Source organism: Neolamprologus multifasciatus, chromosome 4, assembly GCF_963576455.1.
Source record: "Neolamprologus multifasciatus chromosome 4, fNeoMul1.2, whole genome shotgun sequence".
NCBI classification, from domain to species: domain Eukaryota; kingdom Metazoa; phylum Chordata; class Actinopteri; order Cichliformes; family Cichlidae; genus Neolamprologus; species Neolamprologus multifasciatus.
The window spans coordinates 22,632,062-22,772,802 of record NC_140442.1 but is presented as its reverse complement, the minus strand read 5'-3'; the positions used below and the strand labels follow the sequence as shown (position 1 = coordinate 22,772,802).

Sequence of the window (140,741 nt, the reverse complement as noted above, 5' to 3'; positions counted from 1 at the left end):
GCGGTGTTTGAAAACAAGCATCCCGTCATGGCTATCGATCATTTCCGCTGACACAAACAGAACAAACTGCTCTTAGCCAAGCTAGCATTCGTTAGCTTGGCTGGCTAGCTAGCCAGACTAGTTAGCTGACTTGTGCGAGGCTTCCTGTCCACAGAACCGCTTCAAACAGTCCCCACACGGCTCGAAGTCACAACACGAGAATATCTATGTAGAAAAGTACTATACCGCAGCTCCGTCTTGGTTCATGAGTACAATACGTCTTCTTGGTCAAGTGACAAAACGTGAATAACGAAACAAACTGCCAAAACAAGAACAGCAGAAACGTCACGACGTTAAAACACCCAGTCACCACGTTCAGACGGCCTGTGGGAAATGTAGTCCCACCCACATCAAGCGTTAAGTCCAAGATACAAACGTACCCATTCTGTCGCGAAATACAAGTTATCTACTGCCTGAGGTATTGTATTTATATGTAGGGCTCCTTAAACAAGAAGCAGAAAAACTTTGAACTATTAGCTCTCTTTCCCTTTTAGTTAGGATTAAAGAAAACCATACTCAAACAAAAGATGAAAATAATATACTTAAAATGACTTTGAATATGAAAATCATATGTAACTATCAAGTCTGTATTTTTAAATGCTCTGTAACGCTATAAGCTATTTTAAAGGAAATCAGCTATGCTTTTCACGTTTTCCTAACATTTATAGGATTCTATTGCAATGATGAATTAAATAAATGAATTAAATAATCATAAATAAACAGTTCAGTGTCTGTCCAAGTTATCCCACAGACTGCACTAAATACTCTGTTTCAGATGACTGACTCCGCCACTGAAGAATCTCCAATTTCTTTGCCTCTTGGGTTATTTTTTTACAGTTTGCTTTGGGTCATTATCCATTTGCAACATGAAGCTCTGTCTTGCAGGATTTAGCTGAATCTGAGCAGACAGTATAGCCCTATACACTTCACAATTCATCCTGCTGCTTCTATCAGCAGTCACATCATCAATAAACACTGTATGGCAGCCATATCTCCAACATGTTTGACAGATGATGTGGTATGTTTCAGATCATGAACCGTTTCTTTTCATCTCCAGACTTTTCTCATCATTCTGGTAAAGGTTCATCTGGGTTTCATCTGTCCATAGAACTTATTTTGTTATTTTACAGAGATGCAAAGGCTCTTTTAGATGTTTTCTCGCAAAGTCTAATCTGGCCTTATTCATGAATAACAGTTTGCACCTTGTTTTGGAATTTCATTCATGAAGGTGCTTCTTGATTGTAGACTTTGATAATGATATGCCTTCCTCTTCCAGGGTGTTCTCGGGTTTGCTACATGTCGAGAACACCCTGGAAGAGGTAATCTGCTTTTCTTAACCTTGGGAGTTACCTTCTGTGTTGTTGAGCAGGTCAGGACATTCTGTCTTTTACAAATGAACCAGATTGTTGATTTGCACTCTCTCTCTGCGGTTTTATTTTTGCAGTCTAATGAAGGTCTCCTTAATTTGCATCAACATTTGTTTGTTACAAAATCCAACACTTGGAATCAACTCCTGATACTTACTGTGCTTCGGCTGTTATGGAATACCATGGGAACAGGCCTCACCAGACTGTGAAACTGTTTGTCAGTCAATTGCCCAATTACTTCAGAGCCTCTGTAAATGGGGGGCACTGTGCATAAAAATGGCCCGAATTCCTAAACAGTTGTTAAACCCATTGAATTCAAGCTGAAAGTGTGCACTTCAATCACAGTTCCTTTAAAATCCACTGTGGTAGTGTACACAGGCAAAAATGTCCAAATACTTAAACTTTACTGCAAATATTAATTATTTTGAATTGATTTGTGTGATTCGTGCAAAGTCCAAGAGCAAAGTAGGTCTCTTTTGCTTACATGCTCTCATTAATGTTAATGTTTGAAGTGATGGAAACCTACTTAAGAATACATATAATAAATGTGTTTGGTTTAATTAGACCCATAAGTGTCGACATAGAGACACAAGACACAAGCAATGTATTTTCAATGTAATTTCTTTTAATATAATCTTATTTACAACGCATTTTTCATAAATGTTTAGTACATAGTAAGTTACAATACTTCTGCATCCATTACACAGTGAACTCATACCCTTGATAATACAGACTGAAATGGTCCTGCTTATTAACAGTCTTCAATTTAAAACAGAACTTTCTATGTTGCTTGCTCAACTTCTAAGCTTCTGATTTCGTTCAATTTGGAGCATTAATGACTGTTAAGAAACTCATTCATGGTGGTCTTGAAGATGACTTCTTGCCAACATTCAGGCTATGGAGAGAAAAAGGGGCGGGGATCAGGGCCACAAAAAAAGCAGGTAAAATGAGGGCTAAAACTTGTATAAAAGGCTTAGGAGATGTAACTATACAGAATTCCAGAAACACGTTCTTTCAATCCTCGGTTTAAAAAAACAAATCCAGATGACCTCTCCATAACATCAGTAGAGTTAGAATTTTTTTTTAAATCAAGGCTTGGGAAAGCCACTTTGATTTAATTTTTAACAGATGTAACAGGGCATTTAAAACACCAAAAACACTAGCAGGTTTCATACAATGACAAGGAGTATTTCTCTGCAGTAATACGAATGTTAAAAAAATGTAACAAGATTCAATAGAACCCACTTTGTGGGTTACTTGCATGTGAATTGACCCTTCAACTATGGGGGAGGGGGTGATGAGGACATTAGTGTGGGCTCCACGCAGAGCATATAGCAGCTTGGTCAGTAATCACTTAGTAATAAATAATAAAATAGAGTGGATCAGAGTGGTCGCAGATACAAACAAAGGAATTAAGATTAAAAAAAAAGAAGAAAAAGAGGAGCAGGCTCATTTGATCATTTTTACAGCGTAACCGAGTGTCATGCCTGACACAAACACAAAAACACGCAGACACATAGATCTGCACTCTCTCACATGCACACACACCCAGACAAACACGTGTACATACATGCGCTCATTCTGAGACACGACAGTGGTTAAACACGAAGCATGAATACTAGTCAATCAATCGACTCGTCAGGCAGAAAGACAAACAGGCTCTGTCTTTTTTTCTTTTTTGTTTTGTTTTGTCGTCTTCTTCACAAATCTGATTTCTATGTTCCCGGCTTCGTATGCGATTGGCTGAATCCGTCCCGAGACTTTGCTGCGGTGGTTAAACATTCTGAAGGATGACATCATAGCTTGTTAAAACAGAAGGATAAAAATGCTTCTTCAAAACATTTGAAAAAATTTTTAGTCCTTTTTTTTTTAAATGTTCTCCTCCCGCTGTGCTTCCTCCTTTAACCTCCAACAGGTTCGGGAGGTGAAGGGGTGGCAGGAGAGTGAGTGTGTTCTTGTGATGCTTGGCTGCTCTGTATACTTGGTGTATACTTGATATTCGGTTTGTGTGTGTGTGCATATATGTAAAATGTCACATAGTCTGTGTGCACGTGCAAGGGCCAAGTGTGCGCAGATTCATCACTCCACAGCAAAGCCGCAGGTCTCCTCCACAGCAGTCAGCAGTTTCTCGTAAAGCTTCTCGTAAGACTCATAGGGAGGGATGTCTATCCTGTTGAAACTGGAGGCAGAAAAGAGTGAATTACTTGCCTAAAAAAATAATTGACACAAATATAGACACACTAAGAGAAATCGGTTCTTACCACGTGTGAGCCTTGGGCAAGTTTTCTGTGTTAGCATCTATCAAGTGGATGGTGAAGAGTCTTGGTCCTGCAGAACCTGTAGAGCCTTACACACATACATTCTAGTTATCACTGCTCTGGTACACAGAAAAGACTTTAAATAGAAAAAGCTCTCAACACCCTTTAATGGGTTTCAGATTGAAACATGCATCTAACATTCTCACATGAAGCTAATATTGTTCTAATTTGGGTTAAAATGTTTGCATTTAAAGGCCTTGTATATGAGTTATGTGTTGAAAAATTGAACTAAATGTTACCATCAAAGGAATAGCAGAAGCAAAGTGTATGTTGTGTTTGTACCAGTGCATGACCCACCCTGCAGCGCTTTGAATCCCTGTAGGGGGACCCTGGTGGAGCCTGTGACAAACTGCAGGAGGCGTCCTCTCCTCTCCTCACTGAAAGCCTCCACTGCTTGCCAGAACCACCGCACCACATTGCTTTCACTTGTGCAGTGTTTCAGACGGGTGTTAGTCTTCCAGTCTGCAAGGTCTATTTTTCCTAGTCCACCAATGATCAACTGAAGAGATTTAGAGACGGGGTGGTGGGTAGGGGTTTGAGATGGATATAATGAATTAGATAATAGAGTAGAAGAAGAAAATTAATCTAAACTACCAATCCAAAATGCAGATATGGTAAAAGTCATATAAATATTTAATAAGTACTAATATATTGTTGACGTATCAAACGCGTACCTCAAGTTCTTTATGGTCGAAGGGTTTGAGGAGGTGCTGTGGGATGAGCTCACTGAACCCCTTCTGCAGAGCCAGAAACTGGGCTTCAATTCCACGCATAAACCTCCAGTTCACATAAAGTCTGAAATGAATAAAATTAAATAAAAAAATAAGTAAACGTCTGGCAGATGTTTGCAAGTAATGTTTACACTCTGTATCCGACAGAGTTTAGAGTACTACTGTGGAGTTATTTACCTTACATATTCCTTCTTGTTCTCCTCAGTGACGGGGACATTACGACCATTAGGCTTGAGTTCATGTTGTGAGAACTTCCCAAAGGCATTGTGCTCTACACAGAACGTGTGATCGAGTACTGAAGTGATGTCATTCTCCCTGCGCACAACACATCAAAGTAAAAGCTGAAACGGAAACTATGTAGACAAGCACGCAGGACACAAACTAAGCAGTCTGCCTGTGCCAGGCTGAGAGGATTCATTTATTGGTGCTTTTGCTCACAATATCCAGACGAGGCTCTTGTGCAACTCGGGGTCGGTGGTCTCCAGGTCATTGAGTTGGATGGGTTTGCCCAGCAGCTGTTTGTAAAAGGGCAACGTGAAGCTCCCGTTGATGTAGTGACCGTGAAAAACTGCCAGGCCCATCACACGACCCACAAAGTGGAAATATGACAGGTGGTCCTTAAAAGAAAGACAGTGTGAGACACAGAGTCGGGACTTATTAGCATGGTTCGTTATGTGGATTTACTTACTTCCTGTACTCACAGGATTGATGGAGGAGTCTGGGTTGATCTGTAGTGTGTAGATATTGTCTGTGGAGTACTGGAACAGGCCGTAATAGGGGTTTAACATCTCGTGACACAGCAGGTACAACCACTCCCTGCAGACAGACACCACAATGATCACAAAGATGAAGCAGCACCAAGACTTTAGTGAAAACAATCAAATACAAGATCCTGTCTTTGTATCCAGTCTTTTGTACAAGCAGTTGATGTAGCACTTTTTCAAAACATGTGGTAAATTTATAAATTATATAGTAATTAAGTTCACAGCTGTATGTCAGACTACCCCTTACTACAGGTAAATCCTCGGTGGGAAACACTGCAGTAACATTTAACATTTAAGCGCTGGCATTAAAAGAGCTGTCACCGTGTACTTAGCACTGGTACTTGGATGATAAAAGCACCGTGCAGCAAATTACCTGGCCACTCCACCATAATCGAGTCCTTCCTCTCCCCTGAACTTCACCATTAGCCGTTTCTTCAAGTCTTTGGGCCTCATCTTCATTATCTGCCGGTATGACTCCTGTATAAGGCACACAGCTTTAATTACAGGCTATCAGGTTTAGATCAGTTTTCTTTTGTTAATCGGTTATTTAATATTCACAGCCAGTGCTTCTGTGTTTCCACCGCTTCCACCTGCACTCACCTCAAAGATCTCCTCTCGGGACACCTCTATACGACAGTGTCCCGCTTGAGGCTGCTGCAGCGACAGCTCGTGGCGGAGCAGCTTTAACTTGTGCACCAAATCTCTTTCGTATCGCGCTGCCACATCTCCATCCCCTCCTCCTCCGCCGCCGCCACTTACTCCTCCACCGCCCCCTTCCTCACCCCCCACATCCATCTGGGGGGCCTGGGAAGATTCCTTCACTTGTGATTGCTGACTGGAGGTGGGAAGAAGTAGAGAGAACAGAAGGGAAATATAAGGTTGTGGAAGAACGATACGCACAGGATTACACACAGTCCCATGCAGCATAAGCAGTGAAATCTACCATAAGCTCATGTTTCTGTATATCACACCAGTCAGCAGCGTTAGTAGGTCGGTGGCAGATTAGATTGGTCCATGCTTTACCTGATAATGTTGTGTAGGCGCGGGTCTGTGAACTGTGTGGTTCGGTTGTTGTGGTCCACAAAGTAGATCCGGCCAGACACGGTGCTTCGGACCTCCCAGCCTACAGGTAAAGGCCCGAGTTCCTCACAGCTCACGCTGGCCAAATCCCTGCACCAGTAACACATAAACATAGTGAGACAGAGCACCACATTTCCACCTGTTCTGAACATGCATACTAAGTAGTATAATCCTCATACTGAACTAAACTTGGACCCCAAAGGCCCATGAAAAGCTACTAAGAGTTATTTTATTTATCTGCTGCTGAATAAGAGCATAAAAAAAAAAAGACACCGGGCATGCTCTAAAGACACATGGAGCAAAGTGTTTGTGCATTTCTTTTAGATATCGCTGCTCATTACAGGGTCGAACTGTGTATTTAGTGTTGGGTCACAAATTTGAAGAAACTGTTAAACCTCTTTGGGCTGCAAACTTTGAGAACCTTATTAAAACCAAAACATTTGTTGAAGAAATGCTTGTACATGTTTACTGTGATCAGTACCTCACCATAACAAATTTTGCATTTTTCTTCAGTGTGAAACAAAACACTTGAATTTCATCATTTTTTGGCACTCTTTACATAACCATTGAATCATAAACTTTAAAACACAGTCATTTTGACATGTTTATGATTAAGGTCAGCATATAGGGTCAGAAGTAATGGCCTGTTATGACAGATTTATAGTTAGCAGTAATTAATATTGCTGACATTTTTATGACCGGGGGCAGTTCGTACTCTCAAAACCATCCATAAATCTTACTAATTAAGAATGGTAAGTGGTGTAAAACTGCCACAGTCAGCCATTAGCACAAATCATAAAACAAGATGTATCTACACAAAGTATAACTTGTAGATAAAGTATGATATAAGATGTAGATAAGGCCTAAAATGTTAGCCTGAGTGTATAAATCAAATGCTTCAAACATTAATTTTAGTGTATTAACAAGTCAACCATATCACTCTAGTTTAGAATAGGTACAATATTAGAGTTATAATCCCAACTATCCGATGGTCCTCTATGAGCATGCACTCAGCAAAAGTAGGAAGGAAGAACTCCCTCTTAACATGCAAAGAAAAGTTTAAATTACATGTAAACCTACATGTGAATGCACTCACTTAGAGAAACAGACTTTTCTCGTTAAGCCTTTAGAAACATTTTATACAATCCTAAGTATAACCCTGAGAGTCGAGTACTTTAAGGGTATGTGTTAAGTCTGTCTGCAGATGCAGTGACTAAGTCTCTTTGTGGGCTTTCACCTCTTTTCCAGTTATGCTTGGACTAAATGAAGTGCAGCATAGTCATACCGTGGTATCCGGGGGTCATGCCAGGTGCTGACGCCTGTCTGTGTGTGGAGGAAGTACACCTGGCCCTGCACTGTTGTTCGCTGCTCTGTTTTAACAAGAAAAGAAAGCCATTAAATGGACTATGTGAGGTTTAGGTTAAACAAATATCTATAGCCACAACAGGAGTTCATCACTGACCGTATCCCTCTGGCAGGTCAGGCGGTTGGTGCCCATGCGGTCTGTTCTGAGGGGTGTGGCCATGACCTCTGGAGTCCTGCCCTCTGATTCGCTGGGTCTGAAGACGGCTCTCCTGACTGGGAGAGTCGAGCCGACAGTTCCCGCCTCCCGCAGCACCGGTGGAGTCGGAGTAGGGCAGCGGTTCTTCACTGAAACACCCCTCAAACACAGGCCTACACACAAACGCACAAAGAAAAACACACTGGAATCACATGACGGGTCAACTGCTTTTTATTTAAAACTCAGCGCAACAAAAACAGCAGGAGGGACAAATACTTAACAAATAGAACTAAAATAATCCTCTGACCTAAAACAGGTTGTTGTGTAACATCACATGAGATCCAAACAACAGTCTTGTATTTAAAAGTTAGGGTGTGATATTAGCAGGGTTAACATCTGGTGACACTCACCCATCATTTTCTAACAGTCCTCTACAGTCCACAACAGGGCCTCCGCTGCCAATGCGGTCTCGTGTTTGCAGGCTCACTGTAAACAAGGAGGACGGACAGGTCAGAGAGTTGACGCCGTGTTAGAGGGGGGAGTGCAGAACATGCACACAGTGAAAGAAAAGCAACAATATGACTAATCTGTACATACGTTCCATCGCTGTCCAGCCTTACCTACAATCTGCCCCCGCACTGCATCACTGTCAGAGGGGTTCAGCTTACATAGATCTAGACGCTGGTCTGAAACGGGAAGCAAATACATTTTTATTTTCTTCACAGAGCAGCACTAAATAAATGCTGTGAAAATGTGTGTATTTAAAATCAGAGCAGTAGATAAAGACGACGGCCTTACATCCTGTGTCTTTTAGCCTGCTGATGGCATTAGAAAGCAGTCGTATGCAGCCCAGAAAACCTGCCCCCTGTCGTTTATGGATCTTCTTGTGGTTCCATATACTGATAGTGATGGAGTCTGTTTTACCAATGTAGCTAAAAAAAAAACAAGTGACAAGTGCAACAGGTCTCTTTAATCCAGCTTTTTATGAAGGCGAGCCATTTTAAAGGTCAAAGATCTGAATGAATGAAACAATCAACATCTGTAGATCTTCTGCATCTTTAATGAGTTGTTACATTTACATATAACTGAAAATCAATTAAAATGATAAATCAATTAAATTGCTGCCAAAAGTGGAGGAGTTTAAGTGTCTTGAGGTCTTCACGAGCTCAATTCAATTCAATTTTATTTATACAGCTCCAAATCACTAGAACAGTCGCCTCAAGGCGCTTTGAATTGCAAGGTAGACCCTATGATATTACATACAGAGAAAAACCCAACAATCATATGACCCCCTATGAGCAAGCACTTTGGCAACAGTGGGAAGCAAAAACTCTCTTTTAACAGGAAGAAACCTGCAGTAGAACCAGGCTCAGGGAGGGGCGGCCATCTGCTGCGACCGGTTGAGGTGAGAGAAGGAAGACAGGATAAAGGACATGCTGTGGAAGAGAGCCAGAGCTGTGAGACTGACGCAGGGATTGGGGGCAGATGCTGTACTGATCTGTGGTGATGAAGAGAGAGCTGAGCTTAAAACTGAATCTGTTGATTAACTGGTTGACCTATGCCCCCACCTTCACCTATGGTCATGAGCTCTTGGTAGTGACCGAAGGAATGAGGTGGCGGACACCAATAGCAGAAATTAGTTTCCTTCGAAGGGTGGCTAGCCTCTTACTTAAACAGATTTCATATTTTCTGTGTCTGTGAGTTTGCTGGGGTCTGTTTGGGTCCCAGTAACGTCAAACTCATCATCAGACAGTCAGTGTGAGGGTCAGCTCAGGCATCCACGTACCTGCCTGTTTTTTGTGACCGCACAGATTCATCTGCAGAGAATTTACATTACAATCCACCAATGACGCATCCCATCAAGGCAGCGTACTTCAAAGAAGTATAACAGGAATGAATATTTGGCTGTAGGGTCTCCAGCAGTCCGTGTCCCCAACAGAGCATAATGCAGGCTTTAGAGACAGGGTGAGGAGTTGAGTCATTTGAGAGGGATTCAGAACAGCGCCACTGCTACTCCACATCGAAAGAAATCGTTTGGGCATCTGAAAAGGATGCCTCCTGCACACCAGGCCTCAGGTTAGACCCAGAACTTGCTGGCTCCAACCTGCTGGCTTAGGAATAACTCAGTGTCGCCTGGTGATGACTGGGAAGAGGTGGCCGGGGCAAGGGACTCTCTGTTTGAGTCCCCAGTATACCTGGTGCGTTTATCGCTTTGTGTGCTGCCGGTAATGTCTTTAAAAGTCACTTCTACTCATGCCCTGTGATAAGGCACAGGCAGCTGCCAATGTCTTTTCATGAATGATAGGTGTCGCCACTCAGACAACACCACCACATCTGTCAAAAACTGTTGTTTTATTTTATTCTGTTTAAAAAGCACGACAGAGTACTGCTGCCTCCGTGATCTGAACACAGACAAGTGGTAGAAAATGGATGGATGGCTATGTTAAACTAATTATCATTCATTTTAAATATCTATACCTGAGCAGAAATTACTTTACTGTAAACGTATAGTAGATTTGTTTTTAGCGCTGTGGAGGAGACTCACAGGTCATAGTGCTGATTCCATTTGGGGTCCAGTGTGCTCTTTACTGTGTCTGTAGAGTGGCATTGACCTGATCCGTCCACCACGACTTTGGCAAAAGGATCTGGCAGACCTGCACATAAAAACTTGTAATTAAAAATCCGTTGCCCATAAAGTCTCTCAAAATCCAAAGTGGCTTAGGTGCTTCTCATAAACATGATCTCCATGATAAAACATTTAACGTAAATGGAGTTGTTGTATTTGTATCTAGACTAATACTGGCCTGCAGTTTAAAAACAAACAGGAAATTCAGTTTGTTTGCCATTCTTATTAACAGTACTTGAGATTCACCATCTAATCTGACAGGAAATGAAGACTCTAATCCAGGCGGCCTTTAACAAATTCTGACCAAGAACAAAACTGGGCACACTCGGAGAAGCTTTGCAGCCTTAAACAAACCCCTGATTGTGGGGTGACAGTCAGGGTCATTGTTGTATTCCAGCGCTACCACAGGTCAACAGTTATCCCTCAGAACAGCAAATGAGCAACATCAATGGCACTCTGTTTTCACAGTCGCTCCTATGTCACACGGGCTCTTTATAATGCCAGAAATATGCATGTGAAAAAGATCACAATCAAAGTACTTACGAAAGAAGTCTTTCTTTGCGAGGTTCTTGGCACATAATACTGCAAGAGAAAGGAGAAAAAAATTACACAAATATATGTAATATCACAGCACGTAGGCTGACACAGTGGACACATCTGAGGGGAAAGAATGTGGGTCAGGATAAATGTATGAATACCAGAGGACGGTCATGAAAGTGGATATGACACGGACAGAGAAGTACAGGCTAGTGTCAGGCAAAACGCTCAAAGACAGACACACGCTGAAAGACCACCCACGGAAAAAGCAGGAGACCACTTTCTATACCCACACCATCTTTGTAGAGTCAGAGAGCAAAGCTCAATCTGACCAAGACTCTGAGAATTTGTAAGTGTGTGCAAACTGTTGTTTATCGTGTACGTGGGTGTACACAAAGTCTGGTTATTTGTTTCCCCAGACAGCTGGCATATGACACCCTAGGCTAGCTCTCCTCTAACACTGAAAACACAAGAGATCAACAACTTTACAGCTATTTATTTCTTTTTTTTTAAGAAATACACTCAAGTGTTTGCTTCAGGGCAGAACAAAAACAAGCTGCATGTTGGTTTTCACAGCTGATGCAATGCAATTCAAAAGGTAAGCTGTAATCAACATGGATAATGTTTACACTTCAAGTCCACCGGGCCTTTGTCAAATGTATATGCAGTGTTTTTATTTGGGCTGGTAAGTAAAGTGTAGGGTGTATACCTGTGAGCTCTGCTTTGTAAAGAAACAGTAAGGTTTTTGTTCTGACTGCATGTGAGCTTTGTGTTTGCTGTTCGACAAACGTATCTGTAAAGATCCGCTGATCACCGCGCATTAAAAAGGAGCTTCAAAGTTCCGCTTTTTTTAGTTAACTGTCCTGATGTTTCATCTCTTATTTCATCATGTCATGACAGCCAGTATGCTTAAGATTAGATTATCATCTTCTTCTGGTGCGCTAACATTTCTAAAGGTTAAAAAAAGAAGAATGTATTGGGCTAGCTTCATTTAGTCACCATCAGCGTCCAGAAGACACTGTAGTATTTCTGGCTTCTCTTCCCGTCACAGACGACGGCAGATCTAAACTTAGTTTTAGTCATTTTTAACTTTAGTTTTTAGGAAGAATCCACACACTCCGTGTCATGACTACGTGGGCAACAGCACAAATGCACAAACAGCACTTTCTGCCATAATTAGTAATCGTTTGCTTTGGAAGGCACTGAAGAGTGGAAATCACTATAGCTGCACTAACTAACAGCTACAACAGCTTGAGTGAAAGTGACTACGTGCAGGCAAACACAGCAGTCCCAATGCCTCTAGCCTCTGCTGTCAATGCAGAAAAAAACCACAGTTAAGCCACTGTACTGGGTTATTGACAACATATAGGTTATGTGTGGATAAAGTATGATTTCCGTTGTTGTCATGTTGCACATTTACTCCTGTGTTACTGCAGAATATCAGTGTGACTCTAGTGATTCACAGTCACACTGATATTTTAAAGAAGTAAATGCAAAATCTAACGTGAACAGCACATTTCTTGAGCTGGACTGCAATGTCAGCAATTTATTTATTTTTGATTATTCTTTAAATATTAAAAATACACACCACTATGGATCAACATAAAGGTCGCCAGAAAGTATTTATGAGTTCTTGTGCTAGTTTCAGCTCAAACTGTTTGACATGACAAGTAATTAAGATAAATGGCCTGCTCTGTAGCCAAAAACAAGTCAGCCTGACAGAACCTTAGAAAAATAATGTGGCTTCATCTCTCTGTTGTTCATTTTCATATTAAAATGAATTGGGGTGGGGTGGGGGGTGGGGGTCAAAATCAGATCTGAGTTAGAATGTGTAACCCAATCAATCACCTGCATGGAGCTTGGCAGGGGAGCAATGGGTGCATGAAGTGGGTAGGAGAGTCATCCCACACATCTGAAGGATTTTGTGGCCTTCATTACACATCTACCGCAACTTTAAATTACCTTTCATGGCAAGGTGAAATAAGCTGACTCTCCACTTAGTCTACTTTGATGATCCCTTAATTATTTGCCCTTCTTTTTTTTACCCAAATGACCAAATATTTGCGTTCCTCAACATGTAAATTTGGTGCTTTTCTTGTTTTGTGTCCATTAATAGATTTAATCTTTGAGCTTCACGCTGCTGACCTGATAAAGCAATATTTTCATTTATTACCCCAGGCACTGGACTAGATCAGTGTAATTAATTCTTTAGAAGCTGATTTAAAAAAGTATTCTGCATATTAATAAAGATAATCTCAAAAGTCCAATCCAATCTACACTAACTGAACAATGCTGGTGAGACACTGGGAACATTTCAGAGTTAAGTACTGCTGGTACCGTCAGGGGAAAACAACCTTAGATCTTAACTGATCTGCCACACACCTAAACTGCCTTTTGATTCGGTTTGGCCCAGACAGCTATCTAGGAAGTTAGTCAGGCAGTCAGTGGTTTAGGATGTGGTGACCAGAGTGGCACGTACGTGTCTGGTGTTGCCTAGTCCATTTCCTGTGATTAACCAATGGAGAATGGCTTCAGGATATCCTTCCCTGTTCCCTGTCAACCTCTTCCAATCCTTTCCTCCTGACTCACACATTCCACACTGAGACTTCATCTTTTCTACAGACGTAATGAAAGAAACGCAGTGTGTGAGGAGAGGGAGGGAATCGAGTTTCTAAAGTCTGCCACCTATTTCAGACTGGAAGTAAAGGAAGCCTCTGTCGCTGTCCCTGCTGTGCTATTCACCAATTCTTCCCACAATGTGTTTTCTGACTTGCTCTTCTGTGGCCCTGAATGTGTGACAGGACCTTTCTCAGCATCTCAGGAAATTCCTCATTCTGCGAAGGTCATGGCTGGTAAAAAACACACAGAGCTTACAGCCTAACAGCTCAGCTGGTTCTCAGTTTCTTTCCCCACTGTCATTTCCCTTTCTTTTTATTTGCATTTACTGCCTTTCTGTTTTAAAAAAAAAGAAGTATGAAAAAGCTAGACCGTCAGTAGGGTAGTGATGGCGGGGGTTCTATTCATCCAATCTTGATGGGACAAGCAGAAACAGTTTGAGAGAGGTGAAGAAAAAGTGAGCCTCTTTTGCACCAGTCAGTCAGCTACATAAGGAATTTAAAAATCACATCAACCATCTCCTACAGACGTTAGCAAACTTGCTCTACACCTCTTTGACACCAGATACTCTTCGGATAATGACCAGAAATGCACAACTGCAGCGCCTAATTAAAGCTTCCTAAATCACCATTAATGGCCGAGTGTTCCGGTAACGAAGCCAAGGTAGTGCAATCTCTTTGCACTTTGATCACAGCTCGAGTCAAAAAACATGATGAATGCTGACAAACTTCGAGCGGTCTAGACTTTCTTGTCTCAGCAAGCGCCCGCAGCCTTACAAGCAGAACAACTCGTGAGCTTATGATGATGTCATTTCCTGTATGACCTTCTTCTTTCGGCAACAAAAACAAAGCAGCGGTTGGTGGACATGTGAGCAAATATCACACCTGCTCAATAACAAGTAGCCTGCAGTACACAGACACGGGACAACAGAAGGGCTTGCACAAACACCCAGACGATGGTTCTGTAATGAAGAATAAGTGGACGCTGAGGCTCTTTAACCTCCTTATCCATGTTTCTACATCCTGCTTTGCATGCTTTTCTGTAAATGTGTTTCTGCACATACTGCAAGCTTAGTAAGTGAAGGGATTAGAAATGCTTATGCTGCTTCCTAAGTAAGCATGAATCTGACTCCCCCTTCTCTCCTCTGTTGTATCCATCACACAAACACTCATTTTTATTTCAGTGCTTTTGTTCTCCTTTTCTTTGATTGTTCCTCATTCCCTCACACTTCTGTCCTCCTCTATTCAGCTCCTTCACCCCTTCCCTCTCAAGTAACCTCTTGTCCTGACACTGCCCTGTATTGCAGCTCAGGCAAGTTAAGCGCTCAATCCGACTGACTGGCACCAAAACCTGAGCGGCACGTGTTGCGTCCACTAACTTTATCCTACTAAATGACTGATTCTTTAATTCCTTTCATGGCATTTTCCACAATAAAACACCATTCACTTACAAACAAAAACACCCCTTTCTCCACCATTTTTGACCTACTTATGCTCTGCATCTTGCCTTGACCATATTTTTGCATTCAAATGTTATGTTTCACAAGCTCAAAAACCAGAGATACACTACAGCTAGTTATTATTATTATTATTTTTTTTAAATATTACTGCAGTTGCAAGTTTTTGGTATCAAAACTCACAAAATTGGCGTATGATCAAACATTTGGTGCTTTTTTCAAAATATTTAACACTCTGTATGACATAAATAATTTGGTTATACATTGGTTTCAATACAGAAGCTACTTCTGACTGTTCCCTTCTCACAAGCGGTGGATGCACTAGGTTGATTTGGTAGAGTTTTATGCCAGATGCCCAACATAATGCAACCCCAGGGATTCGTGTGTCTCTGGCTGGAATTCAACCAGTATCCTTTTGCTCCCTAAACAAATGTCTATACCGCATTACACAAGTTTCAAAATAGTTTACATTTCCCCCCCGTTTTCATTAAGTATTTGACTTACTTAGGTCTGCCATGTTACTCAAAGCAATACTTAAGCTTAAGAAAAAGATAACGAACACAGGAAGACACAACAATCACTTGTAAACACAGCAAAGTCTCAGATCTGACCCAGTGTCAAACATGCTTATGTCCCTACTGCACACACACATGTGCACGCTTTTCAGATATACTGATGTTAAGGGGGGGAAACAACCAACTCTTTCTGGCAGACTAAACAGAGCTGGCCAGCCTGGCAGCATTGCACTCCCATTGGCTCATTGCACATTCCTTACCCAATTAGAATTCCACTCATACCTGTGGAGGCGGGGCACAGTCAGGGGCAATAACCTCTGGTTGCATACAAGTTTACACACACATACCTTCTCTGCTTGCTTTCATTTTAACTCATCTGATGAAGCACTTAACGATAACATACTTCTTGTAGAGCTTATTTTACCAGAGTCACTTACAGTAAACTTTATCATAAGAGGACACGATCTATTATAATCCCAGATGACTGCAGTGTTTTAATTGATTCTGATTAAAATGATTTGTTATCAGTTAATCTACCAATCTTAGTAGTATATAAAATACCCGCTTACAGTTGACACAATGACATAATCTATTTTGATCACTGATGTCACTCTTGAATGTCAAGAGTGACATCAGTCCTTTGTTATTATTTCAAACAAGAGCGGTGAACTGTTCTTTTGCGGATCTACGTGGCTAAGTGAGACTCAGTGATAACGTCAGGCGCAGATAACCTCAAACTGAAATGTATAAACAGTGGGATAAGTGACTAAGTGTGCTAGATCCGTTGGTCTGATTCCCGTCCTTCCTTCTTGAAATCCACTCTGAAAGGAAGAGTCAGTAAGTAAACAGCATGTGGGGTGCATTTTCAGACAGCACTTCACCACATCAGTGCTGACAGGCATTTGCTTGAAAAGACATCCATCACAATCATACCTTTGCAGTACACTGCTGCAATGTTCCATGAAAACCACACAAAGAAATATTTAGTCTGACGGAAAGCAAATTTTAGTGTGTGTTATTGCTCAGTTTTGACTCAGGGGGACAAGGCGTCTGCTCAGCGGGGTCATTTCCATTTGAATAGAGGCCCTTGGATGCCCAGTGGGGTTACATTATCAACAGTAGGAACCTTTGTTCCAGCTGTGACTGTATGTGGAGCAGAGGAGGAAACTTCTCTGCTCCACATTTTATTTTATTTTCAATTTATGGGACTCCGACCCATAAACTGAAAAATAAAAAAATTATCTCAATTCGGTTGAATAAATGACCCCTGAAGAACAAACATGCTGCGCTTCCTTCAGTGGGGACAAGTTCAACGAGTCCGACATTTGTGCAGCTACAGCTGACACAGCAGCGAAATGCCAATCGATACTCATTGGTAATCCGGACTAGGATGTCAAATCTAGCGGGAGATCAATTTTCATACAGGCTGCCGCTCGACATTTGCTCTCTCCCCCGCGTTACAGAGCTCGCCGCATTCGGCTGAAGCGGAGGTTTCGGCTGGTGGTCAGCACCCCCCAAAAAGGGTGTAGCTAGCAAGGGCTAGCGGTCAACATTAACCACAATGTTACTATTAGCTAGCAGGCTAAGAAGCCACTGTTAGTGGTTGATAAAGTTTCTGAGCGTGGCTTTCAAGCGTCGGCATTCACCACGACTAGCGGACTAGTAGCCTGTCTCAGCTGCAAAACGCACAGGACAGTGAACAGCTCCTCGGCTGTCCTCTCGGTAATTTACTTAGCATCTAAGCTAACAAGCTAGCACTCGGCTGGTGTTTGCCACACAAAAACCGGATGTTTGGGCGAACAGCAGACTCGAGAGGCTCAAAGACACTTCGCGTCGTCTCGTTAGGTTTGCTAAAATCAACACGTTACCGAGCAAACACTGAGTTCCGGTTTAAACGTGCACCGTAAGCTCTTTCTTTCGCTCTCGCTTTTACCTGTCAGTCGGATTTTGATGCTGGACCCGTTCCTCCGACTCCCAGGATTCGACATCACTCCGGGAAAAACGATCACACAAACTTCCCTGTCGAGCCAGCCAAAATCACAGTTTCACCAAGTAATGGAACTGCGAATAACTTCAGTTTCCACACATGCGGTTTGCTTTTGGTTTCCTCACGGATAAAAATGTATTATTTCACCGCAAAGTCTTGCGCTCCTTCGAAATCCGACAACACGGGAGAACATTTTCAGGCAGGCTCAAGCACGTACTGACGTATTGTTCTCGGTGTCTGTACAGTACGTGCTCGCTCCGGGAAGCGTGGGCGTGCCCGCGGTGATCAGATTCTTTCAAGTCTTTAGACATTCTGTTTTGGTTTTTACTTTAGTAATTAGGGCCCGAGCACTAAAAGTACGAAGACCCTACTGGAATTGCTACGTTTATTATTATTCAGACAAAACAAGTGGCATTTTGAAGGTTTAACATACTTAAAATAGAGAAAAAATTAAGAAATGTTGCACACGTGTCAGGTCTGGTATAAAAATTTTTGGTATTTTAATAGTTTCGCATATGCGTGGTGCAAAATGGCTCTAGAGCGCCACCTATGCGTTGTTAAATAAAGTCCTATGACCACATAGTTTGGGCTACATGAATGAAATTAGGCACAGACGTGTGACATACCAAGACGAACAAAAAAGTAATTGGGCCCATCAACGCAAACCCAACAGAAAGTCCACCATTTTGAATTGAATGTGAGATTTTGGCACCGATTTTGCCATTTCCAGGCGTTGTACTATTGCGAACTCCTAGGAATTTGATCAGATCAGCTTCATATTTGGTCTGTGTCAACTACACACCCGGGTCATTTAATTTACAGCAGCATTCATTTTGTTAAAAAATACAAAAATAGAACAACACACAGAACGGACCAACATTTAACTAAAAATTGTTCAACTCAACAAAACTCAATAATTTTGCTGAAATGATACTGCTAGGTGTTTTGTTAGCTAGGCTATCTCACCTTGTTCAGGGATATTAGCTTCGAGGGCGGTGTAAAAAGCATTTTTTTGCGTTTTTAAAAGTGACAGTTATGGATTGAATTGGATTGCTAAATATAATTTTCACATAGTTTTCTTTTTCGTGTTCAACACTTCAAGCAAGCTAACATCAAGTGTGTGACAAACTCATAGTCGATCGATGTGGTCTGTGTGTGCCAGGCCAGCAGTCAAATCAGTTAAGGTAAGAAGATGCCTCTGTTTAGAAATATATGACCAAAAGAGGGTATCTTAAGGTGTGAGACGCCCCCTGCTACAGGGGAACGTCACTTACATTGTTGTTAAAAAAGCATTTGCTCCCTTCCGAAATTTTATGGACTCCAGTGAACCACAGTGAGATCCATTAACCACAATTGGAAAAGAACTTGTAACAGTGGTGAACCTTACCAGGAGTGGCTGGCCTACCAACATTCAGTGCATCGATGACTCATCCAGGAGGTCACAAAAGAACCCAGAACAACATTAACGAACTGCAGTCCTCACTCGCCTCAGAGTTCATGATTAAATAATAAGAAAGAGACTGGACATAAATGGCATCTATGGAAGTGTGGGTTAAACAGTCCAAAATGTCTCCACAGAAATGTGCCACCACTGTACAATGTACAATATGGACAATAAATATAGCCACTATTTACAGTTTTCACACAAACATTTTCGCACCAGTGTACCGCAGTGAAGTGTTGCATTATTTGCAGGTGTACACCATAAATTTAGAGAGTCGTTATCTGATGGTTCAAGGGGTCCCAGAAATTGAGGTTATAACTTAGTTGATTCAGCTGTTTGCCCTCTATGGAGCTGTAGAGGAGTATAGGCCCCTGGATGAGTATCCTGCAGAGGTCTACTTTGTAAAGTACCAGAAACTGTTCACTATGCCTGAAGTCTGAAGAACCTTCGGAATAATTTGGTTTCATTTCGGCTCAGCAAAGCGACACATGGATGAGAAAAGTTTCTATGGTGGTGTGGTGCATGTGTGCTAAGTCCGTATAATTTTAGATTTTGCTTCACAAAATCCACCACTCCAATAAACAACAACTTAGTTCCACCTTAGTCTGAGCAAGCCTAAGCTAAGATAATCACACACTTTTCTTTTAATTTGACTAGGATCTTTTTAAATGATGTTGATTTGTACACAGAAAGAGGACAAGAGGAGCCTTCTTCATCAGAAAAAGCTACCACGTCAGACGACAACAACCTCACACGCAAACAAACCTCTGGAAAGGACAATACAAGGGAGACTTCAAACATCAGCTGCTATTTAGACTTTACTCTTCTGCTATTACCTCCCCAAGAACATCATTACTATGGACCTAAAAGTCAACATAGGGTTTTACTGACAGAGGATAAAATAGGGACTTTACACAATACCTGTGCTGACACAGCGAGAAGGGGGTTCAAGGTGCAAATGGACCTTCTCAAAAAGAGACAAGCAGCACATCAGACCACTGCAGTCAGATTTCTCCATTGGACCACACACTTGGGAGAACCCTAAACGCAAAATGGAAGAGGCTGAGGAGCACTCCATTACTGTTTCTGGTCATAATGAGCTTTTGATTGGGCCAAAACTACCAGAACTATCCATTTTTTTTATTTAACAAATTTTACATCACAGCACTGCCGCCATTGAGGTCAATATTAGGAATGTTTAGGCTGAGTATGCAGGTATGTGATTTCTTTATTCTTCCATTTGCTCCTGAAATACACTTCCCACAAACATCTCGACTCTATGAAAAAATAAGAAAAGCAAACTGTCAGATTGAGAATTTCTGAATTTCTGAAATTTAAAGAGCTTAGCAACTTCTCATTAAAGATTACCCTGAAATCAGGAAGTCAGTGTCCAAAAGATTCCAGCAATAGGTTCTCATCTTTCACAACCTTTTCAAAATATTTAAAAGACACATTGGCATCAAGATCATAGTTCTGTGGGAGGAAGCACCGTTGGCAGAGCTGGTAAATTATTTACAGACCTGAGAATTTTTTAAATAGTTTTATTTTTTGGAAAACCACGTGAAAACAGTTTTATCTGTGCAGCAAACAGCTCACCATCTTTTTCAGTATGATCTCCACCAGGTCTTTGATTCCTTCGTCAGGGTCCTCATTGGGCCATCTGATGAGCCTCTCCTGCAGAAAATTGAGCATCTCCTCTCTAGAGATGGCATTGTCACCATTCAAGTCGTACATACTGAAGCAATCTGAGCCATGCCAAACATAGGAATTTGTTTTAGGCAGATAAGCTACACGTGTGAAGGTGTGAGAGTGAGCCTAAGCAAAAAAAGTAAGATTGAGGAATTACATTTAATTTTTTCATCCAAGGTGCCCCGAAGAAAAACAGGCAGTCCCCTCAATCCACTCTTCCATGCCGACAACGCCGTCTTTGTCAAATGTAGTGAAGACTGAATGACAGACAGTTACACTCACAACATGTCTTGGATTTAATTATAGATTTTAATTGTTCGTATTGAAGAAATTGTTCATTCCCAACTCTGTACTCCTGGACAAACGTACTGAAGGATATAATTTAATCATTTTGAAAGAGCTGGTGGAGGTGAGTGGACAGGGCTATTGTATAATAAGAATTCCGGGTTGTGCCAAATTGGAGAGTATTTACAGGGTGGTAGTGATGATTTGGAGATTTAGTTTACTTGCCACCATTTTATTGACATTTTACTATAAATAAATATAAGTAACTGTAAACTGAATACCTCTACCTGTGATCCTGTCATCAATCAGCCCAAAGATGCTGTGCAGTATGCTTAGGAACTTCCCACTGTCCAGACTGTGCACTGCTCTTCGAGAGTTGTCAGACTCCACCGTAAGCAGGTTAAAGTTAACATTTAAAATTGTGTTTTAAACATAAAAAGCTACAAATATTTTAGTAAATGTTGTAAAAATGACTCGAAAAAACATGTTTTTGTAAGGTTTTGAGCTAAAAGTGGAAAAATGTTGCTGTTGATGCCAGCATGTTTCAGTTTACAGACGGCGCCCCATAATGAAGAGCACTAAACTACCGCTATAACAAAGTTAGCCAAGTTTAGCCCGGAGATTTTCCGATTCAGATCGATTTTAGCTTGAATAAAGCGATATCGAATCATTAAATCCTGAATTGATTTTTTATAAATGTATTTTGCCAGAAACACCAGAATCTCAGGTTAAAGCTTACAAAACTATTTCAACAACCACCAAACAGCTAAAAAAGCAAATGCGAGCATGTATACGGATTCCACACAGAGATGTTAAAACAAAGCGGCCCCGATGGCGAATTTCGATAAGTGTCCACAAATTGCTGTAACTAAAAGTCCGATCGCTACCAAACTTCACAGGCATGATAACACTCACGCACAGAAGAGATTGATATGCCTATTGACAGGAATCGTCAAAGCGCCACCTAGTGGGAACAGGAAATGTCATGTCTTATACTTTGGTGCACTGCTCCTCAAAGGTTGAGCCCATCCACCTGGAAAGCGGTGAACATTAACATCAGTCCATCATAGTGCTTCAGTGTTAAAATTGTGAGTTTATTAAACTGTGCACCCTGGTGGAAAGGCGATTTGCTATGAAAAAGAAAGTAGCGTTTGAGGGGCTTGGAAAGCTCAAAAACTCTTGAATTTTGAAACAAACCTCCAATGTGAGGAAGACTTTCTTGTTATATGGTCGTTTTCATGGAATATTGCAAAATAGCTCCACAGCACCCCATACAAAATTTCAAAACACCACCCCCTACTCTATGTTTCATCTATGTGTCTTAAATTTGGCAGGCTTATGTAAAATGCCAAGATGTTTTCAGGCCTTGTACTTTAACGAACTCCTCCTAGGGATTTAATCACATTCACGTGATCTTCAACGGGTGAAATCTAAAGACCTTGATGGTGCTAAATTGCAAAGCTTTTCACGTTTTGTGAAACCATGTGGTCATGGCGACACGTCGACCTTCAATCACAAGATCAGAAGAAGCATTTAACTGTTGTAACTAAAAGATACGCTTGGCTTTCCCAAAACTTTCCCAAACTTAACAGGCAGTATGAGAGTCCAGCCCCAAACCGATTCATGTGCCATTTGTCAGTAATGGTTAGAGCAGTGCCTAGTGGGAAGAGGAAATGCAAAGTGGGTTATAATCATCATTGAACGAGATAAAATTTTAACTGGTGGTTCTACTCATGATATGTGTCAGTGGGACATCAGATTGGACGGTAATCTCCATCGCTGCCTGCTGGGCGTAGGTGTTGGTCTTAGCTTGATGCGCTGGGGTGCGAGGGCTCTCTCGTCACTGCTTGCAGCTTTAATTCTATTTATTTATTTTTTACATTTACTTCACGAAAAATTAATCAAATATAATAATACATAGATAGACATACATTAAAATATATTTATAGAAGGTCATAGCAGTTACTTTTTAATATAGCGCTCTTTTACCTAATTTCTACTTTAACAATATCCCTACATAGAATCACTGCCAATAAAAAATGGTATGGTCTCACTTTTTATGGCAAACCTCATCAACCCAAACCTAGTTGTTTAGGTTTTTGTCAATAATTGCTCACTTTAAAAATAACTTTTAAAACTTAGTACTTAAATTAACCCTTCAACAACTCTGCTTCACAATTCTTATTCAAAAATCAATGAATATCACTAATATAAAAAAAGCAAACAACAAACTTTTGTAACAGCTTTGCTTTGTTTGGCAGAGCTTCCATTTTAATTAAAACTCAGACAAATTCTGCGGAAAAATGGGTAATATATGATAATATATGCTGTAGGGGTGGGGGAAAAAAATCAATACTGTGTATCATGATATTTTGTTTGCTAATAATGTATCAATACAGGGACAGCAGAAATCGATATTTTGTTACAAAAAAAGTTTTTGTGGACTGGAACATGCTCTGACTTCAGAGCATGCTGATCAGCTCCTTTTTCTGAGCAAGAATCCTGACATTCCTTCACTGTCCAAATGTGTTTAACTTTTTTTTTGGCAGCAATAAACATGACAGTTTACTTATTTTAATTTAAGACATGTTTTATTTTAATTAAGTTTAAAACTTTTTTATTTAATGTAAAATTTTATTTTGTTTTAATTTACTTTCAAATTCTTCAGTTGCTGAAGGGGCTGCATAGTTTTCATAAATTGCATAGTTCAGAATAGCTATAATTGTACCAGATGGTTGCATTCAGTTAAGTTGGACTAGACTGTAATACAAACCGTTTAGTTTGTCAACAAAAAAACTGACTCAAATGAGAGAAAGACTGAGTGTGAGACTTTGATATTAGATAAAATGAATATTGATAAAGTTTACCTTTATGTCTCCAAAAGTTGATTCTGTTCATCTGGACGTAGCGTTTTCTGGGAGAAACGTTTCATCACTCATCCAAGTGAGTCCAGCTGACTGCAGGTTTCCCCTCAGCTGAGACTGAAGAAGTCACTTGGATGAGTGACGAAACGTTTCTCCCAGAAAACGCTACGTCCAGATGAACAGAATCAACTTTTGGAGATTTATTTTCCTGGATGATTGAGAATGCATCAAGACGTTTACCTTTATGTACAGAATCTGAATATCGCAAAATATTTTAAAAAATTGCAATAATATTGTATCGTGCGTTAAGTATTGTGATAATATCGTATCATGGGATGTATGGTGATTCCCACCTCTAATATGCTGATAGGAATGGATGACGGTCTTCCTCTAAAGTTAGGCCTTGAATGCTGTTCAACCCAGCAATATTTAAATTGCATTATAATCCTTAGTTCCTATGATGTTTCACTCAGACCCACAAATGTTAATTTATGGTGTCAAAAGGAAAAGTTGGGGTTTCAACTGAGTCATGGGATTCATCTGCACAGGTACCAAAAATATAAAATACCTGAACTGTGAGAGACTTACACTTGCACAGAATTATAACTTTGATGGGAATATGAGTGAGACGATAAAGTCATGGCAGATGTGCCATAAAATTAAGTTCAATTGGATGCACCATTTGCATCATAGCAGCATGACAGGCTTTAGGAAATGTTTAGCAGGAACATGAAGTGTGCAGGCAGCTAAAACACAAAAAGACTGAAGGAAAGCCGGGTGACCTGAGATTATAGCTGCTTGGATTTGGCTCTTTAGCCGCGGCACAGTTAGCTGCAGTATTAGCAGTGGGAACAATGGTACCTCTCACCGGCCTGTTTACACACCACAGTAAATCCATATGAGCAGACAAATGTCTCGCACACGTCCCAGGGGCCAGACACAAACACACATGTTGCAGTTTCAACTCTTTCATATTCTGCCCATTGGCCACAAACCCTTAAAACAGAGAGAGATACAGGTGGAAGCAATAATTCCTACACCTTTCCACCTTCCTCTTCATATGAGCACCCCTCTTTATGTCTTTAATATCTTTCCCCATTTTGTCCTCCACTTTTAAACTACATCTGTCTAATTCCCAGATGATGTTTGTATTTGTCTGTTTAACTATGTCAACACTCCACAGGTGGCTGTAGTCACGCTGGGGACACACACACACAAATCAGTCTATCCCTCTAGCCATCGTGTACAGCTGTTAGTGTGATTATGTGATTATGTGATTATGTGGGTGTATCTTTTATTCAGCTGGTCTCAGGGGCCGTGGAGCCCCTGAGACCAGCTGAGTGTGCTCACAACAAAATCATTCCTATCATGGAGACAGACTAAAACCGCAGGGACAAGCAGACACATAGTTAACAAAGATGAAGTCATTCTGTTTAACTGAGCAGTTGGGGAATAATACTGGGTGGCCAAAACATGAAATAAAAATCAGAGACTGAGACATGAGAAGACGAGGAAGAAGATGAAATTACACCAAGAGAAGAAGGGGATGGTAAAAGAGAAGCTCCTCAGAATTTGTTAAGTCATTTTAAGCAATAACAAAAACACAATTTAGAAAGCTGGAAAAAAATAATATGATTGAAATGCTGTGAAATGAATGATGAAGAATATGGAACCAAGTCAAACCATCATCCCCCTGAGGCTCCTTCTCTGTGCCTCTGTGTCAGTACGAATGTGAGTGCCCCCTTTGGGAAACTGGAGCAACGGCTACTTCAGCTCAGAGGAAGTTGGGAGTGAGGCTACAGGCTGAGAACAAAGCAGTGATGTCAGAAAATTTCAGCCTCTGGGAAAGCAGCAACTTTTGGCATTCTCTGGAATTTTTCTTCACATCCTGGAATTTACACATCCTGGGAAAAAAAATCAGCTTTTTTATATTTGACCCAGAGCTGTTCCTAGCTGAAAAAAATCCAAATGTAATTACTTACACACCAAAATACACTGAGGGAATCATTGTTTTAATATAAAGGATTTAATCTGACTGTAGGTATTTCAAAATAATCAAGATGGACAAAGATCTATTTGAATTTGATGGACAAAAATAACCCAATGGCACATCAGTGGTTTCAGTTTAAGGTGCCATACTAATCCTAATGTACACACACAGATAAAGTAATAGCTGCTTAACAGCAGAGACATGGTGGAATGAAATTGGAGGGGTGGAAATCAAGAGGGATCGGGGAAGATAACTAAAATAATGGGCTGAGAAAAGGAGACGGTTTTGATGGCTTTGCAAGGAAACTGTAAATGGACCAAGGCAGACTGAAGAATTCCCAAATCCGCACTCCCAGACAGATCATGGGATGAGACCTTGAGGTTACTGCTGGTTTTAGAGTCGTGACCATATCAGGAAGGAGGCAGCCCAGTCGCACACACCTATAGTGCATCCTGCACTGGTGAGTACCTGAGTCAAACACTAGCTCTTGTTGGATCAACATCTACTATCCTTTCTCTCACTCCAATTAACAACTCTGCTTCTGCTTTCTTTAAACTGCCAGTTTTTCTCTGATGAAGTCAGTGGGTGAGCAGGCTAATCGGTCACTAGGTTGAGTATGTTGGCGGCAGCAAGCAAGCCTGGTGTCTATAAAGGTGATTGCAGGGATGATGTGGACCCCCTGGAGGGCTAGATGTCATGAATAAACCACATGAAATCAAGCGCCCTTGCTGGGTCAAAGATGACGGACGACATTCTTATTGTTATCATCTTCTCTAACCAGACGGTGAAAGTGAGGCAGGATGATGTCCAGCAGATGAAACGGCCTAAGTTCTACCAAGCCAGTGACATCGCTGATCACACGTTCCTCAACGAAGCCGCGTCTCGGAAAACCTACACCGCCACTATGTAGCACAAGGATCTACATAAGCAAGCTTTACAGCACTGAGTAATCCACAGCACCATTAAAAAGCAGTCAAACCATAGAAAAAAAGCAGTATAGGAACAGAAAAGTCTTTTGTAACTTAGAGAATTTTATTACTTTTTTTTTCAATGTGTTATTCAATATGTTTCCCATCAATCATCAATCATAATCAATCATAAAGATTATTCACTGCGCTGTGAATCTGTGTGGATTTGAGGATAAGGGCCAAAAGGCATATTTATACTTTACAAAGTCCTTAATAAGCTCAACTTCAGATGTAAATTCATTAAAAAAAGATTCAAATAATATTCATGTATGCTTTAAAAATAATTTATTATCCATTTGATATTTGTTATAATAGTTTTTTCATGTTTACAACCAAATAATAACCAATTAGTAAACACGATTGTTTGTGATGTATTATTTGTGAACTATAAAATCCTCCTACTACTAATAAGAATAATAAGGATTTAATTTAAGAATTGTAAGACGTGACAACTTCTTTTCCCCCCATAAACTAGCTGATGCCCATCTGCATCTGCCTCGCAAGTATCAGTATACATTAATTTCATGTTTATTCAATTCAATTCAATTTTATTTATACAGCGCCAAATCAGAACAACAGTCGCCAAAAGGCGCTTTATATTGTAAGGTAGACCGTACAATAATACATACTGAGAAAACCCCAACAATCATATGACCCCCTATGAGCAAGCATTTTGGCGACAGTGGGAAGGAAAAACTCCCTTTTAACAGGAAGAAACCTCCGGCAGAACCAGGCTCAGGGAGGGGCGGGGCCATCTGCTGCGACCGGTTGGGGTGAGAGAAGGAAGACAGGATAAAGACATGCTGTGGAAGAGAGACAGAGGTTAATAACAGATATGATTCAATGCAGAGAGGTGTATAAATACATAGTGAGTGAGAAAGGTGACTGGAAAGGAAAAACGTTTATGTTTATCCCAGTAAAGCTTAAAAAAACAAAAAAAAAAAAATGCAATTTTTTTGTAAATGGGTTGTTTATTGAACCCCTTGATGAAACCAAAAAAAAAGCATTAAATACTAGTTTCCATCCATCCATCTTCATCTGCTTTATCCAGGGCTGGGTCGCGGGGGCAGCAGCCTAAGCAGAGAAGCCCAGACCTCCCTCTCCCCAGCCACCTCCTCCAGCTTATCCGGGGGAACACCAAGGCGTTCCCAGGCCAGCCGAGAGATATAATCTCTCTAGTGTGTCCTGGGTCTGCCCCGGGGCCTCCTCCCGGTGGGGAGGTGTGCCCAGGAGGCATCCTTGTCAGATGCCCAAACCACCTCAACTGGCTCCTTTCGATGTGGAGGAGCAGCGGCTCTACTCTGAGCCCCTCCCAGATGGCCGAACTTCTCACCCTATCTCTAAGAGAGAGGCCAGCTACCCTTCGGAGGAAGCTCATTTTCATATATGATTATTAATTTGTGTCATATTTGCTACATCTGGCATTTCATTTGCAATGTACTGCTTAAAAATAAATTGTGCAATTATGATGATACATTGATGATTTAGAATTATCAAAAGTATACAAAAACCTCATGTATCATATCTGATACATGAGGTTTTACATACAGGAGGTTGAATTACACTAAAAATGTAACATTTATTTTTTTAACACAGTACAGGAAATATCATCAACATGTAAAGGTGCCACAAAGTTGAAAAACTTTCCATCATGTTTTAACATCATTGACCGAGCATCCTTAAACCTTTAAACCCACTTCTGGACCTGCAAAGGTCTCTTCTGTGTGACAGTCAATCCATATAAATGGCTTCCTATCTATGGAGCTAAACTGGCCCAGATATACAAGGGGACGAAACGCAATTAAGTTCCTCCTCATCATTTCTCCATTCCTGACAGAGCAGAGACGTGCAAGTGGCCTGTCGTTACGCAGTTGTACGTTTTAAGACGGCAGTTGCTGGAGGTGTGTAATCAGTGTGCCGTGTGATGATTTGTTAGGGGAGTAGAAAAAGGTTTTGCGGCCATTATGTGGCATCGGGACAGCTGTCTGTGTTGTTCACAGTGCTGACGGAGAACATCGCCAGTCGTCTGATTTGCTCAGAGGGAAATCAGCAGCAATTACTCTCCTCTCTCACACTCGCTCTGTTTGTCTGCCCCCTTTCATGTCCTGTCGTCGCAGAGCGCGAGCACCAGTCTATGCTGATCACGTAAGGATAACACGTGTGCTCCTGTTTCCGAGTTTGAGCTCCCTGCAAAATCATGTACACCGTGTAATCACACCGTTCTTTTGATCTCTGGTCCTTTCCTATCAGTGGGGAATCTGGTGCAGGCAGGACTGAAAACACTAAGGTTATCCAGTACTTTGCCAGTTTTGGAGCCTCTGGAAGCAAAGCCTCAGACTCCAAGGCTCAAATAATGGGTTATTTGAATGTTGCTGCTTCCAGGGCTCAGTGGAGGACCAGATCATACAGGCCAACCCAGTGTTGGAGGCATTTGGTAAACCCATCAGGAACAACAACTCCTTGCAATTTGCAGGGATCAGATTTTAAATAATCAGATAAACTATTAATGTCTCGCATGAAATGAAATAGAAAAATTGTTTCCGAATATGTGCGTCTGTTTTCCTTCTAAGGAAAGTTCATCCTCATCCACAGCTAAGCCGGCTGGCGCTGACACTGAGACCTGTGAGTGGATGTTACTCTTGCATTACTTCTGATCAGGCTTGCCAGTGTCAGGGGGCCTTGTTAAAAATAACATGCCTTGCTTTTTATGTGCCGTCATCCGTGACATGAAGATGTCACGCCGTGACAAAACATCAAGTGAGAAATGAAAATAATTTGGATAAATGGGCCCTTATGAATTGCGTTTGTCTTGGTGCTAGATCTGCTCGAAAAATCAAGACTGATTTCCCAGCAGGCTGCCGAGAGAGGATCTCACATATTCTACCAGCTCCTCTCTGGAACGAAGCCAGAGCTCAGAGGTAAAGCAGATAAATCTGCAGTGGATGGAATTAAAATGACTGAATGTGAAACGACAGACTGGGGGAAAAAAACATGTTTTAATAATGTCATATGCTGCATGCTAATATGCAAGAAAATGAATAAATAACAATTTAAAATTCAACGTTTTAAAAACTAAAACACTTGTAGCGGTTTTAAAAGCAAAGGCTTCGTTTGTGTGGATATATGCAGTTTCACTCTTAGGAGATTATTAATCCTATTAGGCCAAGATCCAGCAATTTATTCTTGTCCTCTGTAGTAGACATGAGTCTACATGACATCAATCATCATTAATTCCTGCTGTACTGTCAAGAGGAGATCCTGGGCTTTCTATTGATGCCACATTTGTGGAGGTTTCAAAATGACGGGCAGTGCAGCTTCCACATTTTACAGCAGCAAGGGAAGTTAAGTGTTCTTTCACTGTTTTCTCTGTGTGATTGTAGGGTCTTTACCTTACAACATAAAGCAAATTCAGGCACCTGTTGTTGTGATTTGGCTCCATATAAATAAAGTTTAATTGAACAGTGGACAGCAGGACTTACTAACTCCCATTGCAATATGTCTGTGCTTCAGAAAGCAGAGGTTTGAATGAGGAACAAAGGGTTTTAGTCAGAACTGTAGAAGGGGAGTCAGACTTCTTGCTGTCAGGGGATGAGGCGGAGGAGGGCCAGACATTAGAGCGGGAAGGTGAAAGCTCAGAGGACAACAAACCAGCTTTCAAGGAGCCTGAACAGGGACAAACTGACAACGCTCGCCGCTCATTATAGATAAAAAGCATCGTGTAAGATAGGGCTCTAACGTTTTTTCACATTGCAATGTGTAGAGGTGGAACACACACACACATACAATAAAATAAAAGTTTGGTTTCTTAAACTATTTGCTTTGCTGATTTATATAATTAATATATTTCCCAAAGGTGCACTAAACTCCAGCTCTTCTTTCCATATTAGTTCTGTTTCAAACCTCCTAAAATTGGGTTTAAAAAAAGTTTACAATATGAAAAATTTAAAGTAGGACATTGTTGCCCACAACCACCAAAACTGGAGGCTCTTTGATTACATCAAACAGTTAATAAGCAACCAGGTTTTTTTGAGGAAAAAAATGAGCCAAAGCACATAAAACTACAAGAAGGTGCTGCTATCTGAAGGCATCTTTAAAACCGAAAGCATTTTTTAGCATGTGTATGTTCACAGTATGACTCGGATATCCTCCATCCAGACCCAAGTACCCTAGCTTACACAATATAATGGATTCCTGGTGTCACGTTTTTGTCCCTGGGCAGGCTTCTCAAAAGCTGGTATGTCCTTCTCTGAGCTCACACCTTCCTGCTCTGATGTTTGGCCCTCCTCCACCCCATCCCCTGACAGCAATAAGTCTGACTCACTTTCCACAATTCTGAGTAAAATCCTTTCCGCCTCACTTAGCCTTCTGTCACATCATGAGGTGACATAACAGCACAGCTTTAGGTGCCTGTTAGCTGCTGAATGCAGTTTAACCAAAAAGCTTGACTAAGAGAAGTTCTTTTTAAACATGTTTTTTGTGTTGAAATGTATTTCTTTCATTTTTAATTTCCACAGTTTTAATGCTCATAAAATAAAAAGGAATGTTACCAGAAAAAAATAAAAATATTATTACGTTAAATCATTTTGGGATATCATGAAGGACAGACTATCCCTGGGTCTCAGAGATATGTTCTTGTGGCTACTCTCTGTTTTCCTGAGGGGTCATGGTGGTGAATTTATCCACATGTTTGAGTTGACAAATTTTGCACCAGTTGCCCCTGTGACACAACATACATTTATCCAGGCGTAAGACCAGCAAAAAGAATACACTATCTTGTGATTTGTTCCTCTTCTTGGTCTCAAACCAGGGGTCTTTTGTGTGTTAGTCAAATGTGTTAGCCATTACACTGTGGAGCCACCAAATCTGTTTTAATAGGATCAGTTTTTTAAGCTTTCTAGAGTCCCAGTTTTGAAAAAGTGTCACCTGAATTACTGATTCCCAACATGAAAACTTGCAGGAGATACCAGTGCAGCTGTAAGGTAGCAAGTGGAGAGTTCGAGGTGTAGCTCAGCTAATTCAATGGAATAAATTTAAAATGAATTTTAAATGCATTTACTTCAATAAGTTGTAACTTTAGTAAATGAAAAGTAGTCAGCAAGTAAGTAGACTGCTGACTCAGTAATGTAACATGGTTGGAGTAATTATGTTAGGTTTAAGACTCAGGGAGCTAAAAGAAAATAGTGAAACCCACCAAAAGCAGTAGTAGTAAAGCAATACACGACTGAAAATGTGAAGGGAGACAGCGAATAATGCATATCAATATGTGAAACCGCTACAAAGCTCTGGATAAACAGTTCCAAATAGTGGCTAAACACAAATTTAATATGTCTGAAAAATACTAAAATACAAGTATAGTTCAGCAGTTCAGATGGATGTAGCCAATGTGACACCATCTGTTGATTTGTGGACTCTTGTTTTACATTTTGAACCAGTAACTTTACTTGGAACCAGAAGTCACCATGTTTAGCCAAGTGGGTCTAGCGCTATCTAGCTAGCAAACCTCATGAAAAGGCAAAACCACTGTTTGTAGCTTTTACTTATTAAAAGACTGAAAATTTGCAGTTTCATTCACCAAACCTGGAGGACAAATGTCTTAGGGGCAGTTACAACAGGGTATTTACTTATCAGTTAAGAAAAAGCAGCTAGTCTTGGCTACCTGCACCCAATGCTCATGCTAACAGAACCCCAAAGTGGACTTGTGTGGCTGACTGAAACTGAACCAAGCAAATGTATAAACCTTACTACACTATGGACCCATTTATTTAACTATCGTGTAATTGCATTAAAAACTCAAAAAGGCAAATAAAGCACCAGTTAGTGGTCTAATTTATCTGTGACGAAGGACTGCAGACAGCTAGTAGCTAGCCTCCTTGTTTTTATATACCTGCTGATCAAAGTAACCACACCCCTAATGCTAAACTTTAATTCAAGGATTTTTTTTTTTTGTAGCAGGCCATAAACAGTTTTATTTCTATTTTTTTTTGGTACAGCTAAACGTATTTGGGTGTGCTGATGAGTTTAAGTTTGTTTTTTGAGTCTAAAGGACATACTTTAAGAAATCAATATTTTATCAAATCTTGTAGTGTAGTAACTGTGGTGTCTCTTTTCATTATAACAAAAAGGTAAAGTATCATTACCTTACCCGGAACAGTGTGGGTGTGTCAGGGAGTCACTCTGGTGGACAACGTGGACGGCGGCGAGGAGCTGCTGCTCACTGCTCACTATTGTGCTCACACTGAAAGCTTTTATCTTTCATTCAGAGTTTGTATATAACATTTGATTATGCAAACGTACTGGACTGTTGATGGTGCTGTTGCCTCTTTTTGTACAGCTTTATTGTGATACTCTGTTACCAGTACGCTCTGTTCTCTCTGCTCGTGTCTCCACAGGAGGCCTTCGATGTCCCGGGCTTCACTCCTGAGGAGACGATGACCGTGTACAAACTGACCGGAAGCGTAATACAATTTGGAAACATGAAGTTCAAACAGAAACCCAGAGAGGAGCAAGCTGCTGTGTCTCCACTGAGGGAACAGAAAGTTTACCTCTCTCTCAAGTCTACCCCAGTTCTTCTCTTTTTAGCTCTCTCCTTCTCCTAAAACATGCCCTTCCATTTTGACGTACAACCAAATATTTTTTCATCCACTGCATATTGTTTTTTTTGCTTCCATTAATCACAGTCTTGGCAGCAACCTATTTTTCAGCTGTGTAATTAGATCCTTGTCCTCTCTCTCCTCTAAAGTGGCTGACAAAGTTGCCCACCTCATGGCCATCAACTCCGGGGAACTGCAGAAGGGCATAACACGCCCCCGCGTCAAGGTTGGCAATGAGTTTGTGACCAAAGCTATGAGATCACTTCAGTACTAAAGGTCCTTGTAATTACTTATTTAACAAAGGAGCCGATGGACTCATTCACATTTTAAAGATAACCCAATTTGAGCTTGAATTTTCAAGTCAGAACCAAGACCTGTGTGTGTGCTCCATCGATGCTCTGGTAAAAGCCACCTATGACCGCATGTTCAAGTGGATGGTGACCCGCATTAATAAGACACTGGACACCGAGATGCAGCGGCAGTTCTTCACAGGAGTGCTGGACAATGCTGGGTTTGAAATCTTTGAGGTAAGCTTTAAGCAGAGTGGTCTCGATCAGAATGTGCTACAATGTGCTACTTCCTCTTGTCAGCTCGCAGGGTCGTGCTCTGTGCTTTGTCTCCAGTTCAACAGCTTTGAGCAGCTGTGCATCATCTTCACCAACAAGAAGCTGCAGCAGTTCTTTAACCACCACATGGAGCAGGAAGAGTACAAGTAGGAGGGTCTTTATCGACTTTGGCCTGGACCTGTTGCAGAGGGTAACGCAAACATACTCTCAGAAACGCTGTGTGCACTCAGGGGGCATTATTTCCACCTTAATGTATTTTATCCCCCCCTCCAGCCTATTGGGATTTTCTCCATCTTGGAGGAGCAGTGTGCGTTTCCAAAAGCAACAGCTGCAACTTTCACAGCAGCTCTGTATGAAAACCACCTGGGCAAGTCCTCCAGCTTCCTCAAGCCAGAAGGGGGGAAGAAATTGGCCAAGGCCCACTGATGCACTATGTCGGCACTGCAAGTACTTCTTAAGAGATTACTGGCTGGTAAATACACGAATGGCTCCGAACGTGTATATGATGGAATAAAGTTATTTCAAAATGCTTCTGTCAATGAAATCAATGCTAATGTGGGACTTTAAGCTGTTTTTACCTCTCATAGGTGGGCTACAATATAACAGCGAAGAACAAAGACCCCCTGAGTGAGACAGAGGGGACTCTTCCAGAAGTCGTCAATCCCCTTGCTGGCCCTTCTCTTCAAAGAAAAGGACACTTCCGGAGGATCCAAGAAACAGAAAAAAGGGTCTTCCTTCCAAACCGTCTCCAAATTCTACAGAGCAACTCACACAGCCACAGGAACAAATACACATCTGCAGATACTGCACGATAACCATAAAGTAACAGAGGGTAAAAAAGGACTTAAAGACAATACAAAACATAAAATTCAAGAAATAAGAACAATGCAAATGTCATAGATTGCTCATAGTCTACCTTTAACTACTTATGTACAACAGGAACAGGAACAACTCAAGAAGCTGATGAGCACCCCGCGAAGCACTCCTCCCCACTTTGTTCGCTGCATTGTGCCCATTGAGTTTAAGAAGTCAAGTCAGCGGCTAAAAGTCTTTGTAAGTTTTGCTTTAATGTGAAAAACAGTGATGAATCTGGGAACCACTGTCATAGACATTGGTGAATAATTTTAGTTTCCAAATCTGATTTTGGTATTCGTGATTTCATTCTTTATTGTTTGTGTTGCAAAGGTGTGACAGACAGTCTTCTCATCCTGCACCAGCATGCCTGTAGTGGGGTGTTAGAGGGAAAGGATTTCCTAACCCAGAGTTCAAACCAAGGTCTAACTACATCTGTATTTATCCCAATCATTCTAGTGTATATACACATACACAATGTAACTGGAGTATAGTTAGTTCGATCCCAACAGAGCACTTCAATCTTGGACTCTTTACCTTAAAATATAAAGCGCCTTGCGGTGAAAGTTGTTGTGATTTGGCGCTATAAATAAAGCGCCAAATAAAATAAAATAAAGCAATCATTTGAGTGTGATCATATTTTTTGATACTCTTTTCCCTCTCTGCTCTTCTCTGTACTAATCCTCAACACCCACATCATCCTCAAGGGACTTGCTGACAACAAGAAGGCCTCTGAGCTCATCCTAAATTCCATCGGCCTAGATAACATGGAGCCACTCCAAGGTACACCACTATTACAAAGACCCAGAAGTATGAAACAAGCACACCTGCCTTATGATTAACAGAGTGGTGAACACATGATGTGTATGTTGTATGAATCAAGTTTATTAAAAGGTAAAGTTTGTCATAATTTGCTACAATATTCCTTCGCTTCAATGAAATCATATATTGGCTAAATTTCCTTATGATTTAAATCTTCAAAAAGCATAAGTGATGATTATGACTGTTAAATACTATCTACTATTGGCATCTGGTACAGATATAGTATAGTATATAATATTGTAGTACTAGTATAATACTGTCTGTAATATGTTCAAAACTGTTTATCCAAAGACTGACCATAAGTCTTCTTTTTTTCTATCATTTCCTTTTTTCTTTGTCTTTCTTTTTTCCATCTTTTGCTTGTCCGTGTTTTCCTCCCATCCTGCCAGGATTTTGTTTTCCATGCGGGCATCCTGGCAAAGCTGGAGGACATGCGTGATGAGCGGCTGGCAGAGATCATAACCATGCTGCAGGCTCGGCTTAGAGGATTTCTGATGAGGATTGAGTTTAAGAAGATGCTGGATCGACCCTCAGTGTGTGGATCTGTTTGTATATGCGTGCATGCACAGTACTGTAGCTGTTTTGGTTGTTCTTTCTGCATTTATGTGGCGCGTGTTATGCAGAATTGCACTGATGGGTATCCAGCACAATGTGAGGAAGTTCCTCCAGTTACGCTGCTGGGGTTAGTGGAAACTCTACACTAAGGTCAAATTTTGAAATTACTCCTCTTGACAAATGATTAATTATCATCATTATATTTTCATCATCATATTTCCTGCTTTGTGCCAACAGGTGAAGCCCCTGCTGATGGTCAGATGTCAGGAAGAGACCTTCAAAGCTAAGGAGGAGCTGAGGGTGGCAGTGGAGAAGGTGAAAGGACTGCAGAGCAAGATTAAAAATCTGGAAAGAAAGCTTGTCACTCTGTCACAAGAGAAGAATGACCTTGCCCTGTCATTGGCTGCAGTAAGTAGATCATTATGTCTACACACAGCACTGCTTAGCAGATGTTTCTGTGCATTTATGCTACATTTACAGTCCTGCAAATTAAATTCCTGTAGTATATTGGAAATCTTTTTTCTGCAAAGTAGCACAGTAAAACAACCAATACAATAAAAGGCTGATGCCTTTGTTGTTTCTTTAATGTAAAGGATGCTTATGAGCCAATGTTTGTCCTTCCCATGTGTTGCCGTTACATCAGGATAATACATATTATACATCTTTAAATCGCTTTGTTTCTCTTGTGCCTTTGTCTCTCTGCAGGAGCAGGACACAGTGGGTGATGCAGAGGAGCGCTGCACACGGCTGATGCACCAGAAGGTCCAGCTGGAGGAGACTGTGCAGGTAATTTGCAATACAGGAACTTTACTGTGTTGCAGACGTCTTTAGCATCTACCAGTAGAGCTCAGTGGAGGCCATTTGGTATAATCTGCAGTAATACAGCAGCAAACAGGATAAAGGGGATTTTTTGTCAGTAATAATAACTTGTATCGCCAGTATATAGTATATATGAATATAAATGAAGTAAAATTTAATGTTGGGATAACTAGCAAAATGGCCTTGTATATGTTTAGCACATACACAAGGTCAAATACTCATTAAAAACTATGAGGTCATTATTATTTAGACCTTTTCATTTCTTGGAATCCACAAAAAGTCTTTTTTTTCTTTTTCTTTTTCTTTTTTTTCTTTTTTACAAACAATTGTGAGTTTAGGATCTAAATGAGCGCCTGGAAGAAGAAGAAGGCAACACAGCGTCTCTTCACAACCAGAGAAGGCAGCTAGAGGGGAAACTGCATAAGCTGAGGAGAGACCTGGACTCCCTGGAGTCTACACTGGCCAAGACTGAGAAGGAGAAACAGGTTAAGGGCACAGGGAACGGGAAAGTAGCAGCTGATGAGATGTAGCTCATTTGTTCCATTCATTTGCATTTTCTGTGCCTGCAGACATTTGGACAAATAACCACAAAACCAGGAGATTTGATGCAGAATTTGAAGGTTATGACTAAATGCTGGTGACCTGTCCAGAGTGCACCCTGCCACTTGACGAATGGGAGCTGGCATATGAAAAGTGAGAGAGGAGACAAGAGTGCTCTCTCTCTCACACACATGCAGATTTACATTTATTTCCTGGACACTTGCGCTTGATAAACATAACTTTCTTCCTTGAAAGCCTAATGTAAAAGTAAACTAAAATTTGTCTTCATCTCAAAATTTAAAGCCCGACATTATAGATACATGCTTTTGTCTCATCATATTGACCTCATCTGTAAGTATAACATAGAAGAAGAAAAAGGTTTACACCATTTCTACATATATCTGTGTATGTTCCTGTTATCTACAAACTGTCAGTGGAAATGGACCCTGTTTCATGTTCTGCTGTGTCCATTTGTTGTGTGTTTAAAGGAGAGACTTTGAAATTATCAACACGAACTAGAAGGAGGAGGATGAGCAAGCTCTCAGCACCACGCTCACCCAGAAACTCAAAGAACACCAGGTTGGTGAAACTACGATAGCTTTTTATTTTCACTATATTCTTAATAAGGGTTATTTGAAACTGTTCCTTCTTCTGTCAGGGCTAACAGGGTGTCAGAAGCACCGTATAAGATGCACACTTTAGCAGTTGTAGATGCTATTTATGCAAAATCTGAACTACAATTGTAAATTATTTTTAGCAGCACAGATGGCTGTACTGGTTGGTCTATTGTTTACACAGAAAGTTCCAACACTCTGAGTCTGGTGGTCATCTGACCTCTCTGACGGCATCATTATGAAGCTTAAATTTCTATTCATCCATTAAATGTCTTACCAACAGTTGGAGGATTGTTCATTTTCTTTTGGCTGCTCCCGTTAGGGTGAGCCACACATCATCTGCCTCCGTCTCACCCCATCCCTAGCATCCTCATTTGTTACGCATATCCACTATCTGTCCTCTGCACATGTCCAAACCTTCTTCTAAACCTCAACCGGAGCCGTCTCTCTGATGTAATCCTGTCCATCCTGGTCACTCCTAAAAGAATCATAGCATCTTTACGCTACAGGATAAATTCTAATAAATACACTGATAAAAGTGAACTTTTATTGGAAGTGAAGAGAAAAAAAGATTAAAGCTTGGTGAAAGCAAACGAAAGCTAACCGGATGGCTAAAATTACAATGATGGGAGCAAAGAAGCATTGCAATGCGAAAATTTGGAAATAGGAAAGTGAGAAGCAAAAGAGGATAAAGAGCAGTGATGATTAATAGTCTGGCTTTAAAGACGCAAGGTTTTTGCTGTGAGTGCTTATGCACGCATTTATTTGTTTTCTATCCTCTTTCAGGGACGCATCGAGGAGCTGGAGGAGGAGCTGGAAGCTGAACGAGCCATGAGAGCCAAGGTACATGGACAGCTTGTATCACAGCTTTACCTAGCAGTTTCATCTTTGAGAGTCTATTTCAGTCCAAACGTGATACATACCTGACCACTACGCATATGAATTCAAGTAAAAATACGCAGACATGTGACATTATGCTACAGCTAGAGAGTCAAGTTGTTTTCCTGTTAGGTAGAGAAGCAGAGAGCAGAGCTGTCACGAGATCTGGTGGACCTCAGTGACAGACCGGAAGAAGCGGGAGATCTCAACGTCACTGTGAAAGCTGCTCAGAAAGCAAAGCTAGATCTTTAGACTCTTGTGTGCTTAACTCTTTCAAAATAAAACAGCCACAAACATAGACGCTCAGCCACTCTTATAGATGAACTCTGAGGCCTATGCCCACAAAGTGGAGGACAGCGTGTCGGAGGCAAACGCTCGCCTGGCTGAGATGGAGCGCACTCAGACAGAGCTCAGTGCTGCCAAAATCCATCTGACTGGTGAGAAGGTGGATGCATGTGTTACTGTTCCTTGTTGAGCTGGATGCATCATGCATTTGCCTCCTAAAATAATGACAATCAGACCTCAGATAAACATAAAATCTACAACTGACGGATGAGGAGTTAGAATCCCGTGGGGAGATCCAGTGTCTTGTGTTCTAGCTCACTGCTGACGTCACCACATGGAGGAGCAAGTATGAGACGCCATACGCCGCACCGAGGAGCTGGAGGAGACCAAGTAGGTTCAAAAGAATAAAAAAAAAAGAGAATCATGACAGTGATAAAATTTTAATTTAAATTCCACTCTGGTTCTTTCCTCCCACTCTCTCCCAGGCGCAAACTTGCAGTGCATCTCCAGGAGGCTGAGGAGGCTGAGGAGGCAGCAGAGGCGGCTCAGGCCAGAGCTGCCAGCCTGGAAAAGGTCAAGCAGAGGTTGCAGGGAGAGACGGAGGACTTCACTATAGACCTAGAGAAGGTACACAAGCACAAAAACAAAATCTCAATCTGTGCAGCCCTGAATGATGCCTTAATATTGCTTAATGTTTTAGACTAGCTGTAATAAACAAGGCAGGACAGGACACAGAAGCACCAGAGGCTATTACACGGCAGAGGTCATGCACATGAGGTTAGCTGTTAACAAACAAATCCAGCAGAGAGCAGTCAAGAGGCAAAATTCCAATAAACAAGCAAAGTGTTTTCAACAGCACCGGAAACAAGAGTAATGCTGGAACGTCTGATTATTCAAAGCTATTACTTAGAAACTTAGTTACCCAACTAATTTCTGATCCAGTTATCCTCACCTTTTGTGTGGATAATGCACTTCTTTATTATATTAATGCTTTCTGTAATGATATATCAGCAACAATTAATAATAATAATGAATCTAACTAACTGAGTTTGCTATGTCTGCCTTTGTGTAAGCAGTCCAACGCGGCAGCTCTGGATAAGAAGCCGGGAGTTTTCGATAAGATGGCAGCCGAGTGGAGCCAGAAGGAACTCGATAACAGCCAGACGGAGAGCCGCTCCTACATGATGGAGATCTACATGCTGGAAACGGAGAGCCAGGATCACTTGATGACTGTCTGCAAGGAGAACAAAACCCTCTCAGGTGCTTTCTAACTTGTCCAGTTACAGCTGATCATAACTTGCAAGCATTTGAAGAAAGGAAAATATGATCCTCTGTGTTAACTGTTGTTGTTTTTTTATTTCTGTGCCATTTACTTTCAGAGGAGATCAAGGAGTTGACCGTCAGCTTGGGGAGGGAGGCCGCAGCGTCCACAAGCCAAGAAGAACGTGGAGGTGGAGAAAGAGGAGCTGCAGATGACTCTGGAGGAGGCTGAAGCTTCACTGGAAGTTGAGGATGTGCCATATTTTCCCAGTGTTTTAAAAAATATTATGATGTTATTTAGAAAGGTTTAAGATTTGACATGTGACATGAGTGAAAGAAAGCAGACAGTGTGTGTGTGTGTGTGTTTCCAGGTGGAAGAAGGTTGGTGCTGGCTGGAGCTGGCAAGCTAATTTGTGTGTTTCTGTAAGAATAGCAGGCCAACAGCAGCCTGTTTAAATACATGAAGACCGTCCATGACCTGGACGAGGCTGAGGAACAGGCTGAAATGGCAGAGATGACCCTGACAGGAAGTGGTGAACAAGGTCTTAAACTATCAAGAGTCTTTAACATCACTGATAGTCTTAATCAGTGTAGTCTTAGGAAATAGCCTGCATGCTGTTGATGTTTTTGCTGATGTGCCATAAATGTACTGTATGTGTTTTTGTGGAACATCGGGTTTGGGGCTTTGGTTGTTGGTTGTTGCTCTTAAAGTTTTGCAAAACTTTTAGATCCTGTATTGTCGATTAACATAGCAGAAAAATGTTTGAAATGTTCTTCTGTACACGTGGAATGTGATTTATATCATCTCATCGTTGGTGCATAAGCCCTCGAGGAAGGAGTGGCTAAAGCTGTGGTCTCACGTCAAGGATAGAGTCCACCCTCGCGTGTGAGTGTGTGTGACCTGCTGCAAAGTTCAATAAGCTGCAATGAAGCAAGTTCTTGAGCACATTATTACTCTAGTAGCAGAAAATTTGTATCTTATTGTATTTATTTATTTTTCCTTGAAGGTGATTCAGATTTGGTCGACTTTCCTTTAAAGTGGTAGCGTTTAAAGTGTCTACAAAAGATTCTGACAAATGGCTCCTTCACGTCCTGAAATATTACATGAAATGTATTCAGTTCAATTTCATTTATATAGCACCAAATCACAACAACAGTTGCATCAAGGTGCCTACGATAATACAGAGAAAAATTAGGTTTTGGAGCATTTGTTCATGCACAGCTCTCTGAAGGTCTCACCATAACATTTCGATCAGGTTGAGGTCTGGACTTTCACTGGACCATTGCAGCACCATCCTGTTGTAGATTTGCTGCTGTTCTTCAGCTCATCGTCCCACTGCATAATATTTAACTCTGGACTACTTTGAAGTTCAAGTTCGTGGCATTGTATTAACACACAGTGCCAAAAAATTCTCCTTTTATAGGTGCTCACACTTGCCGATGATCAGTTAATGAAGTGCATTTGATTTTCAGCACCTGGCTGCTATGTCATGTGGAAAAAGGGTGTAAGTATTGCTTTTGTACTGTCAGGATAACTTTGACAATATGGCTTTTGGCATTACCCCCCTCCCCAAAAAAAGAAAAGAAAAAAAGCCTATTCTGACTGAGGCAGTTGGAAAGGGGAACCCACATCACATATGAGCAACATGGGGTACTATAAAAACAAAGCCACATGTGGTTGTGCAATGGAAAGCTAAAAATTATTTTTCACCTACACGGGCAGGGCTCGAGTCCCACATGAAGTCAGCGCTGACATGTACAGAGCATGCACACATTCCCATGCTCTTTTAGTAGGAAGGGCATAAAACTGAGATGGGAGGCATGTCTTTTTTTAAGATGCGATGTTATGTTACAGCACACTGCTCTCACTCGGGCGTTCTGGTCTGTGGGTCAAAGGTTTCTGCTTAACAGGAGTCATTCTTTCACATACATATTATAGTAATATTACAGTGTAGGATAGAGGATGTCTGAAATTATGTGGTAACACCTAAAAGCATAAAACTCCAATGCTTAAAAACAAATAAAATAAAAACTGGATTTTACCTGACTTCTATTGCTCCAGTAGCTGTGATGCTGGCTAACACATCCTCCCATTCAGTTGGCCTAAGATGCTCTTTATAATGAACGCAAGATGCCAGTGCAACAAGAACAAAAGGCACTTAACTTCATACATCAACATGAATTTATTTTAGTTTCAGATGAATGTTTCACATTTTATACAAAATTATTAGAAAATGCCCGACACTCCAAACTCCCACATCTAATCCTTACTTGGTGGCTTCACACACTGAAAAGGATTATTTGGGGAATCATGCAGCATCCCGGACCAGATGATGAGGCTCAGCCCGACCTCCAGATCACAATCGAATGACGATGCCCAGCTTGCTCGTTGGCCAAATACTCACTATCCCTGCGTGACACAGTGATATCTCGCCACATCTAATAATGTACAGAGTAAGATACAGTAGGATGAGTTGTTAAGAGGAGACCGGCGAGCTTCCTGCCTTTCTTCGTCGATCATCACCAACCACCGCTTAGATGTATGGACACAGTACCACATCAACAACACCATGCATGTTTTCATACGCATGACACATCATTGGTTATGATTAGCTATGTAGTTTTAAAAAAACCCAAGATTGATAGTTTAAAAATTAACCAATGACTGCAGGCCTGAGGACAGGGAGGAGAGGGCAGGAGAAGGTCCACTGAGCCCCTTGTTTGGATGAGGTAAAGTGAACAGGGGCAGGTGTAAAAGCTTATGACTAGATGGTTTGCTAATGTACATGCCCGAGGACACACACGCACGCAAGCAAACAAACAAACACATATATTCGTCAACACCTCTGCCTCATGCCAAAAACCTTAGACTGATGCCCCGCCCTCTGCAGGACAGTGTGTGTGTGTGCGTGAGAGAGAGAGGGGAAGGGGTCAGAAAAGATAGCACACACCCTCGATTAAGATTGAACAAGTGAAAGAAGATTTTATTCAGCCAATGAAAAAAGGTCGCCCCTCTCAAACATAAGAAAGCCATCACAGCGGGGGAGAGAGGCACTTACACAATTAGTTTCTACTCACACACACAGGGCTCGCTGTGTGTGTGAGTGTGTCTTCAACAGAGACACAGCTACATTTTTTATTTTTTTTAAATGACACTCACTCTCAGATACTCATTTTCACACTTGAGCTTTTGGCACATGTACATGCAAAGCTTCAGTTTGGCCTGCTCAGGCTAAACTGAGGGAAAAGGGAGCGCAGGAGAGAAGGGGGGGAAGGAAAAAGGAAAAAAGAAAAAGAAAAAAGAAGACATGTATGTGAACGGACGGATGCATGAACAAACTGGCGGACAGGCTCTTGAACACTTTAAAAGAAAAACAAAGACACTCCCCCCTCCCCGCCTCTATCTTTGATCCTGTCCACGCCCCTTTCGGGGTCACGTGTCTCTAGCAGCACCAGAGGAGCCCTCTGATCGGTGGGTACAGCCATCAGTCCAGTCACTCGGTCTCGAGGATGAGCGGCGGTTGCTCGTTGTCTTCCTCTAAGCGTAGGTCGCTGAGGTCGTCGTCAAGCCCCACCCCTCCCACAGCGCCCTGCTCTTCACAGTAACCTACGAAACAAGAGTTCACAAGTCAAACATTGAGGAGATTTCTTCTGATTGGATCACTTCCAAACTTGTCCCGCCTTTCTGCACAACTTAATTACAAATAGTCGCTCCAGAACAGCCATCTTTACAAAAAAGAAATATGTTTTTATTTACCTATTGCCTTTTTTTTCCCCAATCAGAAAAAAAGATATCAATACTGTGTCACCTACCCTTTGAGACAGCAGCACTGTAGGTCTGGGCCACAAGTGGGCGATCATGTGACCCCTGCTCAAGGATCTCATTGGGGGGCTCGGTACTCCCGTCTAACCTGAAGCCAAAGACGCAAATCCTCAGTTTAACTCCCCAAAATTTACCTTACCAGCTAAAGCGAGCCACAATCTGCCAATGCTGTGTTACCTGTGCTGCTTCGTTAGTGTGCATTCGCCTCCCTCTTGTGGATCCAGGTTGTACATATACAGGTAGCCATCAGCCGCTGCTACAAGCAACCTGGGAGTCTTCTGAATCCTAATTTTTAACAATTAAAAATGGAGATTCATGAAAGATCCACAAATCCAATCCAACACGTCAATCACATTTATCCTCTTCAGCACCAGATGTGACATACCAAGCAGCTAATAAGAATCCTACAAGCTCATTAATATTTTCCAGTTTCCTATTCTTAGATTCCTCCTCTGACTCCTTGGCACACAGATGAGGAGTGGCAGAGATGACGGATGTTACATTACTCAAGTATTTGCATTATTTTAAGTGCCTGTCAGAAGCTCAGGACCTATTATGGAAATGCTACTAACTTCAGCTCTCCATACAAAGTGGTACAAAGGCAGAGTGACAGAAGCCTGCACATCCTCAGGAAAACCACCTTGTATAAACTTATTTTGATTATTATTAATACTAATTAATTATTAATACTACTCGCTACAACTTTAAATTGAAAAAAAAAAAAATAGGTCAAAGGTGACCAAAGATTAAAATCAGTCAGTATTTTAAAACTTCCTACAATCAAAGTGCAACGTAAATAAAATGTGCTAGAAAATTTGTATGACCTGTGATTGTAAATTCAGTCAACGCTACTTCACTTTTTTTTTTTTTTTCCCCCCTTTCTCTGGCGTGATAAGAAAAGTAACAATTTCATAATGTCTCAAACGCAGTGCTGCATTTGTGCTCACTGCGAGTGTGGAAAGCGTGTACTCACACAGCTAAGGCGCAGATATTCTTATGCCCGCAAAAGGGTAGACGTACGGTGGCGAAGGCTCGCCCCTGGGTAAACATTTCCGTGACTTGGGAAGGCAGGTAGGTGGTGGACGCCATCAAGACCTTCCCCAGGTAACCTCCCCATGTGGTGGGCTCCTCGGCTGGCCTGAGCGTACACGTACAGAATGTGAGATGCATGTTTTCATTGGAGGAAGCAGCAGCTTGATAAGTGGCTACGAAACAAGCCATCCAAAGACAGACAGCTACGTACACATACTTCTCCTTCGGTGTTTCTAATTTGAAGATGTGGACCGTCTCTGTGTTGCTGGAGGCAGAAAGGTACAGGCTGTCCATACTGAACGCCAGCGAACAGATGCTAACGCACCTGAGGAGACAAGCACGGCAACACACGTGCACAGAGGAGATGGTAAACACGTACAAAAGCGTGCACAGATGTTACGAAGAATCAAAACTGCAGTGCATGAGCCGTCTACCTCTTGACTCCTCGTCGAAACTCGAAGAGCTTCTGTCCCTCTGGGATCGAGAAGACACGGATGACTGTACCCTGAGAGGAAGTGAAAAAAGGCACAAAATATGTACAGAGTTGCAACACTATTACAGGATGCAAGAATCAAAATCCTCATTTCCTCATGTGGAAAACAAAATTAGCTGCGGAGATGACAGGGTAATGTCCCGCACAGCAGCTGAACTACCTTCTCTGATGCTGTAGCCAGCTTAGTTCCAGTAGCATCGAAAGCCAGAGCCGCTAATGGGCTGTCGTGGGCTGGAATCATATTTGCTGCTCTCTGGAAAACGACACACAGATTAACTACTTTACAAACCTGCTTTCAGGCCCAGAAACACCTTCAGACAACACAGGAGAACCAGCTGAAGAGGAAAAGACTCAACTCTAAGCCTGCACTTTAAAGACAAAGGTCGCCCTTTCAAAGATGCAAATGTTCACATTTTAGGCCGAGAAGATGGAAAAATAAAGGAGGTCATCCACGTCCACTATGAAAGACCATCAATTAACCATGTTTGTGATTCCGGTCAGTCACAGGGGCCATGCAGTCCTCCAAGACTCCTCCATCACTGTGTGTTGCTGGAAGCGCATGAGTTAAGTATTTGCTGAATGGTGATTGGTTGACTAAATCCGGGAGCGACAGCTGAATTAACCAGCAACGCTTTTAAAAGTAATAACTGTGGTTCTTCACTGCAGCTGGCTGACCGACCAATAACAGCACCGCCTCCATCTGACAACAGAGCTCTCTGCAGGCAGACGGCTCTGTGCCCCGACTAGAGCGACTACATCTGCTGTTACAGGCTGTTCAACCCCCGCTCGCACTCACACTGTGCCTCAGGAGACCTCAGCAGCCACACAATGGTTGGGCGGGGCAGTGTCTCACAGAGGTTTCACACTTCGGTGCTCAGTGATGGTAATGACCCAGTCTTTTTTCACAACTTGGCTGATGATTAACAACAACCCTTAGTGGAAAACCCCCACTAGGTGTTAAACACCTCTCAGCCCAAGTAGTTTTAAAACCGAGGAAGCCTCTTTGATGAACCTAAAGAAATCCAGCTGATTTCTTTTCAAGCACTCAAAGCTACCATGACCTGGACGACTGAGTATCCACGCAGACATTCATCAGAAACTGAAACACTACTGTAGCACAGCAAGCGTATGCCCCGGAAAATTATTGTAATAAATCATGATGATGGCTTTATTTAAAAACAGGAGCACATAAAGTATCATTGTCTGGGTTCACTTACCAAGTTGACTGTGTCAAACACTTGGACCTCTCCTATCGTAGCACTGCCTGGGTATGCCAGGTAACAGTTATCATTGCTGATGGAAAGGGCACACAATCCTGGAGAGATACGAGCACAAAGACAAACTAATCAGTAAAAAAAAGATGGAGAGAAAAAACAAAACGTGTCAACACAACCAACTACAACAATGGTATCGGTAACATGAAAGAAAAAAGGAGAAGAAAAGAAAAGTCTTAGTGTTGAGAGTGGCAGACAAAACAACACTGTTCAAAATAAACTGAGAAAATGAAAGAGGAGGCACTTCTCAGCTGATACGAGAAAGTCATATTACTGCTTTCAGTGGGCCTCACTCATAAACCGCGTGAGCACACGTTACGCACAAATCTGAATCGTACTCTGCAAACAAATTTTGAATAGCTACGTATGAATCTTAGGCTTACTGAACAGATGGTCCTTTTACTCCAGCTCTTTATTCTCTTTTGATTAGTTTTATTCATTCGTTTTAAACTGTGCTACAGTCCAGATCTACATACAGTCATGGAGGCCCAAGCCCAAGATTTTTTCCCTTTCATTTTAAAATGATTCCGATTCGCTGACACACGAAAAGGACAAAACTAGATTTGTACATTTCTAAATATTCATGATGAGGCTCAATACAAGCACATACATGTAAAGTGGAAAAAAAAGGTAAACTTTTATAAAAAGCACATATTACATTCACTATATTTTCCTATTTATATGATGACGACAGACTGTTTCTTCAGACTCACCTGAAGGGTTAGGCGGAGTTTCTCTAATAGTGTGCAGCACTTTCATGTCTCTGATGTTGTGAATATAGAGCGACTCTTCCAGGCACACAATCAGCCTCTGCGGAGGAACCACGCAACATCAACTTGTGTGTACTTAGCAAACAAAGTCGTCATTAGAGGGCAAATAAGCCTCTTCGTATTCATGAACACTGCAAACGACCCCTGGCCTACCTGTCTGTTGAGCTTCACAGCCAGTATAGTGTTTGAATAGGAGTAGTTGCAGATCTCAGTTCCCTTCTTGAAGTGACAGACTTTGAGCTTCCGGGGGGCCTTCAGACTAACTATAGCCACCAGGCTGCTGGAGAACAGACGCTCCACAATGCACACATCCTCAGTGTCAGCTGCAGGAGACGGACACAAAATTATTATTTCATCAGTGCTCTGACATTTTATAATCACTTATGTGATTAAAGAATTAGATCATCTTAAACAGTTTGACAATTTGGGCTTAGACATTAAAGCATCCCATAATAACTACAATACTGTAATAAATAATCAGCTGACGAGCAAAGGAATAAAGCTCCAAGCATAATAGTGCATTTGTAGCCTGTAGGTGCCATAGAGCGCTGTGCAGCCCCACATACCCGTTTACTGTCACCAGGGGGCAGTGTCAAAAATACAACAAAGGAAATACGTGCTACGCTGTTGTTAGCGTAGCCCGTACCATCCAGAAGAAATAACTCAAAATACTTAATCGGTGAAGTGAAACCAAATGTTAAAAACAGTAACCTATATCTGCTGCCAGTGAGTGCATTTCCCCATTCCTCCTTGTGGTGAGCTCTACCTTGTTTCCCCTTTCCTAGTTAAGCTAATTGAGTTACGCATTGTTGCTTCTTCACTTCCTGATTTTCTTCATAGCTAAAGATTTACACCAATGTGTCTACCCTAAATCTTTATTTTTTGACTCTACTCGAGTTATTTTGTGTGATTCAGACTTCAAAATATACACATCCACCTATAGTGGAACAAATAACCACAGTAGCATCACTGATAACTGAAATAACTACTAAATGAAGGAAAGCTGAATTCATGTTTTTCTACTGCTATCATACTTAAAACTCAGCTTGGATCCTTTGTTTTAGTGATGATTAATAACATTGGTGGAATATGGGGCACATCTGTGGAAGCGGGACATGCCACAAACAGGAGAACCACTACTTAAGGAAGCTGTCTTCTGATTGGCTGACATTTGAAAACAAAAGGGTTCAACAGCAGCCGGTATGGGTTGCTGTCTCAAAGCCAGAGGAAATACAAAAGCAAGAGGGAGGGGGGAAAAATTATTACTTGCACAGATTACTCGTAGTTTTAAACTCTGACCATGCTGAATGTGCACCATGTAACAGTGTGTATGAAATGTGAGCAAAACATTCTGGGACTGGGGATATTGGTGAACCCCCCCCGATTATTCTCTCTTTGACCATCTTCAGCGTGGCTGCTATTTTTAGATCACTCCATGGAAGTCGCGTTAGGTCTCATTGCATCTGCGCCTCTGTAATACCTTTTATCCTCCAGTGTCTCAAATCATGATCCTTAAAACTTTATTTTCATTTTCATTTTGAAGAGTGGAACAAGCTGTAGGAAGCCAAGCGGTCCACGTGGCGAGTGAAAATTGGTTTGGTGAGGCCAAGAAGAAAACTCCTGGTATGCAATGCAACTCAGGGCTTTTCATCTAAACCGGGGGAGGGGGGCGCCTCAAGGGCTGGTGTCCTGCTGGCTTCAGGTGTGTCCTTGACCCAACACAGCTGATTTACATGGCTTAATTACTTCCTGAAGTTCCCCAGAGGCCTGGTAATGAACTAATCATTTGATTCAGGTGTGTTGACCCAGGGTGCTATCTAAAACCTGCACCGGCCCTAGAGGCCTGGAGTATTCCACCCCTGATCTAAACATCATCTCTCCAAGTCCAGAACTCTGCAGAGGGAGGGCAACACACACACACACACACACACACACACACACACAGGGGAAAAAGGGTCAGTGTTTATCTGCTTGCAAGTCTGAGGTCTGTGGTGAAACTGCAGCATGCACAGTTCCAGTGGTCAGAAAGGGACTTCCAGGGAATGATCCAAAAATACAGAGTGGGCTGGAATCTGTCTGGTCTTGCTCAAGAAGTATAGATGTGGATAGTTTTGCATTTTATAGGTAGACTGTGTGAACGTCTTTCCTTCTTTTATCTAGGGTGCAAAAAACAAACAAAAAGCTAGCCTCTAACACTTTGTTTCATGAAAGAGTCAAACGAGCGCTGTTCAGAAATTGTAGAAATGGCTTTCCCATTCTCTTAAATCACCTACTCCCGTCTTCTTCTTTGGTATTTAAATATAAATTAATTAGCAAAAAAGTCAGAATACAACATATAGGTGAATAAACGGGATGCAGCAGAAATCATTTGTAACCTTTGTCCATATACAAGGAGGATGGTTGATGCTTAAGCATACTAGTGAGAGGTAAGGGCAGACATACTTCATTAATTATTTAAAGTAAAAGCACTGCACTAGTGGTATAGTGACTCCAAACTAACAGGAACAAATGCAGTAATACCTCATAAAATATAATTAAGCAATGAAGTAACAGTTTTTATAAGACAAGTACCTTTAAAGCCAACTAACTTAAAACAAATTTGCTGTGCTGCAAATACCTCAATGGCCAACTACATCTGGACAACTAGATAAAGGTATATCTGGCAGCCTCTCCAGCGAGTCTGTCCTGCAGATGGACTGCTTCAGACTGCAGCTGGTAAAGGTAGTCGGCCATTTTATAACAGGCAAACCTTGCAGTGTCCTCCTTCCCCTGTGCAGTTTTTCGCGTTACGCCGCATGGACCGATTATCTACCTGTTGAACGTTGCTTCAGCTCTACAGTGTGCAGTAGATCGCCGTCAGTCATAGGTAGCACAGATGGAATCTGTGCCTGGGCGTGAAGACTAACTGGAGAGGCAAAGGAAGAGCGACATCGAGGACCACCGCAACAGGGGCCTACTCTGTCTACGCCATTAGCATACACATGTGTGGTTAAATTACTGGAAAGAAATTCATGTTATGCAGCCTCGTGCACCATTACCACCACCATTACACCCAAGTTGCACTTTCACAAAAACAAACCAAAAAAAAAAAAATGCATGCCTTTAAAACAAAACACAAAACAGCTAACTGCATACAACTATTGTGTGTGCATTCTGTTTAGTGATTGGATGAGGAAAACAAACAAACGGGTGAGTAGATGGTAGTAGAAAGCCAGAACATTGGTCAGTTTATACTTACTACATTCATAAATCTGCTCCAATTTGTCCACAGAGGACAGGGAGAAAAACTTGTATCCTGATTTGGTGCCAACAGCTAAGGACCTGTACATAACACAGAAAGGAAGCGTGGCAGTGACCAAGCACGGTGTCACACAGACATACACTGAATAACAATGCACTCTGTGGTCGTTGTTACAGCCACATTGTATTAGTCTACACAGTGAAAAACAGGGGGGTTCGGTCTAATTTCAGTGATCTCGGCTAACTCCGCGTACCCTAGATACATTGGTCATTGTGGTCTCAGTGTGATTGTGATCACACGACTAACGCTGTGTTGCAATAATACCAGGCCTCTGCTGCTGAGAGCAAACACCGGCAAATTTAGTATATGACCGAGTTTAAATTCGACATGTCTATCTTAATCATATTAAAATAAATACAGTGACCCAGTTCGAGTCACAATTTCCTACAACAATTTCCAGCAGTCTTCCAGCTGTTCACCAGTAATGAGTCCAAAACACAGAAAAATCGAATTGCCTTTTACTATTTCTATCTACAGCTAGCCTAAATAAGTAATTACAATTACCCGTAGGAAATATGCGTCTACAGCACACTTAATTTACGAGCATGTTGCTAGTTAGCCTCGGACCACAAAACACTATGCTAGCTAGCAAGCTATGCTAGCATCTGATAAAATAAAAAGTAAATGGATAGTTTAAAAGACCCAAAACACGACGCCTACTGATAGTCTTTTCTAGCATGACAAAAACCACATCTAGGAGATTTCAAATCCATTCCTGTGACCCGGCTAGGCGTCCAGACAAGTCCAAGCTGGGTTAATTAGCATTAGCTAGTTTCACAGCACAGGCCATCCGATCCCAAGCCACTTTCCCCGGCCCTGCCTTACGTGTTGTCCTGGTTAAAGTTGGCGAAGAGCAGCTGGCTTCCGCCAGCGTCTCCGTTTTGACTGGCCAGGTTCATGGGTTCGGCACCATCGACGTATAAAGCTTCAGTAGAAATAGCAGCAGCTGGACTGAATACAGTGGTAAGGACCAGAAGAGTTGAGCTTTACGGAACCATCTCTGTTTGCTGCTCTGCTCTGCTCTAACGATTGTTGTTGTTTTCCACAGGAGCTGTTGCTCACCCCCAATACGCATGCGTTATGCGCACAGCGTGCAGTTCCTTTAAAGGGCCATGACAGAATTTAATAAACGAGCTCGCCGGACTCTAAAAAGGAAACGATACAAAACAAAAATACGAAATGAACACAAACAAAACATTTAAATAATAAAAAAAAAACAACCCACAAACAAAATTATGGTAAAACGGTAAACATACTGGTATCTCGGTTTCTGTCTTGTTTAAGCCAATAGGGAGACAGAAACCAGGACCAATCACGACTCTATCAGAAGACTCCTCTGTACATTGAGGATTTCAGAGAACCAGCGCCCCCCATCGTTACATTGTGTAAAAGTCATCTACAATGGAGGCGCTGCTAGCAAGTATTTATTCTACAGTTCCCATCTCCTCATAACACCAGCATGAAAAATTATATTGTATCTTTATTTTAGCTTTAATTTAGTTTAAAATTTTAACCTCTTGTTATTCTCTTTTTTAAATTATTAAATATATATAAACAATCATCAATCGAGGCAACAGGATCCTCCCTAAAATGACGATAGTTTATAGTGAACTTTTAAAATGATAAATAGTCAGTTTATTTCTAATTTGAACCCTGTGCAATCTACATTTTATGTGCAAAATTTGTGTTTATTTGTCACTTCTTTTTAAAACAAATTTTTGCACTTCTTATTTCTTACTGAGTGCAGTTACTGCTCTAAACTCTATTGCAAAGCAAACCTCCAAATAACTAAAAGTTATGTGTGTGAGATTTGAAAAACTCAATGTACTGACACTTTCACTTTCACATAGTCAGATCTTTGTGTTAGAGAGAGGCAAGTGAATGCAAACTAAGTAATGCCTTTTAAAAAAAGAGTTGCAACATTTCATACATCACCATTTTTTAGCCATTATATGTTGCCTCTTCAGTTAATGTGCCACAGTTTACAACATTTTAACAGATGCTGAAAGGATCATGTAGAGCAGCTTTCAACATATGTGAACATCAAATTGTATTACATATATGTCTGAGTAGCCCACGTTTTTTCCTTTTAGTATGCCATATTACTGAAAAATAGAAAACGAAGCTTAACAAAGCCACTAATTTGGAGCTTTCTGTGCTTTTGCAAATGCCTTCAATGACTTCAAATGAAAAATTTTCTTTTTCCTCTGTGAATTCTCACGTGGGAGCACTGGACTAAAAACTTTCACATAGCATGACAAAAGTCCCAAATTCTGGCAGTTGGAACAACAAAGTATAAGGCGTGGGATGAAAAGGAAACAGCGAGTGATCCCATCCACTGACTGAAATGTAATTTAGAGCATGAGTCATAGAATTTCTGTCTGTGTATTGGTTTCACTGGAGTTTCAGGTGTAAGTCTGAGCATGTTGGAGTGGAAATTATTCACTCACGCAAATCTGACAGGTAAAGTGAAACACCAGGATGAGACAGTCTATCCAGACAGTTTATCAGTGAGGATCTCCCGGGAAAACAAAAAGGAAGTGTATAATTTAGAAATACTGTCACCTAGTTGGCAGAAGGGGTAAAAGCATAGAAAACAAGAACACGAGTAAACTAAACATACCTTAACCAGAACTCAGTCCACTGTGACAGACTTTTAGTGTAATGAATTATTCTGTGTACCTACAAAGATTCCACTAGAGTAGCTTTGCATGAGTCACAGTATAAAGAAGGATTATTATTAGTGCAGCCTTTCAGTTCATTCTGTGTAGAACAAGTTGTTTAAACTCTCTCCTCTTTAACACCACTTACCTTTCTTCCCATTGGCTGCTCCTTGCAAACAGAAGGTTTGAACAGCAGGTGGGTGGGGCTTGTGTGCCCACAGCCAGAACAATGACCTTTGATCTCGTTGAAAGTCTGGTGTATCCAGGATAAACACAAAACATATGGAAGCTTGGCTTTAAGAGCAGGAATCTTTAACCAGTTTCTGTCTAAGGTTCCTGTCAACATTATTTGGACTGTTTCAACACTATCTAAACTCTCATTATGAACAATATATTGCATTTTCTTAACCATGGTGACGACTCTAGTTTTTTTTACACAATCAAAATCAATTATAGAGCATCACACACACATTTATTATAACCACAGTGACTCCACCGAGAGCTTTTCATTTTTTCGTCTGCTCCAGTGCCTTCATCGATTTGAGTCAGCCGTGTCCTTTGAACCAGCCTGCCGTTTCCAGGGGCCGGGTGGCCGCCTCTTCTCCAAAGGTCTGTCAGCACAAACATGATGGGCAGAGATGTGCAGACATATCTTTCTCAAACAGAAAGCAAAGCTGCAGTCCTGGCATTTGCAAAATTTAAAGGCGATTACAGTAGGAGACAGAAACCAGCGTGTCTGGCCTACAGAGATGTTTGTCACCACACCCCGATCTACCAGCTGTGTTACAGGATGTTAGTTTAAAATACATTCAAATACGCAGTGTTTAAAACTGACTTTTGAATGTTTGCAGTGAGGCTAACCACAGGCAGCTGGTTGCCTTAGGGGCGTATATTTATAAGTATTATTCACCTGAACAAATATGGTTGTCAGGTCACTGTCCCTGATATGGAATCTTATCTGCAAACACAGCCGGGGTGGTGGCAGCAGTGGTGGTCGCCTGTGTGTGTGTGTGTGTGTGTGTGTGTGTGTGGGGGGGTGTATAACACATTTCTCTCGCAGTTTGGGTATCTGTGCATTTGCATAATGGGTCTGTGCTGTCTCTCGCATCTGCAGCACGGTGCCGCAAAGGGCTTCTGCTGGCCACTTTTATTGTTGGATAATATTTAATTTTCCATTCAGTGGAGCGTATGTGTTTGAAAGGAAGAATGGGGGTGGTGGGGTTGTGTGTATGTGTGTGTTTATGAGTGTGTGTGTGTGTGTGGGGGGGGTGTCTGTAAAATGCCAGGCACATAAATGAACTGTAGAGCCAGCAGTCAGCAGTGTATACTTTCCTGTTATACACAACATTTGTGTATTTTATGGGCACAGAAGAAAACATTGCTACAGGGAAGGATTGCATAAATTAAAACACTGTTAGTCCAAGTCCTAGCAGCCTTCTTCTTTACTTTAAATACACTTGCTGGCCACTTTACTGGGCACATCTGTAATAACCTAGCAATCTAATAATTTTATCAGCCAATCAAATGGTTTGCAACTTACTGCCCGTATTCATGTAAACATGGTCAAGAAGAAAGGTGATTTAAATGGTTGTTGGTGCCAGATGGGTTGGTAAAAAAAGAAAAAAAAATGCCTTGTTGATGCTAGAAGTCAGAGGACAATGACCAAATGGCTTTTCACTGTTAGGAAGGCAACAGTACCTCAAATAACCACTTGTTACAATCGAAGTATGCAGAAGAGCATCTCTGAATGCACAACATGCTAAGCATTGAAGCAGATGGGCTACAGCAGCAGCAGAAGACCACATCGGGTGCCAGTCATGTCAGCTAAGAACAGGAAACTGAGGCTATTTTACACAAGCTAGCGAAAATAGAATAACAGAAGAATGGTCTGATGAGTCTCAATTTCTGCTTCGAGATCATAAAATCGCATAAACAACATGGAAGTGTGGATCCATTCTGGCTTGTATCAGCAGTTCAGGCAGTTGTTAGAGGTGTAATAGTGTGGGGGATATTTTCTTGTCACACTTTGAGGCCCTTGGTACCAAGTGAGCAACGTTGGCTCATCAGCCTGAATGAGTTTTGTTGCTGACCAAGTTCATCTCTTTACCACAGTAGTTAAGACACCTTAATCATCTTAAACTTGAACACGACAACAAATCCTCTTTAGTTAGGAAACTATTGCACAAAGAATTCAAACGGCTATAACTTTAGCTTATAAAGTGGCCAGTGGTGTAAATATCAAAAATCTAATAAATAAAATAATTCCAGTGGCTCCAAACCTTGAGGTCACTTCTTATTTGGAACATAAGCGAATAGCCAATACAGAAATTTAGATTCTTTCTTTCTTACTATTTTGTTTTTCCAGTCTTTTGCCAAATTTCTGTATATCTGTCCTTCCCTGTTCCTGGACTTTATTTAAATGAAACGTCAGAGGAAGGGGATTCCCTGGAACAACACAATAGCACAACAGAGTGATGTAAAACTACTTTCCCGAGAAGAATGTTGAGAGAATCCCATTGAATACTTTAACACTACAAGCTGTGTTATCTCAGCTGGCCACAGTTTTATTACATGAATATCTTCAAGTATATGAAGTTATTAATAAGTCACGCAAACCCCCAAACAGCTACTTTAAAGCACAGTGGAAAGAAATTAGAGCAGCGTATAATGGAAACAGTAAAGGAGATAAATAACAAACAAACTAGGTAACAGAGGTAAATGTCTGTCCAGGATGTGTTTGGTATCATTTTCGTTACAACAGCGCTCGCTCCAGTCTCTTGAGTTCAGTTGACTCATTTGGTCAGGTTTTGTTATCACCTTTGTGCCTTCCTTCCTGTCTTGTTTCAGTCCGGGTTTGTGTTTCAGAAGCGACCTGTTCACATGTCACACTTGCAAGTCACAGCAGAGGGTGTCGGTGCTTTGTGGTGAGGGGTTTGCCTTTCGCTGGTGAAGTTAGCAGCAGCCAGGAGAGCGAAAGGGGAGGGGAGAAGAGGGCAGGGGAGGGGTTACGAGCCCAGTCCCGCGGAACATCCTGCGACCACATCTGAGAGAGTCGGAACGAAGCTCGGCAAGGTCCCCTCACCGCCAACTCCTCTTGCTGCGCGCCGATCGTCGCTTTCGTGCCCAGTCGTTTAAACCCCGGAGCAAGCGCGGGCCGGTTGTCCTGGTGACCCGCTCTGCGAGTCGCAGGCTCTCCTGGACTTATGTTTTTATCTCTGGACGCGCGGTGGTGGGACATCCGGAATGGGGAATCCGTAGGACAAGACTGCGCTGGCTGGTTTTACTGTTTGCGATAAAAAACAAGAGAACGCAGGCGCGCAGACGCGCTGGCCCGCATAGCCTACGCACGAGATGGACTTTAAGAAAACAAAATTTGGCAAGTAAGTTGAATTCCCAGGAAAAGAAGAAAAAAAAAGTTTGAGCGTTGTTATCTAGCAGCATGTTTTTGTTTTCGTTTGTGACAGTTCCTGTGCATCCATGCGTACTGACGCGCCGGCACGTGCGCGATCAGAGGGATATGTTATAGATTAGTTTGTGTGAGAAAGCCAGAGAGAGGGAGGGGGAGTGTGCAGAGCAGTTATCTTTATTAAAAATATAAGAAGGTTTTTTTGATCTTACTGCGGTGATCGATCCCTTTGATGTATAAGTCGCTTTGTGGTATCTGTGCAATCCATCGGGCTTTCCTTGGGAAGTTGAAAATAGTTCAGTGTCAGTTAACAGTGTCTGTGTGTGTGTATGTGTGTGTGTGTGTGTGTGTGTGAGAGAGAGAGAGGGAGAGAGAGGGAGAGAAAGTGATCTGGGGACGTCGGTAATCATGAGAACCAGAGTCCCAGAGGAGATTAACTTGATCTTTGCTGTAAAAGGAATAGCCTTGAAGTCACAAATATTGGATACACACACGCACACACAATCTGTGGGGGTTTATTCATTTTACTGCATTCCTTAGCTCCTTACTCTAACCATCACAGTTGAATGCCAGCATTCCCATGATTCTGGCCTTTACCCTAAATCCAAGTCTTGGCCTTGAAAAAACAAAACAGCGTGATCTAACTAAACTAGCTTGTGTTGGTACAGTCAGGTTAAAGTCCCCACTGGGCTTGATAAAACACACACACACACACACACACACACACACACACACACAGATTCCTCTGGTGTGCACTCACCACCAGCAGATCCAAAGGTTCTGATCCTCTTATATGCAACTGATCTCATTAATGTATGGAATGTGCTGTAATGCTCAGTGAGATGAAAAAAGGGGTGCCACATGCACGCACGTAACTGTGCCGTGACACATCTGCCGGAGGGGAAGAGGTGAGCGCACGGAGAGGGAGACTCTCAATAGAAGAGGATGCTGATACAATAATGCCCTGTCTGATCAGCCTTTGAATTTCCATCCCTCTATTTCACTTCATTACTCACACACACACACACACACACACACACACACACACACACACACACACACACACACACACACACACACACACACACACACACACACAAAGCCCTCCTGTCATAACTGATTAGAACACATCAGAGTACCACACTGAGCCACAGTACAGCAACAGTGCTCAGAAAAATACTGCTCCCTTGTTTTGTTGCTTGGCAGAACCTAAAGGGACACCGGACAAAGAAACGAGGAAAAGCAGTCACAGAGCGATCTAATGTTATCTTGCTAAATGCTGTTTTCGCTTTTTATTACACGTTTATTACAAGTTTAATGTGTCCATAATTGTTTTTTTTTAATTTTGCAGTAGGAAAACATTTAATAAAAGCACAAGAAGATGGAAGGGATGAGTCCTGGTGTGTGTGGGAGACAAATGGAGGTTGTTTGTAAATGATAGAGCCCTGATGACATTTTCCACCAGCCAGACCAACAACAACCCCGCGAAAAAGCACCAACTTTCCTGTTATGAGGGAATACATTCATATTTATGCATATTTATGTTTTAATTTTAGTCTAATTAGTCTGTTAGTCTAATCTCAAACAGTTATGGAAACCTAGAAATGTATCTGTTCATGCTGTTTGATCCTTCAGGGTCAGCTGGGTCCTCGCTCTCGTATTTTGGTAAAAACTATAAAGGCACAGACGCTGATCTGTTATTAAATTCTGCTATCAGCCGCTGGCTTAGCTTCTGTGTCAGCAGACCCGTGCTCTGTAGATTAGTTTGACAGGGAGGGAAACCCGAAGTCTTCCTGCGTGCGAACACAAGTCGGCCCACACGGACCTGATGTCAGGGCGAACTGGCAAAGTGTAGTTTTAGCACGTTGCCTTGGTGTGAACATAGATGACGGGGAAGCCGTTTTTAAGTGCAAAGAGGTGAAAAGGGGTTAAGAAGTCCACGCTCCAAAACCAGAGGGAGCTCGTTCCCCGCATGTAGGCACAAATTGAGGAAATGCTTTCTGTCTGGGAAAAAGCGATCAGGCAGGAATAATGAAATAGAGGGAGAAGCTGGAGAAGTTAGTCCTGGAACAAGCATCAGGTTCTTTCACAGCTTTGAGGGCATGAGGACAGATATCACCTGAAGGGGAATGTGAAGGAAACAGCAAATATTAACTCAAAATCTATAAAGAAGAAAAAAATGAGAGGATGAGCAGGTCATAGCGAGGCTGATTGCCAACGTGTTGCCATCAGTTAATGAGCACAACTCAAGCAGACTTGACTCAGCTGGCTTCCAGCCACTGACAAAGTACATTTGGAGGATGTAATTTGAAGTTAATTAAAGGTGATAAATACCAATGCATGCTGTTACAATACTCAGCATATCGCAAAATGTTAAAAATCACAATAAAATCCTAACATGAGTTATAAATATTGTGATAAAAGTATCCTCTGCCCTCTATTCCCCAAACAGTGAAGTTTTACTGCTTTACTTACCTCTCCACAAAGCTGCGGCGTTCACTGACACCAAAAATACAAAACAAAAAAACCCCCTGCTGTCATCTTGGCATTGGTCAATAAAAATGAGCACGCAGTTTGTGCATTTTAAAATCTGATATTTTTTGAATTTGAAAGGAAGTCACAGTGGTTTCCTTTCTCCCACGAGCTAAATTTTGCCAAAGATACTTTCTTTTTCACAGTCACGTGACTTTCAAAGGGCTCCTTTATCACATATCTGTGAAGCGTCAGAGGTTTGGATTCAGAAAGTGTGTTTTTTCCCTCTGATGTCTGGTCAGAGTTCACGTAGCCTCGTATTTGGTAGGCATTTAGGTGACTGGTGTGTGAAGTCGTAGTGCATAAGCTTAAGCAGCCACGTTACCTTCCCTTATCTGCTCTCCTTTTTCTGCTTTACTTCCTCCCGACTTACTCTTTCCATTCATCTTTTATAACAACGCAAAGACGAGGCACGTGATGGCGAGTGCACGGCCTAAATGTGTAATCAAATAACACAGCTGACCAACAGCGACACACCTGTGGCCCTGCATGAGAGGCTTCTTTTAAACCAGTGTGTGCGTGTCCGTGTGTGCGTGTGTTCATCCTGATGTAAAAAAAAAAAGTGATTTCGTAACATCTCCAGATGTGTTTTTTTCCCTTTAAGCTGGGATTGAGAGGTTTACTGCTGATTACGTAAATACAACACACACACACACCTACGCATATACACACACCCGCACACACGCATGTAGCAACTTTCTCATGGCAAATAATGCAATGCGGTTAATAGTTAATGGCCAGTGGTGTCCCTTTGTGGTGGTAACAATGAAGCACTCTAAAATGCAGACAGCATGATGAGGATTAGAGAGCTGCAAATCCTTTCACAATGACCATCTCACACACACACACACACACACACACACACACACACTCACACACACACACACACACACACACACACACACACACACACACACAGGAACAAGAAGTAAGGCCTCCAGATCTCCTTTCATTATCTAAACACATACTTTCGCCTCTCCGTCTTCCCCCTCTCGGCCCTCTCTCAGGTTCATGAACTGCAGGGTGCCAGCCAGCAAGAGATACCAGCCCACTGAATATGAACACGTTGCAAACTGTGCCACACATGGGGTAAGTCTAAGCAAATACGTACATAGAGCAAACAAACAACACACAATACATGTACACTAAGAAATACACATGTCGCTGCTGTGTTAGCTCAGAGGATCCTCTAAAAAAACGATGAGGTGGATTGTGAAGATTGAGGCATGGTGATGTGTGATGGAAGCATTGCGCTGTAATCTCTGAGTCAGCCTGTAGTTTCCTGTAATCTGCCGTAATCCCAGTGTGTCCATATGGAAGACTACGACTGCCAAAATCAAAAATTAAATAGACATGAAGTGTAAAATAGTGACTTTCACCTACCATACTTTACTTTTCTGTTTCATTTACAAAATATTCCTCAATGTATAAATAATAAAATAGCTAATTAAAACTGATAATTATGTAAAACTACAATAGTTTTTAATCAATGCTAATTCATGCTACAATATTTTGTAGCATTAATGATGAATCATAGATACAGAAGATCTAATAGATGTAATGTCGCCGTTTGGTGCTCAGTTGAAATGTCAAATGTGCAAATATATGTAGTATTTGTATAAAATATTTGTATACACCATATAGATGTTCGCACTCAGTCCCAGAGGGAATGTTTATGCAAAGTTTCATCAACATTGGTCCACATTTGTCTAGGTGGAGATAGGGAACATACAAATATAGATCCATACGCTACGATCACTATAGTATGATATACATCGTTACTGCTTCCATAGGAATTAAGAAGGTCAGTAGCAGCCAACTGCTTCAAATCAAATGCACTGGATCAACTGCTCAGTGGGGTTCCCACCTCTATAAAACCAGAACTTTTGGCAGTTTGCTCGTCAGGAGTTCGCAGGCGTGTTAACACAATGCCACAGTCTTACCAGGAGTGGACGTGCCAGCAAACTCGTGCCCAGGTCAGACCGTGCACTGCTCAGAGAAACTGTAAAATACCCCAAAACCCACATCTGGGATTCCACAGGTCTCAGTTAGCATGTTATGACAGCACAATTAGAAGAAAAGACTCAGCAAGTATGGCTTGTTTTGAATGGTTACCTGGGAAGCTGCATCTGATTGAACCAGATTGCTTCTGAAACAAAGTGGAGATGTGTGGCCATAATGCAACTGCAGGACCTGGGCACCTTGCAGTCACTGAGTCGACCATGATGTCCTCTGAATACCAAATTATTGTGGACTCAAATGTGAAGCAATCTGTCTGACGGCTAAAACTTGGCCAAAACTGGGACATGTGACAGGACAGTGATGCCAAACACAGTCTACAACAGTCTGAAAAAGAAAAGACGATTCAGGATGATGTGAGAGACTGTTAAAGTCAAAAATGAGTCATAGTCATTTATATATGACATAGCCTGATATATTTATATCAGGCTATGTAATATTTTAATATTTAATATTTATTTATATATGATTTTGGCAGCTTGTGTCCTCCATATGCATCTTCTCAGTGAGAGTGAATGATACAAGCAGCGAGAGGAGACACTACAGCTCTAATGGCCGTAAAGCTTTAAACAGGATGTTCTATAGCCATTTGTGTTCATGATGTATGTTTTGATCATCCCCTCTCCTGCCACAAAGCCCATTAGCATGTGAGTCGGTGTATCTCGTAAACATACAAACAAAATGTTCTACTTCTGTTACCAAAAAAAGTTCAGTTTTCATCAGTCATTAACACTTACAAAGGATCCAAGTGGACTTTTAGTGAAATCGTGGTTAATTTTTTCTTTATATCCCACTTTTGTCCCCTGGTTGTTCACAGAATAACATCAAATACAAAATCCGTAAATATAGTTTATGACCTTTTTGGGAAATATACTTACGTGCTTTTCTTGCTGGGAGTTTGATGAGAAAACACGATGCCACAATGAGTGGAAATAAAGCGGAAACTTTATTGCTCTGCTCAAAGATAATAAACTCCTCGTGAGTTATACGCTGGCATAATAACCACAGAGTTATTAAGTCTGGCAAATAAATAATCCCACACATTACCCCCACGAAAGCACAATGTGTTATTTTTCAAAGGTGTTGATCAGCGTTGTTTTGGACAGAGCCAGAATTTCTGCTAAGCGAAACTTTACTAGAGCTCAAGAGTGCTATCAAAAAGTGATTTCTCCTGGGCTCAGAGGAAGAGAAATGTGAAAAGTTTCATTTTCAGGAAGAGTAAAAAATGCCATTTTTCATGACAGCGGTAAAGAAAGTTAATTGTGTAAGGGGATGGAGTTCTGGGTACATTTATTTATTTATTTATTTATTTATTTATTTATTTATTTATTTATTTATTTGTTTGGAACTTGATTAGCATTATGAACAATGACATGAGTGTGAATGAACTGCACATATTAAAGTCTGACATGATTATTGGATATTTGAATCTTTTGCAGTTGTGGATTCTTCCCAGTATGGTCGGTGGGTCCGTCCTCTACTTTCTCTCCATGGACCGATGGCATTGTGTCGCTGCCTGGCTCTATGGGAGCGGCCTCACCGGCTTATTCATCACCTCAACTCTTTTCCATACTGCTGCCTGGAAAATCAGCCACCTCAGGTGTGTGTTTGTGTGTGTGTTGGGGGGAAGGAAGTGCTGATAGGGATTTGGCAGATGTGCCATCGTGTACTTATGAGTTGCTCTGGTAGGTTTACGACACAGTCAGATGAACACTTTGTTTGTTGCAACCCAAAGGTTTTACAAAAACCAGACGAGAAACATTAATCAAGAAATTTCATGTCACTTTGGCTCACAAAAATGTGTTTTTGGTGAGTTTTTTGTTGTCAAAGTGTCCAAAACAGAAGATATTTGTGATACTGAGGTATGACAAGCAAATTTTATTTTGGCTAACAGCTTTTCCAAAACAACAACAACCAAAAAGTCCCACAAAGCAAAGTCTTTGGAGAAAAAAAAGATTGTTATGGAATGGAGAGACAGGTTATTGATGGAAAAGATGGCAACTGAAGCGTTGCTTATGCACTTTTTATATACTTCCAGGGGCAGTAGTCTCGCTTCTTTATATATTGCTAGGAAAATGGGAACAAGGGGCCATGATTTATTGAAACATGCACAAAGATACTTGGAAATGCAGTTTATGAGCCAAAATTGGGTTTTGTTTAATTCTAACAAGCTTGAAAGTCAATATTTGGCATGCCCACCTTTATTCTTTAACAGAGCCTGATCTCTTTTAGGCAGCTTTCTCAACATTTCTTTAAATAGTCTTTAGGAACAGTTCTCCAGGCTTCGTGAAAGACATTTAAAGCTCTTCTTTGGATGTTAGCTGCCTCTTGTTCTGTTCTCTGTCAGGATGATGCCAAACAAATTAAGTTGTTGATGCATGATGGTTCTTTCCTGTGTTTGTAATTCAAAGAATTGGACAATAACACAGTCCTAATCCATAACAGAGCCTCTGCTGTGTTTTACAGATGGCTGTAGACACTCTCTGTTGTACCTCTCTCCTGTCCTTTCCATACATATTAAAATGAATCTGAACCAGAAAAACGTTCAAATTAGGATTAATCACTTCATGTTGTCACTGATTTTCAGTTCTTCTGCAATTTGCCGTACTTCAACCTTTTCTCCCCATTCCCCTTCCTTAATAATAGCTTCTTGATAGCCACCCTTCCACTGAGACCATTTCTGATGAGGCTTCAGTGAACAGTAAATAGGATGCATCTGTCAGGTCCCGTGTCAGGTCTTTGCAGGATTATCTCCGACTTCTCGAGGTCATGACTTTCAGATAGAGTTCGTTTGCTGTAGATAGGCCTGCCACTTCTTCTTTTGTCCTCCACTTGCCCAGTTTACTTAAGCGTTTTAAGGACACACTGCACACCATGCTGATATGGCAAGTTTTCAAAAGAAATGGGAACATGTGTTGACATGTTTTTACTCACAACAAAGTGCCTAAAGATACAATTTAAAATTGGTTCCTTGCTAAGGTGTCTGTTATTTGTGGACACAACACGGCATCATTTCTTGAGTTAGTCAACTTTTTGATCCTTGAACAGTTCACAGGTCAATTTTATGTGTTTCAACAAGAACAGGTATTTTAATGCTGCTATATAAAAATACATTTCCAGGAGATCTAAAATCGTTACATGGATTATGCTTATAAAACGTGCTTATAGTTTTGGTTTAACCCTGTAAGATCAAGCCTGCACGAGGGTTGATCTTAGCAGGCCACGTCACCGGGTGACTATTCTTGTATGAAGAACAGCAGATGTTTTTTTTTGTCCCATTGCTGCAGGTGTATAAAATCAAGCATTGTAAATAGCTCACCAACTTTACACTAACTGTAACAGGATGCCACCATTGCAAAAAAGTCAGTTTGTGAAATTCCCTCCACAATCTACTGCAAGTTATATTATTGCAAAGTGGAACCAAAGCAAGGCAGCCACAAAGTGTCACACCAGGTAAAGTTACAGAGCGTGGTTGGCGAGTCCTGAGGCCCACAGCACGTAAAAATCATCAGTAACTGCAGTGCTCGGCACTGCATTAACACAAAAAGCATCAAGAGCTGTTTGGGTTAACGTTGTAGTGCTGTAATTGTAATGTGTAGGTGATTCAGTTCATTTCGTTATACAGCCCCAGAAACGTGGATGCGTATTTAGAAAAGGTGCATGATTTGCAGGACTCACTTTGACTATTTAAATGTGTTCCTACCCTTTATACACCATTTCCAGAGTCTTCCTCTGGTCTTTCAGCCATATTGCTGTCCAAAAAACAAACAACACTTTCCACATTTTGGTGGACAATCATATGACCCCCTATGAATAAGCAGCTGGCGACAGTGGAAAGGAAAAACTTCCTTTTATCAGGAAGAAACCTCCAGGAGTATCAGGCTCAGAAAGGGGCAGCCATCTACCCCGACTGGTTGGGGGTACGGGGAGGAAGACAATAAAAATCTTCATACAGCCTGGATCCTTTAAATTTTAGACTTATTATGTTAATCTAACTGAATCTTCACAAATGAGCTCATGCCTCCTCCTCTCTCCGTGTAGGAAGGTGGAGCAGCGCTTCCACATGTGTGACAGAATGGCCATCTACTTCTTCATCGCAGCCTCCTACTCTCCATGGTGGGTCATGTGACTAAGCAAAAAAATAAATAAAATAAAGACCAGAGCGAACACACTGTAACCGTGTAGGTGCGATGTCGTGTGTCCTCAGGTTGATGCTGAGGGAGCTGGGACCCTGGACGTGCCACATGCGCTGGCTCATCTGGGTCATGGCGTGCATAGGATCGGCGTATGTCTGTTTTTTCCATGAGAGGTAACACAGCCTCCATTTGTACTGTGTGCACTAATTTGACACAGTTAACCTGAAGCCAAACGCCTCCATTCAAGTGTTGACAGAAAACACAAGACTGCTGTTTGGAGCACAAATAATTAGGCAGGAAAATGGAGGTATTGTTATTTTTATTATGACTTCACGGTCCAGTTTTCTACCCGCAGGTACAAGCTGATCGAGTTGCTGGGATACGTGGCCATGGGGGCTGTTCCTGCTTTGGTCATTCTCTCTATGGTAAGTCTACATCACATAGATGAGTCTTTCTCAGCGTCTGCCACTCCCCTTCCTCCCTTCAGACTTCCTTCCACTACCGTTACTATTTAAAGAACCAAACTGCGGCTTTTGTTTGAGTGCCCCATAACCCACAGATGTGTCTAATTGCTGGTAATAGAACTGCTGACTATTTTCCAATGCATAAGTCTTACATTGACTTCTCCTGTTGCACTGAATCACCGATTTCCATTTGATTACGCTTTTGATTTCAACTTATAGAAGCCTGAAATTGTCACTTTCTCTTGGGTAAGACAGTCAACACCTACTGAAGTAGCTGCCACGTTCACTTACAGCCCGAGCCGTTATGGAGTGATTTTTTTTCATGTCCCCCTGAAGATAAAGGTAGTAACGTAGCTCATTCTCTGGCTCCATAAATCACGCTGTGTTTTAGTTTCACGTCTGAGAAATTGTATTTCTTGACATCTCTTTTATTAAAGGGAAAAGCTGGCATAAATCTTATAGTCATATTTTATAAAAAGGCCTTAAACAATGTGCTCAGAACCTGAATTTGATTCCTTTGGGTTTCTTTTTACCCACATGGAGCTCCAGGCCCTTATTTTTCGTAGCACTTCATAGTTATGGTGCAATTTTCTAATGTCTATTTGAAAATTCATGCTCCAGATTTCAGTGCATAAAAACACATGAAGGACAGAAGAAACAGAAATCATTTAGGCCAGGCAGGGCATGACTTGCTATACAGTATACTCCCAAAGGTATTCACTCACCCATGCAAATCACTGAATTTAGGTTTTCTAATCACTTTCATGGTCACAGGTGTATAAAACCTGCCACCTAGGCATGCAGACTGCTTCTAAAGATGTCAGAAAATCAGCGAATTCCAGTATGGTACTGTGATAGTCCAGCCCAGTCATGAAATTTTCTCACTACTAAATATTCCACAATCAGCTGTTAGTGGTATTATAACAAAATGGAAGCGACAGGAAACGACACCAACTCAGGCACAAAGCGGTAGGTCGCACAAATTCCAACATGTTATTATGCTGTACCTACAGGTAAGGAATTTTAGGTATTAGAAGTTACACTCTAACCTGTGAAAAAGTCCATGGTAAAGGTTGGAAAACTATGACTACACCACAAGTATTGGGCTGTTCGATGAAGTGCTACTCCATCTTTTATGGAGTGGGCATATAAAACGGTATTTCTCAAAAATTTGGGAAACCTCTTTTAAAAAAAGAGTATTTCTTATTTCAGATGAATTCAACCAAAAACTGGATACATCTTTAGCAAACAAATATATAGTTTATTCACTGTAAGTTCAAATAAAGCGTCTTTAAGTTAATTACCAGCAAACTTTCCTATGTTCCAGGTAGAGCGCACAGGTGTGTGTGAACTGGCCGTGGGAGGTGTCTTCTATGGAGTAGGCGTGGTTTTCTTTAAGAGCGATGGCCTTGTGCCATTCGCCCATGCGATCTGGCATCTATTTGTAGCTGTTGGAGCAGCTATTCACTACTACGCCATCTGGAGGTACCTGTATTTACCGGGGACACAGCTGCAGACGTCGAGGTGACCGGCTGCATATTGACGTTAAGCGTTTCCATGCCGACAGGCTGAATGACAAAAGTGCATTTCATGTAGTCAGGACGTTAGTGTTTTGACTACGGTAAGCTTCACTTATGAAGCTGTGCCACCTGGGACCAATTTTTGTACTGTGTGCTGACTATATAACATCTAGCCTCACTACACCAAATTGACGCTAATTTATAATGTCTAATTCTGCTCTTTTAGACGTAATTAGCGACACTGACACTGGTTTGTGTGCCATGTTGACTGTCTGTAGTGTTTCAGACGAGATCCGAGTGCCAGGCCTGCATTATGAAATCTTCATTCCTGCTTATCTCCGCCAGTTAGAGGAAAAGTTTCTAATTTTGGGAAATGTGTTTATTTTCTATCAGAGGTAGATGAGAAGATTGATAACAATCTATAATGTTTGTGGTAACCACGATACTCTGCACAGACACGTTCAGATCTACAGATTCTCTCAGAGAGACATTTGATCACGTCAACGATCTGACCCCTCAAAGAGCCCTGATCCCAGACAGACATCATGGAATCAGTTTGGGATCACATGACCAGAAGCAACAGCTTCAGGTTATATTTCACCATGTTTCAAACATCCTCAGTGACGGGCATCCTGAAAAACACGGTTCAAGTGCAATGAAGGAGAACGGGTGCCTATTCAGACCTGAAAATAATGCTCAGTGTTTTGTTACGGCTTGCGGTTGAGCGTTGAGGTTGGACAGCGGTGTGCACTGGTGCGTCACAGCCTGCTCGGAGGTTTGCTTTTGCCTGGTGGGTGTTGGAGGTGTTGCCCCATCACTTGTAAATCCCGCCGAATTATTTAAAGCATTTCATTCCTATTATAAAAAATAGACATCATCTATTTTGCACGGTGTCACGGTGGCTAGCACTGTTGCCGCACAGCAAGAAGGTCTTGAGTTCAATTCCACCATCAGGCCAGGGTCTTTCTGTGTGGAGTTTGCATTTTCTCCCCGTGTTTGCGTGGGTTCCCTCGAGGTATTCCGGCTTCCTCCCACCATCCAAAGACATGCAGTTTGTGGGGATAGGTTAATTGATTAATCCAAATTGCCACTAGGTGTGAATGTGCGAGTGAATGTGAGTGCAAATGGTTGTCTGTCACTGTGTGTTAGCCCTGTGACAGACAGGCGACCTGTTCAGGTTGTACCCCGCCTCTCACCCTATGACAGCTGTGATAGGCTCCAGCGCCCCTGAAAAGGAAAAAGCGGAAGCGAATAGATGGATGGATCTTTTCATGGGCTCTTACCAGCAAATCAGTAAGCAATCAGGAGATACGACTCCATTGCTACACAAGCACTCACAGTACACTTAGCTTTAAACCCCTGCACACCACTCAGGTTTCTTGACTCATTGTTGCTGATGCTGCTGCACTGACAGACATTTACTTCCCACAATAAAAAAAAAGAAACACTTTTTAATCAGATTATAGCATCAAGTCACTTAAACCTCTGGGGTATTGATCTGGTCTCTAGCAGAAGGTGTTTTCAGTCAGTTTCAGCTGCTTTGGTGTTGATGAAAAACAACAGGTGCACTAGAGAGGCAACAATGAGACCCCCACCAAAACGAATGGTTTTACAGGTGGAGGCCATTTTTCCCTCCCCATCTTTTTTGATTCTTTTTTTCCACTACTTTTGCGTTTGGCTAGGGTCAGTGTCAGACAGTCATGCTGGATATCTGTGCTGATATGAACTGGGTAATGTTTTAACCCATCAGCTGGATCGGTATCTGCTTCTTTGTGTAAGGAGGAACATAATGAGCACTGCCAGAGCCACACAATGACCCCCTGGAGGCCACCAAACAATTTGAAACGGACTTCATGAGAGTGGCCTGATGGGCCGATGTCCTCTAGTGGACCCTGTGCTCACTGCCTGGAAACATAGAGCCTGATTAATATTTGCTATAGAATACCAGAATTATCAGGTCCACCTCTGACACCCTGTGCCTTTCACACAGATTCATCCACGTGACAGAGATGAAAAGGCCTGAAGCAGCAGGGGAAAACATTATACTGCCAGTAACATTGTCCAGCATGACTGATTTGGTGGTAGATCAGACAGTCTGGGGAGCCATATCCTCTACAGGCAACGGCACCATGACTGCCATTTGGTGTTGGGATGAAAGCTTTGGACCCCACAGACCCTACAATGGTGCAGTGGGTATTGGGTTCCTCCTGCTGCATGACAATGCCTGGCCTCATGTAGTAAGAGTATGCAGGCAGTTTCTTGGAGGATGAAAGACTTGATACTACTGACTGCCCGCAATGCTCACCTAAATCCAACAGAACACCTCTGGGACATCATGTTTCAGTCCATCCGACGCCACCAGGCTGCACCTCAGATTGTCCAGGAGCTCAGTGATGTCGTGGTCCAGATAAAGATTTCAGGGAATCTTTGAATTCAGCCCTCTGTAGGTTGATCATTTTAATTTCCTTGAAACTATGTGTCATCTTTTGGTTCCTCATTACCCGTTCCATATCAGTGTGGATATCGACCATGGTTTTCTTTCCCACTGAGATATTTTGTGTATTTTAAAGTGTTCCTTTTGTCCACACCAGCTGCTCAACTGTCGGTCACGACTATTCTGGGCATTATTTTACGAGCATGAGGTTACTGGAAAATCAATAAAGAAACCAGAGTATCACTGTTTTTATGCGAGACTAGTAAAACTGTAAGAGTCTTATTGATCTTCTCGTCTTTACAAGAATATATATGCACTTTCCCAAAATAATGAAGCATTCCTTACAGGCATATCTGTTACTGAGCATTCCTAAGCTGTTAAACTCCCTACTTTCAGTAATCCAACCACAACTAATGTGCCAAAACTCACTACACAGGAATCCCTTTCTGCTGTTGGTGCTACATCCTTGCTCAGTGGTAAAATATGACAGTCAGGAAGTCGACCAACAAAGCTGCCATTGACAGGCTTTCAATATTGATTTGGCTGTAAAAGCTGTTACAGATTTTTACCACCTTATGTGACCCCTTGAGAGGATCTGCATTTGACTTCTGTTCATTTTCACAGTACATGCACGACCCCTGGTTTCGTAATTAAACATACTCATCTTTGGCCGACTGAGACCGAATTAAGCAATCTGCAGACAGACTTTAAGGTCACATATGTCTGTGTGACACACTGTAGCCAGACTGTAAATAATCAACCTGATGATAACAGACGCGAGTAGAACCAGCTACTCGTGTGTGGCTGTGACTCAGTTTTGAGTTTTATTTTTTTGGGACTTATGTTCAAATTTAATTTCCCTAAAACTGTAATTTGATTTAAAAGACAAAGAAGTCCATCTCATTATGAAAATGTCAAGGTCTAATGCATTTCGTATCCCGTTCGGGGGACTTTTCATGCCAGTTGTTTTGTCTAAATGGTGCGCTCTTGACTTCTGAGCACTTTTCTATCAACACTGATGTGTAACGTAGAATTTGCTACAGTCCTCTGACTACGACAGAATCAACGTAGCTCGTAAATGCAAATTTCTATTTCCACATTTCAAGATTTTCTTAACTTCTAGTACTTTCATTACTTCTGTTTTAATCCTTGAAAACAGAGCACCTACTCAGGAAATGAGCAATTTTTTAATCTTTTTTTTTTAATCAGATGATCTATTTTGTAAAATGATATTTCTGTCAAATCACTGTAATAAAGAAGAAAAATATTACACTGAAAGGGATCTGTGTGTTTTATGAAAATCATATCAGCGTCAACATCAAACAAATCAATTACAAAAATGCATTGTCAGCGCAGGATGATGTTGTGTTTTGTACATGAGTGTGTGTGTGTTTGTGTCACTGTGAGTGTGTGAGGCTTGTGAGGGCTCGCAGTTGAAGCGGCAATGCCACATTAGTGTCTCTGTGCCACTGCGGTGCGATGACATGGGGAGGTGGTGTCAGGACACTCTGAGCTACGCCGGGGGCCTTCAGCAGTGACCACAACTCCTCCCCTCGTGTTACTATAGCAACGAGGTCCTCCTCATCAGAGCACCAGGCAACCGATCCGCTTCTGGTTACAGTCCTTAGTTTAGAGAGGAACAGAGACACCCTAAAAAGAAAAACAAAACAAAACACACACAAACGATATCAGAACATTACAAAGTCCTGGATGAAGAAAAGAAAATATTGCATCTTTAAAAAAAGTCTGTTACCGAGGTATGAGGTCATGTGACCGTGACGCCAGCTTAGCGAGAGCGCTCATTAAAGTGTTGATGACTTTAGGGGCCGGGCAAACCGTTCCAGTTGGAGGGGCAGACGAAGTGATCTCAAACAGCACCGCCTCCAGTGCTTCAAAACAGGAAGTGATGAGGCTCACGGAACAGCGAGAGTCACATGACACAGAGAGGTACTCTCCCAGCACCCACACCTGAGAGACAAACAAGCTCAGTGCTGTTTCAGCATCAAGTTTTGAGCAAATGCTGAAATGTGAGAAGCACTGGGTTTTTGCACATAACCCAAGATACACAGAAGAGTCAGCACTCTCCTTACCACATGTGTATAGAGTTCCTCTTTGCTGTAGACGTTGGCTGTGCTTCCAGCAAACTCCAGCAGCTCGTGGGACTGGTTCACGACCAGAGAGGGGTGGAGCTTACACAGCCTCAACAGGTGGCAGCTGAACACCCTGCAGAAACAGTGAGAAGTGGTTGGAGCGAGTGAGTGAGGAGATGAGGATGAGAGTGAGGCAGGCAGCAGCGCTTTAGTGTTTGGGTGTACCGGTGTATCTCTTTGATGTACGCAGGGATGTTAAGGAGCAGGCTGCTTCTCTCCAGCATCACCAGAATCAAATGAGCCAAAAGCTTCTCGTCAGCGATCTGAAAGAGATGCGCGACATATTTTTTTAATAAGATGCATATTGTAAACTGCAACACAGCAAGTACAGACGCAGCGAATTTGTAAAGAATGTCGAATCTTTTCACCGTAACAATTGTGTTGAAGAAAACGTGCAACAACACGGGGACCGTCTGAGCACACTGAGTGACTCTCGGCCAGTCAGCAGCTTCAACCAGCAGCTCATGGAGCGTGCTCAGTCGGTCGATTGTGTCACCTAAACAGGGAGATACAAAATTACAATGATTTCATTGGCTAGAGCATAATTTAAGAAGCTACCTGCCCCTGCTGCTTAGATTTAAACAGAAATACAGAAGAAACAAAAAGCAAATACACTGTGTGTTGATCAGAAATGTTATTATTATTTGGGGCTTTTTTGCCTTTATCATAAGTGCAGTGAAGAGAAGACAGGAAAGCAGGGAGGAGCCTTGGGTCAGAGCAGACCTGACCTGAGACCCTACCTGAGCCTGCCTCCGTTCGGAGCACGAAGAGGAAAAGCCCTCTGAACGAAGGGTTTCGAAATGCATCCAGTGACACGAAGCTGCGACCGACTGGCTCAGAGATGGGCAAACATGTGGACCTGTGACACATGAGACCCAGAGAGACAGGGATAAAAACTGTGCATGTAACCAAATCCCTGTGGGAAGCAGTTTTTCTCCTGTGTGTGCCTGAACCTGTACTGCAGGACCAGCGTGGCAGAGAGACAGGGCAGGTCAAGCAGGGTGTGAAGCAGCTCCACCGCAGTTCCAGTTGTAACCATAGAGGGCAGCAGATCCACAAAGTCATCCACCATCGCCGGACTGTCCCATGCTAAAAACTACACAGAAAGAGAGAACATGTAAGGAATAAAATGCACATCCACAATCTAATAATTGCTGCACATGTTTTCTCAGCTTTTCACCTTCAACAGATTTGGAAAGTAGCGCGTGTACTGTGGAACCCGAAGCTCTATGCTTTCCAGGTTAAGTCGAAGGAAGCGTAGAAGCTCGTGTGCCAGGAATGGGTCATTGAAAAGCTCCGTAGGAAACCGACCAAACACCACCTTCCACACGTTCTCACAGTCCACTGCAGCCATCTCCCCTGATCGGATATAAATAAACATATTCAACCTTGCACGCACAGAAAAAGGGGTCATGTATGATGTCATCGTGTGAGCAACCAATTTACAGTGAACACACGTGACCCTGTTTTCCGTTCTAAACTTGTGGCAGTTGCGAGCACACGTTGCTGTGTATGCGCACCGTGGTTGAGGTAGAACTGTGCTATGGGCAGCAGGACTCTGGCATACGACAGTTCTGAGCTGAGGCGACCAAAGAGAGCCTTTATGCAGGGGAAGGTCCTGTAGACCAGCGAGGCGTCCTCAACACACACGCAGTCCAGGATGCACACGGCCTCCACCAGACACTGAAACAGGAAACAGGACACAAGGGCAGCAGAATAAATCTTGATAACACTGCAGAACTTTCTTTTGGTTAACACCAGTGGTTGCTCTAATGCAGGGGTGTCAAACATAAGGCCCTAGGGTTAGAATCGGCCTGCCGAGGAATCCAATCCAGCCCACTAGAAAATGTGAAGGAGGGCTTAGTTTTTACACACTAACTACATTTTCGTAGCTTTTACAGCTTTTCCAACCGATAAAAACCTCAGTCATGGCCAATCATACTGCACTAAAAAACCAAAGTAATAGATAAACATCTTAATGACAGAAGAGTTCCTCTTTTTTATTATCTACAACAGAAATGTCTTTTTTTATAGTGGGTCTGAAGTTTAAAATAAGATTTTTTGTACACGTCTATTCCTTACAATTTAATCATGCTGACAGGTTTCCTCCACTTACTGCAGCTGCATTTCTCCATTGTGTCAAAAATCAGAGATGCACTGTTGAAACTGCACTTCTTTTCTCTTATATGAAGCTATCTGAGGGACTCGGTGTAGTTTTCTCTGGTCTGGCCCCTTTCAGGTCAGAGTGGGCTGTGACCTCAAGGGGTGATGTCACCGCCCAGACTTGATGTCTGGTTCAGCAACATTTATCCCCAAATGAAGAATGACTGAGCACTTTATGCACTCAACAGCTGTAAACAACCTCCAGAGGGATACATTCCACCTTCCCTTTGAGTCACTAATTCACATAGTTTGGCTCTTTTTTGTTTTGACATGTTTCTATTTATTTACATTATACTGTGAGTCATTCCCAAACTGTGTTACATATCCACACAAGTCAGAAAAACAAGTCAAACAGCAGTGCATCTTACAACACCATTGTGTGGAAGTGTAACGCAAAGAATGTAAAATGTAATTAGGGGGTTAGGGGCAGAAAAGGACAGTGTAGATCAGCAACTGAGCCAGACTAAGCCAAGCATCCTATCTAGGTCTCCTTCTTTAAGCCTGACTTCTTAAACAGAACACCAGGAGGCGCTCTTTACTACAACGCAGTGAACAGGAAAAGCTACAGTTATCTACATCAACACTGTGGCTCTTAGTTTAAGTATTAAAGGAAGTCGGGCTAAAAGTGTCTAAAAGTGATTTAAACCCCTCAGTTTTACAAACTGCACCATGAAATGTGTTTCCATAGTGATAATAAGTGATCCGCAGACTCACCGCTTTTTGCAGTTCTGTATCGGTCTTCTTGTGTGCCTCTGATGGAAAGAGAACAAATAAAGATCTGTGCATGAGGAATTCTGCTACGCGTCTCACTTTTCTCTCACCCGGTGCAATTTAATGCGCGCACACTCACTGCGGTCGCTCTGTTCGATGAGGCGCTGGCAGTACTGGAAAGCCTTCTCTCTGAGACGCTCCTTTGGAGGCAGCAGTCGGCTGGAGGAGGACGTCGCCGAAACCATAGAAACTACGGACCCGTCCACCTCCGATCGGTCATCTGTGACAACGTGTAACGGCTCGGGAATTAGAGGTCGTGACCTTCTCGGTATAATGATTCGTGATTAAGGTCTATATCCGATTGCTCCGAACACATCAGGAGTCAGAGTTAAATTGTGTTTCTGATGTTAAGTAGAATCACTACAGGTTAGTAAAATGCCTCATGCCTCGACTGAAACCTACTGTTGCAGTCTCTAATTTCACCTCTTAGAACACACAGAAATGAAAGAAATCAACACAAATGTGCTCATATTTTTGTGATGTTAATCAAAGCTTAGTTACAGTATTCTTAAAGTGCACCATGCAAGGGATCAAAAGAAGCATTATTAGACCACATTAGCTAGTAATAACTTTGATATACACTTTCATTTTAGGAACCTTGTTTTCTTTGCTCATATTTCAGACACCAGTACTGTGAAGCAGGATTTGAGCCTCTGTGAGCTAACATCAAGTTTAACCCTTGGATTTCAATATCATGAAGGGCGTTCCCATCTTACCGGGATTCACCATCATAGCACCCACAGCACAACCTGCTCCAGGACAGATCCACATGACTACCAAAACACCACCTACTGACCCTGCTGCACAGGCAGTGACAGGATCTCCCTTTTAGAGACCGTCTAAATCCCGACAAGCATCAATAAAAGACACAAATTCTCAACAGGGGGATCATTATTCCAGTCCAGGTTTGAAAGAAAAGGGGACACTGGACTTTCACTGTTTTAGCCGTAACAGATCAGCTCCCTGACAGCAACACCCTGAACCGCTGTTACATGCAGGACGGATTCATGCTTCTGCACTGTTTACACCAAATTCTGACCATCTGAATGTTGCTGCAGAAACTGAGATGTAACCGGGCAACACTTTCCTGTTCTTAGGTGACAAGAGTGGCACTCGATACGTTCTTGTGCTGCTCCATCTCATCTGCATTTCTTCTGCATATTTTGGTTGTAACGAGTTGTTATTTGACTTCTAAGTCTTATAAGCTTGAAGCGTCCCGACGATTCCGTCTTCCACAAATGACTCGATTTTCTTTTCATTTTCCTCAAATTTGTATTCTTGTGGGACATTTATGGGTTTAGCCGTATCCATGTTTGCGTTTGGTCACATGGTACCAAAACCGCCTCTTTTACATTAACCAGCTTTTAGCTTGATTTGGAAAATCTTGGCTGACTTGTCAAGCTGACGCTGCTCAGCAGAACTATGCTATAGCCAGGTAGTAAAACAGATCTCAGGGATCTGTTGAACTTTCTTTGGTAATCTGTAACTGTTCCCATGCCAAATTATACAATTAAATCATTGCGAAAAATGTGATCAGAATATTAAGCTCACATAAATCCTTTACAGTTTTGGTAAAAGATTCAAAATGCCATCAGATTACAGTTTTATAATTCATCCTTACAAAAACATGTTTTCACCGTGTGGAGAAAGGCCAACCATCACTGCATGACTAAGACTAGCTTCATATTTTGTTTGTATCTTTGAGCCAGTCTGTGGGCGACACTGATTTACCCAAATCACTCATATCGGCATCTGTTTGTATCAGTGGATTCTGTATGAGGCCAACTGGACTGGATGAGTCACACTGACAATGTAAACAAAACAGCGTCTACGTTAAAACTGAACAAATTCACTTTGTTAACAGCAAACTGATGAACTGGCCCTCTGCGCACACAGGACGCATTAAGATCTTTAGCTTTAACATAACTACCGAGGGCTAGATGTAAGTAACCATAAACGTTTGAGAAAGTGACGATTATCACTGATGACACAATGGCTAATAATTGTCGGAATGCTATTATAAGAAAGCAACACAGTCAAATTAGGGTCAAAGACCACAAACATCCAAACACAGAAGTTTCAAGATGAAATCAAGCTTGCCGCCCACACTTTACACAACACATGCAATGTGTGGCTGTGTGGCATTTGCAGTTCAGCATCTCACCCTTAAAAGTGGCTGCTGTCAGAGCATATTTGATCATGATTAGGACCTCATAAGAAAAATCAGGGGAAGGCAAATGACTGTGGAAAGAGGAGGTTAAAAGTCAGAGATTATGAGTTCTGATTAGAGACTTGTTTGTTAGTTAAAACTTAGAGTTGTGAGTTGATCCGTACCGCCTCCAGTTAAAGAACAGTGGGGGAGTTCAGCTTATTTAATTCTTAGAATCAGGCACATGCAGGGAAGGTTCACAACCTCTCATGTCTTACCATTTGAAAAGGAGTGGGAGTGGGAGACTGACAGGCTGAGTTGTAGCCTGTTTGCTGAAGATGATGAAAACACAGAGCAGGTCATCTGAGACTTAGTCATATGAAGCAATAACAGCCCTAATAACTCCTACCTTGAAGCAAAGGCTCCTCAAAAAATAGAATAGTCATTCTTGGAGAAGTATTATACGGCCATTAAAACACCTGCCATTTAAGCTAGTTTATAACTAATAGAAGCAAAGATGGCTCAGATGGGCAGAACTGTGGAGCTGTTTGTAAATAGAAACACATAAAAGTGTCACTAGCATATTACAGCAAATGGTCATACCTGCATCTACTGTGCTGCAGCTGGAATGGTAGGTGAGAAGCCAATGACGCAGCATGGAAAAGGAGTAGACGTTCATCCACTGGTCTTCAGTGAAGCCCTGACCCACACATAGGACAGTGAAGAAATCTCCGGACACAGATCCATCCAGCTCTGCTATAGGCACCGGCTGACAGTGGGAGAAGGGAAAAAATCCACAAATAATCCAGTTTAGCTTTACTAACTTATATATTCACTAATTCATTACCTTCCTGGAAGAGTCACAAGCTTAATGTAATCCTATACTTGCTAATACTAATAATACTTACCTAATACTTGCTCAATATGAAAATTAACTGCTCACCTGACGGGATCTGGGCCCTGTGAAGAATCCTCCAGAGGAAGTCCCGACTCCCTGCATGACGCTAGCATAACGCAGCCAATCAACAAGCTTTTTGCTTACAAGGGTCATTTGATCTGCAGACAGTCAGAATTGGAGAGAGATCTGAGTGCAACTCCCTCCAGTGAAAACAACTTAAAGCAATAAGATAAGACACATGGAGGTGAATCCAGAGGTTTCCCCTTACCCCTCATTATCACTCTTCTCCAAATTAACTGTACTTTGAAGGACTAAACAGGCTTGAAAACACACAAACATTTTCTTTATATACATTTTAATTTTATGAAATTACCAACAAACATAATAACACGGTGTGTTCTACACTGGGTGAACAATTAGTTGGTGCACATAGCAGATGCAGGACGTGATGTGGAATTATTTTTTGCAACATTTGATAAAAGTCCAAATCTGTATCTGTATGTCCCGCTACCTTCGCTGAGGCACTCTGGGCTGTGTGTGAGGACGTTGTTGAGGACTGGCAGGGTGTGCATGAGCGAGTGAGTCGGCCCTTCAGACGGTCGACTCTCCAGATTGCGAAGGAGTTGAGTGCAGAGAGATGAAAGATCACCCTTGGATACAGCCTGTCAGGATTTAAAGTGTGAAAGATGATTGCATTAGATAATGCCTTTAAAAAAGTCCAACAAGTAAGACACACACACACAACACAAACTGGGACTGTGTTACTAAATGTCTTCTATATTTAAAATTACAACAATACTGGCTAATTATTTTCCCAATATCCTGAGCTGCAAAAGGATGTGGTGAGTCTTTTAAATACATGTCTCACAGTAATGAAGAAGTAGGCTCAACCACACAATTTCAGTTCTGCCCACCTGTGAGAGCAGCAGACCAGCAGCATGACTGTTCAGCTGACCGAGATTGTCCTGGTTGTAATTCAGCTCCTGACCAGTGAGGGGCAGCGTTTCTCTGAGCACAGCGGCGCTCAGCACCTGATGCTGCTCCGCAGGTGATGAGAGAAGCGCTACAAACCTCTTCTGGAGCTCTAAAGGCAGCCTTGGGTTGACGACAGCAGAAGAGAAATAAGACAACGCACTTATTTATCCCACAGTGATGCAGACCCAAGACATTTGGCTTGACTTGCTTTTTAATAATTATATTAAGTTGAGGGATAGTTTTAAACATGATTACAACTTTAATTAAAAGTGTGGGAAGAAAGGGAAGCTGCTCTTTACTGTGAAAAAAAAAACACATGGAAAGTGAGAGGCTGAACTGTTGAAAACACTGCCTTTGAGAACACAGAGCAAAGGAACAGCAACTTGCAGACATAACAGCAAAACCTGACATTTATTCGTTTGAACTGCTGATTAGTGGAACTCTTAACTCTTAGGTGGTCACGGGAATGAAACATAGTTTAGAGTTTGTTGCAAGCAAACAGATGACATAGGTGCTGATAAGATGATGGGCGCTGAGAGCAGAGGAGACCACGGCAGTGTGGAAATGTGGGTGTCTGATCACCGATTTCAACTCCGCCCCCAGTTTCTAGGCATCCTGACTAAACCACAATCCCAAAGTTTTCAAAAGGAAACAGACATCATGCACAGGAAGTGCTACTGAAATTGACAATAAAAAAAAGTGTAGTGTTTGCCTACCCTGAATCTCTGACACTAATGAGGAAAGAGTGGGAGGAGGGAGTGAAAAAAGTGGGTTTAGAGAAAGAGATAAGTAGCTTAAGTTATAAGAAATGAATACACAAAGGTGGAGATGAATCATTAAGTTTAAAATGTAGAGCAGTGAGAATGAAAACTGGTATCAGCTCATCCACGACATGAAGTATGAGAGGCGTGGGTGGGAGTTCTTACGTTCGGGTGTACTTGGTGGCAGAAAGGATGAGGTGCAGTCTTTGCAGGGAGTCCACTGTGTCGTGACCGAGGTCCTTGCCCTGAAGCATCTTCATTAATCTGCTGTAAAACTTCTGCAGCTCAGACTCCTGAATCTCTCTGCAAACGACAAAGTGCGGCTGGTTTTGATTTCTTTGAAGACCGCTGACAGATCTCACGAAAGCTAAACACTCGTTGAAATAAATAAATAAAACCCTGACAGAGTTATGTGACAGCGAACACATTTATTTCTACTCAAGTTAAAGTCGCAAACGCTTTAAAGAGCCCTGAGAAGAATGTATCTTTAAAGTGCGTTTGAATAACATGGAGATATGTTCAACATGCTAGCTAGCTTTAGTTTCATTAGCTAAACAGATTAAAGGAAAGCGAAATGCGGGGAAAAAGAAAGAAAGCTATCCTTTCATTCTGCCCTCACCTTGCTTGTTTAATTAAACTCTCTGAAGCGTGAGAATACATTTTGAAAGAATATTATTATGCCACATCTGTCTGAAGCGGAAGGTAAACAGTCCGTTTGCTAATCGAGTCCTGACTGGAATCACATGACGTGACTTTAGTTCCGCTAATGAACTAAAACCACTGCCGGACCCTCCCACTCCGTTTGTATTCAAACAGTTTAAAGAAAAAGTGCACGGTGGCAGGCATATTTACGGACGAACCGAATAAAAATGACTGTGCCTACAAACCTTCTTCGGAAGCATTTGAAAAGGTTCCAGGTTTTTGCGACAGTCCTTCGACTACACAATACGTTACAATCAGATGATAACGAATTTCTCAGTTATAGAAGGGTAAATTTAATTCTTAATAGGTTACATTGTAACTTTTAATTTTATGTCTTTATATTTAAACATTTACTTAGTTTGATACTTTTATAAATACATTTTTTCTTCTTCTCTCGCATCTCCAGCTTTGTCCTACTAAACCTAGCTGTCCCTTTGATGTGATCGTTTCTAATCCTGTCCATCCTGAAGAAACTTAGCGTCTTTAGTTCTGCCTCTATACATGATCGCAGGTCTCACTACCGTCTTGTAGTGCTGATACTTGTAGAGTGTATACTAATACAGAGCCAGTAATGCCAATATCAATACTGAGACCGATACTTTCAACTTTCATGCTTGTATCGATCTGATACCAATACCAGTGTTGGTATCAATACTATAGATCTGCGGACCCTCACATTCTGTAACCTTCGCTTTCACGCTTCCCTTCTTAGGCTTTTGTCCCACAAAACACCTACACCACTTGTCTCCACTCACTCCACCCTGCCTGCACTCTCTTCTTCACCTCTCTTGTGCACTGTCCATAGGTTTGGATGGTTGACCCGGGGGATTTAAACTCATTCACTGTCTCTACTCCTTGCTGCTTCACTGTTACACCTGTCTCCCTCTCATCCACACACATGTATTCTGTCTTGCTTCAAATGACTTTCATTCTTCTTGTTTTCAGTGTATACCTCCACCTCTCCAACCTCTTTTCCACCCACTCCCTTCTCTCACTACAGATCACAATGGCATCCCTAAACATCACAGTCCACGGAGACTCCTGGCTGAGCTAATCTGTCAGCACTTCCTCTTCCATCACTACTGTCTCGCTGTTCTCATACGTCCCTCATGCAGTACCACAGTTCCTCTCTTGGCACCTTATCATATTAATTTTTCTTTAAATCCACAAAGACACAATACTACTCCTTCTAATCTTCTCTGTGCTTTCCCATCAACACTCTCAAAACAAACATCCCATCTGCAGTGCTCTTTCTCATCATGAAGCCACACTGCTGCCTACTGCTCGTCACCTCTCTTCTTAACCTATAGCTTTAACGACTCTTTCCCACAGCTTCACAGTAGCTCATCAGCTTCATTCTTCATGCATCCTCACACTCCATTCTCTCCTTATCTCCATGTCATCTGGACCAATCTCCTGACTACTCTTCATTTACTACTATAACCTATACAAAATAAATTGTGTTTATTTTCTTTAGTTTTGATCGCTCATTGTGTTGAATTCTTTCTATGAGTCTGTCTGCAACACACAGTTGTTGTTTTTTTTTTTAACTGTTCCTGAATCGGTCAAAGTAACACTTCTATTTTCTTTAATGCTAATTTGCATTAAAGAAAATAGAAGTGTTACCCTAGCCGTGTGCTCTTTCTCCAGTGAAGAGAATACAGCTCCTTCTCTATGTTAATGATAATCCCACCACAACCTCTTCTTCCCCTATTCAGGCGTGACATTAAAGACATTACAAAATTAACACTATTAATACGCATTTTGCTCGCGTGTAAAGACAAGGGTTTTTTTAGCCAGTTGTGGCTGAAACTTCACTTGTATGTGAAATCTAGACGAATGGCACATCGGCCCTTATGGACTAAAGCAACAAATAAATAGTTTATGCAGTTTCAGGGTGCTGAAATGTTGCCATCATCAATGTAACAATATGTAAAGTAAATATAGGCCATATAAAGCCATAAAAATACAAATACCTATCGGGTGCCTATGCCCAAAGAGTGTTTTCAGGTTATGATCGGTGAAGCTTGATCCTCGGGAATGCATTTAAGTGTTTCTCTTTCTGAAGCACAGCATCAGACGAAGATAAGGGGGAAAAGAAGCTGCCGTTAAGTTGATATCACCCAGCTGAGTTTACGTCAGATTGTTAGACAAGAAGCATAACAATCCTCATATAATACACTGTAAACTCACAGGTCCCTGTTAGAGTGGACGGGTTTATGGCAGGGCAGTGATGCCGTATCTGATCACAGCCACAGCGCAAACACTTGCAGGTCACGGCGGCTGCTGCGGGGTTGCGCTCTTCCTCACCTCCGTGCGCAGAGCATGTTATTTCCATCAGAGCTCACGTCGCCCGCCTCCTCTCTCTCTCTCTCTCTCTCTCTCTCTCTCTGTTTCTCTATCTCTATCTGAGGCAGTGAGTCGGAGCCGCAGCTCCCATGCGCTCTCCGCTCTCTTTTTTAAAAAGAAACTTCTCATTCTTTCGGATAAATGGAGACAACCTGAGCTTTTAGGATCCATGGTGGATAAACCGGTGTTTAGATTTTAACGAGGCAAGAAAAACAGCAGAATCAGGCTCCACACCACAGCTAGAAGCCAACTTTACCGTCTCTGCGACTCTTTGAAATTCACATCCGCCGCATCTCAGGTAAGCAAAAAAATGGCCGGTATAGAATTGCCCGTCTCCCCTCCCTTTCCCTCATAAATATGTCAAAACTTTTCATGTTTATTATTGAGGGAAAAGGGTCACCAACAGCCTTGTAAACGTGCCGCACTTTTTTGGAGTGGAAAAAGCGAGGAGTCACACAGGCTTTACACCTCATATCACCGCAGCGATGACAGACTTTCTAAACCGTGCTGTGTGTCATCTAAATTAGAGCTATGATTAAAATATAGACCGCACCACCCTTCTGAAAACAAGGCAGGTATTCTCTCAGAAGAAACGACACTCGATAAAAGACGATGGCAAATCTGTCATCTGCATTTATGACTCCGTTCACCTGTTTTTCTGGCTCTTACATTAGAAAATTTATAGGCTATTAGATGTGTAATATAATATCTGCAATCCTGTCATGGGGTCTGCTCTTTATCTGGCAATATCCAAATGTTTGGGATTCCAGCAGCAGGTGGAGAAACAATGACATCCAGTGAGAGTGAGAGTGAGGGAGACGCAAGGACACACACATGTCACTGACAGCGCACTGAGGTGTGACTGGCGTCGGCTTGTAAAAAACCAAAAACCTTATCATGTTTGCTGAAAGTGTTGAGTAATATTTGTCAGGAAATGGGACGATCTAATTTTAAAAAGTGCACAAAAAGGGACACCACCCCACCAACAACATGCACTCCCTTTTCAAATGCTGTAAGCAGAAAAATGAGTGATATTAACTTGTCAAAGCTGGTCCAACAGGCACGGGAAGCCAAGCCTATTGGACATGCCTATTGCCTGTCATCTCTGGGCTCAACTGTTCATTCTTTTCAGTTAAATTAAAAGTGAGATGCAAAGTATTTTATTTTTGCTTATTTATTTGTTCTGCTAAACTACGAATGCAGTGCATATCAATCTTTTAGAGATGCTCGACGTCCGCCTTTGTCTGCTGTGTTCTTTCACCGATCTCCACAGAGGGAACCCAGATATCAAATTCTTATAGCTTCAGCTATTCGGCCAGACAATGGAGTCTTTATGATGGTTTGTACACCTGAACCAATCATAATCTGCCTGTCAGTTAGCTGACCCGCCTGTATGAGGCCAACACTCTGACAGTAAGCCTTGACCCCCCCACGTAGGATCATATGACCTGATCTCGTGCACCTGGATGGACTGCATTTGAAAATTCAATGCAAAACATTTATCCGCAACAGAATAAAGCAGAAAATAGTACAAATTGCATGTGCGGATCAATGGCACTGTCCTCCTATGTCACACATTGTGACTCTATGAGTTGCAACACTGTTAAGCTGTATATTAGATCAAAAATATCTGTGCGTCTTTACAGTTTGCATCTTCCTAATTAAATTCTTTCAGCACTCTGATTTTGCAGGGATTTATACAGAGATTTATGTTCTCTGGGATTTACAGTGAACACCCCCACTGCCACTGACCTTTTCTTGTTGATTTGAAAATTAATCTCAGCTTCCATTATATGCTCTGATCTTAGATGGACCCGCAGAAACTAGTGTCATGTAAGTCTCGGAATGACTGCATATTCTCTGATTGTCAGAGAGTGGTCTCGAGCAAACTGATTCCCATGATACAACCTGGTTTCACAGCAGTTTGGTGTGTTTCCAGAGCGGTTCACACCCGGCCCTGAAAGAAAAGCTTTCTAAATAGTCAGTGCACTGAAGACAAAGGATCACCATTTTAAGGACACTTTACTGCTTTCCATTACAGATGCACACAAATGAAAATGGTTTCAGAATGAGTTTGATGCCGTTGTATTTGAGGTGAAACACTGACGCTGAAAGCAACTGAAATCCTGTTTGAAAACCATATAAAGTAAGTGTTTCACTTGGGTGCACAGGTCCTGATGTAGAGCAACGTTAAAGAAGCATTTGAAATGGAGGTTTCTTTATTTATCGTGTTCCACTGAGTGGAAATACTGAAGCGAAAACATGTAGTGTGACTTCTCCAAAAAGGAAATTCAAATTTTTTTTTCTTTGGGTGGGTGTGTGTGTGTGAGTGCATTTCTTCACCTGCAAAAAGTCAAACGGAGTTTTCTAAGTATAGAGACATTAATAAAAAGGAAGGGAGGGTTAGACACACACACAGATGCACACGTCTGCGCACTGCTTTAAAATGGACAATCAACTCCTCTGACCGCAGTACTATAAACAAGAGTGGCTGTCTGTGAAGACGAACAGAGAAGAGAGGAAGGGAGCAGCTACTCACATCTGGTTTGAAAAGGAGGAAGCAAGGATGAGCTTTCTCGGTAATCAAGTCCAAATTAAGAAAAGAGAGAAGAGGAAACATGTGTGTGGTTACTGAAGGGGTCTGTGCGTGCATGTGTGTTTGTGTGTGTTTATAATGTGCCTGCATGCACTGTGTATTTGTGCATGTGCACAACTGCAGGGGTGTGTGTGTCTCTGTGTGTGTGTGTTGGTCTGAGTGTTTGTGGTTTTATCATCTGCAGTGACTGTGGCAGGGTATGCACGCTGTAGACACAAATAATAGCTTAAGAGTTGAGAGGGTGTGATATTTGTGCTTGTATCGAACTGCGGAGAAGCTTGTCATTGATTTTGTTCACTGTCTGCATAAATATCTGAAGGCAGTTACAAAATAATAGAGGCAAAGCTGTTGAGAGGAGCTTAATCTCACTTTTAATTTACTTTCACATTTACAATAAAGATTAAACCGGGTACATCAGATGCCGCTCTGGCATTATAACCAGCATGTGTCATTTCTAAGCAGGACAAAAGCTCAAGCTCCAGTTTTTACACATGCAGTTAGAGTATGCAAAAGTATGCGTGATTGTGTGTGTTTACATGTGCTGCGGCATCAGATAACCATGATTTGCCTAACTGTTGGCTTCAAGTCACAAAGCGGGCTTGTAGGATAACACCCACTACCCAAAGAGCATGCAAATGCCAGCAGTGCATGGACAGTGTGCATGCCTGTATAAGATGGAGAGAGGAAACCAAGTGGGAGTAAGAGGAAGATCAAGAGAGCACCAATTTGTCTCTGGAAAAGTAAAAATTAAAAGAGTGGAGAGGCAAATGGAAAGATGTCAGCCAATTCAAGTCTATGTCAAGAGTGTGTGGGACTAAAGTTCTGTTATACTTAGTAAGGCATGAAGGGGCTCTTTTATATGCATCGGTTATCATATTTCAGGACCATATCAGCTATAAAGGGAAATATAAAAAAAGATTTTACGCCTTGGAGGTACTACAATAAATATGAGATCAGTTGGAAGTCTCAGATAGGAAAATGAGTCAATAATGATGTGTTTTCTCGAGTGATGTCAGTATATGCAGTTTTGGGTAGGACAAGGGATTTACCAGACGTAAGTTCTTTCACCTCATGGCTCTCGGAGAACGACGGAGGAGCTAGAGAATGACTTAAGCTGCTTACAATGTAGCAACACAGAAGCATATTATTCTTATTGTGCTTCCTTTTTTTACCATTGTTTATGAAAGCCATAAGATAATCAAGGCCTAAAATGGTGGTTTCTCTCTGTATGGAAACAATGGCGGCAGTGAAATGGTTCAGCAATAAAAAAAAAGAAAAAAAATCTGCTTTAAAAAAAGTAGTGGCTTCATGTAATTACAGCAGTATCAGTATATACATCCTACCTGGCATAGCTTCTGGTTCTGTAGGGCAGCCACAGGTGCTCTGTCCTTGACCACTTAGACGAGAACTTGGTACATATAAATGAGTATTTTCATATTTAAATACAGAAATTTAATAATTTAGACACTTGTCTATGAGACAGCAGTAACTATATGCACTAAAGGTTTCTTTTAATACCCTTTCTTTTAATTTGGCATTTAGCTTAGCATGTTAGCATGCTAAATCTGCTAATTGATGCCAAACATGCAGCTAGTTTTTGCACGTAGCTGGTGGCTAAAATTGATACATTTCCCTCTGTATGAGATGTGTGTATTATGTGTCACTTGGTGGTCTGTTTGGAAATTTTATTGAAAACCACAAATGTCAACTTTCTGGTAATAGTTGGTGGGGGTACTAACGGAAAAACTAGGAGGCTAAAAGTTCAATCAGCTTCCCAGAACCATTAATATGCATCCCCAGATTTATCTGATGGCAACCCATCAGACCAAAGAAGGAAAGAGATTCCATCCATATGCCAGAAATAAGTAGCATGAAATTCATAAACAGAAATTATTGTGGCTCACAAACAAAATCAACTTTTATACATTTAAAAACACTGTGTTATTCTGTTTTACCAAAGTAGAAACTTGTTTCGGGATCATATAAATGTGTATATCTTTTAATTCGGTGCATCTTTCTTAGTCTTGTTGATGTCTGAAAGTAAACTAAGATATCATATTTCAAATGTGGTTTCTCATAACCTAACAAATATGTCCTCTCAGTTCCTTCTCCTTTTTCATTCACCATTTTGTGCTTGATAACTGTTCAGGGAGCATTCACAGATCTGCGATGTCCTCAGCTAACTCGCATACCAAACTGAGAAGTTAATTTCCAGTACGAGTCATGTAAAAACAGACAACATGCTGCACAACTAACCCCCCCTGTGGGTTCTGCTACTTTTTAAGGGTGTAAGCAATGGAAAATGGGATATCTGATGATGTGGAGGCATTGTGGGAGAAGGTGGAGAGCCAACGCTACAACCTGTGTAGTACGATCACCCCGTCAAAGCTCACGCCCTACCTTCGTCAGTGCAAAGTCCTGGATGAACTGGATGAGGATGAGATTCTCAACTCACTAGTGCTTGCCACAAAAACAAACCGCACAAGTGGGTAGAAAGGCGTATTTCCACATTTGTTAATTTTTAAAGGCAGAACTCCTATTTTGCTTTCTTTTTCTTTGACCTCTCACATGTTAACCCTTCCTCTCTCAGGCCGTCTACTTGACATCCTCCACACTAAAGGCGAGCGGGGGTATGTGGCCTTCCTGGAGAGTCTGGAGTTTTACTACCCTGACCTGTACAAGCTGGTCACGGGGAAGGAACCCACACGACGCTTCTCCACCATTGTCGGTGAGGCAAAAATCTTTGCATCCAGCACATATATGCACAAACACACATCTTCCGTGTACTACAAAGACTCATACAGGCTTTGATGGACAGTGAAGTGTAGAAAATTTCTTAAGTGAAGCGTGACATGTGTGAGTTGAAGGTTGGTTGGTGGATCGATTGCCTGCTCCTTCTGCAAGATGCTGAACCCAAAGTTGCCCGGGAGTATTTGACTCAAATAGAGTGGATAGCTCCAGTTCATAACTCCAGTTATGGGAGAAAACTGTGTGAACTGGTCGTTCTGTAGCTGCTTTATAGCTCTGTTCAGGCAAAAGCAGTCACTTCAGTTATGCAGTGTAAGAGTCTGAATTGATCCAAATCAGCTTACTTTGCAATCCTGTTATAAAGTCAGAGGTGTATAATATACTTTGTTTGTTTTTTCTCCTCTGCTCTCCGGCAGTGGAAGAGGGTCACGAGGGTCTGACGCAGTTTCTGATGAATGAAGTCACGAAGCTGCAGCAGCAGTCCAAAGTCAAGACCCTGCAGCACGCTGAGCTCAACAAGAAGTTCGTCACTCTGGAAGATGAAAAAAGGAAGTTAAAGCTGGCCAATCAGGAGCTTCAGGCCTTCCAGCAGAGTAAAGATTTTTTGTTTTTGTTTGATATATTTCCTGACCGCAGTTTACTAGCTTCCCACCATCTGTGTCTCTACACTGAATTTGTATTAATAAGACTGACAATGCAGTTGCGTGGCTGCACTAAGGGGTTGTTTGCATCCACGCGTATGTGTGCACCCAGACTGACCTGTTGTGTAGAAAATATCACCGCTTCAGAATTTGATCCTAGTCCAGGTTAGTTTTGTCAGCAGTAGTATACTGCTGATACATTCACGTGTATTGTGTATATAACATATGGACAACAAATCATTGAATCCTTAAAAAGTAAAAGTCGGTACCAAATTTGAAGTCATTCTCACAAAGCGAATAACTTACAGTATATCATTATTATGTTTACTGGGATGCATTTACCGAAAAGATAATGTTTCCAACCACTGCTGCTGATGTCTTGGATGCTTAAAAACACACACACACATCTACTCTCTGCAGACAGTAAAGACAGATGACTATTGTCTCAAATGGTTAAACATAAAATCTAAACCAAAAGCTTACCACGATTTGCTGAAACTGCAACCCCACCACACAGGCTTGGTTTGCCCCGCCTGGTGCACCACATTCAGGTTCGATATGGATAAATTCTGTTGTCTATCAAAGACTACCAGTGAAACTAGGACGCTGTGGTCTTTATGTCCCGTGCAGTTAAACACTGCAGCTGGAACACCAAGCACAAACAAATAAATACTAAAAATAGTGCAAGTACACTCTTTAGGCTTTCACTGCATGCTCATATAATTAGCTTTGTGACTTTTATCTTTTTTTTTTAAATATATCAGCATTGAGCTTGTTTTTGGATGTCATGTAATGTGCTGCAAAACAGAAAAGGATGTTAATTTTTACACATAAAGGGAAACCATATTCCTTATTTCCACCAATGAAACAACTGCTGCCCAACAGCAAAGCGAATAAAGAAGAAGGATCTAGTAAAGCTACATTTTCACATTTTTGGTTGCCGCTTAGGGTACAATAAGCTGAGAGAGGAGAGAAACACCTACAGTGATGAGCTCCTGAGAGTAAAGGATGAAAACTACAAGCTGGCCATGAGGTACGCCACGCTGAGTGAGGAGAAGAACATGGCTGTGATGAGAAGCCGAGACTTGCAACTGGAGGTACTGCCAGACGTATTAAAGCACATGCAGATAAACGCCGTCATCACTCTGTGTATTAATGATAATCAATGAACAAAAAACAGTAAGAGCGTTCTTCTAGCTCGGTGCTGATCACTGTCTTGTCTGCGTTATAGATTGACCAACTGAAGCACAAGCTGAACAAGGTGGAGGAAGAGTGTAAGATGGAGAGGAGACAGAGTCTGAAGCTGAAGAACGACATCGAGAATCGGCCAAAGAGAGAGCAGATCTTTGAGCTGGAAAGAGAGAACGAGATGCTCAAGATCAAACTGCAGGAGCTACAGTCCATCATACAGGTACTTGAGCATTATGTAATAAAGCACTGACATTGCCTGCTCTGCTATCATAACTTAAACCTACTGTAATAAATACATTTTCACCACTTCAGAGCAGCACAACAAGCTGTTAGCGTGAGCTGTCAAATGCTTATCTCCGCATGTGTGTAAAAATATTTTAGCAGCTCAATGCAACACTGAGTTTGCAGCCCAACTGCTGTTTGTCTGCTGCAAGTGCAAAACAAAAGTGTAAGGTACAAAAACCATCAACACCAAAGGACTGAGCTATTGAGCTGGGTTGGACTAACTAATAATAGAACCTATTATTCATTCATTTTTCAGTTCCAATTGCATAGTTTTCTATTTGCATGATTCACAGATAAAAATAATCTTATATCATGGGTCTATGTGTGGGCCTTCGTTTATTTGCTGTGGGAACTTTTAACTGCTCTACATTTTTAGCTTATCTACCTTTAAGCCTACTTTTTTCTTGCCTGCCTCTCATAAACAGAAGGTTTTGAAAACAAGTGGGTGTGGCTTCTGTGCTCACCGACAAACCTGTTTGCCTCAGATGACCATATTGGGAAAATCTGCTCTCATTGACATCATAGAGAGCTAAGAGTATTTGGTCATGTTTAATATACTGTAAACATCCACCATCTTTAACAGTAGGCACGCTTACTGGCCACTTCATTAGGTACACCTTGTTAGTACCAGATTGGGCCTCTTTTTGTCTTTAGAACTGCTTTAATTCTCCGTGGCATAGATTCAACAAAATGCTAGAAATATTCCTCTGAGATTTTGGTCCATATTGACACGATAGCATCACACAGTTGCTGCAGTTTTGCCAGCTGCACATCCATGATGTGAATTTCCCGTTTCAACAACATCTCAAAGCGCTCTATTGGAGGCCATCTGAGTACAACAAAGTCATTGTCATGTCCAAGAAAGCAGTTTGAAATGATCCTCGCTTTGTGATATGATGCCTTATCTTGCTGGAAGAAACTAAAGACAGCCAAAAAGGAATGGACGTGGTCAACAACAATACTCAGGTAAGCTGTAGCGTTTAAACCATGCTCAGTTGGTACTAAGTGTGCCAAGAAAACATCCCCTGCACCATTACACCACCAACAGCAGCCTAACCTGCTGAGGCGAAGAAGGATGGATCCATGCTTTCATGTTGTAATCTGAATGTCGCACTAGAAATTGAGACCAAAGATGTTTGTTCAGTTGTCTGTTTCCCCTTTTGGTGAGCAAATATGAATTCCAGCTTCAGTTTCCTGTTGTTAGCTGACATGAGAGACATCCAATGTGGTCTTCTGCTGCTGTAGCCAATCTGCGCCAAGGTTACATAATTCTACATTCAGAGATGCTCTTCTGCATAACTTGGCTGTAATGAGTGGTTATTTGAGTTACTGGTGCCTTCCTCACTCTTCCTAATCTGGGAAAACAAGACATTGGACTCAAAACTAAATACACATACACGGGACAGGAGGCTAGCAAAATAAAACAGGAATCAAAAGACAACGGATGTCTAATATAATGATGGGAAAGGGGTTAATGGTAAACAATAACTATAGTTACAAAATATAAAAGAAAAGAAATTCTGAGCTGAAAACATCATGGAAAACCAAACAGGAACTAAAGTTAGAATACAAACCTCTAAAGAACCAAGAACAGACTCCCGATCAGGCATTTCTACCCAGAGAACTGCAGCTCATTGGATGTTATGTCCTTTTCAGGACATTCTCTTTATAAACTATATACTGTAGATGGTTATGTGGGTAAATCCCAGTGGATCAGCAGTTTCTGAAATACTGATCTGCCCGACTGGCACCAACAACAACGCCACCTTTTAAACTCCCTTAAATCACCTTTCGTCCTCATTCTGATGCTTAGTTTGAGCTTCAGCAGATCGTCTTGACCGTGTCTACACGCACTGACTTGTTTTGTGTTAATAAACAGCTGAAAAGCTGTACCCATTGAAGTGCCCAGTGAGTGTGCCATGAAATAAGGGAACGGACAATAGATGCATCATTTTATGTTTCTTAACTTTGCTCTATAAATTACTCTGAAGAAGGTCTAAATGTGATGAGGTGGTCTATCAATAAACTCACACTTATTGGTTGACTCACTATTTCCTTGCTGATAAGCATAAAAAGGAAAGGTTGACAACTGCAGTGTAGCAGCCAGTCATATGATTTCATATCTAACAGTGTTAATGTGTGTGTGTGTGTGTTTCTTACCCAGCCCGGCCCTTTACCTGAGTCAGACAAGGCCATCCTTGACATTTTGGAGCATGACAGACAGGAAGCACTAGAAGACAGACAGGATCTGGTCAACCGCCTCTACAACCTGCATGAAGAAATCAGACAGGCAGAGGAACTACGAGATAAGGTTACAACCACACACACACACACACACACACACACACACACACACACACACACACACACACACACACACACACACACACACACACACACACAAGAATGTATGGCTGTATGCTGTAAGTGGGCTAAATGGGAGTTTAGCAGTCGTATTTCTATTCTGGCAGCTTGTTTCCATCTGTGTTTAAATGTGTGAATATGTAGCAGTGTGGTGCAGAGTGCCACACTGAACAAACAGGCTTTGCAGTAACACACCCTAGAAACCTAAACCAGTGCCCCATGAGACCTTTGAAGAAAGCCCCGTCTCAGGCCTCTTTCTGCATAATCTGGTCGCTCTTTATTTCTCTCCCGCTGTTTCTCTTCCTGTATTTCTCTACCTGTTTTTGTCTAACTATAAATAACCCTTAGTTTTTGTCTGTGTGCGTGTGTGTGTCTGTGTTCGTGTATGCAGTACCTGGAAGAAAAGGAGGACCTGGAGCTGAAGTGCTCCACACTGCAGAAGGATTGCGAGATGTATCGCAACCGCATAGACACCATCGCTGTACAGCTAGACGAGGTGGAGAAGGAGAGAGACCAGGTGAAAACACACACAACACACATGATTTCATACATACAAAATCATTCATACTTCTGTGTTAACTCCTCTGCTGCTTGCAGGCGTTTCGAGCCAGAGACGAGGCCCAGCACCAGTTCTCCCAGTGTCTCATCGACAAGGACAAGTATCGCAAGCAGATCAGAGAGCTGGAGGAGAGGAGCGATGAACTCCACCTGGAGATTGTACGCAAAGACGCTAAGCTGGTCACTCTGGAGTCTCGCCTGCGACGAATGTCCAAAGACATCAACCTAGACCAGGTCAGACACAATAGTGCAAAGGGATATTGTTTCTTTTCTTCACGTATCGATTTAAAAAATGCTCAAGTTTTCGCGAAACATTCCTCCCCTTTAACCGTTTCACTGTTTTTGCAGAGTCTACCAAGGGATTTACCTCCATCCATCATTTCTCAGGGAGAGGATTGTAAACTGGCACAGGGACAGTCTGAATGCTCCAGCGACGAGTCGCCTGATGACAAGTTCTTCTCCGAGGAGCCCCGACTCAGACGCAGACTCAACCTCAAAGCGGGGGTCAGTTATTCTCTCCTCAACCTTATAGATCATGTGAAACAAAGACCAAACTCAATACCTTTTAATGAGCAGAGCAGAGATTAATCAAATGACTCTCCTACACATGACAAACTGATCAAAATGACTGTGTTTTGTCTTTTAGAATAGAGTAAAGTCTCCAGTCTCTTTACTGAAAGACTTTCCAATCAACTCAGAGAACAGTCACCCTGCAGGTAACACTACCTACCGCCGCATGTCCTACCGCAACATGTGACCAATCCTTTTGTGCAGCTTTATCAAAGTTTATCTCCACCTTCCAGCTTTGGCTCCTACCAACGGAGGCAACTTTCTGGAGATCAACGTGCCGAATTATGGCAACAGCAGCTCTCTCCCTCCCTCACCCAGCATCCCTATTTCCCCCACATATCCGCCCTCGTCGGCTCCCCCGCTCACCTGCTCTTCGTCCACCTCCCAGCTCATGTTCAGCCCGGTGGATTCACCCAGCAACAGGCACATGGTGCGACTCAGTTGTTTTTGGTTACTTTTAATACCAGTGAAATTGCGCTGCTCTGTTTTTGGTAAAAATAATCATCCTGGCTGCTCTTTGTAGAAATCCTGGTCTATCCAGAATCTAATGCAGTGTTGACGTAAATGGCTTGTCCAGCGTATAATGCCGACTTCTCCCTTTCAGCTGCGTTGCCGTAACGACAGCATCCTGTCCACTCTTCCTGAACCCCCTGAGAAAGCGTCCCTTTACCGCCGAGAGAGGGAGAAGGAGCACGACTTCTACCCCCGCAGGTACTGAGTAAACGTCACGGAGACGACCAATTGAACTTCATGGCAGTAAAGTTTGAAGAATATCTGCTGGTTTGCCTTCCCTTCAATCTGATTTGTTTTGTCTGTTTTAGCATTTCTGACTTTGACAGCGACAACATGGAAATGGAGCTTGGTAATGCACTTTTTAAACATCTGCTATTTATGATCTGAGATACTATGTTTACCTTCAGTTGACCTGGTTTTCCTTTTTGAAGGAAAAAAAAAGATTCATCTATTGATACATCTATTTCTATTTTTCCTCAGAGGATGAGCGTGGTCCTCCCTCTGTGCACTCATCTTCCTCTTCCCATCAGTCTGAAGGAATGGACACTTATGACCTGGAGCAGGTCAACAACATCTTCAGGAAACTCTCTTTGGAGAGGTACAGCATGGCCGCTCGTGCAGAAACGCACACAGGAATAAAAGCGAAAAGTGATGCTGACTTACAAACACCTTCTGCTTTGTGTCTTTGTGTGCTCGTGCAGGCCGTTCCGCCCGTCTCTGTCCTCCTTCTCCAGACTCAGCGGGTCCCTGAAGCCGGTGCAGGAGCTGTCGCTGCAAGGCGACAACCTGCTGAAGGACATCAGGCTGATCGGTGGCAACGACAGCGGGATCTTCATCTCGTATGTCCAGTCTGGGTCCAACGCAGAGAAGGCGGGGCTACGAGAGGGCCACCACCTCATGTTTGTATGTCATCTACTTCCTGAATGTTTTAATTGTGAAAAGATTCATGGTGGCAGTAAGACGACCTCAGTTAAAACAGCTGGATGTGCAAAAAGAAAAGCTCTTTAGAGAACTGGGAACGTGGATGGACATTTAGAGAGGAACGAGGAACACGCCGATTTGATAATTTTAGACACCTGCTTGTTTTATTTGTTCTATTTGTGTTCCTTTTCCTGTGACAGTTTTTAGAAGGGACTAATCGGTATTCTTTGTTTCTGCTGTGATTGGCTGTCCAGCTTGAGGGGTGCATACGTGGGGAAAACCAGAGCATTTCATTGGAGACGAGCACTCAGGAAGAAGCCCACTGGACTCTGCAGCACTGCTCTGGGCCCATCACCCTGCACTATCGAGCCAGCCATGACTGTAAGTGATGTTTATATTGGAACATTTGTTTAATGTGACTCCACTGCATACGTGAACTCAAATTTATGCTCGCCCTGCAGCTTATCGCCGTCTCCAGAGCAATCTAGCGGATGGCACTTTAGCATCCGGCGACTCATTCTACATACGTGTCAACCTCAACATCTCCGGACAGTCGGACAGCTGCTCTTTGTCCGTGCGCTGCGATGAGGTGGTGCACGTGCTGGACACCAGGCACCAGGGCCGCTGTGAGTGGCAGTGCGCCCGTGTGGACCCCTACAGCGGCTCTGACCTGGCTGAGCGAGGCACTATACCCAGTTACTCACGGTACAGACTTTGTATGCTTTTGTTTTTTAAACTAAAGTTTGTGAGTGAGTTTTAGCTCAGATTTTCAAAATGCAGTAGCAGCTGATTACCACTGATCTCCTAAAAGATTACACATTACACCAAAGAAGCATTAACCTGAAACATCTGCAGAAACAGCCTGTTGTAACCTCAGAGCATAATAGAAAGAAGCTCGAGGGAGGACGAGTTCGTACACGGAGTGAGAATTTTGACAAGCATTCAGTGTGTGTTTTTGTGTGTTTACATGTGTGAATAGAGCCCAGCAGCTGCTCCTGGTAAAGATTCAGAAGTTAGTGTATCGAGGGGGGAAAGAAGAGAATGAAATTCAACGGAACAACCGGGTGAGAAACCTCAGGCTCTTTCTTTTTCCCTCTCGCTCTCTCACTTAGTTTAAAAAAGTGCATTGAAAATTTGAATATGGGTATTTGACTAAAGCAAAGATGCGTAAATAAGTCTTATAGCCTGGGTTGCAAATTAAGGGTTTGCAAACTAACGCGTAATGTGGGGCAGTTTTCCCAGAAATGATTAATATCCAACTATTTCCCAATAAAAAATGTACCATTTAATAGTTTTTATCCTTGCCATCTCTGTATATTTTGGATATTTCTTTCCAATATTGATTGCAAGCAGGTTGCATGCAACCACGCCTGCATGATAGTTGCAACCCTCCCCCCGAAAAAAAATTTCTATGCATTTCCAAACAATCTGAGACTAGACGATGGGTTTCCAGATTGCATTCCAGATTGGATTTATTTTGCAGTTCATCCATGAGAGACCCTTTCAGGTACTTGCATTGCATGATAAACAAGCCGTATACATGCCCATGCATCAGAAAGAAAACACTCTAGAGTGCTCTTTGATAACACGCTAGAACTAAGCTTCCTGCTTAAGTGGTACACTGGTGATATGGTGTACCACTTAAGCAGCGTGTCAGCATCAGTTTACATTGATGTCAGGTTGGTTGAGTAAGTAGTTGAGTAAGTAGTTATTTCAGGGCGTTATTCTGCTATGTTGTGCTCACAAAAGCGTGTTTGTTACAGTTTGGATCACAACATTCATGTCTGCTTTTCATTTCTGCCTAGAATAATTTACAACCAGAAGAAACCAGCCACTCTCCCGATCCCAGAGCCAGCCCGCGCTTGTCTAGAGCGAGCATCTTCCTCACTCAAATACTGCAGGTAATAAAGTTCAAACAAAACCTCCAGTTGTCTCGATGTTGAGAGTTGTTCGGCAGTGTGGAAACTTAAGACAATGAATCAAGATTGGTCCTAATAAACTCTTCGTTTTCCATAAAACCGATGCTCAACTGCCTCCACGTCTCAGTAACTCGGGCCTTTTTTTTCCATGTCTGCTTTGATTTGCAGTTTGTGAGCAGGGTGGACATCAAGTACAAGCGAATGAACAGCAATGAGCGTGTGAGGATCATCAACTCAGGCAGCACAACACTACCCAGGCAAGGCTTTGAGGTGCTTCGACCCGAAGGTGAGCACAAAGCGTTGCAGTCGGTCGGTTGGGGGGGGGGGGGGGGGGGGGGGGGGGGGGGGAGAGACAAAACAAAGACGGTGCACATGTGCTAACTACGGAAAATTCACAGCTGAAGCATTTGAAGTGGCTGTCAAAAGTGCAGAAAGTGAAAGCAGCAGTGGTAAAGAGCTGCTAAAGGGCGCATAGGTGCCATTTTCCATGCAAGCGCTCTGGTGAAGCTAAAGCGCGAAAAAAAAGGAAGAAAAAAAAGCTGAAAGGAGTTGAGGATTGAGGACACCGTGAGCACAGACAGCAACTGAAGTAAATCGCATCTAAAAAGCAAAAGTTGTGGAAAGTTGTTTTGATGGTTTTTGTTGTCAAAAAGCTCAGAGGGTGTGAAGTGTCAGTTGTATAAGAAGCCCAGACAGGAGCTGAAGGAGTCATTGGAAGAGTAAGATGAAAGTGTGTGAAATGTCACTTGATGTAAACACAGACGGGTGTGCGGTGGAAACGGTTGGAAGTTGTGTTCAAGTGTAAGACTGGAAAGTGCTTGAACTGTGTGCTCTGCATAACATGTAGCAGTAATTTAAACATTTAAATTACATAGCGAGGTGTGAAAAGGCCATGAAACTAAAACTGCTATAACAGTAACACTATAAAAAATATGATAACACGGAATTAACTGTTTAGGTGAGAGCATGAATGAAAGGTTTTAATAGAACATGGGGGTGGGGCTGTGACTGGAAATGTTGCTGCACAAGATTCATGTTAATTTTTAAAAGAGAGTACTGAAGGTGTACAATGCAATGTTTAGTTTCTTTTATCTGCACTGAGCCCTTCTTTTGCTGACTGCTTTTTCTCTTTTCACTCCGTTGCTCAAATTCAGACTTTAGATATTCGTTTGCTAAAATTATTTTTGGCAGCTCTTCACTTTCTGTTCTCAAACTGAGTCATAATTGTGCTACACCTCTCGTTGCACGCTGTGGCTGTTGGTGCAAACAGATGCTGCTGACGGAGATGGTGAGCTGAGCAGGAGCTTGAGCCTGATTCCTTACAGTCCCGTCACCCTCCAGCGGACCCAGAGAAGAAGACCGGTCCTATTCACGCCTGCTGCTCTCGCCAAAACCATTATCCAGAAAATACTTAACATGGGAGGAGCCATGGACTTTAATATCTGCAAACCAGGTCAGTGTATGAAGGCTCACAATGAGGAATCTTTATACCTCATTGAGATACGAAGTATATAAACTATAGACGAGTCGTTGAGAGAAGAGGAAGCAACTACTCAGATGTAGGTCAGGTATTGTGCTGTGTGTAAATGTTAAGGAGTATAACCAAAGAGACAGCAGAGGCAGGATTTAAGATGACCCAGATGATAGTTAGAATGACGATGCACAGAGATGACACAGATAGTTTAGTTGCGACACTTCAGCTGACCCACTGTAATGTGAAAACGTTGCTGGCGCCGTCAGATTTTTAGAGAATTAACACTCCGGTCACATGACAAACCAACCGGTCCCAGTGGACCGGGGGCGTGACAAGTTGCCGGTGTAAAAAATGTTGAACATCTGGCGAACTCAAGAGACTGCTTGAAGTCTCAATTACGTCGACATTCCCCACGGCAAAAACCACAAAGGTTTCTGTTCCTTGTGCTAAATGTGCGGTGGTGACTGTTAACAAATGAACAGTTTCATCTCTCTGCCCTTAGAGCCACAATTTGACAAGACAAGAAACAGACTTGACATCTTTTCTTTTTTTGTCCTGTTTCCTTTGCATCCTGCTGAGCAGACAGCTTGACCAAGGAGGAGTTTCATCTAAAACAGAACGTGGAGCCCTTCATTCACTACAAAGAGAAACAAGCCACTTTTGAATGCATCACCAGAGAAAACATAGAGGCTGTCGCTGCAAAAGTGAGTTTATATTGTGTGTGAAAATGCAACATCTTCTAATGCGTTTACTCCTTTATAAGCGTTACGGGAACACTTTAGTCAAAGGGGAGTGCGGAAGACTGACATGACTCCCGTTATTGTGGGAATGTTATTCCAATGTAATTAATCAGATTTGTAAAGTTAATAATGATCGAGACAACCTGACACTAAAAGACATACAACAAATGTAACCTGCGGTAAACCTGTCATATTCACAGGCCTAATTATCGTACACATAGAAACTATAAGGCTTTATTTGTTAACTTTACACTAAAGTGTACACTGTGTATGATGAAACTGAAACAAACAAGCCTTAAATGTGCTATATTCCTAACCCCAATCATATAACTTACCCCTACTCCTCACCCTTTAAGAAATAGCGGTAAAAATGTAGTAAACATGCTATAGTAATGTAGCTGTCTATGTGAGTACAGTGGAAATCCTGATGAATATATTAACAGCAAGATATATATATTTTTTTGAAATATTGTTTCTTTTAGTAAGCGCACATATTTACAGGAATTCAAAAGTTAAGTTTAACCCTTTAAACCCTAAACTAATTTATCCTTTAAACCAGGGGTGGGCAACTCCAGGCCTCAAGGGCCGGTGTCCTGCAGGTTTTAGATGTGTCCTTGATCCAACACAGCTGATTTAAATGGCTAAATTACCTCCTGAACATGTCTTGAAGTTCTCCAGAGGCCTGGTAATGAACTAATCATTTGATTCAGGTGTCTTGACCAAGGGTGAGGTCTAAAACCTGCAGGACACCGACCCTCAAGGCCTGGAGTTGCCCAACCTTGCTAAAAATGCTAACCGTCACCGGTGACGGGTTATTGTTTAAAGGGTTAAATAATTCATTTATAAATATTTTGCTTGTTATTTCAGTTATTTTGTGTTTAGTGGTGCAGTGGTTAGCACTGTTAACTCAAAGTAAGAAAGGCCCGGCTGGTTGGAGCTGTATGGATTTTGCATGCTGGGTACTCGAGTTTCTAAACTGGCTAAAGGCATGAATGACTGTCATCTGGCTCTCTGTGTTAGCCCTGTGACAAACTGGCAACCAGTCCAAGTGTACCTATGGCTTTCTTAGGATAACACTGATGTACTGTAATAATATGAAAACTTAAAAAAAATAAAATAAATTGAGAACATGAGAGTCGCAGCATTTTACAGTAATAAACTGTTCATAGAGATTACAGGGGGGAACTAAAATAATAGTATAATGGTAAACAAACATCCTGCAATATGGTATTACATATCTTTTATTCTATACAGCACGATTATTTACAAACATATAAAAAACAAACCAATATTACAGTTCAGTTTTACTTTTATTTGTCATGTGTGATTTACGACAAACAATGAAATGTGTTTGATGAGATGAAAAACAAGACAATTAAGATAAAAGAAGTAATAAATAAGGTTAAAAAAGTAATGAATAAATAAATGTACATGGGATGGGGGGGGGGGGGGGGTGCGATATGCAGCATGTTGCACATGAGGAAACTGACAACTGTAAGCAGCAGTTGGGTGTTGTTGTAGAGGCGTCTGATGCCTTGATAATAAAACGTGTTCTTTAATCTGTTTCATCTGCTGTAAAAAAACAGTTAAAAGCTGGTAAATCCAGTTTCTACATCCAGACACACAATATTAAAACACAGACACACAATAAATAAATATGCAAAATAAGGAAACATTAAAGATGTAAAGCGTAGTTGTTCAGTGCACGTCTCTGTCTTTTTTCTTCTCCTTTAAAAAAAAAAGTGAAAGAAAGTCAACTGCTCTAAAAATGACATCGTTGTTTGTCAGTCCTATTCATACCTTTTGAAATAAAGTGGGTCAGTTAAGTGATACCCCCCCTTCCCTCATATGTTAGTATGAGAAAAAGAGGTGGAGGTGCAACAGTATGTTTTGGTTTTTCTGCCCGATAAAACAAATGCTGCTGTAGTAAAATACCCCCCCCCCCCCAAAAAAAAAAACCCCAAACAAAAACAAAACAAAAAACAAAAACAAAAAAAGAACCCAAAACAAAACAATAAAGCACATATTTTGATGTTAGGTAGTGAAACAACAGGACTTATCTTTTACTTAATTACTTAGGTTTAGTATGAATAGCCATGGAGGAGCTCTTTATCATTAGGAAAAGCTGTAAAACTTATAGGAATATACAGTTAAAAGTTAAAAGTCTACTTCACATACTCTAAAGGTATTCAGTGGGCTGAATGGAAATCTGTGCCAAATAGACTTTTAGACTATCATTAGTCACTGTGCGGAAATGTAAAGCAACAAGCATGGCTCTGCCAGAGTGTACCAAACCCAACTAGTGGGATTTGTGAAGCTTCCCGACTGACAAGATATTTCTGTTTTGATGAGTCTATATCAAAGAAAAAGAAAGAAAGATTGTAGCCAAGTACTGGCTTGCCTTATTTCTGTACTCCCACAGTAATGACAGTTGAATAAGTGGTGCAATTTCCCAGGTGAATATGCTGACTGACTGGCTGTAGTCCCGAGGTCCAAGTAGTGCTAGTTTGTCTGCACCTGTGCTTCATATGCCAAGCACGGAAACACCTGTAATACTCGAAGCAGGGGAGCTAAAATGGAAAAAGTGTGTCCAGTGGAAATGGGGTGCAGGCTTCTCAATCACAATGCTTCTGAGGGAAGTGTGAGTCAGAACGCAGGCCTGTAGGAAGCTAGTGCCCTCTGAATGAGCTGTCACCGGCTGTGGCTAATTAAAAAATAGACGTTATCTAAAGGCTAACCACAAGACACACATTTAGGTCTGATGAGCCTGTGGTAGGCCTACCTCAGCTGACAGCGTCTTGCAGTTAAAGGCCGAAACACAGCGGTGTCAAGATGTTAAGTCTTCAAGGCCGACCTCATTTAATTTATTCGTAGTGCAGAGAAATCAGGTTGCAAGACCAAGTCCTCACCTAACTCCTCAAAAGAATGAATAGATATATATGTGAAAGCAGTTAACTTTAAAATCTTTTAATGAGACTTCCTTGTTCATGTATGTACGTAGTAGATCTGTATTTGTCTGTAAAGGCTGTTTTTTTCCACCCGTCACCAGGGCAAACACTGCCTGCTGGAGGCTGAGCTGAGCTGCGTCAAGGACCTTCTGCGGAGAGAAATCTACCCAATCATCATCTACGTCAAGATCTGTGACAAAAATGTCAAGAAATTAAGGTAGACCTAGCAAAGCTTGTTTAATCTTGCATGTTTACCCTGTGACTCAAACCACACAGCTGCAAACCGCAATTCTTTTTTTCCAAGAACAAGAAAAAAAAACCAGTCCCTGATATTTTGATATATTGACACCAGATAAGAGTTGGCGTTGAGCCGAGGATGTCAGTTTAATGTTGTTGTTGCTTTTGAACTTTTAATTGTAGCTGGCTGCAGTTACCTTTCTTTTTTTGTGTGTCCTGCCCAGAAAGGTACCAAGATCTAGATCCTTACTCAAAATATCTGTGTGCGTGATCCCCTCAATTGTCCGTTACGTGATTTTAAATGAAGCCAGATGTTTGACGTGTGTTATGGTGGATTGTGTCTTTAAATAGCAGTCCAGCTCATGAACCCATTACCGTCAGCCTTATCTTTCTGAGAAAAAGCATGCAGACCGCTGTTGCAGGCTGTCGACAGGATCTCATCAGAAACACTGGGTTCTAAACCACACTCACCACCTCATCGCTGCTTCCTTCCTGTTTCCTCTCCACACAGGAAGTTGCCTCTGCGCGTGGAGTCAGAGGAAGACTTTGTGAAGCTGTGTCGCGCAAAAGAGAAGGAGCTGGAGGGCATCCCGTGTCTGTATGCCACCCTGGAGCCGGAGGCCTGGGCAGGGACGGAGGACCTGATCAGGGTGATCAAAGACCGAATACTGGATGAGCAGAAGAAAACCATCTGGGTGGAGCAAGACCTGCTGTAGGCAAACACAGATACACGCAATAGCCTGTACACATGGCGTTAAACACAGTAAAACACAAAAAGCCTTCTATATCATGCTTTCCTGCGTTTATATTTATGGTGAAACTCAAAAATGTAAGTGTGGAAATTGTTAAATAAATAAATGCATTATATATTTTGTAAATATGTCTTTTATTTAGAAAAATAAACAGTTTGAAAACATGAAAAAGAATCCTTTCTTTGCCTTGATATTGCATGTTAAAAATAAGATTAAAAAATGAAACTGAGCTGTGCTTTCAATAAGCGTGAGACCGGACCTACATGAGATTGTGCTGCCCTCTAGTGACTAAAATCGGAACGGCCCGATAAGCAGCTTCATTCATTTAGCATGAAAATGATCCCAAACGCACTGCCAGTGGAGTAAAATCAAACTTGGATAGAAAAACACAGAGTGGAACACTATGAGTCATGGATTGGCCTCCCCGGAGTGCAGACCTCAAAATGATTGAAGCAGTGTTTGATCATGTTGATGGAGAACAGAACAAAAGGCAGAAACATCCAAAGAAAAGCTTTGAATGTCCTTCACGAAGCCTGGAGAACTATTCCTGAAGACTACTTAAACAAATGCCAAGTAAGCTGCCTGAGACAGATCAGGCTGTGTTGAATAATAATTACATCTGCCGTAAAACGAACACAGCAAAAGATCATCAGCAACAGTGGAACATGGTGGTGGTAGTGTGATGCTTGTCGTGATTGATGACAAGCAGCCCCTGAATGAATTCTTCTCTCTACCAGAAAATCCTGAAGGAGAACGTGCATCCATCACTTTGTGTCCTGAAGCTCAACCGTGCTTCACTTATGCAGCAGGAAAAACATGCCAGAAGGTCCGAGTTTGGGCTTAAATCCGATTTAGATGCTTTGGCGTGACCTTAAACAGGCCGTTCATGCTTGAAAACCCTCCAGTGTGTCTGAATTAAAACAATTCTGCAAAGAGGAATGAGCCAAAATTCCTCCACAGTGATGTGAAAGACTCACTGGCAGATATCACAAATGCTTGATTGCAGTTTTAGCTGCCAATTGTAGCACAACCAGTTATTAGGATTAAGGGGCAATTGCTTTTTCACACAGGACAAGATAGGTTTGAACAGATTTTTTTATCGAATATGAAAATCTGTTTGATGATCTGAAAAATGTAATTGTAACAAATTGTAATGAAAAAAAAAAAAAGCTTTCTTGCAAACTACAAAGACATAAAGAGTGGCTCTAGACTTGCTCACAGGTCCACGTGAAAAGAACTTCTCTTCTTTAACTCACTGAATGTTTATCATCTTATTTTCTAAGGCTTAAAATCAGTGTCTGGGTTTTTTAATGACCACATTTGGATTCAATCTAGTGAGAATGAGGCTGCCAGAAGGGGATTTAGAGTAAACTCTTTCATATGGATGCAGGATAATCTCCTCATCTGCGTGAAAAGACATGCTTGTGTCCACAGTAATGATCATAACGGGCACACACTGAACATAACAAGCTCACCAGACTTTATCTCCAGTGTATTAAAAACGTATAAAATACATGCACATTATAAAATGTATAGAAGGAATACATGGCTTGACGTGAAAATAATAAGGATGGATGTGCCCCCACCCCTTTCTTTTTTTTCTTATAATCCACATCTATCTGTTCGTAGGAGTGATGTTATATATAATCTTAGTTGTGTGTGCGTGTGTCCAACGTATAAATACTGCCAGAGTACAGAGTACAAGGTTATATTAAGTACATTTATGAGAACACAGGGGCCTAGGAGCAGGGTGAAATATGTGATGCTGATTGAAAACAGATGATTTTGTGTGTGGGTGAGGGGGATGCAAAGTAAATCAGCTGCTCTGTGGGGGCTCCTTGCTACGTTGGAAGTCACAGGATGAAAAGAGTTCACAAATAACTGGATTTTAACCGCATCAGCCCGAGGCAACGGAAATAATCACACGTACCCACGAACACATTTACTTAGGATCATTCTTAGGGTCTTATTTCGTGTGTTTGAGAGGAGGGTGACATTTAGGATTGCAGGTAAAATATGTTATTTTCAGTACTCCGCTCCTGTGGGAGGTTGGGAGGGAGGGTGGAAAGGCTGTCTCCATAAATCATCCCCAAGCAGAGACACGGTATGCTGGAGCTGACCCAGAAAAGTGAATTTTCCCTTCGTGCGCTCAATCTGCAGAAAGCTCAGCTTGTGAACTCTCGCGGTGCTTTGGGTGCTCGCGCTCCTCCAAGAGGACAAAACAAGAAAAAGCGGCTGGCAGCACAGACAGGTTCAGCTGACGCGGCGCTGGGAGCTGGTGGACACAGAGCGAGGTGAGAAATGTGTGTTTTTCCCACGTCGTTCCTGTCGTTACATAGAAATATTTAAAGTAACGCAGCGTGTCGGCTCTTATTAAGCAGCTAAACAGTTTTGCGCTGACCTTTTCTCCAACGCCGAGGACTACTTTCACACCAAGACACACAGCTAGGCACACTATCAGCCCGTATTGATATACCCACAGGGTGTACAGAAGCTCGTTGCTGCCTTTGGCTTCTCTTCATTATTTCCCACGAAAAAAACCCCCATAAAGGACAAACAGCTGCACGCGACTCTTTAATTAACCGAAACCCCCTCGCGGAGAGCTTCCCGGCGCGAGGAACAACCCGTTCCCGCGGAGCTGCTTCGCGTCAAAGGCTACATTGTGTCCGGTCTGGCATCCGCTGGAGGCGGCTGCGGACAGGACGGAGTGATTTATCTGCCGCTCGGTCTACCGGCACACGGCTTTGTCTTTGGTTTACACCGGCGGGGTTACACCGGCGGGGACGTGCCGAGAAATAAAACGAACGCGAAAGAGTTTTGAAGCGACTGTTTAAATCGCTCAGAGGAAATGTTTCCAATAAGTCCGTCTAAAATTCAAAGCTTCAGCCTCCTGTCCACGGATAACAGTGCTGACTTGAATGAAAGAAATAACCACACATATTTTTCACAAGTTTTCTTAGACTTAACCAACTTGTTTAGCATAAAAATGAAGGAAATATAACAGATTTGGGTAGTTTAAATAGCATAAGCTTCATATGTGAGTTCTTATGTGGAAATCGTGGCCTCCTTGATATTCAGTATCTAATAGAAAAGATTTGGTAAATGTACTCGTATAAATGTGAATTTGAATGTGAATTTCTTGTTGTGCTGTTTGAAATACACCAAAAAAATCCACACAAACATACAGTGCAAGAAGATGAAGAAAATCCAGCGGATTAACTATTCAAATAATCATAATAATAATAATAAATCACAATGTTTACAAAATTCACAGCAAAAACAATGCATATAATGAGTAATATGACTAGAAAAGTAGGCAAGCTAGGAATATGAAAACTGTATAAATGTATAACAATAATAATGGACACAACAATACATATAAAATTAACAAATTATCAAACAAAGATAGTTAAGTGCTATTTCTTCTATTATTATTTAGTAATGATGATGATAACCCTGTGTGGCTTATTAATTTATGTGCTTTTTTGTGGGAACAGGGTTTTTCTAATGTGCTCGATCAGTTGTGAGGTTTTTTTTTTCGTTATTTGATAGACCTTTATATATTTTTGTGTGTCAGATCTAGACTTAGAAGTGCTGTAGCTGTGGTTTCAGAAAGTGTGCCTCTGATATGTGGTGCAGCAGAAGTGAAGTGCTATGAGACAGAAATACTGATTGGGAAAAAGAAGAAGTATGTCAGAATTGTACTTATTTAGCGGAATTAATGTACGCTCATTTAGTGACTGATGAACTTAATGCATTTGGGCTTATGATGTACATTATAGAACAGCAGTTAATTTGTTTGTGCACAGAAAAGTGCCATCTGCAGGCCGCCGAGTAGGCTGATGATGACTTTCCATGTCAATGGACCCCTCTTAGCTTCAGGAAAGAGGAAATAATATGAGGACTGTTGCAGAGAGCTCCAATTTTAGACGTGCGTAGGAATGGAAAGTAACGCCCTGCGACTTTTAAACTGAACATGAAGGAGCAGATAGACTGGCGGTGGATTAAAACACATGAATTGCGGCTGAATTAAGTCACGGGGAGGACAGATCCTTTATGTATTCCATCACTTCCAGGCTGTTTTTTTTCCCGTAGCTATAGAAACAAACCCATTTTGTGCATCACTTGAAGACATAGGGCTTCAGTGTGTTTTGTACATGCAGACTACATCGTGGTCGGGTGTGTAAAATATTTGGTGTTGACCTTTTTCACTGTGGGCTTTTACTTCATTACTTCACTATTAACGTGCTGTGCCCTAATCAGCTGCAAAGCTGCTATGGATACAGCTGGATACTTGTGCAGTGCAAAACTTTTATGGCGTGCAGAGCCTGCTAAAATGGAAATATTTGACAACCACTCGTGATTTTACTGCAGGGAGTGGGAGTGAGGTCAGCTCCGAGCACTGACAGAGAGATTGAGTGCGCGCCTCGTCAAAAAAGCGAACTCAATAAACTGTCATACTCGCCTGAGTTTGCTTTAGATTTCAAGTTCTTACTAATAGGAGAACCAGAATACCTTAGTAGGTTGTCATTTTACTTTAGCATCAACGTGTATGCTGTAGTAGGTGCGCTTAAATGTGGGGAAAAGTGGAAAAACAGTGAAAAGAGAGACAAAAGGAAGGGGATTATCCTATGAAAGATTTATTGTTGCATTTAAAAAAAATTTGTCAGATTTTTTTTTTTTTTGTCAGATACTTTGAATCTTTTCACTGTATGAAAGTAAAATCACTAGAAAGCTTCTGTCATCCAGACTGCGGTTCTGTGCTTTTTAACCAGACTTATTTTTTTGAATTTGCAAAGCAACAAAATAATTAATTTAATAAATTATTGTGTCTGTGTTAGTGTCAGAACAGGTGTTGAATCCTGTACCCCAGCTGGAGATGAAAGACATGACTATGCTTTCTGTGTGTTTGTGTGTGTGCAGGTATGACACAGAGGTGAGTTTATTGATGTTTGACCACTTCTTCTCTTGTGCAGCGCGCTCCTGCAATGCACCAGCACCACAATAAGTCTGATGCTACCACAGACTATCTATCTATCGCCATGGTGAGACAGAAAGGGAGAGAGAGAGAGAGCGCTCCTGGACCTTGACTCTGTTGCCATGGTGACCCTGTAGCAAGCAACAGTCACCATGGGAACGTCCAGGATGTTCCGCATTTTTGTAGTCCTGGGCTCGGCCTTTATGATCCTTCTGATCATCATCTACTGGGACGATGTCGGTGCCTCCCATTTCTATTTGCACACTCCTGTCTCCCCGGGCCCCAAAGTCCCGCACCCCGTTCCCCAGAAGAGGCCACAGACCTCTCGAGCCCCGTCCTTCCTGTCGGACATCGATGCCTTTGTTAACCAGTTCTTAGAGCCGGGAACTGGTGAGCCCACTGACGCTGCCCCGGCTGACACAAGCAACCAGTCAGAGAAAGCAGAGGAACGATATATACCGCGGCGGGAGTGGAAGATTCACCTGACCCCACTGGCTCCAGAGCTCCGTGACAGACAGGTTAACTCAGTTTTTATTGTTGTTAGTAGTAGTAAATGTTTACTAGTTGATTTAAAAGTTTTACTGTTGACATTTTGAGATGTCTTAGCAGGAAAAGCACAGTTGCTGCACAAAAAAATGAAATATTCTGGGTGCTGGTTTCTTGCTTCTTCAATGAGATAACTTAAATAGAGTCACTTAAGTTGTTCTTATTTCCACCTGTGTGCCTTCTCTCTGCTCCAGCACATCCAAATGTCTGTCATGTAACAAAGTCCAGTGAAGAAATCTGTACTAATGAGCAGAACTTTCACATTTCTGGGCTGTGAGTAGTTGACAGGAGCAGAGCCTCTAATTGAGACAGTGTTAACCTAATCGCAGATTTAAGAAACTCAAACTGGCATTAAAGAAAAAGAGCCTGTCATAACTATAATCACGTGTGACAGCAGTAACCTTAAGGGCACCCACAAAGGCCTTTAACGTCAGGAACAAAAACAGTTACTGGAAACCTGTTGATACTCCTTGCTGTAGATATAATTTTGGTTAATATCCCTAAGTATGTAAATGAAGGAGCAAAAGCTCCCCAGTCAGTGAGCAATGTCTGAAAATGAAGTATTTATAACCTCGGTTGGTAATTGTTAATTTTCCTGTGCTTCACGAATGGAACGATAGGAGCAGAGGCGGAGGTTGCTTCAGGAGATGTGCGCCAATGACAGCATCTTATTTCATGGCAAAAACCGTTCATTTGACGACATTCCCAACAAGGAGCTGGATCATCTAATCGTGGATGACAGGCATGGCATTATCTACTGCTATGTTCCCAAGGTATGCAGACACATGCTCCTGTAAAACTTAATAAGGCACATGTAACAACGGCATACATGGTTCCCTCCTGTCAGTGGTCACACGCTCATAGACGGTGTGTGTCTGCCTGTTTCACTGTGACATCTGAGTGGACAATAAACTTTCCCTTCTCAGGTAGCGTGCAGTAACTGGAAGCGCATCATGATAATTCTCAGTGAAAGCCTGCTGCAGGAGGGCGTTCCTCAGAGAGACCCCCTGGCCATCCCCAGGGACCTGGTCCACAACAGCAGCATGCACTTCACCTTCAATAAGTTCTGGAAACGTTATGGCAAGTTTGCAAGGCACCTCATGAAGGTCTGTCCAAATTTCCCACCTTCTTGTTCTCTGTATGGTAGTAAAAAATATAATTTAACTTGGTAAATGTGCTGTTGATTAATTTTTTTATGTTTTGATGAATTTGCTTCAAGCTACCTGGAATGTGTTCTGAACCTTCTACCTCAGTTAGATGTTTATTCTGTTTTATATAAGTCCCTTCAATGTTATGGGGATGCATAACTGATCTCTCACAGAGACATTATTGATGCAGCACAGGAAGATGAATACTGCTCTCTGCTCTGTTCTTTTCTTTTTTTTTTCTTTTCACCGTTACAGTTTTGAAATACACGTGTGTATTCAATAATTGAATGTTAAGAAAACTGTAATTTATTTTTCCCAGGTGAAGCTGAAGAAGTACACCAAGTTCCTCTTTGTGCGTGACCCTTTTGTCCGTCTCATTTCTGCCTACCGGAATAAGTTTGAGCTACCCAATGAGGACTTCTACCGACGCTTTGCGCAGGTCATGCTGCGCCGCTACGCTAACCAGCCGACGCCTCCTGCTTCTGTGGATGAAGCCTTTTCTTTGGGTATCCATCCCTCTTTCTCCCACTTCATCCAGTATCTCCTGGACCCTCAGACAGAGAAGGACATGCCCTTCAATGAGCACTGGCGGCAAGTGTATCGACTTTGTCACCCATGTCAAATTCAGTATGACTTTGTGGGACACTTAGAGACGGCAGAGGAAGATGCTGAGCACTTGCTGCGACTGCTGCGGGTAGACAACGTGGTGGAGTTTCCCACCTCCAGCAGGAACCTTACAGCCAGCAGCTGGGAGTCGGACTGGTTCAGCACAGTTCCAGTAGAGGCACGCAGGGAACTGTACAAGCTGTACGAACCTGACTTCAGGCTGTTTGGATATGAGAAACCAGACTCACTCCTCAATGAGTGACTCGTGATTCTACTGAGCTGATGGAGCCACGCAGACAAGATGTTTTTTTTTTTTTTGTTTTTTTTTAATAATTAAATGTTGCCCCGAACCACAGTGACACATCCCTCCTTCTTCTGGGTTGTGCAGATGTTTTCTCCAGTGTTGCTTATGCTAAACTAAACGTGAAAATGATTAGAGACACTCAATCTTCTGAGGAAGCACACTAATGAGTCAAAGCCATTATCAGTTATGGTTTTTCTTAACAAAGCTAACAAGAAGCACAGAGGTTAGACATGAACAAATAGATGAAGTGTGTTCAGTGTAGTCCTTAAAGAGGACCTATTGTGTTCTCTCCTTATTTTCTTCATATATGTGCTGTTACAGTGGTGGATGCTGATATGAAACGTGGCCAAAGTTTCAAACCCTTTTCAAGTCCTAATGTTTAATTTAAAACTGTTTTTTTTTCTCTTTTTCCTACTCTTGAATCTGAATGACATCAGTGGAAGCAGCTATTCCTAATGTTGGTTGTCTCATAGCCAGCTGCTCCACCCCTCTGCTGCTCGAACCTCCTGTCTACAAAGGGGAAAACCAATCAGAAGAAGAAAGCTGGCTTAAAGGGAGGTGAAAGGAGGTGAACAGCAGATGAGCTGAGGTTCTTCACCGAGGCCCAGTTTTTTTTTTTCTTTTTTATAAAAACTGAATCGTGTGTAGTTGTGGCAGTAACATGTCCCCTTTAATTCAAAACTCCATGCTGCGTGTGCTGCAGTCTCATCTTTGATGTCCCCTCCATGCCTGCCATTTGTGGCCACAGTTGTGTTGTGACTAATTGTGATGATCAGAGAGGCTTCTGTAGTGCGACGTTTGAAAGATCCCACCTCTGCGGGGGCACGGAAACCATGCTCGTTGTGATGCTAGCACGGCTGCAGCAGTTTTGGAAATTTTGGCCTGCTTTAAAAAAAAAAGTCTGCTTGATTAGTTTCAATTGTAGTTCCTTTAATTGTAGGTCAGCTTATTTATTTCACATTGTAAAAGTGCAACGTTTATGTTAAGCATGAAAGGGATTTTTCTGTTGAAAATGCATATTAATGACAGTTCAGTTATACCTCATACACGTACATGAAGAATATGTTCATGTTGCTAACTCTTACAGAGAAAACCCTGCTGCGTTTTCACACCTGGAGCATTTGCATGGCCCATTAAATGATACCAACAATTTATCCTGACAACATTTTCGCTGCTTGCTTTATTTTAGCAGTTTCAAAGCATGATGTAGCCTCATCGTACAGAAGCACAGCAGCTCCAGTAGGCAGCACAGCAGGCAGATTAGTGGGATTTGTCTCAGCTTGTCTTTTAAAATATAAATCCCTGGCGTGAGGATTTTTTTTTTTTTGGTCTTCATGGTTGTACTTGTTCAAACGTGCCTATGTGTATTTAAACAGTTTGTAAAGGGAACATTTTCTTTTGTTTCATGTTGTTGCCATCAACACTTGCTTGGTGTTTCCATGCACAGTGTACAGTTTTTAACACTTAATTATGCTGGGTAACCCTGAAGACTGCAACAGTGCCATAAAAGGCTGATGGGGTTGAGGGGGGTAACCGGGGTGGTGTGGACACCCAACTTTGTGAACACGAGGCAACTTAGGAATTTCAAATTGATACCATAGGTGATAACTGACCTCTTCTAAGGTCAGAGGTGAAGTTCTGAAAATCTTGTGAATGTGATAACTGAAGAAGGATACCATAGGTGCATCTAATAGGAGGCTGAGGGGTAGCATTGATAGGCAGTCATTTATTTACATTTTTTAAAATCTAAGGGCAGAATTTTCATGGGATGCATTGTTTTTTGTAGCAAATGAGCTGAGCACATTATATGAAGCCAGCAAAACACAGTTTTCAGTTGTGCAACGCTACTGCGCTGCTGTGAGATGCATCGAGTTGGTTTGATGATAACATCAAAGTACAACTGTAACGTGTAATGAGGCTATACTCGGCGCTAGCTGAAAGGCGAAGGCGTGAACACGGTTAGAATCGGAGCTTTGCAGCATGAGGCTGGGTCAATTTTAAGGGGGAAAAGTGCAAAGGGAAGACAGTGCCTTTGGTTGCAAACGTTTACACAGCAAAAAAAAAAAGTATTTTTGTAGGACTTAATTTTTACTTAAATCCAAATACAGTAAGAGCTGTATGAAGCCACAGCAAAGTATGCTTGACGTGCTGGCCTGTGTTTATCGTGTGCAATCATCATTTGGGGGGAAAAAAGTAAACACAGGAGCCCTTTAGGAGAACCGTAAATGTCTTTATGTGTGAATTTGTATGGATTTGTTTCTCTCCAGTGTGCCTGTGTTTGGTTCAGACTGTATGTGAGGTCATGCTCTGTCCGACATTATTCTGCACGTTCTTATGTGTGTGTGCACTCACAAATACATACACACTGAGTCAGTGTCGTTTCAATGCTTTTTGGTTTGTTTTGTGCAACTGTGGGGTGTTGTTACTGTTAAAAAAAAAAAAAATTAAAGATCTAATGTCATCTCAACATCGTTGTTCTAAATATACAAAAAAAGACTGTTTGTATGAAGATAATGGAAAAAAAACCTGCATTTCGTTCTTTGGTCTTTTTTATGTGAGTGTTCACATTCATTCAGTTAACAATGATAGTTTTCATTTCTGTGAAAGTTCAAAGAATTGACTTTTATTTATTGGCAGAAATAAAACTCATGAATAAATACTGCTTTCTTTTTTCAAAGGGAGCCTTGAACATTTTGTTTAAACTGCACTGCAAAAACCACAGCCTACTTCATCTCAACTGATGTTAAAAACACAAATGTCATATTTGAACTTCATGGCACATTTTAGAAGTATTCATGTAGCTGGAATTTAGAGAAATAATGTTGCGGGGCAGGAAAGGTTAATCTGCTCTTCTTTAGTGTGATTATGATACAATACTAACATTAATCTACCAGACTGCGAAAGGTTACGCAATGTAACGCACAACTATCACTTGGAATGAGAGCTGAGAATCGTGGTGAAAAATACATGGCTTGTAGGAGAATAACAGGAAACCAGTGCAGCCCACAAAAATGTTAACAGGAAATGCTGACCATGTCTCAAGTGTGAACACTTCAGCTCGCCGCTTGCTTTAGTTTGTTTATGCTTGTATATATTTGTGATTCATATCACAGGTGGGACAAAAATTCTAGTCATCAAGAATGTAGTTAAATATCAAGCACCTCTCCTTTTATTCCTCAAGGTGTCAGCGTGGACAAGTTTATCACCATCTTCCAGTCATTTTGTCGTGGCTGGCAGTGCTGATCTGGGCACCTATATACTAGAGCAAACCTAAATAATCGTGCCTTTAGTTCAAACTGAAAAGACAAAATGTATACCTTAAACATGGCATGGCTTAAACATGCTTCCTGACTATGCCCAGTAGATTATGTCAGGCAGGTAAGGTGCTGTGATGTAAGTGTGATTGGCTGGAAACCCATCTTGATGATACACCCTGACAACAAATCAACAAATCTAAGTTTAATGATGCAGGTTCCAGCTGAAGGACTGACCCTAGGGACACATGATGGTAATGTGAACAAGTGAATGGAAGAAAATAAATACTTTAGATGAGTAGAAACAAATGAACAGTAACCCTTTTTCTGCTTCTTTCATTTATTTTATATAACTCATGTCAGTCTGTGGGGACTGACATGAGTGGACATGAAATAAGAAGGGCTCACAGTGAGAATTACATTGAACATGTGTCCAAAAAGACGTTCTTATCATTATTGTTGCTGACTACTATAAACAACATTCACTTTTTATTCCAGTCACGGAATAACCAAAGCTGGATAAGGAGTCACTGCTGTTAGAGCATCAACGCCACGACCTTAAATGTGGAACAGACTGTATATAAAAGATGGATGTAACCCCCATGACGTCACCCATGGTGAGTGAGGGTCATGCTGCGTTCCATTTGTCTCAGAAGTGAGAACTGGAAGTGATTTGACACAAGTGTGGAAAAACAGCACAACGCCTGTTTTTGCTCTTCAAAACATCACAGCATGGATATTGGCTGGTCAGTGCTCTATGTATGGCTAATTTAGCGAGTCACAAATACACAACAGTGTATACACAACTTCAAATGGAGCGCACTGTTAGATTTAACCATGAAACTGAGGCCCACGGCACGCTCACTGCCTTATGACTTGTGAGTCGTGAGTATACGCTGATTTATCCTGTTTTGTGACTCTAATAATGGTCATATTTACAACGTGAACCCAACTGTGACCTGAGATTAGTAACTGAGCGCATAAAGTCATATGAAAATGTTTATTCTCGTCACAGGGAAAGGAAAGTAACATTACTTATTTTCTTTTAACAGCCTGATAAGTCTCCCCCTGCTGGCCATTAGGAAGAATGCAGGTTTAAAGCAATACGGCAATGGCTCACTTTTTAGTGTATACAGTTTAATTAATGCTTCACATTCTCAAATATTACATTATGTATCAATGCTTGGAGTGCTTTTAATAATCAGATTAGTATTTGTGTTTTGTGCTGCATTAAGCTCTGCAGTCCATGTGTGATCTTTAGTGTAGTTTCATTTTCCTTCACAGCTTTAGTGACATAACTTTGTCGGGTTGTGTGTCTGCACTTTCTTTGTAATATCTCACGAATGCTATCAGGGAATTTCCTCAAACTGACACAAATGTTTATGTGGAATCCAGGACGATTTAAAATGTTTTCAGTGGTTAGAGGTGAAGGTTTACTCAGATGAAATGATGACATCATAAAGGTTAAACTTCACCGTGATATCACAGTTTTGCAAAAAAAAAGAGACTTTTCTGGCTGTTATTTATCTGTTATTAATGCACGACTCAGGATTAGAAGGTGAGAGTTATTTATTTATTCATTCATTCATTCATTTGCGGTTGTCTGGAGAATCAGTTTTCTCACTCGTTAGAGTATTGAGTCATTTTAAACTATGACTGCCAGAGCTTAGCTATTTGTGTTTTGAATTTAATGGTTTTGCATGCATAAAAGATTAAAGTTAGCTGAAGATGTAAATCTTAGAAGGAAAGGAGAATACTTTGTAAAATATACATTTCCCAAACCCAAATTCAGCAGGAGTTCAGTTAGCACCGTGTTTTAGCAAAACTCACTAACAGCAAATCTTCCCAGTGAATGTCATATAAAATGCTTCTGAACACCAAATACAGATAATTTTTCATGTTAAATAAACAGATTGAGCCTGCATCTTTGTAAAGTTAATGCTTTGTTTAATGCATCTAGTTTTACACATCAGGGGCAGGAGTGATGGCTTCCAAACCAAGACTTATTTGATATTTGATGGTTTAAAAACATGTCTGTGATTGACAAACACAATGAAACTGCTTTGTGGGTAAAAAATGTTTTTTTGCTGTGGGGTTCATAAGAATATATTTACCTCTCTCATTTGGCAAATATGAAACTACAGCTTAGCTCAGCACAGTGGAAACAGTCCCCCCACCTTTAGGTAAGGGTAACAGAATCTGCCCACAGTCACCTATAAAGCTAACTAATGTGCATGTTTCACATTTGTGGGCAGTCATTTTTCCCCTTTATGAGCACAGCTGAAAGCAATTAGGGTCTGTTTGATTGATGCTGGATCAGTGTATAAGAGTCGTTGGTGCAAGGAGGTAATGCGACTGATCGTCTCCGTTTTCCAAAGTCAGACTGACTTTGGCTTTGAGCCCCCGGCTGAAGAAAAGAAGGGCTTATGTTACACTCCTGTCAGAAGCTCAAAGCAGACCCTGCAACCTTATCCTGTGATACCTGTTAAAATGGGAATCTAATCTAAAGACAGATTTCAGGGCCTGGCTATTGCACACCGATAGTTTGATGTATCCTGTTTTAAATGGTTTTATTTTTTCCTCCCTGAGATAAAGATATTTAATTCAAGTTTTTCTTTTTTTTTTTTTTTTAAATAGTGATACAGAGCATTGCCCTTGTAGATACCAATCTGGTGTGGTTTTAGGGTTGCCAAACCCTGTTTTTTTCTTCGCTTTTTTTGGTTCTAGACCGGCGATATCAAACTCATTTTATTGAGCCACATACAGCCCGCTTTGATCTTTGGGTCAAAGCAGTCAAACGTAATTGTGTAAAATGTAAAATGTAAAATGTAAAATAAATGTAAAATAAATGTAAAATGTAAAAAGTAAAATAATTGTGTAAAATGACACAAAATTTGACAATAGTTCATTGCACACACTGTCCTATAATTATTGTTATTCATTTAGAGTGGACTTAGCGGAACAACAGGAACTTTTCCTGTCATTTAATTGTTTATCTGTTAGTTAAAAACTTTTCTTATTGATAAAGACTGCCCACCCCCATTTCCAGTCTTTATCAATAAGAAAAGCTGTAAAACTTATGGAAATACAGTTAAAAGTTAAATATTTATGCACTCCTTACATTTACTAAAGCCGTCCAGTGGGCCGGAATCGAGTCTTCGCTGGGCCGATTCTGGCCCCAGAGCCTTATGTTTGACTAGACGGTGGAAGCTCTGCAGAGAGCTGGTGTGGTTTTTCTCACTGCTTCTTGCATGCAGTGTAGTAGATCTAAGCGGTAGAGGCCACTTGAGACTTCTTGACAGATCTTGCTGCTTTTTTCTGTGCAGTTGACGTGTGAACATGTGGTGATTGTTTTTTTATACTTACTCCAGAAAGCACACTGCCCATTTTATTTAGTTAGGCCACTCACTGCTGTGCAGTATTTAAATTATTTAATATTTAACTCATTATTTGTTGATTTCGTTAAATGTATTGTTTTGTTTTCTTAAATCGGTGACAACTTCATATTTTCTTAATATTAATATTGAAATTTTGAATCTGAATCATTTTTTTCAGCCCACCAGGGAAATCTGGTAAAGCTAGGAGTCTTTCTTTTTATATAAACATTTTTATCTTGTTGAGTATGTGTTTATCTACAAGGACGGTTTTGTGGTAAATTGCTTTCGAGCTCGACCGTGTACAGTAATACTCAGCCGATTCATTCCTTCTCTTCACTGGGCTTGATGAGGTATCCACTGAACGTTATGTAGATATCTACATCGTCACTGTAAATGGCGTTCTCTCTCTCCCTCTTGTACAGGCGGACCCACACCTCATCGTTCAGCTCCAGCTCCAGCATCAGGCTCTGACTCTGCATGATTGAGCGGTCGCTGGGCTGAGCGTACACAATCGCCCGCTCTGTGTCGTTCTGCATTATGTGGAGGTACGTCTCCTTGAAGTTCCACGTGTGGATGTTGACGTTGAAGAAGTAGATCCCTGGGATGTGGCAGACGAACGTTCCCTTGAACATGTTGAAGTGGTCGTCGAGGTTAACGAAGACCGTGTCGAACACAAGCGCCTGATAGGAGTCCAGGCTGTGAAGGGATTTTCGACGGCCGACGGAGAAAGCAGAGTACTGGACTTTGCAAGGGTCTCCTGGGAGACCAGCCTGACCCTTAGAGCCTTTTGATCCCGCTGGCCCAATAGAGCCTGGAGGTCCTTCAAGTCCAGCTTTGCCTGGTGTCCCTCTCTCACCACGGTCTCCTTTGTCACCTAAAGTGAAAATAATTACACGACAGTATGAGATCATTTTTAAAAAGTCCAAAATCAAGAACAATCGTTGAAAGAGCTTTGCAAAGAAAGCTGGTCTAAAATTGTCTTTGAGGCTGTCGGATAATCATCCAAAACCTGCAATACGTTCTGCGAGTGGTGTGATGCTTCCTTCTGATGCCAAAGACCAGCTTGCTTTATCATAACAAAGAGCATCATATTAGCTGATGTCTGTGCTTGAAAAAATAAAAACAAACAAAAAACAGGTAACTGGATTTATTTAAGTTTTTGAAGACTTTTCACCTCTAATCTAAAAACTATATTTGCTGATATTTTTTGTTGAATAAAGTATTGAAATAAATAGTTTTCCCTCTCCGTCCATCATCTTTATCTATAGTCTCAAACACGACCAAATACTTCAGCACAGCCACACTTTCTGTTTTTGCACATTATACAGTGTAGAAACACTGGGCCTGTTGTGTTGTCTTTGGCTCGGTTGTCCAATGACCTGCATGGCTCCATAAACATGTTGCCTTCACCCTTTTTTGTTGCCATAAATTCCATTCCAACATAACTCTTTATAAAACAAGACCTCTCCTTAAATTTCAAATACACATATGTTTAAAAGTGTTTTTTCCCCAAACAATTCTGGCTTCATTGTGAAAACCTGTGAGTCTGCAGATGTTCTACTACATATATTACACAGGTTCACACAGAAAAATGATTTGGTGCTTGGTGACTTGACCTCAGATGGCTGCTATAGATGTGTTACCTTTCAGAATGGTCATGTTGATGTATGTGCGGACCTCTGGGGCATAACTTCTTGGCTGGGCGCCGCTGCCCTCTGCTGGCTCCAGGTGATCACAGCAGTGTCTGCAGGGGACTGGAGGAGGCACCGTGGCCACCAGGCAGGATAAGGACAGGAGCAGGAGGAGGATGCCCGACATGGCTGTAACTAAGGTGAGAGCAGAGAGTTAATATCTGCTGAAAATGGACTCGAGAGACTTTTCTATATTATCTGGAATTTGTGTGTCATCATCCTGGTGGTGTCCTGGTGACACTCACTGTAGCAGAGTTTCATCATCCAGTTTCCCAGACGCATGTTAAGTCTGCTTGTTGGCTCAGACTCAGCAAAGACCTTCAGCGAGAAAGGTTTCTAATCCTGGATTATTCCACGTCTGGGAACTTGAGCCTGCACTTCTAGCTATCTGTCTGCTTTCTGAACACGATAAGTCGCACAAAGCATGTAAGATAAAGTCATGAAACTTTACCAGTTTGTAGCTGAAATCAAAATGAAACCCAAGTGGTGTAATCACATAGCGAGATGGCCTATATGTGGAGTCAGTTGTTGGACAGCTGCTTTGAAAGTGAGATAATGATGTCAGAAGCTGGAAAAAGAAAGAGGAATCTGAAGCAGTGAGCCAGCAAAAACATGCATCAACCTGGGAAGAGAAATCAGGAGACTGGAACTGTGGGGAAAAAATCAAGTAAAGGTTTTTGTTTTTTCCAGGCAGCCCAGCGGCCTTTTAATGGTCAGTTAAATGTGATTCTGAGAGAATACCTCAATAATAATAATGCTAATAATAAAAACAAAACTGGGCTTTCTGGTATAGTCATGCCAAACCAGATGTTTCTCTGGCCATATTCTACCATGACTGCACAGCCAGCTAGACAGTGGCCAACAGGAGTGTGAGATGGGCATGCTGATTTTGCCTCATAAACACCTGCTCCTCTTACTTCCTGCGTACTTTACTCACTTCTTCTACAAACCAATCTTTGTAGCTGGTTTTTATTTCAATCTGTACCATCCACAGCTGCAGAATTTCTCTTGAAAAAACTCTATTCACAGACTGGCCTACATATAAACAAATGCAGCAGGAACTACCCCAGACACTGTTTGCGGTAGTTGCTGCTACAGTGTGTGTCACCAGAACCAACATTTTTCCTCCATGACAGACTCGCAAATGAGCAAATGAATAAGAACCAGCTGCTTAACCTAGTCAGTGTGTGTTATCCACAGAGATTTAACATTGCAAAAGGAATCTGGACTGCAAGGACCATAAATCGCTTGAAAAATGACCCTGGGCTTTTTTTGTTTTCAGATAGCAAACTCTGGAGGACTGGGGGATAGGTGATGGCCGTCTGCCAGACTCTCTGTGTTCAGAACAGGGTGTACTGCTGTGTTTATAGGACAGCTGAGTCCATACCCACAGTTGCATCCTTTACACACAGGTGGCTGCTCAGCTAAAGACCACGAACGCAACTTCTGCACACTCTTAAAAATAACTTGCTCTTGTTGTTTTGCTCTAATCAACAGAAGAAACAAAGTAAGCTAATATGAAATGCCGGTATCCACCTTCACAGCAGCCGATATTTTCCGAATGTTTACTTGGCACCCTCAGGAAAGGGTTCTCGTGTAACGCTGTATCACATCGTACGGGTTTTCCTGAAATGTTACATTCACATTTATTTGCATATATCTATGGGACATTACTCTTAATAATCATAGGGGCAAAATAGAGGCGCAACCACAGAGTACTTGAGAAATGCCATCAAAACATCAGGACACTATCAGATGCAGAGTCAAAATTGTGTATAAAATGCATGTTTTTAAGGTGAAGACTTGGATTAAGACTTCATAACAAAAACAGTATTTTTGTAAACGGAACTAATAATTTGAAAATGGTATTTAACCCCCCCCTCCCCAATTATTTATTTATGTTTTTGCCTTGAATTATTCCTGACAAGGACTTAGTTTTCAGGATTCAGCTGTGTCTGACTCTCTTTCCTTTTCTTTGACAGTCCATTTCAAAGGGACACTTTCCTAAATGAGAGAAGCAGGAGGTTTTCTGTGTCTGAGTCATATTTTAGCACTTATGTGTCCACCTTTGTGCTACAGACAGCTCCGAGAGGGTTTGAATGGTTGAGTTGCAGTTGATTCAAACTAAAGGTCTTCTTTTTTTGTTCACCAAATCCAAAAAGTAACAGAGTCCAAGGGTAAAATGATGAAAAGAAGAAAAGAAGCAAGAGAACACGGAGAACAAAACAGGAACAAAAACTGATGACACGACAAGAGCAATAAGGAGGACAGGGCTATTTATACACCGAGGACTAATTGGGAGAAGGTAAAGAGGGGAGGGGAATGAGACGCAAGTTAATGTAATCAAGACAACCAGGACAGACTGGAAGTTTCAGCCAAAACAAGATGACTCACTTTAAACATGCAAACAAGCAAACACTGGAGGACAAAAGTTAGCACAGAAAGATGAGCAGAGAAACACCAAGGACACTCAAAGTACCCCTAATAAAGACCAAGAGCAGAAGCAAAAATAAAGAATAGAGAATGAAAAGCAGGAATGAAAAGTCCAAACACAAAAATCAAAGCACAACAATAACAGGTCAGCTGACTTCAGGAGTTCTAACAATAAAACTATGACTCCATCCTACAGTTCGTCTGTCTGAGGTGCAGAAAGCACCATATGTTTGGAGCAATTCATAGTTATGTAATGCTAATCAGGGGTTGGATTTAGTGCAATGTGGGTAAATGTGCACTGTTTTGCAGATCTATAGGAGTCTCACATAAATTCTGCTGATCTGCTGCTGCAAATTAAACAAAGTAGAAAGCAACAAAAAACAAAACAAACGCTCCCTTCCCAGGTTACAGGTTACATTATTGGTCATTTGTGCTTAAACTTGAATTTATAATAATTGATTGTGATTATAGATTGATGATTCCCCCCACCCACCCTCACCCCGACTGCCTGAATGGTGTTTTCTTCCTTTCTCACAGTGGAAATGTGCTGCTTGCTTGTATTCGGGTCCTTCTGGGATTTACCCAGATGTTTGACATGGCTCGCGCTCTGACCAAGGGTATTACATAAGATTTTCTCTTTTTTTTCTTTCTTGCAGAAATCTCTACTTGAACTGGAAACTTGTAAATCAAACAGGATTTTCTCCTAATATCATGATGAAAGGCATGTTTACATACTGATGCTTCTTATTTCATAGCATCCATAAGTACATGCAGTTATTCTGTTGGCTGTGTAGTCCACATTAAAGGGTTTTCTGCAGCATTATACAAGTTAAAGCCAAACTGTAGTTAGTGAAGCCTCCGTGCTTTCTAGCAGACTGTCATGCATCACAATCTCACATCACCGCCACAGCGCTCCCATGCAGCCGACTGATCTCTATCTGAATGACTCACCTCGTTCACGTCTGCACTGCCGCTTCACACCGCTTAGAAGACGGGGACGGAGGAGGGGGAAAGTCCTGAGTCAGCAGCTCCCTCCCTCCTTCTCTCTCTCTGTCTCGACCTCTGTGGGAATTAGATGTGAAAAGTTTCCTATAGAAAGGAAGTCCTTCTTTTCTCCCTGACCCCTCCTTCGTGGAGTAAGTATCAGTCCGTTTATCTGACAGTAAAAGATGTTCAGTGATCCGGATCTGAGTTTTTTCCCCCCCTGAAACATAAAACTGATGAACACGTGAAGCACCTAAAGCCTTTCATTTGCTCAGAGTTGTATCCCCAATCTGCCAGATGCTAATTAGGATCAAACAACACGCCTTGTTAAAGTTTAGCAGCACAACTTAATGATGATAATACCACCACCAGCAGCTGGTATGTTTAGGGAAAACTCTTCATATCCTCTAGGGTGTGAGCTTCCGCTGCTGAATATCTGCAAACTTCCAGACCTCTCATAAAGCGCAGCTGCCAGAAGAAAGAGAGCTGGAGCAGAGAGAGAGCAGGAGTATAAAAAAAGAAGGAATGTCCTAAAGCTTAAGTAACCTACCCTCATATTGTGTATTATATCACATGAAAGGGCACGGAGAGAGCTGTACAACACACTTTTTATATATTCAACTTTACAATGACACCAGAAAGTTTTTCAAAATTACACACGGCATGAATAGATCTTAAAGTCTCAAGTTTTTACAACTTATAGAAGCTAAAGATTTCAGCCAGTCCTGCTTTAATCATATGGGTAAAGATAATAAAACACACCATTTTAGTATGTAATGCTTAAAGGTCATAGGTCAAAAAGTCAGACATCACCATGTTGTTATAAAAACAGGCACAGTTCGTGTTTCTGTTATCTTTATAAGGACCAAGAATAATAAAAACATCATAAAATATAACATTTATCAGGTACAAGCAGGTGGATTTTGCAGTCTCTGGACAGATTGGATTTATCTGCCAGAGCCAGTTCACTTCCTGTCAAGATGAATCCCAGAAAAATGGCTGCAAAGCCCGAAGGGCGCTGACCAGAGAGTCCTCAGTGAAGGAGTGACTGGAGCTAAAGCTTAAAAGAACCACTTTGCTGTTATTTGAAGTTGTTTTTTTAAATATAGGATTGATTTAACATTCAAAGTGAAATGAAACAACACTTTCTTCTTTCGTCTTTTTCATCATTTCATGCGCACAACAAAAACTGGCACCAAATTTAGAAAACGATTACATGTTTGAGCCTCATTCTTCAGCTTGGAAACAAGTCCACGTCGCTTCAGTTTCAGACGACATGCTATGTTACGTCAAAGGTTTTTGTTTTTTTAAAATACCTTTACAGCCAATGCAGCTCATGGTGATTTATCACTGAATTATTTGTGTTTATTTTGTTTTTTACAGTTACTCCTGTGGAGTCCCTGAAGTACCTCAAGGTGATCTGTTTTATGTTGAGCACACATTAGCCAAAGACAAGGATGCAACCCAGAATTTCAAAGAAGAATGTCTTTGTCTCCCATTAACTTCCCTGCTATATGCATTCAACCAGGCATTTAGCCACTGCATAGCCTGAATACCAATGCCTTCATAAAAACAGTGATGGCAGTAATAATAATACCTCATTATCTATTGTAGCAGATGTGGAGGAGGATGAAACATCAGCACCTTACTGCTGTTGCATTGGTTCGTATTTAGAAGTAAAGTCAGAGGAGGTTAGGGATGGTTTGTGCAGATGTGGCATGAGAACAGCTGTTGAGCATTACTGCCTGTGGGGCCCGAGGGTTGAGGTAGACTGTTCTTCTGTGTTGGTTACGCCCGCAGAAAATTCCTGTGCTTTTTCCGGGCACTGTTGACTGATAAAGAGCGACATCTGAAATCGGCCGATGCATCTCATTTAGTGTCTGCAGTCTTTGAGTAATCAGACACTGACATCCCAGCACAGCTCACATTTCCTCACTTTGGTGTCTCTCTGATAGCTGCATCAAGTATTTTCCTGTAGACTTTTTTTTATACAGAATATTTTATTTGGAAGCATCTGGTCTTAAATAAAAACTCAAATTTTTCAAGCAGCAGGAAGAGCATTTTAGAAGCAGCATGCTACTGCACACAGCTTATCCTCTAAGGAGCTGGGGTGATAAATATCTTATGTCACTGACGTTTGGCCTTGCAGGTGAACCGCACACACCCGGGTCTAAGGAGCTTGGAAAGAAAAGCGTCTGGACTTCTTTGAGTTGCTTGAAGACGCTTCACCTCTCATCCGAGAAGCTTCTTCAGTTCTAAGGGTCAAATGGTGGAGAGAAACTCCCACTGGGTTTAAATCTGGGACTCTCCACCATTTGACCTTAGAACTGAAGAAGCTTTTCGGATGAGAGGTGAAACGTCTTCAAGCAACTCAAAGAAGTCCAGACGCTTTGCTTTCCAAGCTCCTTAGACTATGATGACCTGGATGACTGAGAACCTTCACAGACACACACACCCGGCTTTAAAATATACTTTAAAATATGAAAGATACTTTATTTGATCTTACTGCTATTTTGCTGCCTAAATGTTGATGTTTTTGTAATGAGGACTTTATGCATTGCAACCCTACTTTCCTCTCAGTGTCACCGTTCACCGACCACGCTTACTAGTTACTAGCAATTATTTGCAAATCTCGTAAACCCATCTTTTATTGATGATAGCAGACAGAAAACGTGTCAAACGTTTAAACTGCAACAGTTTAAAGAAAAGTACCGGCTCATGTTGAGTTCGATGGCAGCAACAAGTCTCAAAAGGGGGAGGAGGCATGTTGTCTCGTTCATGTCTGATGAAAGATTTTAGCAGCTCAACGGTCCCGAGTCGTTTTTGTTGTATTTTTTATTGAATTCCATAACCTCCATACCATCAGAGATGCAGGTTTTTAAACCGAGTACTGACACCAAACTGGATGTTTTTAGTCTGGAGGACGTGGAGTCCACATTATGCAAAAATAATTTTGATTTGTTTGATTTCTTTTCATTGATCAGAACTGTTTTCCACTTTGACTCAGTCCATTGTAAACGAAGTTGGACTCAGATAAGATGGCGATGTTTCTGGATCATGTTGGTTTCTTCTTTGCATGATAGAGCTTTAAGCTGAATGTGTGTAAATCACAAACAGTGATTTACATAACAGAATAATTCCTGTTTTTTTAAGGCCAGACGATCACAGACATCTAATGATGATTTTCAGCCTTTACTTTGCGCACAGAGATTTCCCCAAATTCTCAGAATCTTTTGATGATACCACGCAGTGTAGATGATAAAATGTTCGGTCTTTGCAAAGTCATTTTCTCACTTTAAACATTTGATGTGTTTGACATGTCTGTATATGTGAGTAAAATATGGGTTTGTGAGATTTGCACATCATTGTATTCTGTAATATTTACATTTTCCGCAGTGTCTCTCCCCTTTGCTCTTTTCCTCTTCGTCTCCTCTCCGCACAAATCTGACTGCTCGACGCTTTCATCCACAACACAGAGCAGGATTAAAAGCGTGCAGCTCACCTATGTGGAAGCACCTGCATTTGTTTTACAGCGACTGCAGTTGTGTAGGCAACCAGGAAGATGATCGCAAAACCTGTTGTTTCATTCTGACATAATTATGGGGAACTGCATTCAAATATGAAAACCAACAGAGAGTTGATTTCAGACCTCAAAGCATTCTTGTGGTTCAGCTCAGGAAAAACAAAGAAAGTTGGTGACAAAGCTCACTTTTGCTATTTTGAACAAACCCCTATTGATTTATAAGAAGACGCTTAATCACTATTCAAAGTGTTTTTTCAGATTTTTTTAACAATATAGGGGAAGCAATTTTTAAGCAGGAATGCAACGTTGCTGTGTTCGTTTAACGGACGACTTGTATTTGTTAAGAAAGTGTTTGGCCTCGGACGTGATCACGACTCCTGTGCATTTGCTGGTTTCTGTTGCTGCTTCGTGAGGAGAGTGAAACCCATGGTCACCTCGACCTCGCACCCTCCCATTTCACTGTGGCTTAGATCCAAAACACAAAACAGCCTGTGGTTTTTCAGCAGAATCTACAGTTCTTTTTCAATCTCTCGGTTTATGTTTTTGCACACATCTCGCTCTTCTCTGTTACTTTAAAAAAAAATCTTGGCCAGCTGAAAATCGAAACTTAATGAAGCGAGGTGGATTTAAACGCATAAAGACTCCTAGCTGAATGCCAAATGGATACTCCTGGCATACTCTGCACATAAAAATAAATTTTGTTTTTTAATAAAGTGGAAAAATTAATGAATAACGACAAAGACACTTTGGAAACGATAAAACCCAACAGACTTCAAAGGAGAGGAAGGAATCGCTTTTCTTTTTCCGTCAGTTTTCTAATATCAACAAAACACTTTGGTTTTCTGTATGACTTTATCAGGTTCCCACATCATTGCTGGGGATATTTTTGCCCACTTTTCTTTACCATTCGTTCAGTTTATTGAGGTTTGTGGGCATTTGTTTATGAAGAGTTGTCTTAGGGCCCAACCACAGCGTTCAGACTCAGGTTGAAGTCTGGACCTTGACAGGCCCATTGCAGCACCTTGATTCTGCTGTGAGAATGACTAAAGGTGTCCAAATCATCACCCCTCAGCCACGGTGCTTAACAGTTGGTGTGAGGTGTTTGTGCTGATGTGCTGTGTTTGGTTTTCCCCTAACATGGTGCTGTGTGTTATGGCCAAACATCTTCACTTTTTTCTCATTTGGCTAAAGGGCAACGTTCCAGAAGTCTTGTGGTTTGTGCAGATGCAACTTTGCAAACCTTCAAAGCTGTTCTGCCATGTTTTTTTGTAAGGAGGCTTTATCCATGCAACCCTTCCAAACAAGCCACGCTTGTTCAGTCTACTGTCACGAACTTTGACATTTAACACGGCAACTGAGGTTTGTAGAGTCTGAGATGTGGCTCGTGGGAACAGTCTGACCTTGTGGTGAATTTGCTCAGACGTCCACTCCTGGGAAGATTGTGGGATTGCATTAACACATTTCTAAAATGCTCCAAACCAGCAGATTTTTTCATACTTGCTCATGATCAATTAATCAAATGCATTTGATTGGTAGCAGCACCCGGCTGCTACTTAATCTCTTAATTTCCATGGAAGCAGTGAGGGCTCAAAGATGCTGGTGAAAACTTATTTTTTTACACTTGACTGTAGATGAGAATTGAAATGCACACTAAAAATAAACTGGCCATAAATCTTGTCAGCATGCACAAAGTCACTGAATATAAAACTACTGGGTAACCAGTATCAATTCAATGAGCTGTCCTGTTTTACCCAAACATTAGTGCTGTTTTGTATTGTTCTTTGATAATTTTCCAAAAGAATGGATGTGCGGCTGTGTCTTTATGTAATGCTACTAAATCATCACATATTGTGACAGTTTGCCTTTTCTAAGGTGTGTGAAATATAAATACTCATGCAAATACAATATGTATGAGTATTTGCCTCTAGTGTGTCTGTATCTTCACCATAGATTGGATGCTTTAGTTGCATAATGAATTACTGTTGGTCAGCATAACAGGCTACCTAATAGCGAGCAACACTAAAAACATACAGATGCAAATTGCTCTTTTTAAAACAACTCTTGCTATTTTCTGTGTATTTTAATTAGGGGGCTCAATGTAATTTATCCCTGATATAATACGCTTGAAGCTGCTGTGACTCTGAGGCAGACAAACTGGCGAGGAGCAGAGTCTTGCACGGCAGCACTGACATGGCTAAATATTGTAAATTCTGTGTGAGGTGAGCGGATGTTGCTTGTTGTGTCAAAGTTAAATGTCAAACCACACTCTAATACACACGCTCACTCACACATACGCTACCAGGACCACCTGACAGGACATGTAAAAACTCAAAAGTACACACAGGCACACACACACACACACACACATATATATATAGAAACGTGCAAACACACAGGCTGTCTCCCACACTCTTTCTCAAGTCGGTACATGCCCACCCCTCAGCCCTCATTCCACAGAGACACAGGAAGTCAAAGGGTGACCCATTTCTACTAGAGCTTTTACTTTGTTTGGCGTCTGTACAGATGCCACTGAGTGTAATGGAAACATACTGCATGCGTAGAGGCAAGGCGACATTTTACACTGACCTCAACGGCTTACACAAATCTACAATCAGCAGTCCAATGAATTTTGCAGATCTGCTAAGCGTGTACTGTAAGCACAAACACAATTACTCACTCTGTAAAGTTTATTTATATTTATTGGCAGATGTCAGCTCTGAGTGATTATAAATGTTCATCATTACAGACAGAAGAATAAAGACTATATCAGCACAATAGCAAATACACACTAAAAACAACACAGAGGCAAACCAGCTGCCTTTTTGTTTTCTTTCTCAACAACAGGTCAGTGTTAACTCGAATCAACATAATGCTTACTGCTGGTGTAGACTTGGTCCCTTCCCTTTCAATTTTATGCACCCGAAAGGCATCATGATTACCATAATAAGCACACACAATACGTCATCAAAAAAAGAACATTTCACTACTTCAAAAGTTCAAAATCAACCTGCAGCAACAAATCATTTTCTGTCTAACAACAAAACAAAAATAGAAGGAGCTTTAAAGCACTCTCATACTATTTGATTATTTGGAATTTATTTAAAGTAATAAAAAGCAAACTTTAAAAGGGCATTTATGTGTTGTTGCTTTTTTTAAAAAGTGGCATTTATACTTGTTTAAGGCTCTTTTCTAAAAGTACGACATGATGATGAGATGCTAAGTATGAGGCTAAATGATGCCCCCGCTGCAGCCTACATGCTGGTTAACTGTGCAGCGTTGTACTGCTTTCAGGAGCAGGTTGCTGGTTAGCATGCTCTGTCAAAAACACTGATTTATGTGCATATTTTTCTTGCTACGATACCAGTTATAGGTTCCAAACCATCTAAACAAAAGACCAGAAGTGTGAAAGTAAAACCTACATTAACCGATTAGCATGTAAACAGGAAAGCTTCTCTATGTTTATAGCAACAGCTGATTAAATGACTATATATAAAATTGGCCTTTGTCATAGTTTACTGGCAAAGAAATATCACTGGAGTTCCCCTTAGACCTATGTAGCTTTTTTTCTTTATTAATGTTCCTTAATGCCAAAACTCAGATCAGCTTGCTGAATGGGAACAAAAATACATTCACCACTAGCATTCAGCAGCTATACAGCTACATGTTTGATGGAAGGAAACGATAGAAAGAGTATTACGCTCGCTCTCACCATGATTACACTGGGTAATTGCCGGCACACTTGCCATAAAGCTTTATAAAGTAACGCTTTGCTTCTGGAAGCAAGTCTAAGCACTCAGCAGCCATGCTGAAACACATTCAGGCACTTATTTAGGCACTTGTAATCAAAACTGCACGCCGATCTGCCGTGTATCCCGCTCGTGCTCAACATCTTTGTTGATATGTCAATTTTGCATTTTCTGTTGTGCTCTAATGTCTGCAAAATAACTCGTACACGAATAAATCATGTAGGCGATCGTGGAATTCGTTTCTTTGTCAGACTAGAAGTTACACTTTGTTTGTTGTGTAAACAGAAGAAGTTTTAATTGACTGCACAGAAACTCTAATCGCAACTTTTCAGATGGATTTGTTGCTGAATGTTGCCTGCAGCTCTTTCAGTGTCAGGTAGCCGGTTTTACCGGGCTCCACGGGCATGGAGGAAGCTCTGCACATGGCCCCAGGCACGAGCCAGGCTGAAGAGCTATCATCGCTAGCAGCTGTCATGGGTGTATCCTCCTGATGGCTGTCAGAGGACATCTGTGGTTCAACAAGGAGGCTGGGAGGTGTTGGAGGAGAGAAGGCGGGACATGTGTGTGGAGGAAAGCGTACAGGAAGGATGAGGAAAGGGATGTTGTGATCATCCAAGAGAAATTGCTCTCCTCCTTCCATGTACCTTTCTTCCTCATTGTCAGCTTCAAGTTCGATTCCGAAGCCCGAGTCTGGGCTCTGCGGCTCCCTCTTCAAACTCTCGTAGGTTGGAAAACCGCAGAGCGAAGGGCAGAGGGACGGGTGAAAATCAGCGTGGTAGGTAAAGTAGGCCGGAGTGGGGTCAATGCACGCGAAGCCACCGGAGGAGCTGGAGGTGAAATAGCTCCGGTTGGAGAAGATGGACGAAGAGGCGGAATTGTTGACGATGCCGCTGGTGTCTGAGTTCTGGAAGTGAAGCAGGGCGCTGGTGGAGCTGGAGGAGGGAGAGGTGGATGGGACTACATCAAAGTCCTCACACACCTCCACGGGGGAGATTTGGTCGATGGGCTGTGCTGTGAAGAACGACTCTGAAACTGAGAGCGGATTCAGCCATTTCTGTGGGGGGAAAAACACTCAGACTATAATATTCACCCAAAGAATCACACAACAGTATCAGAATGTGTGTATGTGCGTCACACTCTGCATGAACTGAAAGGTGAAGTAGCACATTGCATAGTAAGGACAGGTTTCAAGAGTGAGCGCAAGTGCATTTTTAGAATATTTTGCTTGAACAAGGGTCAAAATCACGGAGCAGGAGGGATTAGGAAATCTTATCTTTTGCTCCCACTGATGCAGCCATTAACATCTGTTCTAATTTACCCCTCAAATTGTTTGAATTTCACATTTTCATTGCAGAAATTAGGCTGTCCACTTAACAAAAAGGCTTCAAACCAATTGCAGTCCAAGATTCTTGGTACCTGCACTCACTGTTTAAGCATATGTGTAGGACAGACAGACAATTACAGCACCATGGGAAAAACTGCTCTAATAATAAAAATGCTGTTCTCGTTTTGTTCAGTTTGAGAACAACTGTTAAAAATGTCTCATTCTTAATGATTTGTATGCATCAATGATTATTTTATGAAATATGGTGCTTTTTGGAAGCTCAGACTCACATTTATTTAAATGCTATATGTATTTATGAAGTTACTTTGCTCAGTAGAAGTTTATGTGAGAATATGCAGAATTTAAGTTGTGCGTATGTTTCTGTGATGGTATTACTCGTTTTTTCCCATAAAAGGATGTCAGCACTTCTCTTTTGGGATAGCAGCCTTACAGTTTGTATGATGTAGCCCAGAGTGAACATGCGCTGTGACAGTTTAACTGGTTGAATCTTGGCGAATGTGCCAGAAAGCAGAAAACTAGAACTTTACAAACTATTTCAGGTGTGGCGGGAATCCAAACCCATCGCCACAGACAACTGACGGGAGTGCGGTTCAGGTCTTTCTCCCTTTGTTGTGGGCTGTGGGAATCAGAGCCTTTGATGAAGAGCTAACTTTATGACATTTTATCATTTTAACCAAACTTCATTGTCTTCATTTAATAAACATTACTGAGAAGGAGAAGCAGGTGAGAAACTAACACCATGGCCTTTGCATTATATGCTTATATGTTGTTTTGATCCACGTCTAAAGTGAACAAATTTAGCCAGCGAACAGCGCCTCACACTTAAACAGTTACAGGTCCCATGAATACCACATAATATACTACAAAAAGTTGTGTCGTTGTGTGTTGACACCTCTGCAGTGAAGCGGTCTGTGTTGCTTGCGGCTGGATATTTTGATAAATGGATTGTTAGTGGAGAACATTTATTATTTTTACCTTTAGGTTTCCTTCGTGGACAGAGTGCAGCGACTGGAAATACTTTGAAGGGTTCGGTACTGCCTTCCCTTCGAGCAGCCTGAAACAACACGGGGTCGAGCGCATATATCAGATATACAGAGTGTGTAGATATACACACATGCATGCAAACATATGCGCACTCCGATAACAGCCACAGTCACAGTTTACTCACCCCCTGGTGTTGCATCTTTTGTAAACGACCAGCACAACAACAATAATGAAACACACAGTGCCGAGCAGTCCCATCTTCACCAGCGAAGACAGACTAAATCCCTCTGAAACAGAGAGCAGACACTGTAAAATGCACATATTCAGTCAACCTTTACTTTGTTGCCTAGACAACAAAGCAGACTGGATGCATCCTTTTTTCCAGCTGCACTTATTCCCAATGAAAAATTTGAATTCTGATGCTTTTAAGACTGATGAGAGATAAGCAGAGTTTTCACCAAGCTCACCATTAAATACACTGTTTGTGTTGTTACCAAGATTGTCCGATGAATTCACTTTCCAGGATGACGTTGGACTCCAGTGGCTCCAGTGGCTGTTATATCCAGATCTTTCAGTTTTAACTCTCACTCTGACGTCCCCATGCCCCTTTAGTTCAGACAGAGCTAATCTCAGCTCTGTGTCTGGTGTTTTGAAATCTCTGGCCTCCTGAAAAATAGAAAATTCAAGACAGGGTCAAAATAAAGGTGTGTCTCCAAAGAATTTTGCTTTAACTGAAAGTAGAATCAGTTATGAGGTATTTGTATAATTCTAACCAGCTTGAAAATCTGTATTTGGTACGACCACCTTTATTCTTCACAGTCTGATCTCTCTTAGACAGCTTTCTTGTCATTTCTTTAAGTTTAAGTTTAAGGCTTCTTAAAGGACAATCAAAGCTCTTCTTTGGATGTTTGCTGCCTTTTATTCTGTTCTCTGTCAGGATGAGGTCCGAGTTCTGAGGAGGCCAATCCATGACTGATGCTCCATTGTGTGTGTTTTTTCTATCAGGTATGTTTTTACTGCATTGGCAGTGTGTTTGGGATCATTGTCATGCTGAAAAATCAGTCAGACACTTTCCAGGTGGTGTTTGATGGTGAATCAAACCCTGATGGTGGTTTTCTTTGTTGATAATTCAGTTTGACAAGATCTCCAACACCATGGGCTGAAAAGCAGCCCTAATCCACGACAGAGCCTCCTCTGTGTTTTACAGATCACCTCCTCCATACATCCTTTTTTAATCTAAAAATTTCAAATTTTCTCCCTTTTTCCTTTTGTTAAGAATGTCTTCATCTACTGCAGATAGTATTTAGGCCTGCCAACTTCCTCTTTTGTCCTTTGCTTTTACACGTTTATCAGTTTTTTTTAAGCTTATGGGGTTTTGGAGTCTTTGTTTTTATTCTTGTCCTACCGTATTATCTGATGTGTTTTTGTAACAGGGTGCCGGCAACAACGTGCCTAAAATACACCATTTAAAACGGTTTTTTTGTGCCAAATTCATCTGAACATGATCAAATACAAGGACTGGACTAAAAATGAATGAAGGAGCAGCAGATGTCCAAAGCAAAAGCCTGAAAAATCTTGAGAATGCCTGGGAAACTTTGCTCAAGTCCTCTTTAAGACCCAACCCACCAAAAAATAGCCAGAATGTTATCATGTTAATAATCCTTATAACAAAATCTACAAAACATTTTTTGCTGTATCATGTTGTTTATGATATATTTTTATAATTTATTTATTATATATTTTTTCTATCGCATTTCATACATTGGGCATTTTTAGCAACATTTCGTTAAGAACAATGTTAATTTTAGACAAAAAAAAGAGTTTTGTCGATAACGTTTTGAAATCATGGCAAGTATTGATCATGTTGATGAGATAGAGGTCTCAGAAATGTAAAAGAACCCACCCACCACTTTAATCACACTCTAGATCTTGTTTTAACATATGGCATAGAAACTGAACATTTAACAGTGTTTCCTGAAAACCCTCTCCTGTCTGATCATTTCTTGATAACATTTACATTTACAATAATTGATTACGCAGCAGTGGAGAGTGGACTTTATCAAAGTAGATGTCTTTCTGAAAGCGCTGTAACTAATTTTAAGAATATAATCCAGCCACTGTTATCATCGTCAATGCCCTGTACCAACATAGAGCAGAGCAGCTATCTGAACGCTACCCCAACAGAGGTCGATTATCTTGTTAATAATTTCACCTCCTCACTACGTACGACTCTGGATACTGTAGCTCCAGTGAAAACTAAGGTCTCTAATCAGAAGTACCTGACCCCGTGGTATAATTCTCAAACACGTACCCTAAAGCAGATGACTCGTAATCTGGAGAGGAAATGGCGTGTCACAAACTTAGAGGATCATCATTTAGCCTGGAGAAATAGTTTGTTGCTTTATAAGAAAGCCCTCCGCAAAGCCAGAACAGCTTACTACTCATCACTGATTGAAGAAAATAAGAACAACCCCAGGTTTCTCTTCAGCACTGTAGCCAGGCTGACAAAAAGTCAGAGCTCTTTTGAGCCAACCATCCCTTTAACGTTAACTAGTGATGACTTCATGAACTTCTTCACAAATAAAATTTTTATCATTAGAGAAAAAATTACCAATAATCATCCCACAGATCTAATATTATCTACAGCTACTCTTAGTTCCATTGATGTTAAGTTAGACTCTTTTTTTCCAATCGATCTTTCTGAGTTAACTTCAATAATTACTTCCTCCAAACCATCAACGTGTCTTTTAGACCCCATTCCTACAAAACTGCTCAAAGAAGTCCTGCCATTGATTAATTCTTCGATCTTATATATGATCAACCTATCTCTAATAATCGGCTATGTACCACAGGCCTTCAAGGTGGCTGCAGTTAAACCTTTACTCAAAAAGCCATCTCTAGACCCAGCAGTCTTAGCTAATTATAGGCCAATCTCCAACCTTCCTTTCATATCAAAAATCCTTGAAAGAGTAGTTGTCAAACAGCTAACAGATCATCTGCAGAGGAATGGTTTATTTGAAGAGTTTCAGTCAGGTTTCAGAGTTCATCACAGCACAGAAACAGCTTTAGTGAAGGTTACAAATGATCTTCTTATGGCCTCTGACAGTGGACTCATCTCTGTGCTTGTCCTGCTAGACCTTAGTGCAGCATTCGATACTGTTGACCATAATATCCTATTAGAGCGATTAGAACATGCTGTAGGTATTACAGGTATTGCACTGCAGTGGTTTGTATCATATCTATCTAATAGACTCCAATTTGTGCATGTAAATGGAGAGTCCTCTTCACACACTGAGGTTAATTATGGAGTTCCACAGGGTTCAGTGCTAGGACCAATTCTGTTTACAGAAGTCCTTCAACGCACATATTAAACAAATATGTAAGACTGCGTTCTTCCATTTGCGCAACATCTCTAAAATTAGAAATATCCTGTCTCAGAGTGACGCTGAAAAACTAGTTCATGCATTTATTACTTCCAGGCTAGACTACTGCAATTCATTATTATCAGGATGTCCAAAAAACTCACTGAAAAGCCTTCAGTTAATCCAAAATGCTGCAGCAAGAGTACTGACAGGGACTAGAAAGAGAGAGCATATTTCTCCTGTTTTGGCTTCCCTTCACTGGCTTCCTGTTAAATCCAGAATTGAATTCAAAATCCTGCTCCTCACATACAAGGTCTTAAATAATCAGGCCCCATCTTATCTTAATGACCTTGTAGTACCATATCACCCTATTAGAGCACTTCGCTCTCGCTCTGCAGGCCTACTTGTTGTTCCTAGAGTATTTAAAAGTAGAATGGGAGGGAGAGCCTTCAGTTTTCAGGCCCCTCTTCTGTGGAACCAGCTTCCAGTTTGGATTCGGGAGACAGACACTATCTCTACTTTTAAGATTAGGCTTAAAACTTTCCTTTTTGCTAAAGCATATAGTTAGGGCTGGACCAGGTGACCCTGAATCCTCCCTTAGTTATGCTGCAATAGATGTAGGCTGCTGGGGGATTCCCATGATGCATTGAGTTTTTCCTTTCCAGTCACCTTTCTCACTCACTATGTGTTAATAGACCTCTCTGTATTGAATCATATCTGTTATTAATCTCTGTCTCTCTTCCACAGCATGTCTTTTATCCTGTCTTCCTTCTCTCACCCCAACCGGTCGCAGCAGATGGCCGCCCCTCCCTGAGCCTGGTTCTGCCGGAGGTTTCTTCCTGTTAAAAGGGAGTTTTTCCTTCCCACTGTCGCCAAAGTGCTTGCTCATAGGGGGTCATATGATTGTTGGGCTTTTCTCTGTATCTATGAAGCGCCTTGAGGCGACATTTGTTGTGATTTGGCGCTATATAAATAAAATTGAATTGAATTGAATTGAATAGAAACTGATGAACATGTGGCAAATATGATACAAATGGCATTATATGGTTAAATATGGAAAAAAAAAGTATATCATTGGATGCCATGAGGTACTTTTGCACATGCTTTATTGATTTACTCAGTAATGTGTGTAAAAACTCTGTTACTACATGTATGTAGATGCTCACCGTCCAATCTTGGTCACTGGTTTTGGTCTGGATATGGAAGTAAAGGGGTGACAAGTGATCTGAGATTTTTTCGCCTGGGCTCCACGTTATGTAGAGGTCCGTGCCGTTGATGCTGACATTGGGAGCACTTGGAGGATTCAGTATAACTGCATACACAGACGTATAAACAAGGCAGATTATTAAATGTTGGTAATTGTTGCAGTTATTAATCCATCGTTGTAACTTATTCCAACTGTGCGGTGTATCAACAACAATTTGAATAGAAGTCAGAGCTACTCACTGCAATCTATTGGGAGATAGTTTATTAGGGCCTCCACTAACACTCCATTACAATTCACACTTAAGTTCAGTCTTTTAAAACGATTTAAAGTCTGGAAGAAAGCAATAAACCATTAAACAATGAGGATAGAACTTGCGTGAGTAATCCAGTTTGCCATGTTTGCATGTGTCCGATACTTACTTCGTTTTCAAAGACAATACTGCAGCCAAACAGAGAGTTCTCATGTTGTTCAAGCTTGCATTTTTGGCTAGATGAGAAAAGGACAAAAAAGGGCAAAAACTTCACTTAGCACTGATGTTTTGTAGCCAAACTGTGACCCATGATGTTTCTTTTTGTAAAATTAAAACCTTTGTCCCCCAACTAATCCACACAGTTTTCAGTATGTCAGAAATATCTTACATATACAGGGCAGGACTGCTATGTTTCCAGATTATCATCACACTCGAAAGCCAACAGTCTGCACCGGGACCCACGGCAGAGCTGTTCAGCGTGCAGCTGACATTTTTGTAAAAGTCATTTGCACAGGAAAGTCCTTGAGTAACAGAGACACAACAGAAAACAGGAGTTGGGATAGTGTTGCTTTATCAGTATCACGAGACTTTACATTCAGATTAGACTGAACTCTGTGTGCACTCAAGTTGCAGATATATACACTCATACCATGTGAGAGTCTGTGGGAGTGGGCCGCATGCACTGAAATGATAACTATCAGGAGGTGTGAGCACAGCAGCACCTCCATCGCCGCGAATGTGGTATGACTGTAGGCAGAGAAGAGCGATCATGCACTGTGCGTTAGAAGGGCGAGAGGAATAAAAAGTTGTAAATACACCAGCTTAGACCCGGAAGTCAGCTAAATATAATCACCACAAAGCTTCTAGGAAGTGCAACATTCACAACTTGAAAAGCTGTGGCAATATATCAACTGTGTTTTACAGTAAGGACCTCCTCGAAGCCATACTGTTAATGCAAGCAACACCTTATTTAGTTTACAGTAGCTGACTGAGAGAAGATGAACAAACCAGTCTAAAAAAAACCTCGGGGGAACATTATGTGACCTGAAAGAGATGAATCTTCCCATCATGCTGTTTTGACTCAAAAAATCACTAAAACTATCCAGTACAGAAAAAAACCATCAACTCCAAGCTGAAAGACACACTTGTGTTTGTGTGTATGTAATTTAAAGTTATTATGCCAGCAAATCATTGTTTTTATTAATTAACATAGTAATTCCCCCCCTCCCCTTAAACAGGACTAATAAAAAATGTTTGAAGAAGTAATAAATTACCTCATGAGTCTTGGTAGCAGGTGGTCAGGAAACACATTGTTGCTTCCTCTTTTGGACTGACGAGAAGATTTCCTTCTGTTCCTTTCTATTTGAACATCGCTGTCTTTTCTGGTGCTGTCGTTCTGTCACTCACAGTCATCCCTCTGCCTCCTCCTCCTCACCCCTCCCTCTTCTCTTAAGTGCCCAGTGATATTTTCCACTTGAAACCACAGCTTGCAGGGGCTTACAGGAAGCTTCGTGCAGCGGTGAGTGATAATGAGAGACGATGGGCCGGGGTGGAGAGTGAGATGATGATGGTGGTGGTGGGGGCGGTGGGGGCTTGGCTTGTTGTACAACACCTCCTTCTGCTCGCCACCAGCTGCAACTGCTACCTGAGGCCCCGTTGCCTTGTTTAAGGTAATAATAATTGTACCGAAAACAAGAAATCCAACCACATCCTGTTTCAATCACAATTGTAAAGTGGGTTGTATAAAGAGAAACTCGCGAATTGCTCTATGAAGTGGTTTATGTCGATGAAACTCATCTTAAAAAGGACATTCAAAGGATTATATAGGCTAAAGCTACCCGATTTAGAATCGTGGGGTTATTTAAAAATGCAAACGCGAGAAGCTGTGCATGAAAACCGCTGCTGTTACAGCCGCAACCGCTGCAGACACATACTGAAGTACTTCCAAAGAGACAGAGAGTAAAGGAGGTTGAAAGTTAAAGCAGCAGACAGCTCTTCAGTCAGTGGCCACCAGGCATTTCTGTAGTCAAAGGCCACCTGTTATTCCGTCTCACTGTGTCAAACGTTAACCCTTACAGTGAGGGCTATGTGGCAGTTGTTAATGGTGATATGGGGCAAAACGGTAGTTTCTAGAAATACAAAATGACGAGCTGGAAGGGCATCACTTGTTATACAGCACAATCTGGATAATTTGCACCTCAAAAGGTTGTCACAAGAAAAGTGACCGTAAGAAACCAGAATTTGTCTTTGTTCATATTGCCAGTAAAATCCGAAATATATAAAAACAACACCAAACAAGCTAAACGTGATAGGTAAAGTTGAAAAAAAGAAAAGAAACAGAGAATCTCCTGTTTAACAAGACACACAAACTTTTGTAGGTTTGTAGGTTGCGAGCACAGTGATTGTGCAAACCAAATCAGTGAGATCAATTTAAGTTTGCAGAACGTTTTTGTTCATCTTTGTCTTAAAGGTCATTGGAGGCCATTGTGTAACTTGCCTTTATACTAAACATATAGGCATACAAACCACACGCACAAAAACAACTTTCATGCTGAACATTACAACTGTTGCGACACAGTGTTTTTGAACTCAGCTATACTTTGTCTGCCTGAGTGGGCTTAGGCCTGCAGTAGTAGGCCAGAGGGTGATGGCGTGATGCAGCCGCCACGGGTTCCTGCAGTTAGTTAGGTGTCGGCATCAGTTAGAACCAGCGAGACGAGAGCAGGGGAGGGTTTAAATGTGCAAAGGAGCGGGGGGGTTGGTGAGCGTATATGACACTCACTGAAAGGTCAAAGTCCGCTGTGCCTGTGGCAGGAAGTCGACAAAAAGACCATAGAGTTGTTTGTGCTCGGAAGGCAACAAAATCATCATACCACAACCATAGTGGGGAAATGTTCAGTGGCGAGAAGGTGAGAAGAATAACAAGGGAGGGTATACTCATAATATGAACCCTACAGCTCTATAAAACAAAGCACAGTGCTGCTCTTGAAAACTACTGGGTCAACACTGTTTCAAGATTAGTTCTCCTAACTGACAGAAATACATCATTTATTGACCCCCCCCCCAAACAATCAGACTCAACTAATATAACCCCCCCAATAAAATTATGAATTATCTTGCATAAATAGGCTGTTGATTTTCTTTACCCATTTCAGGTATTACCAGCAAAATAGTTGCATGTTTGATCATCTTGGAATTTACC

General features: G+C 41.6%; 9 protein-coding genes, 1 long non-coding RNA gene and 3 pseudogenes across 23 annotated transcripts in view; 5 read left to right on the top strand and 8 right to left on the bottom strand.

The window, feature by feature from the left end:
* rnf216 (ring finger protein 216) overlaps positions 1 to 355 on the bottom strand; it is a 21,515-nt gene extending 21,160 nt beyond the window's left edge. The window contains exon 1 of one of the 2 annotated variants that reach the window (XM_085158353.1): positions 226 to 355. The gene's annotated coding sequence lies outside the window, so the exon portion shown is untranslated. The other variant, XM_085158354.1, reaches the window with a different exon arrangement.
* A 1,658-nt stretch (positions 356 to 2,013) lies between these two features.
* smurf1 (SMAD specific E3 ubiquitin protein ligase 1) lies at positions 2,014 to 17,773 on the bottom strand. 2 transcript variants are annotated; one of them, XM_085158349.1, is made up of 18 exons: positions 17,484 to 17,773; positions 10,970 to 11,008; positions 10,346 to 10,454; positions 8,599 to 8,732; positions 8,421 to 8,486; positions 8,211 to 8,286; positions 7,762 to 7,973; positions 7,585 to 7,669; positions 6,243 to 6,389; positions 5,820 to 6,054; positions 5,593 to 5,696; positions 5,157 to 5,271; positions 4,894 to 5,072; positions 4,633 to 4,770; positions 4,399 to 4,519; positions 4,022 to 4,223; positions 3,668 to 3,752; positions 2,014 to 3,585 (listed from the first exon to the last, which is right to left on the bottom strand). In XM_085158349.1, the coding sequence occupies exons 1-18, from the start codon at positions 17,536 to 17,538 to the stop codon at positions 3,486 to 3,488; spliced, it is 2,202 nt and encodes a 733-aa protein (XP_085014475.1). In that variant the 5' UTR covers positions 17,539 to 17,773; the 3' UTR covers positions 2,014 to 3,485. The 2 variants fall into 2 exon arrangements, with proteins under 2 accessions (XP_085014475.1, XP_085014476.1); XM_085158350.1 differs by having other exon boundaries at positions 3,668 to 3,743.
* Positions 17,774 to 19,469: 1,696 nt separating this feature from the next.
* LOC146520449 (RNA-binding protein 48-like) lies at positions 19,470 to 20,602 on the top strand (annotated as a pseudogene).
* LOC146520448 (calaxin-like) lies at positions 20,136 to 21,186 on the bottom strand (annotated as a pseudogene).
* A 2,427-nt stretch (positions 21,187 to 23,613) lies between these two features.
* LOC146520447 (uncharacterized) lies at positions 23,614 to 24,183 on the bottom strand. Its single transcript, XR_014873590.1, has 2 exons — positions 24,060 to 24,183; positions 23,614 to 23,822 (listed from the first exon to the last, which is right to left on the bottom strand). It is a non-coding gene; the product is annotated as an uncharacterized LOC146520447 (long non-coding RNA).
* A 2,264-nt stretch (positions 24,184 to 26,447) lies between these two features.
* LOC146520446 (myosin-16-like) lies at positions 26,448 to 43,840 on the top strand (annotated as a pseudogene). Its single transcript, XR_014873793.1, has 33 exons — positions 26,448 to 26,715; positions 28,266 to 28,276; positions 28,491 to 28,623; positions 28,663 to 28,678; positions 28,897 to 28,922; positions 29,028 to 29,121; positions 29,160 to 29,275; positions 29,359 to 29,399; positions 29,597 to 29,770; positions 32,929 to 32,993; positions 33,167 to 33,291; positions 33,491 to 33,618; positions 33,728 to 33,894; positions 33,991 to 34,123; positions 34,207 to 34,376; positions 34,521 to 34,695; positions 34,879 to 34,966; positions 35,119 to 35,209; positions 35,460 to 35,557; positions 35,825 to 35,846; positions 35,997 to 36,142; positions 36,231 to 36,312; positions 36,400 to 36,570; positions 36,868 to 36,948; positions 37,320 to 37,507; positions 38,010 to 38,100; positions 38,922 to 38,978; positions 39,147 to 39,263; positions 39,334 to 39,484; positions 39,534 to 39,689; positions 39,785 to 39,926; positions 40,376 to 40,559; positions 40,679 to 43,840. The product of XR_014873793.1 is annotated as a myosin-16-like (transcript).
* wipi2 (WD repeat domain, phosphoinositide interacting 2) lies at positions 42,719 to 52,346 on the bottom strand. Of its 5 annotated transcripts, none has more exons than XM_085157587.1 (13): positions 52,078 to 52,346; positions 51,190 to 51,272; positions 50,764 to 50,913; positions 48,105 to 48,274; positions 47,895 to 47,991; positions 47,125 to 47,222; positions 46,068 to 46,160; positions 45,849 to 45,919; positions 45,626 to 45,739; positions 45,356 to 45,520; positions 44,560 to 44,667; positions 44,373 to 44,470; positions 42,719 to 44,166 (listed from the first exon to the last, which is right to left on the bottom strand). In XM_085157587.1, the coding sequence occupies exons 1-13, from the start codon at positions 52,149 to 52,151 to the stop codon at positions 44,054 to 44,056; spliced, it is 1,434 nt and encodes a 477-aa protein (XP_085013713.1). In that variant the 5' UTR covers positions 52,152 to 52,346; the 3' UTR covers positions 42,719 to 44,053. The 5 variants fall into 5 exon arrangements, with proteins under 5 accessions (XP_085013713.1, XP_085013714.1, XP_085013715.1 ...); XM_085157588.1 differs by having other exon boundaries at positions 45,632 to 45,739; XM_085157589.1 differs by having other exon boundaries at positions 50,764 to 50,856.
* Positions 52,347 to 56,899: 4,553 nt separating this feature from the next.
* mmd2a (monocyte to macrophage differentiation-associated 2a) lies at positions 56,900 to 69,437 on the top strand. The gene is made up of 7 exons (XM_085156814.1): positions 56,900 to 57,295; positions 60,861 to 60,942; positions 63,312 to 63,472; positions 65,914 to 65,988; positions 66,080 to 66,181; positions 66,364 to 66,433; positions 67,800 to 69,437. Exons 1-7 carry the CDS (start codon positions 57,267 to 57,269, stop codon positions 67,998 to 68,000), a joined length of 720 nt encoding a protein of 239 aa, XP_085012940.1. The 5' UTR covers positions 56,900 to 57,266; the 3' UTR covers positions 68,001 to 69,437.
* Positions 69,438 to 71,693: 2,256 nt separating this feature from the next.
* ap5z1 (adaptor related protein complex 5 subunit zeta 1) lies at positions 71,694 to 81,054 on the bottom strand. Of its 4 annotated transcripts, none has more exons than XM_085156803.1 (18): positions 80,913 to 81,054; positions 80,459 to 80,596; positions 79,472 to 79,652; positions 79,069 to 79,219; positions 78,603 to 78,715; positions 78,263 to 78,428; positions 77,938 to 77,991; positions 75,590 to 75,730; positions 75,454 to 75,491; positions 74,034 to 74,259; positions 73,757 to 73,935; positions 73,530 to 73,672; positions 73,317 to 73,435; positions 72,945 to 73,072; positions 72,742 to 72,839; positions 72,517 to 72,649; positions 72,180 to 72,394; positions 71,694 to 72,076 (listed from the first exon to the last, which is right to left on the bottom strand). In XM_085156803.1, the coding sequence occupies exons 1-18, from the start codon at positions 80,951 to 80,953 to the stop codon at positions 71,824 to 71,826; spliced, it is 2,517 nt and encodes an 838-aa protein (XP_085012929.1). In that variant the 5' UTR covers positions 80,954 to 81,054; the 3' UTR covers positions 71,694 to 71,823. The 4 variants fall into 4 exon arrangements, with proteins under 4 accessions (XP_085012929.1, XP_085012931.1, XP_085012930.1 ...); XM_085156805.1 differs by having other exon boundaries at positions 74,097 to 74,259; XM_085156804.1 differs by lacking the exon at positions 77,938 to 77,991.
* A 2,331-nt stretch (positions 81,055 to 83,385) lies between these two features.
* card11 (caspase recruitment domain family, member 11) lies at positions 83,386 to 108,446 on the top strand. The gene is made up of 25 exons (XM_085156802.1): positions 83,386 to 83,642; positions 88,226 to 88,425; positions 88,531 to 88,668; positions 89,105 to 89,281; positions 90,278 to 90,426; positions 90,561 to 90,740; positions 92,970 to 93,116; positions 93,561 to 93,686; positions 93,767 to 93,961; positions 94,076 to 94,231; positions 94,374 to 94,443; positions 94,531 to 94,727; positions 94,902 to 95,008; positions 95,119 to 95,159; positions 95,291 to 95,408; positions 95,512 to 95,713; positions 95,986 to 96,112; positions 96,193 to 96,436; positions 96,711 to 96,795; positions 97,537 to 97,632; positions 97,819 to 97,936; positions 98,921 to 99,103; positions 99,707 to 99,828; positions 102,914 to 103,029; positions 103,561 to 108,446. Exons 2-25 carry the CDS (start codon positions 88,236 to 88,238, stop codon positions 103,763 to 103,765), a joined length of 3,489 nt encoding a protein of 1,162 aa, XP_085012928.1. The 5' UTR covers positions 83,386 to 83,642; positions 88,226 to 88,235; the 3' UTR covers positions 103,766 to 108,446.
* Positions 108,447 to 108,569: 123 nt separating this feature from the next.
* On the top strand, positions 108,570 to 114,040 carry LOC146520441 (carbohydrate sulfotransferase 12-like). Its single transcript, XM_085156811.1, has 4 exons — positions 108,570 to 109,297; positions 109,946 to 110,098; positions 110,252 to 110,431; positions 110,793 to 114,040. Exons 1-4 carry the CDS (start codon positions 108,932 to 108,934, stop codon positions 111,339 to 111,341), a joined length of 1,248 nt encoding a protein of 415 aa, XP_085012937.1. The 5' UTR covers positions 108,570 to 108,931; the 3' UTR covers positions 111,342 to 114,040.
* Positions 111,384 to 123,237, bottom strand: c1qtnf6a (C1q and TNF related 6a). 2 transcript variants are annotated; one of them, XM_085156813.1, is made up of 3 exons: positions 123,090 to 123,237; positions 119,658 to 119,840; positions 111,384 to 118,888 (listed from the first exon to the last, which is right to left on the bottom strand). In XM_085156813.1, exons 2-3 carry the CDS (start codon positions 119,830 to 119,832, stop codon positions 118,335 to 118,337), a joined length of 729 nt encoding a protein of 242 aa, XP_085012939.1. In that variant the 5' UTR covers positions 119,833 to 119,840; positions 123,090 to 123,237; the 3' UTR covers positions 111,384 to 118,334. The 2 variants fall into 2 exon arrangements, with proteins under 2 accessions (XP_085012939.1, XP_085012938.1); XM_085156812.1 differs by lacking the exon at positions 123,090 to 123,237 and adding an exon at positions 119,951 to 120,386.
* A 6,089-nt stretch (positions 123,238 to 129,326) lies between these two features.
* Positions 129,327 to 139,076, bottom strand: il2rb (interleukin 2 receptor, beta). 3 transcript variants are annotated; one of them, XM_085156809.1, is made up of 10 exons: positions 138,814 to 139,076; positions 138,189 to 138,286; positions 137,928 to 138,060; positions 137,709 to 137,775; positions 137,529 to 137,619; positions 137,249 to 137,394; positions 133,215 to 133,386; positions 132,905 to 133,007; positions 132,712 to 132,790; positions 129,327 to 131,445 (listed from the first exon to the last, which is right to left on the bottom strand). In XM_085156809.1, the coding sequence occupies exons 1-10, from the start codon at positions 138,816 to 138,818 to the stop codon at positions 130,720 to 130,722; spliced, it is 1,620 nt and encodes a 539-aa protein (XP_085012935.1). In that variant the 5' UTR covers positions 138,819 to 139,076; the 3' UTR covers positions 129,327 to 130,719. The 3 variants fall into 3 exon arrangements, with proteins under 3 accessions (XP_085012935.1, XP_085012934.1, XP_085012933.1); XM_085156808.1 differs by having other exon boundaries at positions 133,188 to 133,386; positions 138,189 to 138,313; positions 138,814 to 139,075; XM_085156807.1 differs by having other exon boundaries at positions 133,188 to 133,386; positions 138,814 to 139,075.
* Positions 139,077 to 140,741: the final 1,665 nt, after the last annotated feature.

Bases quoted from the DNA above. Each gene is read 5' to 3' on its own strand.
- smurf1 (XM_085158349.1), bottom strand. From the start codon at position 17,538: ATGTCGAATCCTGGGAGTCGGAGGAACGGGTCCAGCATCAAAATCCGA. The intron at 6,390-7,584 runs GTATGACTATGC...TTACTGGTGCAG, and splicing joins CATGACCCCCGGATACCACG to GGATTTGGCCAGCGTGAGCT. The intron at 3,753-4,021 runs GTGGGTCATGCA...TATGTGTGTAAG, and splicing joins GGGATTCAAAGCGCTGCAGG to GCTCTACAGGTTCTGCAGGA.
- wipi2 (XM_085157587.1), bottom strand. From the start codon at position 52,151: ATGAACCTGGCCAGTCAAAACGGAGACGCTGGCGGAAGCCAGCTGCTC. The intron at 46,161-47,124 runs GTAAGTGAACCC...GTCGTTTTCCAG, and splicing joins TGTTTGACACAGTCAACTTG to AGAGCAGCAAATATGATTCC. The intron at 44,668-45,355 runs GTGAGTACACGC...GTTAAAAATTAG, and splicing joins AATATCTGCGCCTTAGCTGT to GATTCAGAAGACTCCCAGGT.
- mmd2a (XM_085156814.1), top strand. From the start codon at position 57,267: ATGGACTTTAAGAAAACAAAATTTGGCAA. The intron at 60,943-63,311 runs GTAAGTCTAAGC...AATCTTTTGCAG, and splicing joins CAAACTGTGCCACACATGGG to TTGTGGATTCTTCCCAGTAT. The intron at 63,473-65,913 runs GTGTGTGTTTGT...CTCTCCGTGTAG, and splicing joins TGGAAAATCAGCCACCTCAG to GAAGGTGGAGCAGCGCTTCC.
- ap5z1 (XM_085156803.1), bottom strand. From the start codon at position 80,953: ATGTATTCTCACGCTTCAGAGAGTTTAATTAAACAAGCAAG. The intron at 75,492-75,589 runs GTGAGTGTGCGC...TCTTTCCATCAG, and splicing joins CATCGAACAGAGCGACCGCA to AGGCACACAAGAAGACCGAT. The intron at 72,077-72,179 runs GTAACAGACTTT...TTTTCTTTTTAG, and splicing joins TCACATGACCTCATACCTCG to GGTGTCTCTGTTCCTCTCTA.
- card11 (XM_085156802.1), top strand. From the start codon at position 88,236: ATGGAAAATGGGATATCTGATGATGTGGAGGCATTGTGGGAGAAGGTG. The intron at 95,160-95,290 runs GTAATGCACTTT...ATTTTTCCTCAG, and splicing joins CAACATGGAAATGGAGCTTG to AGGATGAGCGTGGTCCTCCC. The intron at 99,829-102,913 runs GTGAGTTTATAT...ACCCGTCACCAG, and splicing joins TAGAGGCTGTCGCTGCAAAA to GGCAAACACTGCCTGCTGGA.
- LOC146520441 (XM_085156811.1), top strand. From the start codon at position 108,932: ATGGGAACGTCCAGGATGTTCCGCATTTTTGTAGTCCTGGGCTCGGCC. The intron at 109,298-109,945 runs GTTAACTCAGTT...ATGGAACGATAG, and splicing joins CAGAGCTCCGTGACAGACAG to GAGCAGAGGCGGAGGTTGCT. The intron at 110,432-110,792 runs GTCTGTCCAAAT...TATTTTTCCCAG, and splicing joins TTGCAAGGCACCTCATGAAG to GTGAAGCTGAAGAAGTACAC.
- c1qtnf6a (XM_085156812.1), bottom strand. From the start codon at position 119,987: ATGCGTCTGGGAAACTGGATGATGAAACTCTGCTACA. The intron at 119,841-119,950 runs GTGAGTGTCACC...CTCTCACCTTAG, and splicing joins GATGATGAAACTCTGCTACA to TTACAGCCATGTCGGGCATC. The intron at 118,889-119,657 runs GTAACACATCTA...TTTTCACTTTAG, and splicing joins CAACATGACCATTCTGAAAG to GTGACAAAGGAGACCGTGGT.
- il2rb (XM_085156807.1), bottom strand. The intron at 137,395-137,528 runs GTGAGTAGCTCT...CTGTGTATGCAG, and splicing joins CTATCTCCCAATAGATTGCA to TTATACTGAATCCTCCAAGT. The intron at 131,446-132,711 runs GTAAAAATAATA...TTCCCCCCACAG, and splicing joins TCCACGAAGGAAACCTAAAG to AAATGGCTGAATCCGCTCTC.